At 35.4% G+C, this 128,426-nt stretch overlaps 8 protein-coding genes across 10 annotated transcripts; 3 read left to right on the plus strand and 5 right to left on the minus strand.

Moving 5' to 3' along the window:
* Positions 1-16,590: 16,590 nt before the first annotated feature.
* LOC128986566 (ethanolamine kinase 1) lies at positions 16,591-38,215 on the minus strand. The gene is made up of 7 exons (XM_054406998.1): positions 38,035-38,215; positions 31,679-31,904; positions 22,146-22,292; positions 21,391-21,650; positions 19,281-19,504; positions 18,347-18,566; positions 16,591-17,970 (listed from the first exon to the last, which is right to left on the minus strand). The coding sequence occupies exons 2-7, from the start codon at positions 31,802-31,804 to the stop codon at positions 17,898-17,900; spliced, it is 1,050 nt and encodes a 349-aa protein (XP_054262973.1). The 5' UTR covers positions 31,805-31,904; positions 38,035-38,215; the 3' UTR covers positions 16,591-17,897.
* A 466-nt stretch (positions 38,216-38,681) lies between these two features.
* Positions 38,682-43,477, minus strand: LOC128987582 (lysosomal acid phosphatase-like). Of its 2 annotated transcripts, XM_054408507.1 has the most exons (7): positions 43,337-43,477; positions 42,449-42,547; positions 41,455-41,694; positions 40,827-41,015; positions 40,452-40,578; positions 39,724-39,953; positions 38,682-39,013 (listed from the first exon to the last, which is right to left on the minus strand). In XM_054408507.1, exons 1-7 carry the CDS (start codon positions 43,439-43,441, stop codon positions 38,843-38,845), a joined length of 1,161 nt encoding a protein of 386 aa, XP_054264482.1. In that variant the 5' UTR covers positions 43,442-43,477; the 3' UTR covers positions 38,682-38,842. The 2 variants fall into 2 exon arrangements, with proteins under 2 accessions (XP_054264482.1, XP_054264483.1); XM_054408508.1 differs by lacking the exon at positions 43,337-43,477 and having other exon boundaries at positions 41,455-41,690; positions 42,449-42,519.
* A 1,387-nt stretch (positions 43,478-44,864) lies between these two features.
* Positions 44,865-47,017, plus strand: LOC128987519 (uncharacterized). Its single transcript, XM_054408406.1, has 2 exons — positions 44,865-45,057; positions 46,276-47,017. The coding sequence occupies exons 1-2, from the start codon at positions 44,929-44,931 to the stop codon at positions 46,957-46,959; spliced, it is 813 nt and encodes a 270-aa protein (XP_054264381.1). The 5' UTR covers positions 44,865-44,928; the 3' UTR covers positions 46,960-47,017.
* A 338-nt stretch (positions 47,018-47,355) lies between these two features.
* LOC128987592 (heart- and neural crest derivatives-expressed protein 2-like) lies at positions 47,356-57,790 on the minus strand. Its single transcript, XM_054408524.1, has 4 exons — positions 57,701-57,790; positions 52,159-52,432; positions 50,693-50,903; positions 47,356-47,512 (listed from the first exon to the last, which is right to left on the minus strand). Exons 1-4 carry the CDS (start codon positions 57,786-57,788, stop codon positions 47,432-47,434), a joined length of 654 nt encoding a protein of 217 aa, XP_054264499.1. The 5' UTR covers positions 57,789-57,790; the 3' UTR covers positions 47,356-47,431.
* A 21,144-nt stretch (positions 57,791-78,934) lies between these two features.
* On the minus strand, positions 78,935-81,927 carry LOC128986170 (venom serine carboxypeptidase-like). Its single transcript, XM_054406354.1, has 2 exons — positions 80,714-81,927; positions 78,935-79,203 (listed from the first exon to the last, which is right to left on the minus strand). Exons 1-2 carry the CDS (start codon positions 81,868-81,870, stop codon positions 79,032-79,034), a joined length of 1,329 nt encoding a protein of 442 aa, XP_054262329.1. The 5' UTR covers positions 81,871-81,927; the 3' UTR covers positions 78,935-79,031.
* LOC128988060 (PBAN-type neuropeptides-like) lies at positions 79,110-91,259 on the plus strand. The gene is made up of 4 exons (XM_054409244.1): positions 79,110-79,208; positions 87,861-88,042; positions 89,921-90,118; positions 91,033-91,259. The coding sequence occupies exons 2-4, from the start codon at positions 87,988-87,990 to the stop codon at positions 91,212-91,214; spliced, it is 435 nt and encodes a 144-aa protein (XP_054265219.1). The 5' UTR covers positions 79,110-79,208; positions 87,861-87,987; the 3' UTR covers positions 91,215-91,259.
* A 1,873-nt stretch (positions 91,260-93,132) lies between these two features.
* On the plus strand, positions 93,133-97,243 carry LOC128987494 (uncharacterized). 2 transcript variants are annotated; one of them, XM_054408368.1, is made up of 4 exons: positions 93,133-93,194; positions 95,071-95,256; positions 95,955-96,200; positions 97,047-97,243. In XM_054408368.1, exons 1-4 carry the CDS (start codon positions 93,137-93,139, stop codon positions 97,238-97,240), a joined length of 684 nt encoding a protein of 227 aa, XP_054264343.1. In that variant the 5' UTR covers positions 93,133-93,136; the 3' UTR covers positions 97,241-97,243. The 2 variants fall into 2 exon arrangements, with proteins under 2 accessions (XP_054264343.1, XP_054264344.1); XM_054408369.1 differs by having other exon boundaries at positions 97,065-97,243.
* Positions 97,244-97,562: 319 nt separating this feature from the next.
* Positions 97,563-113,753, minus strand: LOC128987396 (dymeclin). The gene is made up of 15 exons (XM_054408225.1): positions 113,623-113,753; positions 112,500-112,639; positions 111,398-111,544; positions 110,691-110,803; positions 109,867-109,948; positions 109,124-109,228; positions 106,503-106,615; positions 105,716-105,859; positions 104,773-104,909; positions 103,261-103,386; positions 102,859-102,972; positions 102,140-102,280; positions 101,161-101,334; positions 100,715-100,831; positions 97,563-99,984 (listed from the first exon to the last, which is right to left on the minus strand). The coding sequence occupies exons 2-15, from the start codon at positions 112,637-112,639 to the stop codon at positions 99,853-99,855; spliced, it is 1,785 nt and encodes a 594-aa protein (XP_054264200.1). The 5' UTR covers positions 113,623-113,753; the 3' UTR covers positions 97,563-99,852.
* Between the last annotated feature and the right edge of the window lie 14,673 nt (positions 113,754-128,426).

The following is a 128,426-nucleotide window of genomic DNA, read 5'->3' on the forward strand; positions in this document are numbered from 1 at the left end:
CAATCCTTAGCCAGAGTAAAAGGGTTCAACTAGAATTTTTTTTTTGTTTTATGAAATTTTAACAATCAAAAACCTCCCCAAAACACAACAATCAAATACCCTTTGTAGACCAATCTTTGGTAGCTCGTTTGAGAATGTTTTACTTCAACCTTCTTCGAATAAGTAACAATATCTTCATATTCCTTAATTAACATCAAGTACATTGGTTTTATAAGGTATCAAATTCTTCTTAGATCTCAACGGAAAGATCTTCCGATGGATAATCGATCAAAACGTCAATTTTGTTGGTTGTTTAACTCGTCGTTGCCACCGTCAAATATTATGGTAGGCCTAATGTGAGAATCATCACTTAGGTTGTTTTCTTTGGAGATAGAGATGTCAGAAACCATGACAGTGGTGATGATACTGAGAGATGTCAGGGCAAATATTTGTAAGGCACAAAGGAAAAGAGACTGTAAGAGATTGATACTGTAGTAGTAAGAATGAGAGGGAGAATATTGTAAACTGTAAGGAGCTTGATACTTAGGGATAGAAATAGAGGATGTGGTGGAAGAGATTGCATTTTGGTGTTCGATATACAAGAATGTTTCTTCAGAAAGCTTTATCATCGACCTTATATCTATGGCTGTCCGTCTCCGCCAAGTTATTCTCTTGTTGATATGGGCATTCCGCTCCCCCAGAATCCATGCGCCGACCAGGCTGACTGGTTGGGATTTAGTACAAGTGCTCTCCCCACCTGGGGTAGTTTCTCCAGATGTTTTTTAGGCTACTGAAATTTTTCTTTTGGTATCTCTACCATGTTCGGTTTGGGACACCGCAGCTCGATGCCATTCACCCCATAAGCGCCTCACCTGACCATAGGGTTGGCCTAGAATAGCTAGTATTTAGAAATTGAAATGGATCCCTTCCCCTCGGATACCCTAATAGGTCGGGCCCAGAAAATATGCAAGAGTTTGACCAAGGTTAGGTCAGAAAAGATTGAAAGATTTGGGAACCCGTTGTCGAAAAGAAAGTTGACTCAGGGCCCCGAAGAGGGAAGAGAGTCATGTCCCCAGTTAGTAGTGTGGCCACTTAAGGAAGGACATGACCCAGCATAGGGACCGTGTGGATGCCACCCACGTACTCACAAGATGTGAGCCCCTGCGGGTAAACGAGAATAAGAATATTTTATTTCCATTGATCTGTTTGTACAGAAATAAGACAAGTCAATTTGTTATACAAATGTAAAATATAAAAAATAAAAATAAAACAAGAAATTAATGTATTAAAAAGAAATACAAACTTGTGTTTCAAAAAAATCCTTAAGTTTATAAAGGGGATTTTCTACCAGCCAGGTGCAGAATACAGATTTAAACCTGTTTAAACTAACTTATCTTGCATTCTCAGGCAGCTTATTGAAAAACGGTTTAGTTTTACTAAGCCTATGTGGTACTATATCCAAGTTCCCCCTCCCCCGTGGTATAAAATCAGTGTATGGCTGCAGCGTTCATGTTTTTGGACTATAAGTAAAACATGGTGACTCGACACCCGATTACAACTTTTAACATGAAACATGAATTATAATGTGAACCCTATTGAGACCAAATTGCTGTCAATAGAATGAGGGCTTACAAATTCGTCCCATAAGTCAAAAAAGTGTTTGCAGCATCAGCAAGAAAGATTATCAACCATTTTTTGGAAACGCAAGATACGTGATTCTACTGGAATGAGGCACAACAGTTCAGTCGGAAATGAAATGTCAATTATTGCATAATATTAGAAGAGTGATTAAAACAGGAAAAGTTGAGCTTGAAGATTTTGTCAATTCACGACAACACCTAAACTCATACAGCAAACACAAGTTGGGGAAACTGGGTTCTTTCAATATGGAATAGGAATAGTTACAACATCTACAATACCGTGTAAACATTGACATTTACTACCACTAACTTAATTGAATCAATAAATAAAAGTGGCTAGTAATCCAGTGTATCAACGCAAAAGAACAGTTGAAACAAGAACTGATAAGCTGGTTGTAAACGTTTTTAAGCAAAGATTACGGTACACCAATTATCAATCATTGAGATGGGGACGCCACCTAGGTGCGTATTTTAACCCAAATATGGGTGAAGGATGAGTGTAGAATAGAATGGTGTGTGATGACCTGTGTAGCTTTGTTACTGACAAAGATCAGCGGTTTCATTAGTCAGGATCATTCATTTAAAGCCCAATGATCAGGAATGGCTGGGTCCGTCGAACCATCAAAAAGCTACTGACTTTTCTCAGGATTGAACCGGCGACCTTTTGATTACTAGGTGAGCACTATAACCACTCAGCTACCCAGCCAGTACAAGGGACAGACACCAATTCAACAAAAAATATCATTTGTTATTGTTTGTAATATTATATCATTTGTTGTCAATTAAACAAGGCAACTCATTACTAAATCTTAACAACAAAGTCAACACAATAAGGCGACTTGTATAACTTAATCGAAAAAAAAAAATTGAAATGGTTTCCAACCAAATTTTACTGTAACCATTGGGTAAATAATGTCAAACCTAGCAAATTTAAGACAACATTTTTGTAAAAATGGGGATTTTCAAGGGGAGGAAAAATATTTTTTTTTATTTATTTTTTTCTACAATGTCTTCCTTGCAGTGTGTATGGAACTCCAGCAAAGTTGAACGGCGGAATCTGAAACAGAAAAGTATCCCAATGTAAAAATGTTCTGGTTCGACACAAAAAATGAATGTTTTAAATACATGTAAAGAGCCTCAATAAGCCCAATTAATCAATCGCTACAGGTAACACACTGTGTTGTGTACTGTATTAAAGTAGTTGAGAATAATTGCAATTTATTCAGTTGAGTTTTAACAAAAAGATTTTCTAATTCACCAAATAAAATAATGTTTAGGTCATGGTTAGGCCTACATATGACTCCAGCCATTATTACATATTCACAGGGGCGTCATTTGGGGGGGGGGGTCAAATGCTGGGCTAGAGAAAAATATGCTGTACTAGCTATATACAAATATTTTCTCCTGATAAATCCTAAAAAGCACGGCAGACAAAATTCTGTCTATTCTTGTACAGTAATTTGAAACAAAAATATAATTTTTTTAGTGCCTCAGTAGCACATTTTGAGTTTACATAAATTAGTAGTTTTGTTATTCATTTACTTTTCCTGTTTGGTTCTGTACAATCAACCACTTACTTCAAGTTTATATATACATAAACATGCAGATTTCTTGAGAAGTATTGCTTTTTTCCTAACCGACTTCCCCACTATCAACAAAAGGAGGAGCTCTCAATTTGTTAATGGCATTTTTTTCTATGTATGTTCATCAATTTCTCTAGCCAGGATTTCAAAATAGGGGGGGTTGACCGACCGGGGAGTCCGGGTAAAGGGGGGGTCCGGAATTTTTTTAAAAAATATATACCCTTAACCCTCCCAGTGTTACTTGACGAAAATTCGGCAAGCACCACACTTTGTATAGTGTTACTTGCCGATTTTTCGACAAGCAGACATCGTTTACGGCGAAGGCTCTATAACTGACTGAATCGGATTGAACTGGATCGAGTTAGGTATCGTTCTTTCCGTTACATTCTAAGCTGTCTCCAGATGTCTGTCTCTAAGCGCTATTCATTTTAGTTCTGAAAATATTGTAGCAGACAGCTGACGTGCGTGTATTTGTAAACAGCTAGGTTCCCCCGGACCGATGACTGATGTGTTTTATTACGTTTATCATTGTTTTAGTGTTAAAAATCAAAAGTAGTGATATACGTGGTGCATTATAAGAAGATTTAAGTGGTTTTGAAGTGCTGGTTGATGATCCTGAAGAAGTAGGTAGTGATATTGATGTAAATTATCAGCCAGATTCCTAGCTATGGTTAGGCTATGCATTCTTAGCTAAACGCTATGTACTGAAATCAGTTTTTTGCCCATAACTTATTTATTTGCAAATATACTTCCTTATATTATTATATATTTGTAATCCTCATAAAATTTAGAACAAAGTGGCTATTTTCAAATATTTATAGGCCTATAATTTATACAATTTCATTAGGCGCGAACTTATTTTTTTTTTGAAAATTTTCGAAATTATATTTTTTTTACCTAAATTTTTTTTTTTTTTTTTAAATGTTCCTTATGTTTTATATATAATATTGAAGCCCATGATTTTCCAAACAAAATGGTATATAGAACATTAGAATTAACATTGTTTTAAGCTTCTCAGATCCGTTTTAATAAAACCTTGCAAATGCGCCAAAAATAGGTGGACATTAAGGCCTAAACTATGGACACTTGGAGGGTTAAACGGTCTTTTTTTAGCTCTCTTGGCATTGAAAATAATCAACCCCAACGTCAATACAGTACGATTATATAGTTCTACATTTAATTTAACAAAAAATATTATATTTAAGACCAGAAGGGGGGGTCCGGACCCCCAGGTGTCTGGGATGCTGGCGTCCGAGAGGCTAGCGTCCCACTTCAAGCCGAAAATTACATGATTTGTGTAGGGATGCTAGCCTCTCGGACTGCCATTTTATTTTAATGTTTTGTCACTTTTTGTTTATATCTATTTAAATAACATTAGGTTTAACCAGTTCCCAGGTTTGCTGCTTCAGGCAGGGCCGCGTTAAGGGTCAGTGGCGCCCTGGGCAAACCCAAAAGCAGCGCCCCCCTTATATATATATATATATATATATATATAAAACTAAGGTTTTGTTTGACCACAGCAGTGTAGGAAGTGGAAGAGGGAAGAGGGGTTGACTCATCAGTTCGCCGAAATTCACAGCAGGTGGGTTGGGGGTTGGGGTGAGTGCAATGAACTTGACAGTAGTTGCTGTGAATGCCTCTTGCCCTGCGCCAATAGCTTAATGCACTACGCAGTGATTTGATTACTGTTCAGTACAGTACAGTGTGCAGTTCATTGCATTACACACGTATTGAACGAGATTCTACTAAGGGAGTATGTTTTTTCCATGGTTCTACTATAGGCCTATGCATATATATATTTATACATTAGCCTTTTTTTTACCAGTTTTGTTTCGGGAGGGAGTTTTCAATTCCGTATCGGTGGAAATACTGGTTCACTTTCTTTAAAACTGCTTCTTGAGTTTGTTTTCTTTGAGCCAACCGCTTGCGGCTCCCGGTTCCACTAGGGTTTTTATGCATGTTTCACTGTTTATAGGCCTACTTGTATCAACACTTCTCTATTTATTTATTATTGGTTCACTAACTGCAGTGTGAGTGTCAACACTGACTAGTGACTGTCACAGTTTAGGTTGTGTTGTGACTGATTTGACGACTGTGCAGCAGGCACAACACGAACACAACCTACTGACTATTGAGGGAGGAGTAGCCTACTGTACTGACTGCTTGGACTGGACTGACGCCGCGCGGTAGTTGGTAGTTTGTGACTTGTGGGGATGGGGGTGGGACTGGGAGGGAGAGGGGGGCACGTCAACCTTAGGCCTGTAGACTACAGCTGGCCTACGTGCTATTCCCATAATTTGCTGACGTCACCCAAATTGCAAACAAAAAATCAGCTCATGTATTGCCATATAAGTCTATATTTGTTTTGATTTGATTGTTATTGTTTTTATAATTTTTCTCAATGGTAAAATGGTGTTTGCAATCTGAGTGACGTCAGCATATGACGGGAATAGCACACCTAAGTAGTATTTTCCTTCCACCATGCAGGCCTCCCTGCCTCTGATAGTATAGTGAGTGCGCCCGGTTCACACTGCTGCCTGCCTTTCCCTGACTACACAAGGAATAACCTGTAGGTTGCGTATTTTCAATTTTGTTCTATTTATTTACTTTTGCAATAAGGGAAAATCACTTATAACTACAAGTTGAAATCTCCCTTTTTTTATCCCGGCTGATAATGATAAAACCCTATTTTTCTAGTGCGGGTTGTGGTTCAGAGCGCCCTTCGGGCGCCCCCCAACCACTGGCGCCCCTGGGCATATGCCCAGTCTGCCCGTTTATAAAAGTGGGCCTGGCTTCAGGGGGGCTAATAAAGTATGTTTTTAGTTAAATATTATTGGCTTAGTGCTTAGTATATAACAAATTGGCCAAGTTTAATCAAAATATATCCATAGACAAGCAAATTTCTACAGTTAACAATATTTTCTATAAGAATAACATGGGAATTTTTAATTTACACTTTTTTGAATTTTCTCTGTAATTACCTACCGTACAAAACACTTAAATATACTAAATCATTTGTTTTTAAACTCATTAAAATTGTCTAGAGAAAAATTGGGAAACTTTGTGTTTTGTGGGTCAAAAATGACAAAGCCCCGTTTCCAAGGTCCGTTCATGCTGGTTAGAGAACTCATTCAAGTTTATCCCGCCCTACACCTTTAAGCCAAATTTCATCAAAATCGGACAAAAATTACTCAAATTATCGTTTTTAAGGACAGGTATAAAATAATGATCGGATGGTGTTTTTGACATCAAATCAAAAAAGTAAATCGGTCCCGGGTCCATGACTTACCATGCGACCTATGGTAATAGCGTATTCCCTATATTCGTGCACATGCCAATAGAGAGCGTCTCGTATGCTAGCCGCCTAGTATAATGCGCCACATTTGAACCAATGCCCCACAACCAAATTTGTACATCCCGGTAGGCAAAAAACGCTCGAATTTCAGCAACAAAATCGAGCGTCTGGTGGCTTTTTAGCATCCGACGCTGGCATACCTAGTATAATCGCCCCCATTTGATTTAATGCCCCGCTAGCGTCCCTAGTTTAATCCTAGCCATATTGATTAATAAACTATTTCTTGTCATGGAGCCTAAATAAATTACATTGAAAATATGCATTTTGTTTAGGGTACTATAAAAAGGGCATTTCAACGTTTGACCTGATTTGTGTATAATTCTGTTTTGAGGTGTATTGTGAAAACTAAAGCATTTGTAAACATAAAAGAGGTCCAAATAGGCCTATATAGATTAAATGCAATTATTCCTTACACGACCTAAGAAGTGTGAGAGTGCATAGTCGTCAATTGTCTTAAAAGTGTTACATATTTTATTACTAAACATGCATTTGAAAATGTGGAATGTTTATTAATATCCTCCAACCATTTGGACAAAGGGGAATTAAAAATTAAATTCCTGACTTTGCTACCAAAATGACTAATTGCTGGTTCAAAAGATATTTGTTAATATAGTAGAAAGTAAGTTTATTGATCTGTCTAAACAGTGAGTTACTACTGGAAAAATAATAAATTCATTTGAGTTCAGAAAATATTATAATAATACAAAATAAAACTAAACCCTTTAAAATAAAAATATTAAAATCAAAACTATTCTCTTGATGAGATATTTCAGTCCAAATTGAAGTATAGACAGAGAGGAATGATGTGTAGAGATGTACTCACAACCTCGAAGAGAAGAATTTGTGAATGTTTATTAGAACCAAAAGTAATGGCGATTAACACTTCTTGAGAAAATAAACAATAACAACACTATGTGTGCACTTATGATGAATGTTCCTTACAGTTAAATAAAAATTTAGTATAAACAGTAGGCCTAGTCAATAATTGATGATTTAATACAGGATCCTGAGACCCATGGTAAAAAATTTAGAAGGATTTAGAGACCCTCATAATGTTTGCTTCAAATGAAGACAGCATAGTAACTGAGTGAGTTGGAGTAGGTACAGAAAGCCCACTGGTCAGTCTATAGCATGTCGGCTGGAACTGATAAGCAGGATACGCAGCACATTCCTCTGCATTGTCTGTCTATCCTCTCTCTCTCTCTCTCTCTGTCTGGCTTAACGTAATACAATTTTATGAACTTTTATGAATTTTCATGAACTCACTTAAAAATATTATTCTCAATAAACCAAAAGCACATTATTTATTTACACACAAAACATTTAAATATATATTATTTTAATGACGAAACAAGTATTATTTTATTTTAAAATAAATTTTAGTTTAGACCAACAGTAATTTGAGAATGCTCAAACACCAACCAGAGGGGTCAGTTTCATTAATTTTCTGCCTAAATGTAAATAAATTTGACTCGTAATTTTGTTTTTATTCAAAGTGCTTTTGACAATTAAAATAAGCTTAAACCCCTCAAATTTTTTGTGTATACCCCCCAGTGTTCGCCCCCCCCCCCCAGGATTTGGTGAAATGACGCCACTCCATATTCGCCCAAGTCAGATCTAAGTTAGAGAGGTGGGAGCTCAGGTCACAAGTCTCACATGTCAAAGAGGTTTTGTTAGGTTATGGAGGCAATTGTTTAATAACATATTCATTATGAGGCTGGTGTAACTGTATGTGCCTGTCTTTCTGCCAGGAATATATATGCTAGGCCTATTCCGTAATTTTTAGCATGAAAGACGTCACCAACTCTCGCCAGTGTATCGCTCAAGTCGGCGTGCTGGGAAGTTTCCAGGGTTCAAATAAAATATTTAATTCAATACCCTAGCCCAGATACAGATTTGTAAAGCACAAAAATGTAGTGTAGTGTGAATCAGGTGTGAACTCAGAAGGTGAACTACCGGTAACCAACAGCACTACTGTACCATCATATCACACCTGGGGATATCTAATTAAATTAAATAAATGCTGCAGTTTTGTCAACCTCAAAACTTATCATTCCTACTTAATGCTCACGCGACCTCGTGTTAGCACGACATGCCGAGACAGGTTCAACTGTTCAACTCTGCCCGCAGCAGTTTAACACCAACTGAATCTCGTCAATTTATTTTTATTTAGGAAACCTTGTCACCCTCGTATCTACATTCCAACACAAAGCTATAGCCGTAATCTATAGCCGTATAAAACTTGGATCTACCGGTAACCAATATTAAAAGCATAACCAAAGCAAAACCAATACAAAAGCAGGTAACTTAGTTAAGCATTTTTTAAGATAGGTTAGGGGAAAATTTTAAACAAAATTAGGCTAGGCCTAGGCTAGTTGAAACCAAAGAAACACAAACCTCCCTTCCAACACCTCAGGACCATTACCCACCAAAGACCCCTCATTTCCCCTCACCCCCCCTTTTTACCTTCCATATAAGCTTGCACATAGAAAAAGGAAAAAAAAAAAAAAAAATGGTACGGACAGAAAGTGAAAAATCTTTGGAACAAAACCCAGAAACCCTTGACGACTCTGAATCAGAGCTAGCCTCCTGCGCTGTATGTAATGTGTCGATAGGAAAAAATGACAAGGCAGTGGAATGCGACTGCCCAAAGTGGTATCATATCAGATGTGTAAATATAACTGACAAACAGTACAAAGCTATGCTATCAAATACCTTTATTTTGACTTGGGCATGCAAAGAGTGCCTGAAGCTAAACACCAAACAAACAACAAACTCTGTAAAGACCAATGTAAATAAGGACTTGCAACTAAACGGAGTTATAGAAATTCTTATGACTGATATAAACGATCTTAAGGAACAGCTGGACGGAAAAAATGCAGAAAACTTAAAGCTCTCAGAAATAATTGCAAAAAAAATGCAAGTCATATATAAACTCGAAGAAACTATACAAGACCTAGTTAAAAACACAAACATCAAACATGTCCCACTTAAACCACTAGGCCTATCACCTCAAAAATCTACAATAGACAAGAACAAACACTGTGTGAAAACACAGGACAAAGTGAACGGCAAACCTGAAGAGAAACCCATAAACCCAAGGAAACACATCGGTACTAGTAACCACCCGCACGAAGAAAATGCACATACGCCTACAGAAAATGAAATACCATCCATAGACCAAACTGCAACAAACCCACACAAATCAGATAACCCAGCTTTATTGCATCAAACTCAGCCACTTGATCCAAGCCGACTCTACTACAAGCATAGGCCTGAAGCCTTATTTGTAAGTGATTCACTGCTCCGTGGAGCTACAAATATTATGAAAACCCACCACAAAGCTAACATAACTCCGAAAATAATGCCTGGAGCCACAACTAGTGAATGTAGCCGCTACCTACACTACCTCAAATACCCTCCCCCCAAAATAATACTGAACATAGGATCAAACAACACCACCTTTTCTAAAACCCCAAATCAAATCATGAGACCAATATGGAAAATGATAGAGGCAAAAATGAGCCAATTCACCACCACAGAGTGGTATATCAATAATATCCCATACAGAAAAGATGTCAGGGATAAGTTTATTGACGATGTGAATGAAGCTATTAAATTCATGTGCTCAGAATTAAAAGTAAATTATGTAGACATCAACAGCCTACTCACAGATGACTGTATGGGACTTGATCAGATACACCCAAATAGAAAAGGAGCGCACAAACTAGCTAGCAGTATCCTGAACCTAACCAACATAAAACACCACCAAATCGGACAATCCAAAACGACGGAGGATCGGCTACCTACGGAGGACCAAACTTCGAAGGCACCGACTGAACAACTGAACGACTTGACGACAATGGAGCAACCCGAAAATGAAAACCAGCCTAAAACTAAGCCCGGACATGACAACTAACCCGATTGAAGCCAACACAGAAGAAAACCAAAAACCCCTCCAAGCTGACCCAAACTTCAAAAACCCAAATCAAATCCCAAAATCCTAGACAAAAAAACCGGACTGACACTCTACTACGTAAACATACAAAGAGGCCTCCAAAAAAAGATCGAAAAACTAATAATCGAAATTAATAACCTGAAACCTGATCTTATAATTATAACTGAACATGGCCATACTTCTGACCAAATAAAGCAAATAAACATCGAAGGCTATACACTGACGTCAGAGTTCTCCCGCACTAAGCATAAGTGGGGAGGAGTAGCAATCTTCTCAAAAAATGACATAAAACAAAATATTCTATCTGTAAATACCATCAAAAATAGCCAAGAATGTATTGCTGAATTTGCAGCAGCAGAACTAAAAGACAAACATAAAAAACTTCTGATAATAGGCCTATACCGCTCCCCAAGCGAAAACATAGATAAGTTTATACAACTATTGGATACCTTACTTCAACTGCATACAAGTAAAAACAAAGATATAGTTATTCTCGGCGATTTTAACCTCAAGTTGCAGAATAAAGACGATACTCAGGTTAAGAACCTAATCAACATACTAGGATCTCACAATATAAATTTTATCGACACACCTCATACTAGAATTACAGCGACATCAAAAAACTCAATAGACGGATGCGCCTCAAATCTCAATACTTCCCAAATAAATGCAAAAACCAGCCAAAACAACCTTTCAGACCACGAATCTATTGTATGTAACATAAAAAACTTTAAAACTCTCTTAACAAAACCATTAAAAAAAATCATTAGGCCTATCTCACCTCAAAATTTAGAAGAAATAAAAAGGAGACTTAGTAAAGAAACCTGGAGAGAAGTGTATGAGAGTCAGTCTGTGGAACAAAAATACAATAATTTTATCAACATTATAAGAAGAGAGATGGATGAAATTATGCCAAGAACGCAAAAAATATTTAAGCCTAAAAATAAATCATACTTCTGGGACGAAAACCTACAAAAACTGAAAGCTGTTTTAACAACATCACAAAACAAATACAATACCACCGGACGAGAAGAAGACAAGCAGACCCTCACCATCCTAAAACGTACATACGACCTGGAAATCAAAAAGAAAAAATCACAACACACCCTAAGCAAAATTTCTAACTCAACAAATCAAAGCAAGGAGATATGGACAACCATAAATAAGGAAAGAAAGCCTAAAGAGCACACACGTAAAAATCTAACCATCAAAATCGATAATCAGCTCATCGACAATCCCAAAATTATAAGTAATGCCTTAAATTCATACTTTGTAGATCAAGGAACACCCGATGATAAAAACCCAAGCACCACTCCTACATCACTCCAACAAGAACCCAAAAGCTATACCCATAACCTAACAACTTTCAAACCGATAAACGAACAAGACCTGGCAAAAATCTTCAAAAAACTACCTCCGAAAAATTCTTCTGGATACGACGAAATACCTAATAAAATTATTAAATACTGTCAACAAGAGCTACTATCACCCCTCGTCAACATCATAAATGCATCAATTCATCAAGCAATAGTACCGACAAAAATGAAAATAGCAACAGTATACCCAAAACATAAAAAAAATGAAACTACAAAAATATCAAATTACAGACCGATATCCATCCTTCCCACCCTATCAAAATACCTCGAAAAAGTAATCTACGAACAAATCATGGAACACCTAATTAATATTGATTTTCTTTCGCCTAATCAACACGGCTTCCGCAAAAATAAGTCCATAAATACAGCCTTAAATCAACTCTGTGAAACCATCACCTCTTACTGGGAGAAAAAACAAAATGTATCTGGAATTTTTCTTGATATCCAAAAAGCTTTTGATAGCCTAAATCAAACCATCCTCATCAACAAGCTTAATGAAATGAATATAAAGGGGAATGCCCTAAATTGGGTAATAAGCTACTTTACAAACCGTTTCCAGCAGGTAGAAATAAACTACTACAACAATAACACAGAATTAAAAGCCAAATCAACACTACAACGTACAACTCGAGGTATTCCCCAAGGGTCGGTACTGGGACCTCTGTTCTTCATAATTTACATAAATAACCTACCAGACCTTCTACCAATGGACAAGACCAGCATTATCTTCGCCGACGACACAACCATCCTCTTTCCCACAAAAATTGGCCAGGAATCATCAGACATAAAAGAAACAATTGAGCAAGCAATAGAAATTTGTAAAACCCTGGACCTCAAAATTAACAAATCCAAAACTTTAAATGTTAACTTCGCCACCACAAGTAAACAACCTGAACTATCAACCGAAGAAGCATTGATAACAACAGCAACTCATACAACTTTCCTGGGCATAACCATTGATCAACACCTGACCTGGAATAACCACCTGGAAAAACTTGGGAAAAAATTATCATCCTCACTTTTTGCCATACGAAGAATACGCTCTATAACTGATAAAAATACTTCTAAAATAGCCTACTACGCACTCTTCGAATCTCACTTACGCTTCGGAATAGTAGCCTGGGGGACAGCGGCGGATTGTTACATCTACATAATCCAAATTCTTCAAAAAATGGCATTAAGAATCATTGAGAACCTACAACCGCAAGAGCATTGTAAACCATACTTCGTTAAAAACAAAATCCTTACCGTTCCAAACCTATACATCCTTGAAGTTGTAAACCTCCTAAAACTAAACCCCCCAAAGCTTAGGGAAAACTGCCACAAATATAGCTTGAGAAACACAAAAACAAACTTCGATATCCAACAACACAGATTGTCAAAAACCAGCAAAATACCCCAAATCATGGGGTCAAAAATCTTTAATGCTCTCCCAGAACATATAAAACAAATCAAATCTCCAAAACCTTTTTTTAAATCACTCAAAGAATATTTAGTCCAGAAACCATTCTACAAATTAGATGAGTTCTTTGAAGAGCACACTGCTCACCACAAAGATAGGCTTTAAAATAAACCCACTTTACACCATACACACACACATTAACACTACAATAACACAACAAAAAAAGAAGATGACGATTCCCTAGTCTCTACTACTACGGAGAAGAGGACCAAGGTAAAAGGTAAAAGGGATCACCAAGCCACACGAGCCCTAGCAAGCTAACGCAGACTTGTACAGGTTCGAACACCCGTCAAAGGCCCTATCGTGAGTTTTATGATAAAAGTAATAAAGTGAGACCCCACTTGAGTGAGGGTTACATTAATCACTAAATAAATACCTTGAATAATAATAAACACTAGATTAAGAAAATCTGCGAATTACCTGTATACCGGTACTCCAGAGACAGGGAATGACAGGATGGGAGAGAGAATCTCGCGAGGACTCCTCTCCAGCTGACTCATTCCCAGCTGATCGATGACGTCACGAGTTAAAAACTTGGCGCTCACGTCACGATTCCATTAACAACGCCAAGGGGTCTGGCGTACGGGAGGTATAAGTGAGGCAACGATGACATCATAGTTTAGTTCAAAATTCCTCCGTGAACAGCGTTGTAGTAGAGAGCACAGCGCGTAATTTTTCCTTCACTATTAGTTAATTATAAAATTAAGAAAAATTATAAAATTAATCTTATAATTTTTAAATTGAAATGTCATAACCTAACCAAACGTGCTGATAATGAAAAAATCGAATGAAGGTTTACTAATCTAAAATATAGTTTTGTTCATAGAGTAAAATTATAAATGCATAAAATTCAATGTTATAATTAATTTTTTTATTATAAAATTAAACTGTCATAACCTAACCAAACCAACCAAACTTGCTAATATGAAAAAAATTGTTGACAAAAAGTAAGTGCTACCAGCGGGATTCAAACCTGGTACATTCGGATTATCAGCCCTACACTATCCTCTACCTACACCACCGAGGCCGATGGCTCAAAACCGTATCGTTGTGGTAATGGTGTTCCCTCAAAGTGACGTCAGCAGTTAGTGACGGCAGTCAAACGGCACCTGAGAAATCTTCCGTGTGCCGTTTTGGTATTCACAGTGATTACATTACTAATCTATCGAACATAGGTTATCACTTAAAATCGATAATCCGATTAATGTCAATACCCACATAGATGATATCCGATGTTATTCCCAGCAGGCTTAGCTACTTGCTATGTAGTTTTTAGGGAAGACAGGGCATAGCAGCTCTGTAGTGCTGCACATTGCCGTAGATTAAATAGTATACTCCAATTGAGATTTATGAATTACATCTCTATCATCCTGAACTGAAGGAAATTTCGTTGTTAATTCCGTCCAGCTTATGTAGGAAGCATTTCGTTGTTTACTTCTGGTTTCTTATTATTTAACCAATTTGTGTATAGTGCCTTGCCGATGAAGGTAATTCTTATAAAGGGGTTCTTATACTTACACACTTGACATTACCACTATTGTATATTTTTACACACACCATCGGTCACACGTTAATCGCGGTAGGGTTTATCGATTACACGCTACGGACACGCGGCGGAGTCGTATTCTTGTTGGAGGGAGGTCCTTCTACCTCCGTTTCATTCATCGGAACTGTGTGTTGGAATTAGGTGCGTTTGATAGCCGACCGAGGGTAGGCTTTCATGTTACTTACTTAGGGGGTTAATTAACTTACTATAATTGACATAACCAATGCATGTAAACTATGTAAATCTGGTTGAATAAATGACTAACTTATGTTTATGGTCGGGTCGGGCGGAGGAGGAAGTACCTTCAGCCAACATGACTTTTGCCGTGTGTCCCCGTTGGTGCGCTACTCGATAGACTTGAATACAATCAATGGTGTTATTGTGATAGTAGGCCTACAGGATGGGGCAGATTAACTTCCTTTATTTCAGTTTCAGTAGGCAATCCTGAAGCTACGGCTGCTGTTACAAGGTTTGAGATTTAGATTATCTAAAAAGGAAGTGATTCAAAGTTTATATCCCACTCGGTTCAGTTTATACCAAAACAGTGGACAAATATTCAAAGGACAATCACAGTTGAGGTGTATTTTTCCAGTGGCAGATCCAGAGGGGCCCGAAGGGGGCGACCTCCCCCCCCCTCGGGCATATATATATATATTTTTACTGAATGTAATACAGTAGTGCATACACATTGCGTAAAATAATGTCACACTAACTTTGGAAAAAGAAATGGCATAAAACTGCCATTTTGGAGACTTATTTTACACAAATCTTTCAGGGGGGTACTACCTAGACCCCCCCCCCGTTCACCCTCCCATTGCGACTGTTCTATATCTGCCACTGTATTTTTCAAATGGCCACCTTGGTTCTTGACTGATAAGACTAATTTCAATATTTTGGAACAAAGTCAATAAGCAGAACATGAGTTATAGGATCTCACACAACCCAGTAGGTTTGCGGTTTGCATGTGATGCGCTATGCTATGGAGTGTGTGCCCGAGAGATTATTGCGCTCCTCTCCACCTACCTCTTGTGGTGGACTTAATATCTTCCTTGTGCACGGGCCCATTTATCTAAACAGCCCTGCAACCCAAACAACTTCTGGTGTGGAAAAAGTGTGGTAAGATTTATTGTAAGGCACTGCTCCATTACTATCCAACCAGTCTTTTGTTGATAGCCCAATTAATTACAAAAATGGCACCTGAGTCCAGAAACAATCTCGCTTGGAAATGAACCCGTGTCCTTCAGATTTGAAAGCGAGCACTAAACACTCAGCTACTCAGAACGATCAGAATATCTTTAGTACAGTCACGTGAGCCTGGGTATAGCTTGGCCGAATTAAAGTTAAATGTTTTTGTATTCCTGTTGATAGTTAGTCCATAGTTAGATAGTTTACATAATTTTTTTCTCAAGACTAGCAGTTCTGAGGATTCCACAGACTGGTATTTGACTGTAAAATGAATTTGTTTGCAAATTCCTATTGCACAGGGCATAGGGTCTTCCTCCACTGTGAGCGTTGTAGTACACAATGGCGGGGGTGTGGTGTTGGACTTGGCCCTAGACACCACTTAAGTGTACCATTAAATGTTTCCTCTGTGATTTACTTCTCTGTGGTCTAACAGAACTCTAAATAGATGTCTTAACCTACAGAAATGATAAAGTGGCTGACATTTACAAATAAAGTCTAAGCAGAGATATGGATAAAATTTTATTAACAACAAAATATTTATGGAACAAAATAAGTAGTCTTGTTTGTTAAATAAATGCATAAATAACCTTAAAACTATATTACACTGGAATCAATAAATTCAAATAGAAAAACAAAGAGAAAACTATAGTATAAGCATAGACTAACCAACACAAGTAGACTTCTCATCCCATTGTAAATTTTGAAGCACGTTTTTCGTGTCTAGTTCATGTACGTGACACATGGGCGCTAGTGTCGACAAAACTTTGTTTCTATTATTTTAGGGTTAATTTCTTGATTTGTGCTTTACTGTTTGGTTATATAACTAGGGGACAAGTTATTGTTTATGATTAGATCGTATTATTTGGTTAAACGAGGTTTTAAATGGCTGTAATAATGGGAAAAAAATTGTAAACAAAACACGACATCTACAAAAACCGTACAGAATTAACAATCAAATTGTCTTCAGCTGTTCCATAAGGATGAGAAATCTACTAAGGGAGTATGTGTATAAGTTACTGCATACAAATGGTCTGTAGAAAGATTAAGCAATGTTTCCAAATTTCTATTTAATTTATAGATGAATAAAAACAGCTGTTGCAATTTTCATCAAACAATTATCTTAGTAATTTTCATAACGGAATGTGTGTGATGAAACTGATTTGGTTGCCTTAACTAAGTAATACAAGATTTCATAAAGCATGTGTGATGGCAGGACGGTGGCGTGCCTAGTTATACTTTTTCCAAACATTACCGACCATGACTAGCATCAAATGCTACAAAAAACAATCTTTCTGTGAGCTTTCACCTTGAAAGATTTAAATCCAACTATAAATTCTTCTAAAGAATCACACAAGGTGAACAATATTTTTTATAAAAACACTGACATAAAATTTATATTCCACGATCTTTGTGACTTCTCCCTACCACAATGGTAACTTTTTTTAAGATAAACTAGTTAAACGTGATTTGATATAGAAACAAAAAATCACATCAAAATCACTTCAGACAATGCAAAATTCTATAATACGCCAAAATATACAAATTAAATATTGCAAAAAATCATCGCACAAGTACAAATATCACAAAATAAAATATTCAATAATAGTACAGTTACAAAAAGATCAGAAACCGTGAGATTTCATAGACAATCGATGCTTAATGATATACGACACTGGTAATGTTTATAATATATTTGGCACCACAAGTTTTGGGCATTTAACTTCAGTTTCGTCTCGTTGACAGATTTGATCACTACTTCAACGCCGTTGATGGGTTTGAGCACTAAAATCCAGTGTAAATGTAACGATGACTATCAACTGGACTCGTGTTCTGAAAGTAACAAACTCTTGTTTTTGAAATATTCACCCAGCCGCAAAGCCGCATACCTGCAAAAAACAAATCCCAACTCATTAGAAATAGTAAACCGGTTTATTCTTAATAAACCCCTAAAAATTTACCCAATAATAACTAAGAAATAGAAAGCTTTGACTGTGGATAGCAATATTTACATTTAAATGTAGAAGAATTGAGCCAACAAGAGAACATGCTGAACCCAACTAAACAAAAATCAGAACTCATTGATAACTATAAAACCGGTTATATCACATAACAACAAACAAAACCTAAGAGAGGAAACAGAAATATTACAAGGATATTTCAGACAGGAGCCTACTCTGTCTCATTCAACTGTGTGCCTTTTTTCATAAAATAAATAAGCTACAGCTGGTCCTCATTAGATGGAATGTCTACTGAAATACTCACTGTACAAAGTCAAAATCGATGTTTGAGTGCTGCGCTTGCACTAAAGCCCAGATGCCCCAGATGAAGTGAGCGGCCAGGGCAAACTTGTTGACTTGTTCGTAGAGTGTAGTGACTTCCGAATCGTTCGGAAAGCGACCGAGGAATTCCTCTAAGTAAACCTGCAGCCAGGCTTGCTGCAGCTGGGGTTCTGGATATCGGGAGAAATCCACATCACTCACCCCTACAGAGCAAAACACATTATACACTTCAAATGATATTAAGTTTAAGATTTTCAATGTTAAATACCCACTGTTTCATACGATCAGGATTATGTCATTTTCGTGAACAGCTGTTTCACTCATATTTACAATGGCATCTTTAATCAAGAGGTTAGTTTTACTTAAAGCTAGGGTTTCCTTGGTGCAGAACGGAACTGAAAAACACAAAGAGCGGAGAAGCGATTTCAGTTGCAGTCCACTCCACTTTAAGTTAAACAGTATCATAAAATTACATTAAATTAGCTAAGAAAGACAAGCTAGGAAGATGTTCTCCCACTGCAAGCTTTCTCTTTAGAAGCCTGTTATAAGTTATATAGGTATTCATTAACTTTGGCTATACGCTTTACACCTTCAAACCAAATTTCATCAAAATCGGACAAAAATTACTCAAGTTATCGCGTTCACGGACGTATATATATACATATATAAAAATTTGAACGAATGATGTTTTTGGCCTCTGGGGACATCAAAATGAAAAAGTAAATCGGTCCCGGGTCTAGGTCTTACCGTGCCACCTACGGTAATAGCTACTTCCCTATAGGGAAATTCGCTAAACAGCCAATCAACTATGGCTTCAGCTATAAGCTAACGCCACAACCTTCTAGGCCTGGCAAAAGTAATGTGTAAAAAGGTTGCGGATTAGAGCCTAGAGTTAGGTCACAAACACATTCACTTACCAGCGAACTCGTCAAAGTGGTTGCCGATGTCGAAAGCCTGGTAGTTGTACGCTGCGTACTCGTAGTCTATGAAGCTGACTGAGCTCGGCGTGCGGATGATGTTTCCTAGTAGCAGGTCGTTGTGACAAAACACAACGGGAGAGTGAAGGTGACTGAGCGCGCTACGGAGTGACTCGCACTCCTCGGCCAAACTCTGCACACCTCCTGCCACAAGAGACGCAAACCTGCAATTCACAGATGTTTCAATGACATTGTGTGTGAAATATGTATTTACAACACCAACTACAATCTAATCGAGAGCCACAGTATGTAGGCCTATCCATCAATAGTATTAGAACCTGGACGAACGGTTACAAACAAGACACAACTATATATTTTAGGTATTATATATTATTTAGTAACTTTTAAAACTCATCCTTGAAGGTATTTTTCATTGTTGTCTTGTAACATTTGTATCATAAATATCATAAAAAGGCCAGAAAACGCAAAAAATAAACTATTAAATATAAATTCTCATTTTCCAAACATATACAAAGTTTACAGCCTGTCTTTCATGGGACCAATTTTTCCATTTGAAGCAATTGTCAGAAATAAATCAATTCAGCAAATTGAAGGTTCTTTTTGAAACTCATAACGTAAAATAATACTGAAAAACATTTCAATACAAAGCATGAAAGGTAATGACGAAGATTGCAATGTAGGATAAACAATTTGTGTTGTGACAGAGACAAATAATAACTCGCATGAGTTTATGGCAAATCAATAACATTGCGACTACTGAAGCAGAATGAGAATTTCTCTGTCAACGCAAATTCCAGTTCTCAATGTCTTCAAAGTTAGAAAAGTTTTGTAACAAATTTTTACAAAACAATTTATGTAAATGGATCTTGTAAATACAGTATAATATCATAAAAATAGACCTTTGATTACTTGGAGGCATTTAACTATATTTAATTTTCTCGTCCATTATTAAAAGAACAGGATGGTATTTTTTATATTGTCTTGTTTCTGTTTTGTTATTGTTCTATTTATTTATTTGTTAGCTTAATTATTTTTATCGACGAAAGTTGTTCTGAAAAGCAGTTGTACTGAAAAACGCTTGATAAAAAAGGCATTTTTATTTATTTTTTTTATATAAATTTTAAATTTCTTGTGAGTTTATACCGGGTAAATACCAAAAACTAATGAAATGACTGGACTGAGATTAGACAAAAGGTTTGTTATGAACAGATATATTTATCTAAACAAACACAATATAGTTTTGTACTTTAAATCCCTTAAATTGACACGCAAAGGTGGAGCTTTTGGATATAAATATTGGTCTCCATGGGAACAAAAACCCAGAGTTTAAATATGCTACGCATTTACATTTTGATATGAATTAGTATATTTTAAAAATAACCCTGGAGTTAACCAGACGAGTAGCCTACTTTTGTTCCCCGGCATGTAACAATGTCAAGTGCAGAATTGCAATACGAGTATGGTTAAGAAATTTTGGACGAGTGAAGTACGGAATTTGTTGCCATACTACTCTAATCTAACTGAACAATAAAATACCCCCGCCACAGTAAACCTACAAACTAAGTTGATTTCTATTTTACTATATTAAATTTTCAAAATTTCCTTTAAAATGGCAGACTTACTTTCAAATTGGATAACTAGTTTGCTGCAACAGGAAAAGTAATAATGTAAGTTTTTAAGTGAAAAGTTAGCTAGAATGATAGCTTTGACTAATAGTCAATGATGATAGTTAATAGGTAGATAGAGTTAATAGCTTAGAATGAGTTAAAAAAAAAATGCAACTTCAAGAGCGTACTAATTCTTGATAATAATAATATTATTAAATTTAATGAAAATTTTTCTACGTTGATTATTATTATTATGTTATGAAAATATGAAGTTTTCAAAGCTCCACCAAATTCTATTAAAACAGAGTAATGTAGGGATAGAGTTACAATATCACTCAACCATACAGCTGATTAGAACAAATAAGAAACTATAAATCTTGAGTATAATTGATTTTAGCACAATTAAAACGCACATTTAATGTTATTTCATTTCCAATCCGTAAGAAACTAAATCCTCCCTTTCATGCTTTAAGCTCTCATACCTTTTTTGCTTGTCCGGATCGCTATACTGTTGCGGTATGAGCTTAATGAACTTGTCCAGTGCCGGCCATAGCATGGGCTCGTGTTGGCAATCGTGGAGCCGCAGCCGATGCAGCTGCGCAAGCCGTCGCGCGACGTGAGGATATATCTCAGGCGATCTCACCGTCTCTACAGTCAACACCTCTCCTGGTATGTACTGGTAGGCCAGGCCGTTGTTGAACGTTGCAAACAGCGGCGGAGCAAACCCAACACCTTGTAGGAGCTGAAACAAAATTTATTATAAACATTACCATGAACATGAATGGTTTTTTAATCAGATACACTAAATATTCTTCAACTGTATACTGTAAGTTCTCAAAGCTTTGATTTATAGCATTCAAAAGTCGTCTTAGTTTCTTAGACAATGTACAATTTTATCCTTAAATGAAAATAGCAAGAAAATTTACCAAACCACCTTTATAGTCTCAAGAGATAAGCGAACCTACATCGATCGTCTTAAGAGATAACTAAAAATTAGGCTTAACAGCAGTTACAACTTTTGAGCTGATTTATGAAGATTAAGCCAACTTTTTAGTCACGTTACTGCTCAGCGGCTAAGAATGTGGATTTTAATTCAAGGTATAAGCTAGCCTACCTTGGTTGTATCGAAAGATAAGTTAACACACCTATCTTCCAAGATAACTTAATCCGGACTTTGATATCCTCAAGATTTAAATTAACCTATAGCTTGTTATTCTCAAGAGTTAAATGAACCCACCTTAATATTCTCCAGCTCGGTTTTCCGGTTGATCAGAAGGTCTGTGTTCGGTCCATACACTCTCACGAGGATGATGTCAACATCTGAAGATCCGTTTGCCGAGTTGAAGCAACCGATTAACTTGTTCGTGATTCCATCTGTGAACAACTGATCATCCGACATTATAAAACTCAAGTAACAGGTTTATAACTGTACTAGCTGTACCCGCGGGCTTTTCCCCGTTTTACTTCATGAGTGAGCTCGTTCTCATGGCTCAATCACGACCTGGTTGAAGTTAGCTTGTTCGCTACGCTAACTCGCCTCCAGGTTGAAGTTTGTTCGCTACGCTAACTCGCCTCCAGGTTGATGTTCGTTCGCTACGCTCACTCAACTTTGGGTTAAAAATTAGCTGTTGTCATAAATTAAAAAATAATAATAGTGCTGCACCCTGTTGGTAATCTTTGTAACTTTAATGCTATTGAATATCATAGAACAGAACCAACTTGTTTAATTGAAACAGCTGTTAAGATTCATTAATTCCATTTAAATATGAGTACTCATGAGGTTAAAATGGGAAACTCCAGAGCCACTGGGGGGGAGCCCGAGAGTCCGATCAGAATAAAAACAACTTAGTTTTCCTATTTAATGCCTAAAGAATCAGTGTACCAAATTTCGGACTCCTAGGTAAATGGGAAGTGGGAGAATTATTGATGAGTGATTGAGTCAGTGAGGGCTTTGCCTTTTATATACATAAAGAGTCGATTATCTCTATTCTCTACTAGTAAAGACAGGGGTGAAAATAATAAAAATGTTCTGACAATGGAACACAGAAACTGATCTGTACTCGTATTTTTAACGTTTAGGAATCATTCTGCGAAGGAAGTTTTAATATAGATGAAGAACAAAAATCAGTAGAAGGGTTGGAGTTCCACTCCATTAGATTTTTGCAGTTTGATAATCGGAGGCTAGGAGTTTGAATATCATATGATTGAATTGACATTTGGATAATTGAATCCTTACTGTATATTGATTTTAATATAAATGACTGAGGTAATTGTTTGAGGGGAGGGATACAATTATTTGTGTTCTTCCTTTATACAGCCGTTAAGAGATGATAATGGAAAGTCGTATCTTAACCTAGATTTTAATATGCTTTTGTCTCTTTTGTAACTTCGTTTACAGGCTAAGACAAGCCTTTGCCCAAGTCTAGACCATCTATTACATGTCTATTCAGGACAGTTAGGTCAGTATCAAACCGTTAAAAACTGACTTATCTCAGGAGTGCAAGGACCCAGTGACCTTTAGACAGCTACTAGCTGTACCCGCGGGCTTTGCCCCGTTTAGCTTCATATGTGAGCTCGTTCGCATGGCTCAATCACGTCCTGGTTGAAGTTCGTTCGCTACGCTCACTCACCTTTAGGTTGGAGCTCGTTCGCTGCACTCACACGTCCTGTTTGAAGTTCGTTCGCTACGCTCACTCACCGTATTAATAGTCTCAATCTTACTTGAATTCTTAATAGTTGTCATAAACAATGTACTGTACTGTAAATACAAGAATATTCTACCAATTTTAAACCTTCCAATTGTTAGAATTTTTCTCAAATGTAGGACAAGTCGGAAGAACCATCAGAAACACAGTGTCTGATAAGATAATATGTTGGAAAGGTTGTGTAATTGAGAGCAATTCAAACTTTATAGTCAAATAAACCCCTGTAAAAGGGATTAGTGCAATCTTATATTGATACTGATATTCATAGACTGATGTACTTTAATAATACAGTAGTTAGTAAAACTTTTTTTAAATAAATATATGTCATACAATTTAGAGACCACCTTCATTTCAGCTATTAAATCTACATTTAAGAAAATAATTATACATAGAACATGCTTTCCAAGAATAGTTTCTAGTATGCTATCATCATGGGTAAAATGTTTTTGCTTTCAGCATTTCGAATTGCTAACATGATGTCTAAACTGTTGCCTACACCTCAAAATAAAAGTTTTGGTAGCGTTTAGAAATATTATCAATGTAAATTTTATATTTTTGATCAAATAACACCAAACACATAAAGTAAAATTGGCCGAGAAGATTGTCAAGTTAGCAAAGTAGATTGAGTGACAACTAAACAAAGATAAACAGTATGACAAATGATTGTGTAAGCAATCATAATGCCTAAACAAGCTTTGTTATCTCTAAAATATCTGAGTTCAAAGGACAAATATTACACAGCAAACTGATGTTGAGATTTCCATATGTTTTCAATTCCATTTGTAGGTAATGATTCTTAAACCTCGTCAGCTATAAACAAAATTAATTTTGACATTAGGATTTTATACTAGTAAAATTATTTGTAAAAAGTGTATTTATATAAATAAATGGATAAAATCGATAACTATAGAAGCAGTAACAGATCCATAGCCTACATCTACAGAAATAAATACTTAAACCAGGGGTGCCCATCCCCCCCTAGACTCATGACGCACCCCCCCCCCAATTGAGCAACAGCCCCCCCCATAAATGATGTACACAACAAATGAGAAACATTATTCCCCCGCCCAGCACTATTTGTAAAACCATAAAAGAAGTTTTATATTTTTTTTAGATATTTAAAATTCAAACCCAGTTAATCTATATCAATAAAGTTATAGTTTTGTCTGTACATTGCTCAGAATTATACATATTTTGGGTTATTTATGTTTTATACATTGAAGAAGTTGAAACATGTCTTATCTCCATTTATGTCCGTCTGTCACGGCCCAGAAAGCATTTTATGCAACCTACTCATGGCCTACTCTAAAGAAAACTAGAGTACCGATTTTGATTCTAATGGTTTAATTGTTTCCACAGGATTGGCGAGAGAGTCCTTATAGCCATTAAATATGGCCTCACTATTTTGGAAATAAAATAACGGACAATTAAAAATAATATTTTGTTTGATTTTTATAGTTTATTTTCTCCATGTTTACTACATACGTCATTAATTTATGAAATACTAATAATCTGTTAAGAGAACACGTCATATATGAAATTACGAACAGCTGTTTTGATAAAGATTCCTTTTCCTAGCTGTCACTGATATGTTTACATAAATGTTCTTTAAGAATACTGTGTAGGCCCTAACCATTTCCGATCACGTTTGTAAGCAAATCCAAAACCAAGTGAGATTAATAACCGTGTGGTTTTGGCTTATATAACGGGTTTGATTTATCACGAGTACTAATATGTAACTGTAAATTAAATTAAATAACTAGCCATCATCCAGGCCGGGAACCGGAGATTCTGTGTGTATCAAGTTGTCCTTGAATTTTGATTACAGGGAAAAGACCGTGAATCAGTGTTGTACAGGACTGGAAAACTTATCTTTCTATATAAATAAAATTAAAGTTTTATAAGTCACCTCAATTTAAGGAATTTTTTATTGCCAGAATAGCCATAACGAATTGTCAGCGTCTTTCTCGATATAACGATCCCCTCTCCCTCCCTTTAGAAACATCACAGCTCCTTTGATGAAAATGAAATGGAAACAACACTTGCGCCAACAATCGTCTGCTCCGTTATAGTCTAGTTGCCAAAAGGCATTTTTCACCCAAACCTGAAAGTAAGGTCCACCCGAAGTTTTATGGTGTTTTCTGTTTCTTCAAGACCTACATAACTAAAATCTGCAAGGTGCCACTTTGTCACCCTTGAGCAAATTGAAATATTCAAGATGGCGGCCAAGATGGCTTAAAAACTGTATATTTGCTGTATCTTTTCCTATAGAAGAGACAGGATAATAATTTTTGTGTCTAATTTTATGTTTTAAGGGTCAGAGAATACCAATAATTGATTATCTTAGTAATAAAAAGACCCCCGCCACAGCAAACCTGCCGACTAAGCGAATTTCCAGTTGCCTGAATTGATTTTCAATTAAATGTATTTAATTAACATTAATTTTTATGAGTACTTAGGCTTGCTGCTACAGGGAGGGTAAAAAGTGTTTTTTTTTGTGTGAAATATTAATAACTTTGTATAAAATAAATAAATTTACCAAGTTTGATCAAAATATATCCATAAACAAGCAGACTACAACATTTTACAATATTCCCCATAAGAATAACATAGGAATTTTAAAATAACAATTATTTAAATTTTCTCCGTATCTAATAATGGTACAAAAACACTTTGATATACTAAATTATTTGCTTTTTTAAGCTCTTTAAGAAGGTTTGAAGAGAAATTGGAAAATTTTGCGTTTAGAGGGTCAAAAATTAGAAAAAACAATTTTTACTCCATAAAACCCCGCGTAAAACCCCGCGTAAAACCCCGTTCCCATGGTCCGATCATGCTGGTTCTCGAACTCATTCAAGTTTATCCTGCCTTACACCTTCAAACCAAATTTCATCAAAATTGTATAAAAATTACTCAAGTTATCGTGTTTACGGACACATATATGTAATTGTCTATTATGAAAAATTGAATTTTGGTATGTTTCAAAACCCCAACTTTTTCAATCAATCAATTTATTTATTGAACTATAATGAATACATGCATATTATACAACAGGTGCAAAAACCATACAAGGCTTGTCTGCACCAACATATTATGAAAAACAGTGTTCAGTGTTCTCATGCTAGGATTTTGTCAGATCTTTTTATACATTGCCCTATATGTATGAATGTATGATTCCAAAATATGTTTTAAATGTTCTCAAAGCAATTTTTCCCACCTCAAAGTGTATTTTAATTGAACTAGATGTAGTGGTGCAGCCCGCGTCACGACTAGCGTTCCAAGTTGAAGACTAATAACAATATATCCCATAATATATCTTCAAAGCAATATACAAACTGATATGAGGTTGATAATTGTTGAAAATTGTATTCAGATTCTTTTAAGAGCCACAAAATATGAATGTTCTTATCACCTGAGTTTATATTTGCAAACATTTAAAGGTTTTACAAAAAAAATCTTCGAAATTTGCTATTGTTTCAATTTAAAGCTGTCTATTTTAAATAAATCAATAATGAAATGGTATAAGGTTATTATTATCTTAAAGTAAACTTGAAGAGGAATCTATTAAGACAAACCGCAAATCGTTAAGACGATTAGTTGTCGAATAATTGATGTTTTACTAAAAGCTTACATAAATCCAATATGGCGGAAGTTTTTTCAAAAATGGCGGCTTTCCACCACTTGGATTTTCTTGATTTTTAGTATAATATTCTTGACACCTTTTTTGACAAAATCCCATATATTTTGGAATATATGGGGAAGAAATATATTTTATTTCTTTTACCTTAAGTTTGATGTTGGACCGTATTTTGACTAGCCTAAAGAACAGTGTTTTTTTCTTAATTCAAGAAAACTATAATTTAAAAAGCAGTTGATAAAGTCATTCACTGTTCCTGAAGAAGGATAATGCACTGTCCCCAGTACAGCACAAGCATCAATTAGGAGAACTGCTTGTAAGTTAACTGATTTGATGACTGTGTTCTGTTTGAATGTAGCACTTATCCTCAGAAACCATAGATATAATGTTTTAAGTCAAGTAAATACTTGAAAACATTGTTGATAAGGTAACTTGGCAACAAATTAATGTGGAAATTTATTAAATATTGATTTATTATTTTGGGTAATTTTCTAATTAAAACATCAAACTAGGCACAAAATGATTATCCTGTCTCTTCTATAGGGAAAGATACAGCAGATATACAGGATTAGTAAACCGAACCAGCATGATCGGACCATGGGAACGGGGTTTTACGTGGGGTTTTATGGGGTAAAAATTTGTTTTTCTAATTTTTGACCCTCTAAACGCAAAATTTTCCAATTTCTCTTCAAACCTTCTTAAAGAGCTTAAAAGAACAAATAATTTAGTATATCAAAGTGTTTTTGTACCATTATTAGTTACGGAGAAAATACAAATAATTGTTATTTTAAAATTCACATGTTATTCTTGATTATATTTTATATATTTTTTATATTAGGATATATTTTGATCAAAATTGGTAAATTTATTTATTTTATACTAAGTTATTAATATTTCACAAGAAAAAAACACTTTTTTACCCTCCCTGTAGCAGCAAGCCTAAGTACTCATAAAAATTAATGTTAATTAAATACATTTAATTGAAAATCAATTCAGGCAACTGAAAATTCGCTTAGTCGGCAGGTTTGCTGTGGCGGGGGTATTTTAATTACTAAGATAATCAATTATTGGTATTCTCTGACCCTTAAAACATAAAATTAGACACAAAAATTATTATCCTGTCTCTTCTATAGGGAAAGATACAGCAAATATACAGTTTTTAAGCCATCTTGGCCGCCATCTTGAATATTTCAATTTGCTCAAGGGTGACAAAGTGGCACCTTGCAGATTTTAGTTATGTAGGTCTTGAAGAAACAGAAAACACCATAAAACTTCGGGTGGACCTTACTTCCAGGTTTTTTGACCGGCAACCAGACTATTATACACTTCTGTCTGCTGTGCGTTATGTTACAACAGTTTCAGATACAACAGCTGGGGAATGATGACGATATAATGCTTGTACACTGTGATTGAGTGATAACCATGGTAACTTTAGTAAGGCTGTGATTGGCCAATGAGTAGGCCAAAATATGGCGACTTGTTGAATTTGTGTATGAATTGAAGAGAAACCTATTAATGAACAAAAGAACAAAGAAAGATTATAACAAGATTGTTCTTGTTACATTCTTTTTTAAGAGTGTTTTAATTATCTCTAAATATAATTTTACACTTTTTTATTACTTATCTATCAATTCCTATGCTGTGATTCAGCACCTATCGGTAGCCTATCTGTCTATCATGAGCAGTACCTTATAACACTTTCTAAAGGTTCCTTTAATATTAACGTTATTTATAGCAATATAGTATTACGTTTTCTGTGATAGCAATGCAATGTTTGGCTAGTGATTAGTTGAGTTTGAGCACAGAAAACGTACTACTATACCCAGAATGCCAACCGCATGGTAAAAAGCATTAAGCGGTTTGAGAGAGCTTTGCCTGTCAATCCGTAGGCAGCGCCACCAGCGTTGCCATGCAATAGCATAGCAACGCTGGTGGCGCTGCCTACGGATTGAAAGGCAAAGCTCTCTCAAACCGCTTAATGCTTTTTACCATGCGGTTAGCATTCTGGGTTATAGTAGTACGTTTTCTGTGGTTTGAGTTAGCTACAATTTTAAACGTTGCCGTTTGTACAACTGAACCAAGATAGATGATTTGAAATTTACAATAATAATGATAGTGCAATATTGAATTTCGTTTATAAAAATGTAAATCGTGACTTAATGGCTGGTTACAGCGTTTTAATGAGTTTGTCATCTGTTTTTATACTATATTGGATTAACCGTATTTTTCATTTCCCCGCCCCCTCTCCCTATTAACTCAGGTAATCGAGTATACACAATAGTGTAAATTATTGTAGCCTATGCTACTTGCTACTTGATTGTATTTTAACGAGCTTTATGTCAACAAAGAGTTCTGCTATGGTTAAGTCGCGGTGTAGCTGGACGTGTCTGTACCGTCGATGGTCTGTACCAGCACGCGTTATCTTTTATCTATCACAGCAGTTGAGCCATCCCGTGCGCTCCCTCTCTTGCTCTTAGTAGATCTCACGTCTTGCTAATCTTAAATAATAACTTTCTACACGAATCCTAAACTATCCTAAAATCCTATTTTAACTAATTTAATTCAATAATATAACTATTGTCATTAATTATCCACTTTCTATCTGGCAATTTCGTAATGTATTTTGGATTGTCGTCACGTTGAACACTGTTGCAATTAACTTTATTCCCCCCCCCATTTGATTTTTTTGAGCCCCCCCCCAAGAATTTCAATGACGCAGTCTGCGTCACGGCCCCCCCTTGTGGGCACCCCTGCTTAAACAGACCAAATGTTGATAAAAAAAACAGTGGATTAAAATTTTTACTGTCTTAACAAAATACAAAAAAAAAAATTAAATCCACTGTTTTTTTAAACAAAATTTGTTAAAAATGCTCTTCCATTTCCACAGTCGGTCTAAAGGTACCATAGTGGACTGAACTATATTACGATCTCAGTAAAAATATGTTTTTTTAAAGTGTTGTTATGACAGAAATTGTGAATTCATATGAATTCATTTCTTAACGTTTTAAAAAAAAGTAGAAAAAATTGTGGATAGCACAAACTAAAAATGTTTAACACAACTTTTTGTGAGGTGTATTACTGAAATTTTTTCTAGTTGTCTTCTCCAAGGTCAAAAGAAGTAGTTTGTCCTTGAAATGATCTAAGAGTTGCAGCCAGGCAAGGTAGGTGACCTACATTTACTAGTTAGTAAACAAAACACGTAAACAACTCAGAACAGCTGACTGACAAATAGTTGTCATACAGGTACAAATGTTTCATTTACCATTGATTAGGGGAGTTGTTTTGTAATCAACTAATGTAGGCCCATAATTTGAATGGAAGCCGTTGAAAATAAAAACACCTGGAAGAAGTAATAGCATTCTTAAAGTTTGCTTTTATTTGGCAATGGCTCAATTGATCTACTGCCGAGAAAAAAATAGACACTAGTATATTAAAAAAGTCTTTGTTTTACTCTAAGTATCCCCATAAAATAAATATTCTTGACTTTAAAAAAATATTAAGTTGTTATTGCAATCAGAATGTGAAAAACCAGTGATTTTAGAGTTTCCAAAACAATTTCATTTGAAAATTTTGACAATTCAAACAAAACATCAGAATTTCATTAGGCTTTATTACAACAATGAGATACATATTTCCTAGATTAATTTGTATACTTTCTTATTTTATACTTTACCCAAAATATTTTAAGTTAATTATATATATCCACTTTACCTTAAAGACACGCTAAAACTTGAAAAGTTTGTTTCAAAATTGTTTCTTAGTTATTCAAATTATTATTTTTATTTAAAATTTCATGTTATATTGTTATTGCCATTGCTTATTGTTCAACATTTGAACAGATTGTAAATTAAATAAAGTTTAAATAATAGCAATAATCACCAATAACCAAGACTATTACCTCAAAAACCAATTTCGATTGCATTTTTTCTATAAAAGTGAATGTACCTATTTATTAACATCAACATATGAACATAAAAATGGAGTTTTCCGTCTATAAATAAATAAATACATTTTTGGTACGAGTAAACCTCTAGAAAACATACAAATTTAATGAATCTGTGTATATGTTGAATTCAATTGTAATCAGTTTGGCTTATTTGAGTGGGATTTCATAATCCCACCATATTTTGCCATGTTTTGCTTATGAAACTCTAAAACACCACTCTATTACACTCCGATTAGAGTGCTTAATAAGCTAAAAATATTTCTTTGTTGTAAATTAAAAATAATTCCATGGAGATACTTGGAATAAAACAAAGACATTTTAATTTAGTAGCATACTCCACGATTTTATATAAGACGTGTAGGTAATTATCTATAGAACTTAAAACAATAGTGTAACTGTTTCTGGGACAGTATGTCCATTTTCGTTCAAAAACATTGCTACAACTATAACACGGGAATGTAATGACTAGGCCTGTTAGTTACCTTGTAAGTGACTTTGTCCACACTCCAGGCGGGTCTGATCGCCTCCAGCACAGTCGCCGCTCCCGCCTCCAACTCCTCAGCTAGGACGGTGATGTCCAGGTGCGGCGGGGACGTCGTCTGCTCCATGGTACACCCGCGACTGTCGACAGCCGAGTGCCAGAGTGCCACTATCACGTCGATCTACTAGGAGCGCGCTGACCTCCCCCACCCATCGTTGATGCTACAACTACAAACATAACTGTAAAACATACCACCTAACATAGGCTACTTAAATTCGATGAATAGGATTAATCCCTTTAACCTCAAACTATAAAAGTCGTACATTAGAGTACAGGCTACGGTGAATTAGCCGCCGTTTTCACTGACGAGTTAGTCGCGGATTTCACTGACGAGTTAGCCGCGAATTTCACTGACGAGTTAGTCGCGGATTTCACTGACGAGTTAGTCGCGGATTTCACTGACGAGTTAGCCGCTGTTTAAACTGACGAGTAAGCCGCGAATTTCACTGATGAGTTAGCCGCGGATTTCACTGACGAGTTAGCCGCTGTTTAAACTGACGAGTTAGCCGCGAAATTCACAGACGAGTTGGCCGCGGATTTCACTGACGAGTTAGCCGCGGATTTCACTGACGAGTTAGCCGCGGATTTCACTGACGAGTTAGCCGCGGATTTCACTGACGAGTTAGCCGCGGATTTCACTGACGAGTTATAGCCGCGTATTTCACTGACGAGTTAGCCGCGGATTTCACTGACGAGTTAGTCGCGGATTTCACTGACGAGTTAGCCGCGGATTTCACTGACGAGTTAGCCGCGGATTTCACTGACGAGTAAGCCGCGGATTTCACAGACGAGTTAGCCGCGGATTTCACTGACGAGTTAGCCGCGGATTTCACTGACGAGTAAGCCGCGGATTTCACAGACGAGTTAGCCGCGGATTTCACTGACGAGTAAGCCACGGTTTTGCTGACGAGTTAGTCGCGGATTTCCCTGAAGAGTTAGCCGCGGATTTCACTGACGAGTTAGCCACGGATTTCACTGACGAGTTAGCCGCGGATTTCACTGACGAGTTAGCCGCGGATGTCACAGACGAGTTAGCCGCGGATTTCACTGACGAGTTAGACGCGGATTTCACAGACGAGTTAGCCGCGGATTTCACTGACGAGTTAGCCGCGGATTTCTCTGACGAATTATTCGCGATTTTCTTTGATGAGTCAGGCTGCGGCCACACGGACGTTTTTTCACGCACAATCATAGCGTGAAAACGCGCGAAAAATATGAGCAGCATGAATTGAGGTATGCCACACGCAGTTCGTTTTCCCGCAGTAGTGGGCGCATATTCGTTTCAATGTTACTTTAATTTTTCGCGTGTTTTCATGCTGCGTTTGTGCGTGAAAAAAAAAAAACGCCCGTGTGGCCACGCCGCAGCCTCAAACAGGGTTTTCATGGACGAGATTGGTGCAATTTAAACTGATTTGTTTTCAGTTATGTAAAGTAGTTTGTGGACGAGAGATTTTGTGGACGAGCAAAAGAGAATTTTTGTGGCCTTATTGAAAACCTTAGTTATTATTTCTTTTTAGTTACCCGCTTAAGTCCAGTTGCCAGTTTTTGTTTTAATTTGTTGGCCAAAAGTGGTGGGGTGTAATTTATAGATAGTATAGAGTAGTAATTTTAATGTCAAGCTGATTGGAGAAAGTATATGTGTCAGTTTGCTGATACTGTTTATTATTTCATTAGTCTTTTCAAGATTTTAAACATTTAGTTTTTCCTTTTATAATTAAATTGTTACAAGTAAAGCTACCACAGGATGTGCTAGTACTGTATTGATATTGATATGACTTATTTCACATACTGGATCAATAGTGTACAAAATTATAGGTCTACTTTCAATCAATTGTTTATTACGTTGAGAAAATCTTTTATTTGAAGCACAGGCTGGTTGATGGTTATAAATTATTGTACTTATTTAAAGATTAAATAAATAAATAACCAAGCAACTTACAAAAATGAGAATTGTTTAATTCAATTGCAAATTTAAAACAGTTTTATACAGTAAATGCAAAAAACTAATTGTAAAAAAGTAGCTATAAAAAGACTGAAAAATCACCTAAACTGTTATTGTAAGTTATATTTCTTATGAGATAAGGACCCTTTAGACTATATGTTGGACACTTCCCAGTTGTTTGAACTTTATAGAATTGTTACACGGATAATTCTTTGCAGTCAGGCCAAAAGGGGTTAAGTCATTTTTTTGACATTTCAAGGTTTTTATCTCTTCTGTATCAAAAAAATGCGCCCTTTTCAATGGTACCAACGGTTTAAGTCAGAAAAATTTGCTTTTAGAGATATTCCACTAGATATTAAGGAGCTAAGTACGAGTGTCATGATAAAAAAGGAATAAGTCAGCTTAACCCCTATTTACCAAACAGTAATTGTGATCCAAAAGTGTTAAGATGACATAGCTCTTTAGAGTCAAACAAAAATAAGGTACCTACAACAGATTTAAGTCTGACTTAAATCCTTTTGATCAAACTAAACAACATAAGGTCTGGATAAGTCAGACTTTGAAGTAGTTAAATAACAAAGGTATTGGGTTAAGCCTGGTTGAATTCCTTTTGAGGATTATCTTAATCAACATGATGGTACATAGTGATTACTAAGATTAAACATACAATTTCAATACCGGAACCAGGTTAGCTAGGCTTCTTCATTTTTACTCCTTGTAAAGTAACAGCTGGTAAATTAAAAAAACAGAAACAATAATATCCCACCCACATGACTGGGCAACATTAATAAGGTGCACAAATAAGAAGTTCAAAGTAGTTGAAATGGATCAAGAAAATTTTTTGGACTTTTCTGGACTTCTCAGTAAAACCGGACCACTAGTTCTGAAAAAGATTGACGCATCTGGTAACAGGTTCTACTGGAGACCATGCTGTTGGTTCAAATATTCAAGCTCTTTTGGAGAAGTACTGTTCAAAACATCATTGGATGAAAATGAAGTATTCCAAACTTTTTCTATAAAGCGGCGAACCAGACGAGACACAGCCTCGTTTTCTTTGCCAGAACTGAAGAAGTCATATGCTGGCCCTCTTCCTATAGCACCAGCAAAGAAGAGAGATCTGATATCGTTATTGAATGTGGTTCCAACAGTGTTCCATGAATTTTACAAAACCTGAAGACATCAAGCATTCCGGATGAAGATCCTGACCTAAGAGAAATCGACCCAGATGAGGACTAGAAGCTGGACTAGAAAATGATGTATTTCAAGTTTTGTTAATTTTTATCTCAATGGCTAATTAATAAATATTTAGTTTAACAAATAAGGCCAACTTAATTTAAAATTTGATTTTTTATCAATCACTGAATTTAAATAGGCCTAAATGCAATTTTACTTCATAATGTATGATGTAGTTTCCATTAAATAAAGTTTTAAAATTATCAATTGAAATTTTTTTTATATCCAACATAAAAAACGAACTTGTAACAAAAGTTCTTTACATTTTTTTTAAATAGCGTTAAACAGATGGTATGAATTGTAAAAATGTACTTACTCTAAAATAAGAGTTAAGTCATCTAGAATTAGATCAAAAAGACTTATGTCATGATACAAAAGAGTTAAGTCAAAGATCAAAAGGGGATAACTACAATTAATTATTATAAAAACCAAAAATGTGAAACGACAAGTTTAGAAGAATATTTTTCAGATGAATATTGACATAATATAAGTTTATGATTACATTCATATTTTAATAATTAATTATAATAACGCTTTGAAAGTGCGTTATTTTTTCTAGGCCTAACCCTGAAAACTAGCCACCATCTGACTTACTCCCGTTTGGCCTAACTGCAAAGAATTAACACCATACTCTAAACAAAGCCTTCTACAAAAAGTTATTACAGATTTACTTTCATGAAACCAAATACTTTAATTTTTATTGCACACTAGTAATTTTGTTACTTGAGTCAGTTTACGCATTGATTAAAGGAGTGCCTCTACTCCTTTAATCTATGGTTTAAGGTTTGGTTCACCAAAATTCCATACGCAGCTGGTGTAGAAAGGTTCATTGTTGGCCAGCTGATTATGCCACAACACAAGCCATTGAGAAAAAAAGCATATAACTTACAATCACAGTTTAGATTACTATACTTTTTATTTCTGAAATTTTTTAAGCTTCTTTTCCCATTTACTGCATGAAACCGTTTAAAATTTGCCATTTAACTAAACAATTCCCGTGCTTCTAAGTTGCTTGGTTTTTTTTTGTTAATATAATCTTAAAGTGTCCAATAATTTATGACCACCCTAAAAGTTTAGTACCCATCATAAACTAGTATTGTTTTGCTATAGATTAATTTGATGTATTAAAATCCACTTTGGCTTCAATGATAACAAACTAATCCACAGCCACTTCATGCCTTAATCAAGTGTAGCGTGAGGAAGGTTATCGAGGTAGAGGAAGAACCAATTGATGGTTTAGTGCAGTAGGTCGAGTTGTAATAGGATGGGAATATCCAACCTCAAAAATTCCACAACAAAAAACAATTAACATTTTAGAGGAATTAACAGTCTGAATTCTATGGTAAAGTATTTTTTGTAAAACACTTCTATGCCTATTTAAATTTTTAGTATAATAATTTATGAGAACCACCTTACCCAAAACAAAATTATTTATCCTCATGTTAATAGCACCAAAAATCAATTTTTTCAACGAGTAGTGGTCACACTCGCAGTAAAGATCAGCGAAACGTAGCAAAATTCCTGATTTGAGATGCAACTCGTAAGGAATTTGCTCATCCCGTAAACTTCCACCAACGCCAATAACCATTTACTTGTAGTTGGCTTTTCTCATCAAACTCTGTTGTACCTAACTTACCACAGATGAAAAGTAATGTACAGGAGGAAACGTTCAATGGTAGGCCTACATTAAAGCAGGGTCTATCACTACCGGTAGTCAATGGGGCCTAAAGCAAAGTCCTGCGCTGCGCCACTTGCCCTAATGTACTACAATGCTAACTGTTGAGAAAGACCCTGTGCGATAGGAATTCCCGCAAAGTGCTCTCCGCTCCTCACAATAATTACAAGGCTAAACTCTCTTCAGTCACACCAGACTTCACCAAGGCAATACAGAAACCCCAAAATCTTAAATCCTCCCAAATACGATTTCTTTATTCTTAATATTGATGACCAACTATTATTGATCATTCCTTTATAATTACTGTGTTGTAGACTATGTGTATTACAAATAAACTACAAAACTACTGCCCCATAAATCTCAACAAAACTTGAACAAAATGTTAAGTCATGCCATGTCACCTGTTAATCTTAGGCATAAGGATACATTTTGTATGACCATGAGACAATTTTATATTAGGCCCAACTTTTAATTTTCTGGTGCCAGAAAAACCCAGATAACACACAGGTGAAACAGAAATGTGTTGTTCCGTCACTTAAAATTACTTAGGTAGTACAGTAATTGTTAGAAACATGAAGCAGCGATTCTACGAAACCAGGAGTTTTGCATTCTACTAAACCTAGTTTGGGTACATTTTCTTGACTGGGCTAAGCTAATAACGATGGAAACTATCAATTGAAAATATTGATTAATAATCAATATTTTTAACTATATCAATAATTAAAAGAAGTTAACGGGAATAGGGAATAGGGATAAATCTCGCTTAAAAAATCCTACTCCCCAGAGCCATACACCTACCAAGTTAACTTAGTTACAAATATCGAAACTGACATAGGCCTAACCTAACCAACCAAACTTGCTAATGAAAAAATCGAATGAAGGTTTACTAATCGAATGGATAGTTTCAATCAATATTAGCGTAGCCCAGTTAAGAAACTTACCCCCTAGGTTCCTTTAATTTTCACTATATGCTTATGTCTAAATTTAAAATGATGTTTCATTAAAATCTAGCCTAAATTGAAAATGGCCTAGGTCTAATGCATCAAAAATGATATCTCATCACTATAATAAGTTAACTATCCCTAACTTCCAAACAGATTTACTTGAAGTACAGATAATGAAACAGTAACTTATTATGTCATTGGCATAAATTAATTATCTAAAGGTAGGCTTAGGCCTAGGCCCACTCAGATTAATGGAACTGGAAATAGGGCTATTTTACAAATTGCTCTTATAATTAGGGAAGGTAGAAAACCTTTTAACTGAATAGCTGGTGCCTGGTGAAATAGTATATAGCAATTATATTATAGGCCTAACACGGAAACATTCGTATTACTAGCCACAGACTACTCCAGGAATCATAAGACAAAGTTTAACAGATAGACCTAACCTAAAACCGGTGTTAAAATTATCACTATCACTATAGTTTAAATGAAGATGTTCTTACCTTAGTTGCAGGTAAGTAGAGCCCCAAGGTCTTCGCTCGACAGGGCAGTAAAAATAAATATACAAACTATAATATAGATCAAAACTAACTACCGTGTCAATAACATACAAACATTGACAATTTTGATTAATTATTAGACTGGGACTTGACACTTGATTTCTTTCCAAACGCCAAACCTACAGACAGTGAGACAGTGACAGATAGCAGACCAGCAGACGTCAGTTAAAACAATGATCACCTGATCTGATCCGTCACTTCAGTGGTGCCACTACAAAAAATTGAATTTGTCATAGAACTAAAAGCCATTTATAAGTATACATATGTAAAAAGTATAAGCATTGATTAACTGAGTACACTACTCCTCGTATAATGGCTTTTAATATTTCAGTAGTTTTGTTCAAGCTAAGCTCTAAGGCTCTAAGCCAGCATTTTAAATTGTAGAACCAGGAGGATAGTAGCTTACCTTGAAGAAAATGAAAAAAAAAATGAAATGAAAAATCCTTTATTTTTTCAGGCAAAGTTAGGGCCACATGGCCCTTTCTTACACTTAACCTGACAAAAGAAATGTAAGTAGGTAGCAGCAGGCCATAGAACATACAGAAGAGAGTAATCTACAATAGTTGGAACGCTATTAAGGCTGTTAATAAGTGCACCATGTACATAAGAATAAACAAGAGGGGTTTGAATATTGAATACTGTTATATTACGTTATTTACAAGGTTTACAATACAGCACAATGTTTTTTTCGTAAATTTCTTAATACGTCTAGTAAAAACAAGTTTCCTGTTACTTTTCTCGTTTCATACGATCATCGATCGCTCCCTGATGTCATATCAAGACACTCTTGATTCCAATCCTTTGTCGTGAACTTCCTGGACATTTCTATGAAGCTGTGTAAGTCACAAGGGGACTTACAGTTGGGAAGTTCTAGGAGTTCAGGAACTTCTGTACTGTTTGCTCGACCGTTGATTTTGAAAACCTTAAATCGTTGAAATCGCATCAATACATACATTAGTGATCAATGCCACTATATAATCAACGTACACCACAATGGATTCATCATCCTTTTTATTAACTGAAAATTTTCAAGGTATGTCTAAGAAAATGTCCCGTATTGATGCGTTTTTATTTTATTTCTCGTCATTTTAATGTATATCAATTTATTCAAGCTGAACGATGTATTTGCAATGGCTTTACCTTTATTAGTTTAATGGGAAAACTCATTAAAGGCTCCAATTGGAATAACATGTGCTTTAGATATCTCCACACTAGAATGAGAAGTTCCCATGCATCCAAAGTCAATAACAGCACACTAGGTAAAGACCAATACAAATATATGTTTAAGGAGTTACCGGTATGCAAAAATTTTAAATTGATTCCAATAATGAAAATCTACTTAAAATTTTTACTAAGCCGGCCTTAGTAACAATTTCCTAGCTCTTTAAACACTATCTTTCAAAATGTTTTCTAAGACTTTATTAAAATAATTTTCTTTTACACCCTGCAACAACTTTGTTTATGGCAGTGTTAGTTCATAAAGATTTTACATATGCCATCTACTCTAGACGACGATTACTATATACTATATTATTCTCTCATAACAGCTACATCTCTTTCATCAAGTCATAACAGCTCTAAGCTCTTAACTCTAGGGGTTTATAGTACTTTTACTATTGCGATAAAACTAACCTGCAGTTGATACTCCGAGGGCAGAACAGAATTGTGATGGACCTCGAGCACTAATGATTCCGATGCCTCCGGGATATCTTCTTCTTTGTAGCCCAGCACTGCCATGAGACACATGATTGTGATGTCATGACCAACGTGTACCAACATGCGCAGTCTCTCCTTGACCTGCTCGGCTGTCACCATCTCAGGCCGCTGCTGAAGCAGGTTCAACATACTGTCCAGGAAAGGTCCTGCGGAAGTTACGAAGTAAGTGTGTGGGTAAAACTAGGAGGGCATGATAGGTTAGTACCTTTTTGATGGTCTTCCAATTTGATGTGGGTTTGAAAATGGGTTATTCGACCTGAAAATAGTCACCCTTGACTATATTAAAGAATGAAAACGGACTAAAAGGTACGTAACCATTCGTTCATCAGTCTTGGTGGACAAAACATGTTGTAGACACTAGCGACCAGTGTCACCGGACATGAACTAGACACGAAAAACAAGCTTCTAAATGTACAATGGTATGAGAAGTCTAGGGTACTTGTGTTGGTTAGTCTATAGTCTGTGGTAATATTTTGTGTAGCAGAAAGACTTGTTCAGTCATTTATACTCTCAGGAGAATTCTGGTACTAGATTATAATATGTTATCTTTTAATTATTTCTTCGAAGCATAAGTACCTAGACTCAGCTAAGCTAATTGAACTCTATACCTTTCCAAAGAAAAGAGAATACAACTCCCATTATACCTATAAGTATTTTGATCATTTTCATGTTCCGCATTGTAGTGTGTCGTATCATGTGGCTCACGATTGGTACGATTCTTGACTTGAAGATCGGCTCGGCCCACTCAGGTAATGCCATGTTGTTTTCTTCCTGAAATTTTAGAAGTGAAAAGTTACAACATACTTGTTTCTAATACTGAGATATTTTTATTAGGAGTATAATTTATTGAGCCAGTGACAGAACGTGCTAGTGTCGAAAATACTATTTTCTGCTTTATTTTGTTGTTGTTGACATCGGTGATGGGTCATAACTCATAACAGAGTCCCACAAATCATTCAGTTTTGTCTTGTATGGTTGACAATAACTGAAATCTCTCATCTGTTTACATGTTGACTCACCAGGGCCGCAAGATTCTGGTAGAGGATGAACATCTGGGATAGAGAAGTGATGTTGCGTCCAGTCCCGGCCGACATGGCAGCGTAAACATCGTGAAGATCGTGGAACCCCAGCTGTACCGTTGGGATTGCTTGGACGGAAACGTTCTGCTCGTGGAGATATCGTGGACACTGCTCCGGCTCCAAAACCAACTGAAATGGAAACATCGCGTAGAATCAAGCTTCTTGCCAAATAGACATACAAATCATTTGTTATCTTCTCAAAACTTCAATTCTTTGGGATTTTTTTTAAACTTGTCTCATCACCTCAGAAGATTTTGTAATGTGTTTTGGCATTTGTCTTCCTAATCCAATATCTAAGATCTAATACCAAAGGTCATTTTGGCGGCAATAATTGCAACCACTTATTGACTTTGTCGTTGTTAAGATGTCTAAAAGTATGTTCAGAGGCGGCCCTACCTACATAAAGGAGAGTAAGGTGGTGCCACAGAGCCGTATTTCTGGTATTAAGAGAGACCCGCTATTGAACTTCCCCTTGGGCGCCGCAATCTCTCTAGGGCTGCCACTGAGTATATTATCAATTAAGAAAGCTTGATTTAAAATCTTAGTTTTTACTGTCACTAGAACTCACCAATGCTTTATCCAGCAGGTTAGGGTAGATGGGGACAGGCTGCCAGGTGATATTGGGATGCCACTGTTGTCGTCCCATTGGAGGGTAAAGTCCGGCCAGCAAAGTGGCAGCACTGGCCATAGTCCTGTCTACGAGCGTTGACTGCGGCAGAATCTGAGACCCATGGTACACGGGACTGAGGAAGCTGTTGTACAAATGCCTCAACTTCTGCCCGAGCCGATACATCTGGTACTTGCCTACCTTGGACAGGAGAAATACACTCAACGACAGTGGAAAACTTTATTATTACTTTCAAGTGCTAAAAGAAGAAACTGTGTGTGTTTTGTTGATTAAATATTAAAAAGCTTTATACAGTTAGAGTTTGTAAATTAGATATTGTACAGCTTTGTCATGGTGTAACTCTGAAATCAACTGGCTTTGTCATTGTCTGACTTTAATGACTTTGCCATTGTCTGACTTTGTCATTGTCCGACTCTGATATCGTCTGACTTTGAAATCGTCTGACTTTGTCATTGTCCGACTCTGATATCGTCTGACTTTCACATCTTCTGACATTGTCATTGTCTGACTTTAATGACTTTGCCACTGTCTGACTTTGCCATCGTCTTACTTTGTCATAGTCTAGCTCTTGGCATTGACTGACTTTGCCATCGTCTTACTTTGCATTGTCTGACTTTGGCATTGTCTGACTCGAGAGTCGTCTAACTTTGCCATCGTATGACTTTGCTATTGTCTGACTCTGGCATTGCCTGACTTTGCCATTGTCTGACTTTGCCATCGTCTTACTTTGCATTTTTTTACTTTGGCATTGTCTGACCTAGCAGTTGTCTAACTTTGCTATTGTCTTACTTGGCATTGTCTGACTCGGGAGTCATCTAACTTTGACATCGTCTGACTTTGCCATTGTCTGAATCTGACATTGACAAACTTTGCCATGATCAACTACTGTCAGTTTAGTCAAATGTTCAAGCTTGTAAGGACTCTGAACCCTTACCCTCGTCAGCTGTCCCGCTCCGTCTGGCCAACAACCCTTGTTCCTATACGGATCCGTTGGGTAAGTATGAGTCGCTGCCCGGGCTCCATGTTTGCTCACCTGAAAAGAAGATTTTTACTTAGTCTCTCTTAACTTTTAAATTTCACCAAAAATAAGAAATAAGTAGATGACAACTTCTTGTGAAACAAAGAAAATAATTTTATTTTCAGCATTCAGCTGGTCAAGTGGTATAAATGTTCGACTTTTACTCCAATGACCTGAGTTTAAATCCAGCCAATAACTAATGCTCATTTTCTATGTAATAGTGTCAAGACCTGAAGATGGTTTGTAACCCACTTTAAGTAATTTTTAAGAGTCTTGGGTGAGTAAACATGTAGGCGATACCTGTATTAGAAATAATTCGCCACAAAAATCACATATGATGGTTTTAATTAAGTTATACCTTACATAGAATACGGTTTTGATCCTTTACAAATTTTAAATTTTGAAAACAATTGAAATTATTAAAAATATTTATATATTTTTATAATTGTTGTTGGTTATTGTAAATCAATTTTACAATCACTAAGTTCCCTCTATATTACCGTTATGAAATGTATAAAGAATATCTAAGTGATGTTAAAGTAAGTGAATTGTAACTAAAACTTGTACTGGAGGAGAATAATTTCTGGTCCATATTCTACACACTCTATACTATAATTTAAAATAAATAAGGACAATTCCAGACATACATGTTTTGTACATTAAACATTTTATAATGTAGAATAATACGTCAAAAGTTTGGATTTGTGTACTGTTTTTTTTTTCTGGCAGGGAACGTTCCCTTGGTGCGTAAAACATTCAAATGGTGTAAAAGATTACACTAAATAAAAATAATTAAAAACTTACCACAACAACAAAATCAAGAGTAGATACAGCTCTGGGTCCGTTAAGTTCTGAAAATGATCCATGGCAAATAAACAATAGGTACAGAATTGGGCGTATAAAATCCATTGTAACGTAAAACTAAAAGAATTAATGAACAAAACCAAAAACCGCTAGAATATTATTTGAACCACACCATCTACAAAGTTTAAATTACGTAACTGATCGATGTGTGTGATTATAGACACACTAATATGGCTTAATATAGAACTTATATTTCATTGACTGGCCACAATTTTGAATTGTAGTATTTTTGAATGATTTCTGAAATAATGGTTACAAAATAAAGGTTGTAAAATAAATTTCTAGTAAACCTAAGCAATGTTAGCCTTCTTTAATTTGAGGAATTCTTAACTTAAATTTCACAAAAAAAGTTCCAAATTATGATTCCAGTTAGCAACACCATAATGTAAAATTCATAAAAAAATGTTGAAATAATACCATAGAACAATTTTGTATATTATTCAAGAAAGTGGCTTCAGGCCACTTATCTATTTGTTTGAAGAAAAAAAGTCTTGTTGAAACATGAATACATATCGGGAAAACTTTGTCCAATCAAATGTGATTTGATATCACATATTATGATCAAATATTCATACTAATAATTCATTTGATCAAATGTGATCAAATGAATGATTTCAGACATTTAAACAAATAGAGAACTTTGGACCACCAACTTAATTTTTGGGACATATTTGTACCCCTATTCCATCAAAAACACAAATTCATTTATTTTTTGTAATGCAGTAGTTCATATTTTAACAGTGTTATTTTTAATATTGCCATTGGCTTGGCGCCTTCATATTTCAACAATACATAAGTGTATTGAGGGAAACCAGGATTTATTTGAAGGCTGCAGAGAATCCTGGAAATAGTATTTGGCCAATATAACTTCGAATTACGACTAAGTTGATACTGAGTAGAAGTATGACTTTAAATCGCCTTCAGTGGATACATAAGTGTGACAAATATATTATAAGAGATAAACAGTTATCTTTCCTATAGCTTTGTAAACGAAGAATGAAGTATAAGTGGTAACTCAAACGTTGCCAAATTACACTCATAATACAGGCTTAAGATTTTAGAATAGGATGAGAAGTAAAATTGCACTATTCATTTAATAAGTGTACCTACCCTGGTAGTTTCTTTGAAAACACATATGAAATTTACTTGAATAATCCTATAAATACTAAATCTAAGATTAGAACATCGCTTACTTTACAGAAATTCCAGACGATCTTCATGCTCACTTAAAATTCATTTCTCGAGGGGATTCGTGCAGCTGGTGGCAATTTTTAGTTTACTGGACTTGACTTGGTATATACATCCAATACACAATCACTTTACAAACTTTACAAACCAACAGCATATTTTAAATTGCCAAACTTCAAAACTGCTACCTCCAGATAGTTCAGCGTCTTTCCGCAACTTCCCATCTGCTTCGACAGTTTTGTAACCAAATCAGCTGTCATTATAAATCAAATGTAAATAAATCAGAGTGAACTTACATTAGTGTGATTTCCAGGTTAACCGGTCTAAATTTATAGTTACAAATTATGAGTAGAAACGAGCCTGCGCGTGCGAGAAGACGACTCGAGCTACGGGAGAAACTGAGTCTTCGGTCAATACCTCTGGCGGAATACCCAGAACAAAAGTACAACTTGGAAAACCACTTCGGATGGCAGGTAACACTGCAAGGAAGACCCTTTGATCAATACTATACACCTTCTGTGCATTACTAATATCGATTTATCTCCGATATTCTATTTTTATTTGTATCTTTACTCAAATAGCATCACTACTGTGTTTGCTATTTTTTTCATTAGGTTGTGTATTCACTTGAAAAGTTTTCAATAAGGGAAACCAATAGGAAATCTGTTTAGCTGTTCATTCTTTTCGTTAGTTTGCCGGGAATCGAATCCGTCCGAGACGCTAATCATTAGGCTAGCAACACCACTTTTCTCTAACCTAAAACTCATAGGGTCAGGATATTTCTATTTCTAATAATGTTTGTACTTTCCGTACCCCAAAACGCCTAGGGTACAATTTGATCTATTCAATATATTTTAGTTTCTTTATTATCCTGTATTGACTTATTGCAAATACTCGATTTTTATCTCAATCTATTCAGACTCAAACTTGCAGTCTTCCAGCTTTTGTAACATTGTTAAAAAAAACCTACGTGGACACTTATGATCTGATTGAAATTGAAACTCATTAGCTTTCGTTTAGATATTTGATTTTGTTTACCCAACTTCACTCTAGTACAAAGTCTATCTGTGCTAATACTGTATTTGTGTTTGCTTCTAGCCTATAACATTCTTAAAGAAGGTGCAGGTGATTATAAGATTGCCCTAACAGCAATACTTTGATCAAATTACGTGTTGTTGCAATGTTAGCACTCTATTTAAGTTATCTGAGATCATCATTAGCCACAATCTTGTTTCTAGATCTGTTGTAGTTTGGAATTATGTATCTTTTTGGGAAGATATTATCACTGGTACAATCCTGCGAAAAGTCAAAATCTGTTTATTTGCTCCCCATCTTAATGATTGATAATTGATAATTGATAATTGAAGCTGGACCTACCTAGCCTGATTAAGGCTCGAAATCACAAAATAATAAAAAAAAACACAATGATTAATTATGCTATTTTTTAATATCAATTTTGAATTTTGATAAAAATTTACATCTTTTCATTCAACACCGTCGTTCACTCATATTCGCTTTAAAATACGCACACCTGTGTCGGGTCATACAAATCTTATCTTAATTTTTATCTTACTCTATCTATCTTATCTTACCTTCTTGCTTGATGTCTAACTCCACGAAAACTTTATCATCTGATCGAAACCCTAATGAAGGTTTTATCGAGAACTCAAACCTTCAATTTTGACTTCCAGGTTCTCCAGAAGTGCAGAATCGGCGAAGGCTCCTTCCCCTCCTACCTGCTGCCCTGCGCTTACTGCGACAAACCCGATATGTCCGGAAAGGACGATGGAGACCATGAGGTCTACGTGTTATACGTCCGTGGAGAAGATGGCAAACTAGAGCCAGTGGACGTCAAGGAAACGCAGACGGTATTTTCAACCACGAATATCGTCGAAAGGGAAACGTCACCAGAACAGACGAAGGCGGCGCCAAAGAATGTGAAGAGAGTGCCGTTGCCACAACACCGAAAAAGAGTCATCAGCGACTTCTATTACATCCCGATCAGAGAGAGGACCGTGGCGAAGTATGACATAAGACCGCCCTCGGTGGTAAAATCCAACAGCGCAGAAGACGTGGGAGACGTGGGAGACAAGAAGAAGGACAAGAAGAAGAAGAAGAAAGCGGACAAGGGAAGAGCGATGCCGAAGAGCTGGCAGTTGCGCGCGGGAGCTGAAAGCCCGGAAGAGGAAAGCGAAGAAGAGGTTTGTGAAGATGAGAGGATCAGCAAGTTTATAGAAAACTTGAAGAAAGAATGCGCAAACTGCTTTCATAGACCAAATACTTCAGAGTTGATGGACTCTCCTGATAACAAATACCTTTACCTGCCGCGAGAGAGGTACGAGAAACGTCAAAATCTAAATTTGGATAATGATTAGTAAATTTCTAAATCTAATTGTAAATTTGTCCTCATGTGAAAAATATATTTATTGGTTGGAGTGCTGGTACGGATTATTATTGTGAGCAGTATAATGATAATCTGTCGACATTGTTAAATATTGTCTGAGTCTCAATTACTAAGAGTTTCAGCTGTCAAGAGAAGTACGTATGATTAGTCAACCCAAGTTAATAAATAAAAGTATACTTAATATTAAAAGTTGTAAAACACAGCATTATCTCTTGAACTATCAATTAAAAACTAAAATTCTCGACGGGCTTACATCAAATATAAGATTTCTTAAATTCAAAATTTTGTTTTCCCTTATTAATCATTTTTCTTTGCTGAATGTCCATAGGAAATGACTCAAGGTACTAAAACCCACACACATAGACATAAATTTTTACTAACACAAACAATAATATTTAAATAACAAAAGATATACACATTTTGTACAATATTGGTAAGGTTTTTCAGACAGTTTCTGGCTTCAGCTCCAACGCCCAGACGTGCTGCGGCCAACCTGTCCTTCCTTTGCCCTTGGACTGGTCAGGCTGGAACATGCACAGTACCGTTGATTATATACTATGCTGAGTGTATATTCAATGACTATACTTAAAAACATTACAATTAGAATTTTAGTGTAATGTACGATTGAACTTTGTTTGGATACTTCGATACTTCAACAAGGTAACTACTACGCACTTCATGCATGTATCTTTAAGTTGAATTTGAATAGAAAGAGCGAAGAATTGACTGAGACGACCTTTTTAACATATTTATTAGGATCAGTTTTTCTTTAATAACAATCATGTATAACAATTAAGAACAGCTGGACAAAATGTTGAACCATCAAAAAGCTACTAAGTTATATCATAGATAAAACATACTCCCTTCGTGTTGGTTAGTCTATGGTTATATTCTAAATTGAACAGTTGATATTTTCAGTAATATACAGTAAATATTTGTTTTACCCAGAATTTATATGACAGAGAAATGTTACATAATTACCACACAATTACTACGTTACCCAGAAATATTTACCTCTAAGATAAAGGCTCAATTATCTGAGATAAGAACGAAGCTGATTTTGTTTATTGAAACTAGACACCCCTATAAAATAATGTGTCGTCTTGCGGTCTGTCAAAAGTCAAGAGGTGGTTTAATTTAAGTTAGTACATATACAAGTTGTCATATGGCAATACCAAACACATTTCAAACCTTAACCACGCGTTATAAAAGCCTACGCGTTTTTCGAACCGTCAGCTATTTTTGCTACTTTAACCAACGGAGCCATGATGTTGGTGTTTGTAAATACAACTCACTCGCCAATTTTTGCAAACCCCAAAATCACACGTTGGTACAAAAGGTACATTATGAGATCTTCCAAAAAGATTATAAGCATCAAGATACCACAACAACCCCCATATATACTACTGAAACTACCCTAAATGTAATTTAGACCCTTGCGCGGGGTGTGATGATGCACTCACTTACGTAATTGGCGGGTAATTCAGTTTAGGGCGATAATAGTGGGCAAGTGTGAATAGGATGATTGAATTGTCACTTCTTGACTCCGACGTAACTTTTGGCGGGAGTGAAATTAAGGGGAGGTTTTGGCGGGGGAGTTCTGTAACAGACCAATCTTTTGTTTTTGCGCAACTTCGAAAGATAGATATGTTTTGTTGGATAATTATATGTTTTACCACTTTCTAAGCTCTTAAAATAAAGAATGAGATTCTCAAACATTATGAAATTTGAAATTTAAAGAACGTTTTGAGTAAACCGAATTCGTCTATGGATGCATTAGTCACAGTAAATCTCACATCCACTGGAACCTACATAAATTCCCGCGGACAGTTCGATGTTCCTGAGGGATGGAGGGGAGGTTCACGTTGACAAGGGGTGTCAGGAGGCGGACAGACGTGTGTCCTGACCATGTGTGTGAGGTGGACTCTAGGCTCCTCAATCGTCTGCCCATTTATACAGCTGTCACGTGAAGCGTGAAATGAAGATCAGCTTGCGGAAATAATTCGATACTTTTATTTACAAAGGAATCTGTCCAAAACGCCTCAAGTTGGGCAAGGTTTGGTTGGGATGGTTGTTTCATTTGAAATATTTATTTTGAATGACACACAATTTTTTAGAAGTGGAATTTTCAAAATTATATTTCGTCATTGTTTATGGTAGTGATATTTTTGCGTTTTGTAAGGAAACTACCCCTGGCCTTGCTACCATCTAACGTCAATCTTTTATTCGTTGTATCAGTAATTGATACCACAATGATAAATGGCATCCAGTTCCAAAACCACTTGGATTCGAACCAGCAGCCTTAAGATTTAAGGGAAACTAATAGCACTTGTGTACCCAGAGAATGGAAGTTTGAAAATTGTCATGAAAAAAGGCACGATGAGCTGGTATATTTTATTTAAACTTCAATCAATAAAATCATTTCATAATTTTTTAAATAATTCAAAACCCCTTAGCCATTTGCTGATTTCAAAACTACCTATTTAATACTGCTGATGGAAACTCGCAACGGGTTAACCTTTTTTGTATTCCATCTATTCCATGTGGATTTTAATTTCAAGTTACAAGATGATTTGTTCCACTTAGACCCTCTTACTCAATTCTACAACTGCAATCTTTATAGCTTAAAATACACATTTCAAATCACATTCAAATTAATGATGAGGACGATAATCAAATAAAGTAAACAATTCAGCAATCCGATTGTCAGTTAATATATTGCGACACTTCCACGGTGGCATGTGTTGTGTTGAACCCTCTTTACGGTAAATTAACTGCCCAATTTTGGGGAGAGCGCCGCCCCCCCTCCCCACAACACGAGCCTAATAGAGTTGCGGGGACGTTAAAGGATCTACTATAAGTAAGAGTCACAAACTATTTAATCATTTTATCAAATAAAAAACAAACCATGTAAAAATTACAACCAACCGTATTCAACGGTTAACATTTTAAGTTGTATACAATTTGAAATCCTCTGAATAAAATTCCTAGACGGGCTTCTAATTTGAATTTCGGAATCATACATTGTTGGTAAAGAGTTTAATCGCGAATTAGTTGACAATTTCAAACCTACTATGAGCTGACTATAAATTTATTTTATTCTGAAAATGAACCGTAACGCAAGGAAAGATGTCCAGTAGGATTTACACCTTTTGATACCGTAGAGAGTGTCACAATACTACCTTTTATTGTTTCAAATTATAAGTTCATCAAAATATAAAGGAAATTTGTATAACTTTAGGTTCGGGAGGCTTTAGGTTAGGGGGGGGTGGCTTTTCAGTATCGTGACGTACTGAAGACTGCGATGTCGTAAGTTCGAGATATTATGATGTTACTTAACATTTATCGGTACTGTTATTCGTTTTGGCTCTACCCCTTGATTTTCTTGACATATTGCACGTACAGGCAAGAGGCCATTTTAGATGGACGACCCGATGTCAAAAGAGGTCCCAGCTTCTTTCATCAAAATAAATTGTATTTTTACGATCACCCAAAAAGGTGCCAATACTACAAGAAATCGAAGTAGGGAGCGACATGGACTAACGGTAGAGAGTGGGACCTTTGTCCCACAAAGTCTCTGGTTCAAATCCCACCAATAACCAACGGATTGTGATATGAAGTGATAAACTGTTCTGGACTAAAGCAACTTCTTAGAATGTGAAGGGACGAGAAAAAGATACTCGAACACAAAAGTTCCGTTTTACCTGCGACTGTTGCCTCTGGTGTCTCCTGTGACTGCCCAGGTCCGCCTTGAAGCCGTCCCCACAGTCGTCGCTCTCCAGGACGCCCATGAGGTAGCCGATGTAGGACGTGGCGAGTCTCAGTGTTTTGATCTTGCTGAGCTTGGTGTCCGCGGGAACGTTAGGGATGCAGTCTCGGAGGTCTGCGAACGCGTTGTTGATGCTCTGCGTCCTCCTGCGCTCAGGCCAGCCATATAAACAACAACAGACTAGGGTAGACCCTACGGGCTATTAGGCTAAAGTAGACACACATTTCACTTCATGCTTGCCCTTTGAGTTTCGTGTTTTTGGAGGTCACATTGTACATGCTACGTTTTTCCATCTTAGGTAAGACGTTACAAAATTTTGATTTGCGGAGCATCTCATAAAAAACCCAACCCATACCATCAGATCACCCATAAGCCATCCCCCGCTCGTTTTAGATGGGCCTCTTCCACAAAACTCTGACACAGCACACCAGACATGTATGAGACGGAATTTAAACTCTCAAACTCAGACGTATTAGCTAGACAATTAGGCCATTGGTAACACTTACCCTATTAACAACATTGATCAACGAAAAAGAAGAATCAGTTGACTACAACTGACTTGACTTCAATTTTCTGCCTATGTGTAACATTCAACAGCTTTTAATTAATTGTTATTATGATAGTCGACGGTGGCATGGTCCTGTAATCCAGCTACTAGGGGTCACGAATTGTGGATATTTATAGGCATACACTGTGGATGCGATACTCCCTGGTGTGGATGAACGTCCGCACAAGTGAGTACTAAGACTATCCGCAGTACTATCCTGATAATTAGACCAATTCGTTAATACCAAGGCAAAAATTTTGTTCGGATTCCACTATAAACTGTAGGTCCCTTAGTTCATTAGCTGTATAGGCTATTAATTAACAGCTGTGTCTAAGTAATGTCGGCCTTAGTCACTAACAAGACTACAAGATCGTGCCACTCATTCTACACTCATCTCGATTCATACTTGGCTTAAAATACCTACTTTGTATGGTCACCATTTGATTGAAAAGTATTAAAAAGTGTTAGCTTGTAGGGTTTAAAGGGTAATCAAATAAATACTGTATCTGCATATCCCGAGCGGATACTGGGATAAATGTATGGTTTGTAAGCTCATCAAAGAAATAAAAAAAAAAAATAGATTCCTTGACGAAGATACTTTTCCCCAAACAACAAAATATTTCAATACCTACTTTGTATGGTCGCCATTTCATTGAAAAGTGTTAAAGTATTAATGTACGAGATCCCTAACCACTTGGATTAACTGATCAAATTTGTTTGGATCATCTCAATTTTTATCATGGCTCGGCCAAATTGCCACAGGAAATCTAAAGTATTCTTTCTAATTCAATCTAACATCTCTAAACTATTGTATTTAATTTGTATCAAATCCGTCTGATTATCTTGTGCCCTACCTTCTCTCCTTCTTGTTGGCCGTGTTGCGTCTCTTGACTACCCTGATGATGGGCGTAGGGTCGTGCAGGTCGTAGCTAGGGCCGCAGCCTGGAGGCAGCATGTCCGCACTCCCATGGTCGTAGAACCCTCCGCACTGCTGGGGAGTGTCCAGGTTGAAGTAGCGGGAGGTCGGACTGCCGTAGCCAACGTCGTCCTCGCCGGTGGGAGTGCCGGGGCAGGATACACTGCGGGCGCCATCCGACCAGTAGTCACCGCCGCCGCGGTCCAGGTACTCTGGAAGTGGAGGAAAGTTAGAGAGGTTAGGAGAATGTAGAAGACAAAAGGATGATACAAAGTTTAGATAGGAGATATCTTGCAAAAAGTTTGGGAGAGGAAGGTTTACTAAAGTCTAGAGTGAATAATGTTTAGTTTACAGAACATTGTAGAGAAAATAAAGAAGTATTTCTAGAGTCCCGTATGACCAATAGTCACCACCACCGCGGTCTAGGTACTCTGGAAGTGGAAAACAGTTAGAGAGGTTAGGAGAATGTAAAAGACAAAAGGACGATACAAAATGTAGATAGGACCTTGATAAAGTTTGGGAAACAATGGAAGGTTTTTATTGTGTGAATCAAGTTAAGTTTACAGAACATTGTAGAGAAAATAAAGAAGTATTTCTAGAGTCCCGTATGACCAGTAGTCACCACCACCGCGGTCTAGGTACTCTGGAAGTGGAGACACAAGTTAGTAAGGATAGGAGCAGTTGAAAAATAATGTACAATAAAGACAAAAGGATGATACAAAATGTAGATAGGAGATACCTCGATAATGTTTGAGAAACAATGCAGAGGTCAATTACGAAAGTCAAGAGGTCAAGTTTACTAAAGTCCACAGTGAATACAGTTTAGTTTACAGAAAATTATAGAGAAAAAGAAGGAAGGAATTGTAGAGTCCCGTATTACCAGCAGGCACTGTAGGCGCTGTAACTGTAGGTAATACTTTCTCTTCACAATACTTGAGCCTCCTATTAAAGAACTCTGGAAGTGGGGAAAAGTGTATAAATGTTAAGACTGGAAGTATATGGAACAGTTTGGAAATAATGTAGAGTGAATACATGGAGATGATACAAAATGTAGATAGAATATACCTCAGACGTAAATACAGTTTGGAAAAATTGGAGTAAATGTGAAGAAGGTTTGAAAGACTCTAGAGAATGAAGCTTGAAGTAGAGACAATTTTATATGAAGAAACGGCTTCATGAATCTACATTTTACAGTCTATGGTATGAAGAAAATATTAAGAGCCTCAAAGACCAAAATTCGCCACCGCCACAAGATGAACCGCAGAAGGTGAGGAACAATGGAAATATTATGAAGAGAAGACAAAAAATATTACACAAAATGTGGATATGAGATGCTTATAATCCTCTGAAAGTTGTGGAACAGTTCATGAATGTTGAGACTGAAAGTTGATAAACGTTTGAAAAATCATGTCGAGTGAAGACATAAAATATTATACAAGATGATGATAGTAGATACCTCAGAATCTTTGGGAAATAATGCATCAATCAATGTAAGAAGGTTTTCTCTAGAATAAAGCTTTAAGTCCTGAACATTTTTTAATGAAGAGAAAAGGAAGGGGGATATTTCGTTTAGGTACTCTAGAAGTATAAAAAGTTTATGAATGAAGTCCGAAAGGTAAAAACAGTTAAAAAAGATATATAGAGAAGACACAAAGATTACACAAAGTGTAGATAGGAGATATCTAGAATTCTTTAAAAAGAAGAGGAGAATTGAAATAAGGTAATGAATGTTAGAACTTCTTAGAGGTTTGGAATCTGTTGAAAAATAAAATAGAAAGAAGACAAAAAGATAACACAAAAAGTTGAAAATAGATACCTCGAATGCTGAGGGAATTTAGTCTACACATTTTTAGAAGACAAACAGACAAAATTGTCACCAAAACAACTCGCAAGTAGAGGAATATTGTTGATCGAAAAAATGGAATCAGACAAGAAGTGAATCATATAATTATAATATACGGTGCCATAGAGAAAAATATAGGGAATAAGAATACTACACAATGGAAAAGAGGAAACGTTTACAAAGTAAATAACAAAACTACTGATAAAAATAAAGAACTATAAATTACCTTAATCACAATCATTTTCTTGCGTTTAACTGAACGTATTTAACGAGTTTTATAAAACTACGGGACGTTGTGTTAACATAAAAAATTGTCTTTAAAAACGGGTAAACAATTTTAATGTCTTCCTCTCTAGATACAATAGCATATTTATCCAAAATGTGGAATGGGGATTTAAGTCTTCCAAAATTTGAATTTTAATTTTAGAAGGTTTTTAAAACAGTTTTTGATAGATTTGTCCATGTACAACGTTTCAGAATTTAATGAATACTGGGATTCTGCAGGTAGACGCCATCTATTGAATGAGTATTGTCTCTATGTGATAATTAAAAAAGATTGTATTGACGATGCACCTATTTAAGGTTACAATGTGTAATCATGTAAATGTTTTGTGCAAATAAAGATTTGATTTTATTTGATTTGAATGCATCGATTGACTTAAATCCAAATTTTCTAACAAATAATAAGACAACTTTACTGCAACTACAGTAGTAGGACAGTTTCATACAAATTCTACCTACATTACCTTATAATTTTTAAGAAGTAGACTACCTATAAAACACTCCTTTAAGTATTATAACACTTCGTTAAAGAAATTAATTTGTAAATAGTGTGGTATTTATTACTTTAAAAAGGTAATGCAATCTACTTATGGAGGTGTAACCGTGCTGTGCATTTTTCAAACTCATCAAGGCTCAGTAGATATTTAACAACAGATGTCAACAGACATTTACTATCGGCTCGTTGTCCAATGTTTCACAGGGAAGCTGCTGATGACGAATCATGGTTGGACGAATCATAGGTTCGAAACATACAGAACATGATGAAACATTCGACAATTTTGTCACTATTTTTTTTCTTAACAGCAGATGCCATTTAACGATTGTATTTAAAATGAAGGCATCAATACAACTTCAAATATTACATTAAAAGAGCACTCAGAAAAAAATTTCTCTGAGTATCGATCTTGTAATGTTGTCTTGTGTTATTGTGAAACTATAAAGAAATTTAAAGATTAAGTTCGCCTCGAAAAAAGAGTTTGTAGCTTTAACAGTCAATTGACATATTTATAATATGAGCACACGAACGAAACTATAATAACGCTATTTTAACGAGTTGATGATCCCAGCGACCACATGGCCCCACGGAAATAGCAGTGAAGACTGCTGGAGCTGGATAGCGACGAAGGTGGGGAACTTGTAAAACCTGAGGTACTTGTACCGAAATTTAGGTAACAATTTTTAAAGGAACAGTGTATTTTTGAGCCGAACACCATGTGTAACTTGTAAGTATTCATGTGAACGAGTAACATTTAGTTGACACGTATGTTAACAGGGAAGGATTCAAAACTTTGTAGGTCATTTTATAGGTTGTAGATATTGGCTAAAACTATTTAAAGAAACTTGTGTTTTATGGGGAATTTCAATTTATTCAGGACAATGTTTTAGTGGGGAGACTTATAAGTTGTTGGGTTAACTTTAACATTGAGGAACTTTCAGTATGAAATTTGTGGCTTGTTAAAGGGACTACTATTTGAAAAGAATTTGAATCCTTTTAGAAGATTTCTAAATTTTGTTAATGATACTAGTGAATGGTGCGAGAACTCAAAAAGGTTCGGGTACTGCAGATTAAAAATTTTAATCTTCATCTCATTACGCGCGTATGTGCGTGATATGGAAAGTTAAAATGTAAAGTGAAAAGTATGAATGCAAAGTAAAAATAAAATGATATAGATATGAATGAATATAAACAAAATTAGAATAACGGTGCATTAAATCCATAATAAGTTGTTGTATATGTTCATTGATTCAATTGGTAACAAATATTAAGAATGATCCAAATGTATCTTAGACATCAGAAAAACTTCATAATACGTTCCAGATCTTCCTATCATTTGTTATACATTTTTCACAACCCAATTATTTAGTTTTGTTAGTTATTTGAACCCATTAATTAACATCAGCTGAAATCTACCAATACCTATTAATTAACTAAACACAATACCAAACCCACTTGTATGATAAAAAAAGTGGTTAAGACAGGAGTTTTTAATTGAATATGAAGACATTTGTGGAACAAATATTCCCACGCATTATTTTCATATAGGCCTATATTACTTTCATGTCCGTTTGGAGAACTTTAGAGAAATAATAGGCATCACGTCATCATTAAAATATTAGCAGACTTTTTTCTTAAACTTATGTCACTGTTTACGAAGAAGTGCCAGAAGTGTAGCAGAAGATGAGTCTCACCGAAGTATCGACATCTTTATAATTAATAAGGAAGGGAGTATAGGATTTACTATTGACCCACAAGGTTCGAATTAAGTCAAGAACAACCATTGGAAATCGATGCAGAAAAAAAGATATACGAGCCGACGATTCCATACTTAAACAAAAATTACTGTAAATATATTGAAGTATTTGGTTTATTTGTTGGATCAAGAAACCCCTTACAAGTTTTTTATGTACATTTTGGAAAAGATTTAAATTGGACGGAAAAACTCTTAAGAAAATTTCAATTTTGACATTGAAAACTTCAATACCAATCCTAAGAAATCATTTATACTCTAATTGATCAAGCTTAAAATTATCTTGACATTTTAATTGGTAAATTTTTTCTTCGGTTTAGCCTAAATTCTTATTTGTTATTCTTTGTGTCTAGCAGCTTGCTTGTAATAGAGCAAGAAGGATATAATTTATTTAATAAGTTATCTTTATATGAATAATAAATTATCAACAATGTCTATGAATAATTCCTTTTAGTGCACTAATGCAACGCATAATTCAAAGGGAAACCATTTACAAATTTAAATGATTCTCATTTATTATTACAAGAGATCTCTCAGTTTAAAACATCTAATGTAAAATAGATTGTTTAGTCTGTAAGAATATATAATTGGCACCTTTTCTCCGTCTTCAGTCAGTGGTCTGAGGTTACTAGTTGCGGGTAAGACATATTCTCTAATCAACACCAAATTATGCTCATAAAATCCGAAATACATCTTCATAAAAACTAGTTATCCACAGACTACTGTTTGTAAGAAAAGACGGACAAACTCACGTGCCATCATCGTACAATCAGTCTTGGTGGAAACAATGTTAAAATAATATACAAATTAAGATAGAAATGCATGCAGAGAACTAAAAATAAATTGTAATCAATTTACTATTTTCAGACATTGGATGCAGACGATGTAAAATTCAACATTTCAGGAGGACATTCATGGCATGAATAGTGGATAGTTATTGTGGAAACCTTTGTTTTAATTTTGTGCAAAGTTCTAACTAAGCATGGGGTATAGTGATTAAAGTTTTTACCGTGTAAGAATCCAACAGATCTTTAAATGAACAAATTGCGTATCAAAATGATCAAAGAAGTGGTTAAAAATGGTTTAGATATGATGCAATGGCCTACCTTGTTGATGATAAGGGTTGGCAGGATGATAGTATCCCTGGAAGAATTCCTCCTGGGGTAGCTCCGGGTACGCTCCTTGCAGACTCATGGTCATGGTACGGACTGCCTGAGGGTAAGAATATCCCCGGGATCCGCCCCTCGGTCTAGGCCCCGCCTACCGCTAGCTGCTCTCATCTCATTGGCTGACGTCAACAGTGAGAGGGGGGGTACAGCCCCCCGTGTATCACAACGTCATAACTCGTGATGTATGATTGTACTTCAGTAAATTGATGTTGAAAGTACTCGAATTTTCTTCTTTATGCATCTACGATGTTTTGCTTCTGATTACAGTTTTCAATGTTACAATGTTTCAAAGAAAATCATGATGTCAAATGTTAGCTTCATTTCAAAGCAAGAAAGGCCTAGATAGGTTACTAGTTTCCAAAACCATTAGAGTATTCGATAGCATTTGATATTAAAGTACAGCATTGTACCAATAGTCCTTTATCATTGTATGTTATTTCTTCTTCACGTCTAATTGTGGTATGTAACACTGGATTCGTTGTAAAAGTGCTCTATACGCTATCAGAAAACTAAAAATATTAATGTAAATTTTACGTATACTGAATATAAATGGATGGATAAAATATATAAGAATTTAAAACAATATCAAACAAACACAGGACATCAAAATCGTTAAGTAGCAATCTAACTTTCAAAGCACATGGAACCTTGTTTTTTTTTGCACATGGTTGGTTTTGATAGATTTTTGCTTGGTTTGATTTTTAACTCTTGATATTTATTTTATTTTATGCTTGTACACTGATATAGCATGTAACAATATTGTTGACTGGCCAAATAAAGTCATTGTATTCATTGTAACACTAATGAAAAATCAACAAAACCATAATAAGTCATGCATAACAAATATAATCTTTATTATTAGCAAACAAAATTATTAAATTTTATAGACAACGTATACAGTATGTGATCAAGTGTTATGTGAACAATAACTCCTTTTTGACGAAAATATAAGTGAAATAACCAACATCAAACGAGGATACCTTTTACCGTTTTATTTTTATTTTAATATGGAACCCCCGGGGAGAAATGGACAAAGTCAGAATAAAAATTAATGAAATGAAAATCTTTGTATCAAAATTACAAAAAATACCCCCGCCGCAGCAAACCTGCTGACTAAGCGAATTTCCATTAACCTGATTGGATTCACACTAAAATGCCTCCATAAAAATAGCACATTTATTTCCTATTTAAATAGAATTAGTTTAACGAGTACTTAGGTTTGCTGCGACAGGGAGGGTAAAAAAGATTTTTTTTATAAAATGATAATAGTTTAGTAAGAAATAAAAGTATTTTCCAAATTCGATCAAAATATGTTTATAAACAAGCAAACTACAACAGTTGACTTATTCTCCATAAGAATAACATGGGAATTTCAAAATTACGATTTTTTGGAATTTTCTCCGTAACAATTAGGCGCATAATTTTTTCCTCTCACAAAAATACATACAGCTAATTATAAAGCTGTATTAAAAGACATGTATAGCTGTTGATAGATTTGAATTATTTACTATCAAAATATTCCGAAGGCTACATTTTCCTGGTACGTATACTTACTTGCATACTTGAAGGTATCCCACTTGTAGCATTTCAGCCGTGGTCGTCATTTTGGTTTATATAGATTAGTAGGCCTACATAATGTCTTCACGTATTATAAATGTGTGAATTTTGTACATATACTACAAGAGCTTTCCCTGTGAATTGTGTATACTACAACAGCTTTCCCCCCTAACAAACCAAGAGTGAAATATATCTATTTTACTAAAATCTAATAATAGTCAATTATAAGACTAAGCATACGTTAAAAACACACATAACAACATGTTATATGAATAAGAATAAATAAATAACTATATAATTATGCGAATCAAGGACTGTGGTCGATCTGCCCGTGATTGACTGGCAATAGAATGAACCAGGTTATTGTTCAGTTATAATCAACGACACATTGATTAAATCATATGTGATTGTTAATGTAAATCATGTTTTATACAATGATTAAACTAACAATTTATTCTATCATTGCAAACTTATTGTTTTATATGGTTAAAATATTTTGGAAAATTAATAAAGATATAAGCATAGATAAAACATATAAGTAATAAACTGTATCAGCAAGAAGACACATACTTTCTCCCATTAGCTTGACAACAACAATTATACTCATAGTAGGGAATGAGTTTTTATGGAAAAAGTAAAAAAAGTTCCCAAAACGTTCGGAAAAAACGGGAGTTATGCCATTTTTCGAGTGTATATTTTAGTTCTGTACATATCCACACACAGATATTACTACAGTAACTTAAAAACCCACTTTTTAACTTCAAGAGGCACCCAAATCGATTATTTTATCCCAAACCTTAAATTTGAAAAAAAATGTTGACAAAAACATTATTTGTTTTTCAAATACAATGTATAATATATGTATGGAGAATAAATAAGAATGGATCAAATTCAGTGAAAACAATACAAGTTCATTCAAATGGGTTTGCGAACCAACATGATCGAGCTATGGATAAGGGATTTTACGGGGGGTTTTCTCATTTTCGGATCACAAAAATTAAATTTTATAAATTTTAATTTACTAAACAGTAAAAAGTTAATGTACTGTTGTAGTGTTCTTGTTTATGGATTTACTTCGATCAAATCTGGCATATTTATTAATTTCACACTAAACTATTAGCGTTTCACTAAAAACACACTTATATCCCTTCTTGTAGCAGAAAACCTCGTAAAAATTTAATAAATTAGTGTAAATAAATGTAAGTACTCGTTAAATCTAATGATATTTACAACAGAAATAAATCTGAAAGCTCTATGGAAATTAAATAGGTAATTGAATTGAGTGGATTTCTCTTAGCCTGTAGGTTTGCTGCGGTACGAGTATTTATTTCTGGTAGGCATTTAATAAGTACTTGAACATTTTGTACAATTGTTACACATGTTTATATGAATATAAACATTCACATGAATATAAAGATTGTATACTCAGTTTCATTTTAGTCTAAATAACTTCGTCAATGACCAATTTAAATCTTTTTACACTATTTCTTTTACGGAGCGATTTCACTATAGTTTCATCCAAGCGTGTTAAAATTAGTTTTATAGTCACATTTTATAATCAACGCTATATCAGGTCTAATGCTCGTACACCTCTCTAGAGCGGGGGGGGGGGGGTTAGCTCCACCCCTCCCCCACTTCTCATCATTTCTCTTTTCAGCTCTACAAAACCACAACTCCTAATAGCTTTGCTCGTAATCTTCCTTTATCTATTCTTGATTTTTCAATTTTTCAAACTCTCCATCCGTCTTCCGCTAAGCGATAAATAAACCTATTTAGCTCCGGTTGATCAACAATTTTTATTTATGGGGTGTTCGTCTTTCTCTTTGTGGACTTAGTTATGAACTGAAATTGGAAATTGTTGGATGAAACTGATAGTTTTAATGGTTTAAAGTTTGAAAAATTACTTAAAAGATAAGCATATGCCAAACATTGCAAACATTTTTTCAGAGTTTTGATTTAGATTGGCATTAAAATTAAACAAACTTTAGTGAGACTTTACCCTGTCTATGAATGGAGGTATCAATAAAATATGTATGGATTTGTAAAAATTATATGTTTCTTCTACATAAGTTGTTAACTTATAATGAAAAATTGTTTTGTTATCACAAAAATACCAGTTAATTATAAATTGGGAGTAATATTAACGGTAGAGTGCAACATATGCTGTTTATTTCGTGGGATTAACTCTATATTATATAGGTACAAATATGAATAAGTCCAATTTTAATACAATTTACTCAATAATGGGGCTATATTTCTAAACGCTGGACAAAAATTGTCAAACTTACAAAATGTCTTCATTCTCATATAAGTTATACGTCACTTATGTTATTTCTCACATAGCTACCGCCATGTTTTATTCTTGTAGTTTTTCGGTATAATAGTTCCATTGTCATTTGTTTTGGAACGTTTAATAGTATTTTACAATAATTTTATACAAAATTCGCACATATCGTTAGCGTTAGACGAATTGTTATGCAATTTATTATGATCGATTTCGATCAAATTGTGTAGAAATCTACCCAAACAACAGCGTCGCTCGGCATCGACGCAACAAAGTAAAGCAAATGTTTATAATTTACAAGGAGCCGCGGCTGGGAACGGATCCAAAATGGCGGCCACTTGAGTCGATAACGTAGTTCAAGTGGTGTTCTCACTGAAGAAAAACCGCGTCTGATGTCGGCGAAGTATCTACAGTCTACAGTCTAGAGTACAAAGTAACTGATAGTGCTAAAAGAATACTATAAACTACATCGTCTAGACTAAGAAGTAATCTGGATAACGATCTGATAAGGTGGTAATATGTCTAGACTACAAAGTATTCAGATATGGTGAAAGAAAATGAAAAAAGGATGGACGAGAATCAATGTGAATGAGAACAAAATATATTTTTTTTTACTGTGCAGAAATTGACGCTGTTTAAACCACTCTCATAAAACATACTCACTCATAAAACCAATAAAAACAGTACTTATCATATTTTACAACAATCTTTGCATTAAATCAGTAATTTAATCCACATATACAAACAAACAACTCTACACCAACTTTATCTTAAACAATTACAATTCTACCACTGAATTATGTTTTAGTACATTGCATTAGGCAGTGTGTAGAGCGTATAGCCACTTCAGTTATATGCAAAGTATTAAAGTACATCGGATTGCAAAGGTTTTTCTAAACACCACATTAGCCTAGAAGACACGGCGCAGGTAGACAATATGAGTACCGCTATCATATTGCAGATGAGAGATTTGAAGGCGCAGGTAGATTTAATGAACTTTCTTTCAGGTGCGATGTTTAGTTTTCTCGTGTTTTCTTTCACAGATAAGCCAATAGTTTTTCCTTATTTACATAGAGACTAATGGTTCATTAGTCTTTGACTATTCAATTTTTGGAATATTAAATATTGAATAGTTGGTTTAAGAAACAGTTTTATGATTGATTGCCATCTTGCAGTGAAAACGGCTGTTTCTAATGCATGCGTTGAGGGGCGGTATTTAAAACTTTGGATTAGCAAAAATATAAAATAAACTATAATCCAAGGAAGGTTATTGTACACTTTTATGTACTCTTTGACTAATGGTAGTTAAAATGTATCGGATTAGGCATTATTTAACTAAACACAATTTCGAGTGCATCGAAAAATGTATTGGTTATAGAGAATGTGTCGCTACCATGTATAGGTTAACCTAGGATGAAGTAATATCAAGTACTTACTTTCCGTGTTGAATATCAAGTATAGATTTAACAAGTGTGCAGGAATATCAAGTATATATTTAATCAGTGTGGAGGAATATCAAGTATCGATTTACCTAGTTTGTGAAAATACCAAGAATTGATTTGACTAGTTTGTAGAAATACCAAGTATCTATTTACCTAGTTTAAAGGAATATCAAGTATCGATTTGTCAAGATGGTTGGAGTATCACGTATCAATTTAAACAGAGTGACAGAAAACCAAGTATAGATTTGACTAGTTTTTGAAAATACCAAGTATCGATTTGACTAGTTTGTAGGAATACCAAGTATCTATTTACCTAGTTTAAAGGAATATCAAGTATTGATTTGTCAAGACTGTTGGAGTAACAAGTATCAATTTAAACAGAGAGACAGAAAACCAAGTATCGATTTGTGAAGATGATTGGAGTATCTAGTGTCGATTTAAATACCGTGTCAAAATATCAAGTATCAATTTGTCAAGACTGTTGGAGTATCAAGTATCGATTTACTACTGTAATATCAGATGTAAGACTACAAAGTATGTTGGAAAACAAGTATCAATCCACCGAGTGTAGAGACATATCGGATAATCAAAGTTAACTGAATATCAAATATCGGACCGTCATGACGTACTATCAAGTGTATAGTATCATAGATAAAACATACTCCCCCAAGTAGATTTCTCATCCTTATGGAACAGCTGAAGACAATTTTATTGTTAGTTCTGTACGGTTTATGTAGAGGTCGTGTTTTTTAGACTATGATAGTATCGAGTGCCGACAGTTTTACAGCCCGAACAGACATTATGTCATACAATTCCTCAGGATGTTCTAGTTGGTTGTTAATCGCCCAATCACCATAAGTTACCCTAGGCTCGAGAAACCCGAGATGCAGCGTTGCAGTGTAGAACCTAGAGACATCTGTGACACGCACTGGCGCCAGGCTCTCCTGGGAACACGCATACATCAGCTGGACAGTGGAAAAAAAGTGGCCCGAGAACTGATCCTTGAGGGACACCAGTTAATAAGTCACTATCAAAGAGGAGGGTGTAGAGGAACGCCGGTTAATTCACTATCAAAGGAGGTGGTGTGGTAATTCATCCTCGAGGAAGTTAATTTGTTCATATCAACGAAAGTTTTCTAAATTGATGGAAGTAGCGCAAATGTATCCTTAAGAATCGTTAATTCGCCATTGACATTTTATTACGTTTTTAAGAGACGTACAAAATAAATCATTTGAATATTTTTTAACATTAGATCTACGCATGTGTGTAGAAGTCCGGTGTTTTTTAGAAAATGTTTTTAGAGTGTTTCCAATTGGATGTTTTAGTGATTTAACAGCTTAGTTCTTACAACTAATTTGGTAGTTCCGAGAGAATTTCTACGTAAATATATTCAGACGTGTATTGAAAAGATGATGGCATTGTTTAACTCTTGAACAAACTGTAATGCGTTATTTTCAAATAATCCATTCAACAATTCATTACGACTGTTAATCACTTAAGCTTTAGATAATTGTCAGAGATCACCTAACTATCCTGATAAGAGATAATGAAGTTGTGTTTCTCCCGACAAAACAATCAACTTGTACTTCTCTTTGAGGGAGGCCGCTGATAAAACATGTCTACTTGATTTATTTTCAACTGAATATAATTGTTCAGGAAGTGATACTGTGAGAAGGTTTTGATTTCCCAATTTTGGTGCCCCGGGGTAGCTATACACATATCATAGATAAGGTTATTTCACGAAGGCGTACATCGTAGGTACTTTTAAAAATTTTCACAGGAAAAACTAAGTAAATGTGAAAAGAATGATGGACAACTGTTTAAGCTGAAAACTCTTTTGGCAAAAACTAGGCTATCACTTGTTACTGATGAATTTCACACTTTTTCCATTTTATTGTTATAAGTTTTTGAGAAACACACGTTTGGAGTTTGAAAAAATTTATGTTTGGCTTTCAGCGAAACTGCAAATAACCTTGCAATTGTATAACATATTGAAATAGCGTAATGCATTTTTTCTTAAAATCGTCTCAAAAAAAACAAAAAATATAATAAAATGTAACGGTTCGAACATAAATTATGTTTATTATTAGTAAGAAACATCAAGAAACAATTCAAAATAAAAGACTTAAAATTTTTGTTTGATTATTTCATTAAGAAAAGTAAACCTAAAACGTAACAAATCACCAAAATAAAACTCCAATAAAAACATGGAGCAAAAACAAAAAACATTTACATCCTAAAGTCATAAGGAGCGGATGTACAGGGGGTGCACCTGATTCACATCTGCGCTGGTTCCTTTGCGCACGCGCACAACATATGTCTGTGTAACGACTGGAAGCCGAAACTAACCCTCGGTGTTTGTAAATAGAAGGGTAACGCGGTAAAAACGGCTCGTTTAGTTTTTGATTGAGCTGGAATAGAGGGCCAATCGCGGAACGTTTCAAACGCACCACTTAAACACGTACTGTGTAGAAGATGAAAATTATAGTTAGGTAAAACCACAAATTCACGGAAACAGTTGATTCCTGAACACTTTCACTTTTCCGCACTCGTTTAACTTTGTCGTACTCCAAATATCCAAACACTCGGAACATTACACACGCAAAGTTTGGATGTATTTTTTGGTGGATACAAGTTGGCAAAACTGACTGTTAAATTATAGATTAGCTTTATACCATCCTTCATCGTCGAACATTATTACTGTGTTGTGAATATTGTGATCATGATAAGGTTATTACAATAAAACACCACAATTGTTCACGGTTTAGTTTCAAATGTATAAAATCAACGACTATTGGATGCTGAAGTTGTATATTCAAAGACAAAATGCTCAAGATTGTACAAGATACCTATATTATATTACAGCTATATGTAATGTATAGGAAAAACTTTATTTTGTATTTGACTTTTCGAATTATTTCCGTGGCATTGTTGAATAAGTAGCATACTAAGACCATGTGTTATAATCAGCTGTTTGAAAGTTTTTCTCTGACATTCAACATTTTGCAACAAATCATCGCAGTATGTATACGTACACAAATTATTAATTTATACACACACTAAAAGATTCCTTGCTGAATAAACCCTGTGGAATGTTTACTAACAAAATCAAGCTTCAAAAAGATTTCTCGATCTATAAATAATGTAACTATTTCCCGAGGCAGGTTGCAGTCGCAATGTTTCAAAACTGTTTATAGGTGGAGCCGCGGCGCACATGGCCCCATAAAACTTGGGTAAACACGGGCGTAAACCAGACAAATTGAATAATAATCCTAACAGCGCACACTTCCGTTCCGGTAAAGAAAACACAGTGGTGTGCAGGACTTCTAGCCAGCGGGTTTGGGTTCGAACACCGCCAATCACGAATATCGTTTGGTGGTGTGATAAGGATTTGGTTTTGGAATCATCCTCAACCTTTCACCTAACAAGTAAAAGAGACACCCATCGCAGTTAAAACTATATTCTTTTAGAGTGACTATTTTAAGTGACTCGAAATGTTCTTCGTCTGCAGGTTTGCTGCGATGGGGGTATGCATAGTATGTACAAATATTAAGCCCTTGAAGTGTCAACTTTATGTGAGTTTTCGATGAAGACTGGAAAACTGTAGATTGTAGACGGATCTTTGAGGGAATTTGTTTTACTAAAAGTTTTACTGAAATCCAGAGTAATATGTATGTGTCTTTATTAGTGCAATTATAAATCAAACTTAAATAATATCGAAGTTATGATTATGAATTTATTTGAAAGCCTAAATATAAAATTCAAGATGATGCCCACAGTTTACTATACAAAAACCTTGCTTTATCCTAGTGAAAGCACATTCCATCCCAATTATCTAGGGTTAACAAACCATACTTCATTTAACAGAATCCACACATAATTAATGCAATTTACAAATTGTGGGGCGAATATGAATTTATTCTGTTAACGTGGTAAACTAAGTACACTTTAGGGAATTTATTTTTCTTTTACAACAATTTTCGGACACTCAGTGCATAACTATTTCGTATTATGACATCAAAAAAATTTACCAAAACCGCATTAAATCCCATATTGTGTTGGAATAAAATTCGTTTGTAGAAATCGCTATCAGTAGTACCTGGACAGACGACACGGCGCAGGTAGGCAATGTGTGTACAGCAATCATATTGCAGGTGAGAAATTGTAGGCGCAGGTAAAATTAAATAACCAAACGTTATACCATTTTACTAGTGTGCATACGTTTAAAGAATGCTTTGAGACACAATGTATAGTTTGTTAGCCGCGTGTGCAGCAATTAATTAACGAAAAATAATTTAAAGTAACTAAGCTGTACAATGCTAATACTAGTTGAAGGTCATTTGTATAGGGTTCTCCAACGTTTGATGACATTATTCAATAACATGATAAGGGTTCTGTAAGTGTTTTTGGAACAGGTGTACTCTTTATCGAGGTTTCATTGGACATTTTACATCATTATGATATAGTGTTAAAATAAGGAACATTAGCCAAGAAAAACAAGAACGACAAAGAAATTTGTCGGATATGCTTATTATCGAGGTTTTACACGGTTTCTCACAAATTTGTTAGTTATACTTGCTATCAAGACTTTAAACTGTTTACACCAATACATCTGTCATCAGTAGTTGCATAGATGCAACCACAGAAGTATTATCTTTGGAGCATTAGTCAAGAATTAATTTGTCAGATATACTTGTTATCGAGGTTTTACTAGACATTTCACACCGCTGTGATGTAGTAACAGTAGCTAGTTACTGTTGACAATGTCTGTGTAGGAGCGTTAGTCAAGAAATAAACAAGAACACCACGTCAATTTGTCAGATATACTTGTTATCGAGGTTTTACTAGACATTTCACACCACTGTGATGTAGTCACAGTAGCTAGTTACTGTTGACAATGTCTGTGTAGGAGCGTTAGTCAAGAAATAAACAAGAACACCGACACGTCAATTTGTCGGATATACTTGTTATCGAGGTTTTACTAGACATTTTACACCGTGATGTAGACACAGTAGCTAGTTACTGTTGACAATGTCTGTGTAGGAGCGTTGGTCAAGAAAGAAACAAGAACACCAACACGTCAATTTGTCAGATATACTTGTTATCGAGGTTTTACTAGACATTTTCCACCGTGATGTAGTCACAGTAGCTAGTTACTGTTGACAATGTCTGTGTAGGAGCGTTAGTCAAGAAATAAACAAGAACACCACGTCAATTTGTCAGATATACTTGTTATCGAGGTTTTACTAGACATTTCACACCACCGTGATATAGTCACAGTAGCTAGTTACTGTTGACAATGTCTGTGTAGGAGCGTTAGTCAAGAAATAAACAAGAACACCAACACGTCAGTTTGTCAGATATACTTGTTATCGAGGTTTTACTAGACATTTTACACCGTGATGTAGTCACAGTAGCTAGTTACTGTTGACAATGTCTGTGTAGGAGCGTTAGTCAAGAAATAAACAAGAACACCAACACGTCAGTTTGTCAGATATACTTGTTATCGAGGTTTTACTAGACATTTTACACCACTGTGGTGTAGTCACAGTAGCTAGTTACTGTTGACAATGTCTGTGTAGGAGCGTTAGTCAAGAAATAAACAAGAACACCAACACGTCAATTTGTCAGATATACTTGTTATCGAGGTTTTACTAGACATTTTACACCACTGTGGTGTAGTCACAGTAGCTAGTTACTGTTGACAATGTTTGTGTAGGAGCGTTAGTCAAGAAATAATAAAGAACACCAACTCGGCAATTTGTCAGATATACTTGTTATCGAGGTTTTACTAGACATTTTACACTGTGATGTAGTCACAGTAGCTAGTTACTGTTGACAATGTCTGTGTAGGAGCGTTAGTCAAGAAATAAACAAGAACACCAACTCGGCAATTTGTCAGATATACTTGTTATCGATGTTTTACTAGACATTTTACACTGTGACGTAGTCACAGTAGCTAGTTACTGTTGACAATGTCTGTGTAGGAGCGTTAGTCAAGAAATAAACAAGAACACCAACTCGGCAATTTGTCAGATATACTTGTTATCGAGGTTTTACTAGACATTTTACACCGTGATGTAGTTACAGTAGCTAGTTACTGTTGACAATGTCTGTGTAGGAGCGTTAGTCAAGAAATAAACAAGAACACCAACACGTCAATTTGTCAGATATACTTGTTATCGAGGTTTAACTAGACATTTTACACCACTGTGATGCAGTCACAGTAGCTAGTTACTGTTGACAATGTCTGTGTAGGAGCGTTAGTCAAGAAATAAACAAGAACACCAACTCGGCAATTTGTCAGATATACTTGTTATCGAGGTTTTACTAAACATTTTACACTGTGACGTAGTCACAGTAGCTAGTTACTGTTGACAATGTCTGTGTAGGAGCGTTAGTCAAGAAATAAACAAGAACACCAACTCGGCAATTTGTCAGATATACTTGTTATCGAGGTTTTACTAGACATTTTACACCGTGATGTAGTTACAGTAGCTAGTTACTGTTGACAATGTCTGTGTAGGAGCGTTAGTCAAGAAATAAACAAGAACACCAACACGTCAATTTGTCAGATATACTTGTTATCGAGGTTTAACTAGACATTTTACACCACTGTGATGCAGTCACAGTAGCTAGTTACTGTTGACAATGTCTGTGTAGGAGCGTTAGTCAAGAAATAAACAAGAACACCACGTCAATTTGTCGGATATACTTGTTATCGAGGTTTTACTAGACATTTTACACCATGATGTAGTCACAGTAGCTAGTTACTGTTGACAATGTCTGTGTAGGAGCGTTAGTCAAGAAACAAGACGTCAACTTGTCAGATATACTTGTTATCGAGGTTTTACTAGACATTTTACACTGTGATGTAGTCACAGTAGCTAGTTACTGTTGACAATGTCTGTGTAGGAGCGTTAGTCAAGAAATAAACAAGAACACCACGTCAATTTGTCAGATATACTTGTCATCGAGGTTTTACTAGACATTTTACACTGTGATGCAGTCACAGTAGCTAGTTACTGTTGACAATGTCTGTGTAGGAGTGTTAGTCAAGAAATAAACAAGAACACCACGTCAATTTGTCAGATATACTTGTTATCGAGGTTTAACTAGACATTTTACACCGTGATGTAGTCACAGTAGCTAGTTACTGTTGACAATGTCTGTGTAGGAGCGTTAGTCAAGAATAAACAAGAACACCAACACGTCAATTTGTCGGATATACTTGTTATCGAGGTTTTACTAGACATTTTACACCATGATGTAGTCACAGTAGCTAGTTACTGTTGACAATGTCTGTGTAGGAGCGTTAGTCAAGAAATAAACAAGAACACCACGTCAATTTGTCGGATATACTTGTTATCGAGGTTTTACTAGACATTTTACACCATGATGTAGTCACAGTAGCTAGTTACTGTTGACAATGTCTGTGTAGGAGCGTTAGTCAAGAAACAAGACGTCAACTTGTCAGATATACTTGTTATCGAGGTTTTACTAGACATTTTACACTGTGATGTAGTCACAGTAGCTAGTTACTGTTGACAATGTCTGTGTAGGAGCGTTAGTCAAGAAATAAACAAGAACACCAACACGTCAATTTGTCAGATATACTTGTTATCGAGGTTTAACTAGACATTTTACACCACTGTGATGCAGTCACAGTAGCTAGTTACTGTTGACAATGTCTGTGTAGGAGCGTTAGTCAAGAAATAAACAAGAACACCAACACGTCAATTTGTTAGATATACTTGTTATCGAGGTTTAACTAGACATTTTACACCACTGTGATGCAGTCACAGTAGCTAGTTACTGTTGACAATGTCTGTGTAGGAGCGTTAGTCAAGAAATAAACAAGAACACCAACTCGGCAATTTGTCAGATATACTTGTTATCGAGGTTTTACTAGACATTTTACACTGTGACGTAGTCACAGTAGCTAGTTACTGTTGACAATGTCTGTGTAGGAGCGTTAGTCAAGAAATAAACAAGAACACCAACTCGGCAATTTGTCAGATATACTTGTTATCGAGGTTTTACTAGACATTTTACACCGTGATGTAGTTACAGTAGCTAGTTACTGTTGACAATGTCTGTGTAGGAGCGTTAGTCAAGAAATAAACAAGAACACCAACACGTCAATTTGTCAGATATACTTGTTATCGAGGTTTAACTAGACATTTTACACCACTGTGATGCAGTCACAGTAGCTAGTTACTGTTGACAATGTCTGTGTAGGAGCGTTAGTCAAGAAATAAACAAGAACACCACGTCAATTTGTCGGATATACTTGTTATCGAGGTTTTACTAGACATTTTACACCATGATGTAGTCACAGTAGCTAGTTACTGTTGACAATGTCTGTGTAGGAGCGTTAGTCAAGAAACAAGACGTCAACTTGTCAGATATACTTGTTATCGAGGTTTTACTAGACATTTTACACTGTGATGTAGTCACAGTAGCTAGTTACTGTTGACAATGTCTGTGTAGGAGCGTTAGTCAAGAAATAAACAAGAACACCACGTCAATTTGTCAGATATACTTGTTATCGAGGTTTTACTAGACATTTTACACTGTGATGCAGTCACAGTAGCTAGTTACTGTTGACAATGTCTGTGTAGGAGCGTTAGTCAAGAAATAAACAAGAACACCACGTCAATTTGTCAGATATACTTGTTATCGAGGTTTAACTAGACATTTTACACCGTGATGTAGTCACAGTAGCTAGTTACTGTTGACAATGTCTGTGTAGGAGCGTTAGTCAAGAATAAACAAGAACACCAACACGTCAATTTGTCGGATATACTTGTTATCGAGGTTTTACTAGACATTTTACACCATGATGTAGTCACAGTAGCTAGTTACTGTTGACAATGTCTGTGTAGGAGCGTTAGTCAAGAAATAAACAAGAACACCACGTCAATTTGTCGGATATACTTGTTATCGAGGTTTTACTAGACATTTTACACCATGATGTAGTCACAGTAGCTAGTTACTGTTGACAATGTCTGTGTAGGAGCGTTAGTCAAGAAACAAGACGTCAACTTGTCAGATATACTTGTTATCGAGGTTTTACTAGACATTTTACACTGTGATGTAGTCACAGTAGCTAGTTACTGTTGACAATGTCTGTGTAGGAGCGTTAGTCAAGAAATAAACAAGAACACCACGTCAATTTGTCGGATATACTTGTTATCGAGGTTTTACTAGACATTTTACACTGTGATGCAGTCACAGTAGCTAGTTACTGTTGACAATGTCTGTGTAGGAGCGTTAGTCAAGAAATAAACAAGAACACCACGTCAATTTGTCAGATATACTTGTTATCGAGGTTTAACTAGACATTTTACACCACTGTGGTGTAGTCACAGTAGCTAGTTACTGTTGACAATGTCTGTGTAGGAGCGTTAGTCAAGAATAAACAAGAACACTGCCGGCAATTTGTCGGATAAGCTTGTGATGATGCTGGCCATGTGGTCTGTGTTAGACTATAGTGAGAAGGGGGAGTCGAGGGGGTTACGCCTACGATGCTACTCTCTTTTAGTGGAATTGGAAATTTACTTTCATTACTATATTAAGAAGATTAGTGCTAAAACCACTTCTTAATAAACGTAACGTAAGTATCCTTATATATAATACGTGAAGGCGATTTCTACGAAACACTACTCCTCCCTTAATAATGGACAGATTTTTACAAACTATGTGTCAAAATTAAGTATTTTTTGTGTAGACGCCCCCTTTCACCAATTACTGTAATAAAAGTCTTCGGGCTTTGTCCCACAGGCCATCAAAATCCCAATGTATTTCTTATGAAGAAAATATTTTGTTTACTCAAACAGACGAATTATTTGTGTTAATTACAGCTGTTCACACATGATACACACAAGAACTTTCGTATTCAGAGTGAGTTTGTTTGCAGTTTCGATAACTGGAGTTAATTGATTGATTACATTATCTTTGAGTTGACTCTTTCGTAAATTGTAACTGTTATTGGTTTTGAACGCCTGTAATACCTTTCAATTGCTCGAATTCGAGCAACAGGTGGACTATAAGAGCATTACCATTACCATTACCTATAAGAGCAGCTTACCAACATTTTATAACCATTCTTCTTACTCCGTGTATTTTCCTATCTTACTATCCGGTGTATGTACTTTATTTACAGAAAATTGTCCAACTACATATTTATTTTCATAACGTATAAAGATGAGTTTATATAACAGTCGATTTTCTAATACATTTTCTTTGATGAGTATAAATTCACGAAACATAAAAAATCAATTGAGGGTGGTACTGGTCACAAAATTTTCAATCAAACTTTTGAAGTTTTTAGACTTGAATCGTTAAAAGATAAATATTATTTATTCCAAGCAAAACAGGAACAGAGTTTCCTTCAAAATGCCATGCATTTCACATGTCGTGGACAATGTAAATGTTGGGGAAATTTACAATAATACCATTACGTGCAAGGTTAAACAACCCAAAACATTTTTTACACCATTCAAACAGAAAATTTTTATTTTCATTTTCTTTTGACAAACTTTTTGAAATTTCCAACTATCTTAAAAAGATAATGAGTTTTCATTAACATCATGGCAAGTGTTAAACAAAGGAAAATTTGACGAGGAATCTAAATAGTTCTAGAAAACTAGGACAAGAATAAATGTAACATATCAATTTCATCAACATTTTGTCAGATCAAGCCTCACGTCCATGAATGCCTAAGCATCAAGAGCTCTGGGCGCCAGAGATGACTCTGTCCAAGACTTAATCTTATTTATGACTCCGGACATGACAAAAACCGCTGCACCATTAGCCAAAGCTGAATTGCCCAGGATTTACGACCTCGGCTTCGTCCGGACCTCTTAGGAACATGGACCGATATCTGTCACCTTCGGATCATCCTGGGTTTTGACATGCAGCTACACGGAGCTTCGTGTAGATGTTAAAATAGGTATTGATAATCGTGTCATGATTCTATTTGGTGGTTAAAATACACCGTTAGGCTCATTTCAGATCCATTTTGGAACATGGTGGTCTAAGACTGGGTAACCGTGCATAAGGGCAAATTTATCTCAACTTTTTATATGAATTTTTTCGAAAATTTCATTACTTGTCAGTTGAATTGTTTTTTGATGGAAAAACGCCATTAAATTACAGTAAAAAATGTATATAGATTGAACATTAGGAAGAGAAGTAAATACAACGGTGGTTGTATTTACAACAAATCGCCAAAGTACTCCCAAGAATATTTGAATCACAGTAAATGCTCATTAATCCTTACCCTATCAATACGGAATTGCTTAATCTGGACATTCATATCATGGCGGTTTTTACGAACTTCTTAGCATCTGTTAACATGCAGGTTTGGTGTGTAGCTTTTTAGGAGGTCATCATCACTGTGTATCTTGATTGCATTCAAGGACAAACTAAATTGATCCATTGATTAACACCTAATTTCAGCTAATAACCTATGAACAGTCAACAAACCATAACGACAGCACAGCGCTGTGTAAGATTAACTAAAGCATCAAGTAAGTAAGCATTCAAAAAATATTGACCCGAACTTGACTCATCAGACTATGGAAACCGGGTTGGGCTGTGTTGCTCGCATTAACGACTCGAACTTCGAGGCATGAGGGTTGGATTCAATTATTCTCGATCCATACAGAAAAATCGACAACTGGTTTTGACCACTTTCCCTTAATAGAGTTCGAATGTCTTAATTTAAAATGCCATTGGTAAAGATAGTCCAGTCAAAATATAAAAATTAATTACCCAACCTCCGAAAAAATCCGAAAGTTTTGAAACTTTGCACACATAGTTCTAGGTACCTAGGGATGATTATATCAAAAGACCCCATAAATATGAGGCGAGCTCTAGCGGCAATTAGTGAAAACGGGGATTTTTTTTGTTTTTGGCTAAAATATCGAGAAACGTTGGTCGCGGTTAAAAGTGGCTTTATACCATACTAGCAGAGTACCCGTCCTTCGTACGGGGTTGGAATATAAGTATAAAATGCTTATTGCAGTTATACTCAAGCTTTGCGATTGCAATGGGTGGAGGACACAGTTTGATAAAATTTGCTTTTTTAAATTTACAGTATTCTATAGTATTACACATCTACCATAGCCATAATGTTCTACCATTTTACCTAAACAATAGAGAAAAATAAATTATCAATTCGCAAAATATCACAAATTATTCATGAAATGAAAAACATATACATAACTGTAAACAATCCTACTTTGACAGTTCTCATTGCGAATCACAGTTTTTTGTTGCTGCTTAGTTCAAATTAGCTGTTTTCATAAATGCAAAAAAATATAGTGCTGCACCCTGTTGGTAAATCTTATAACTTTTTAATGCTTTTCCATATCATAGAACCAACTTTTTTAGTTGAAACAGCTGACTAAATTTGTTAATTCCCTTTAAATATGAATACTCATAAGGTTAACATGGGGAATTACAGAGCCACTGGGGCGGAGCCCGAAAGGATTTTTGAGATAAGAATATGCCTATATGTTAATCGGGAATGTAAGCTATCATCATGCCAAATTTCAGCCCAATCCGTCCAGTGGTTTATGCGTGATTGAACTTCAAACAAACAAACAAACACACAAACTTTCACATTTATAATATTAGTAAGATTAAATACCATTAAAATTCAACAAAAATGACAGTTACACTTTTATTTTATTCCTAATGGTTACCGAGTTATATTGCTTGAAGTTGTGGTGTTCTTTTTTAAACTGTCTGTACTTAAGTTTGCACCATTGTTCGCACCCCGACAGTTTGAGAAAACCCCATATTTTACAGCCCTCTAAGTAAGTCTGTAACCATTAGGAATAAAATAAAAGTGTAAATGGCATTTTTGTTTAAAATTTAATTATCTCTCATTTGATATGTGGCCACTTTTAACTCCGACCAACGGTTATCGAGATTTTAGCCCAAAAAAGGTTTTCGCTAATTGCCGCTTGAGCTCGCCTCATATTTATGGGGAGTTTTGTTATAATCTTCCCTAGGTACCTAGTAATGAGGGTACAACATTTCAAAACTATCGGATTTTTCCGGAGGTTAAACCTTTATTTGACTGGACTAAGACATTAAAAACAGCATTATCACTCTAAACCAGTAGCACTAACGGTGTTAGTTCTAAAACTACATCCATGTGAGTTCACGTTGCAAATCGTTATCACATGGGCGGCTCTGTTTGCATCTGAAGCAGTTATCAGCTTGTAGACCTAAACCATACATTCCCTCCCAGGGGACTGATTAACCCGGGAATCCGATAATTAGGTTGGGATTAGACTTGGGTTGGTTTCAAATTACTCAACAAACACGCCTTCAACACACATATAAATGCACACTGCTTAGTTCTGAAAACAGATATGTTTTTGATCAAACGTAGTTTTACGTTAAAATTTTTGAAAATGCGTTTCAAAATTTCATAGCTAAATGGTGGGTGAAGCTCAATGAGTTTTGCGACACAATGTTCTAAAGCCACATAGGACTATCTTTCGGGAAAATTCATGGCTCACAAAATGAATTACTTAGAAAATGTGTATTCGTTGCAACCAAAGCTTGAGATTTTATATTCTAGCATAAGAGTTCAAAGTTTTTTTTCGATAAAGCTTTTGCTCGGTAAAACTACGTCACTCTAAAAGTCGCAGTTCCAACATGAAATCCGAAGGTCGTTGTTCGTATTGGCATAACTCTTATAATCATATTTTCTATTTAGAGGGTCAAGACAAAATGAGCAAATGGGTATTTAAGATCAATATTTTAGACATTTCTTGAGGTATTAGAGACGTGTTTATGTAGGATCTAACCAAAGTTGTGAAGGAAAATTTCTTAGGTTGTACTTTTTTCATAAAAATCACTCCAACAACAGTTTTTACTCCTTGAAACATAATGTAATAAGTTTCACATTTAGGTTTTGTACTGGGTTGAACTGGGACAACGTCAATCGAATAATTTTGTAGAGACTGGTTTATTGATTAGGAATGTTGAAAGAGATTATGAAAATCATTTCTTATTATCTTGATTTTTAATTTAGGTTACTATGCTCATTATTGTAGTGGGTCTATAACCATAATAATAAAATTTGTTACCAAATGTTACTCCGAAGTTTGACTGAGATCTCAACCGAGATCAATTCACAAAAACATACAAGACACCACTACATGATTGACAAGTAGTTTATTTGTAAAGTAACTTTTCAATGTGACGTTTACGCAAAATACACGTTTCTGGGTTCTGTCTGCGCAGGACAGGACATTAGAGGTGCGGTTTATAAACAAATCCGTCCTCCGTCACTAAGTATCCTGGGGCTTCTGACTGTTTACTTTCGGATCAACCTTGGGTAAAATATTAACTCATTATTTGGTTCACAGTTTACAAGATTGTAGGGAGCGTGTGAACTTTGCTCCATAGAGGTTCCTGGATAAAATATATTGACTCTTTTCTGAAAGTTTTCAAAAGTCATTATTTTTCAATTCGTAGAAGAGCCAGAGCAGACTAAACACGAATGTTGTTTACTTCAAAAGATGACAGAGGATTAAAACCACATTTTTGAAGTTTGAAACTGATAATTTATTAATTTTATAGAGACAAATATTTACTTTTGGTGACCAGTTGCTTAGCGTGTTTGATATTATGACCTATTGACATACCTGACTGCGAAACAAGTTGTAACTATGAAACATAATTTTAAGTGGCCTTCGAAACTATTTTTATCCTTATACATTAATGAGTTCGGTACTTGTAGAGGCGAAATAGTGTATCCATTATAACTCAAACGAGTATAGTCAGGAACATTTTTTAGAGACCCAATGATTACGGATAGCTGGAGCCAGTTTCAAAAAGCTACTGAATTTTCTCAGGAAGAAACCGGGAAACCGTTCACTGTCGGACAAGCTTTATAAACCATTCAGTTAATTCCTATTCCTTCCTTAATACCTTTCAGGATTGAGTCAGTGAACACTCTAATCATCCCCTAACCCATCTATACTTAATGAAATATTTCACCACGACCAACCAAGCAATCCCGGAGATAAGTAGGTCTAAATTGATGCGTTAACCAGACAAATCTACTTGCGCGTGACGTCACGGCCCCAAAATGCTCCCTCGGGGCACATCAGCCGCAAGCGCCGCCAAATGGAAATACCGTGTCGCCCCTTGACCCCTGACCCACATAAAACCCCGGGAGGATATCATCCCCTGAGTTATTGGAGGGAGACACAGGTTTTGGCGGCAAGCCTTTTTGATTGCGTGAGAATTTGTTTAGGGCTTAAAAACAATCTGGGTTACAAGTAGTATACAAATAGAGTATGCTTTGACGATAGGTTGATTGATGATCTCTTGAAATCGAAAAAGTTGGGGTTTTGGTCAGTAAGGTTAGTGGTGTAATGATATCTTAAGGTTGTGGAAAATTTGTATAATCAATTATCAATTGAGTTGGGGACGCCACCTAGGTGCGTATTTCAACCGAAATTTGTGAACGATGAGTGTAGAATGGTGGGAGATTATCTGTGTACATTTTATACTGACTAAGATCAGCTGTTTCATTAGTCAGCACAACCATTTATTTAAAGCCAGGTCAGGGACAGACAGTTCATCGATAGCTGAGTCCAGTGTTTCAAACCATCAAACAGCTACTTTTTACAGGATCGAACCGGCGACCTTTTGATTGCTAGGCGAGCACCGCAACCACTCAGCTACCCAGCCAGTCTAAAATAAATATACTTAGAAAAACTTGACACGTTTATTGTCAAACTTCATTACATGATAAACTACGCATTGAATATATAACGCCCAATACTTTAAAAGCTTATACTTAGCTGGACACGAAATAAAACATATCGTACTATAAAAGGGGAAAAATTACAATGTTCATAATGTCAGTTTATTCCAAGAAAGGCCCTTCTTCTTAAAAAACCCCTTTCTCAATTTGTCAGCTCTGATGGACATTTTATCCAGGTTACTTCTGGAGGTCGAGTTTGTCACTTCCAAGACATCCTTTTGCCAACGCTAAAGCGGCCTCCCCTTGGTCCACTGGAACCACGTGACCAGCGTCTCTCACCACGACTGACATCAGGTTTGACCCTTGCCTCACCCATCCTGCCAGACGACCGTCCACGTACCACTTCTTCCTGGGGTAAGGACAGTTGTCAGTAAAGTTTGCTGATACCAACTTGTACTGAAAAGTTCTACAGAGTTCAAAGTATTTCGAACTCCAAATGCTTTCGAAAACCTTTCTTTCTATACCTAAATCTTACTTCTTATTTGTAGTGTATAGTTTGAATAAAATTTTCAAAATTCAAATATAATTGGACAGACATTATGAAAAAAACAGCATGATTTAGCCATGCTTGAGAAACTTTTCTAAACCGATACAATTGATTTTCAAAAAACTAAAATAACAGTTTTACGTTTTTTAGTACATACTTATACATTTAGTGATTTTAAGGTGGTTTTTTTGTGGGAGTGAGCTGGTCCAGCCAGGACCGTTCAACAAAAGGGTGGTCAAGGACAACTGGGCCCAAGCTTTGACTACTAAGGCCGGTAGTAAAATATAAATAGCAATAATCATGATAAAATATGACATAAAGAGAATAAGGTAAACGCACCAGTAGCTGACAGTATAAGAAACTATACGCACTTAATAATCCGTGGTTTTGAATAAATAGGAACTTAAGAGATATTACGGATTTTATGTGATTCTAAATTTAGTGTAGTTTTCAAATTTGTCATACAAAAAGGGGTTTTTAAATATATTTTATAACATTTTTAAACTTAATTCAACCTTTGTACGTGTTCCAGTGGCTGACAGTGAAAAAAGTGCTTGTACCAGTAGCTGACTGTCAGTTGTCCCAGTAGCTGACACTGGAACTATAAATGTACTAGCTGCTAAACCTAAGGGTTTTATAATTTATAAGACGAATAAAATCTAACTTAATAATTAAATTATAAAATCATGTAAAACGTTATTAAGAAAATTTATTTTACATATTTAAAAATAAAAAATATTTACATTAAAATATATATATATATATTTTATATATATTCTAAAAAATATACATTTTTTAAAGATAATTTGGCTTATTAATTAAAAAATCAAAACCATTTTATAAAAATGCGAGATCACATAAATTATAAATAGCATGCAAATTTCGATGGGTAAAACCAATTTAATATTGTGCAAGTAGCAAATATCCCCTGTCAGCTAGTGGAACTTGTATAGCTTTTGAGTACCAAAGCCTGACATTGATATAATTTTAAATCCAAAACCCCTAACACCCCAATTTTATCATGAAATTGTCAAAAAAGGTATAACTGATAAAAATAATGAGCCTAATCATTAATACTATTTAAGAAATTTAGCGAAATTACAAAAAACCAAACTTACCTTCTTAACAATTTCACGAAGGGGATCGACTAAATGTGATGTGTACAGACAGGGTTGCTTTCAAACCACCACCATTCAGCGAGTATGGGCTGAATTTCGCTGATTTGTTTGTAAACAAATCAAGAATAAACATATGTTCTTCTAACAATGCAATCATGTGTAAATATTTTTAAGAGACCGCATTATAATGTAAAGAAACTCAAACTGTCAGCTTCTGGAGCACTGTCAGCTACTGGTGCATTTACCTTACTGACCTTTTAGCTTTCTGATATTCCGCGTGGTTCAGCTGGTCCAACACACAGTTCAACGATGAGTAAATACACTGGACGTCCAGCTGGCCTGTGTAGAACGCCACCAAGTAGTTCTTGTCCAGCAAATATTTGACATTGGGAATCGCAGACACTATCAACTCCGGCTCAAGAACTTTGGCCACCGTTCCAAAGTAAGATGTCACGTTGTATTTCGTGTTGCCAACTTTCAGCAACTTTCTTGTTTTCTCGTCAGTCACGAAGTGTTTGAAACCCATGGTTATCTCTTCGTCGTAAAGGTAATTAAACATGCTCGGCAACCCTATTTGGCTGAACTCTTCATTCCAAATTTTGTTCTCGTACTCATTAGCTTTCTCGCTGTTTTTCTCTTGTATGTATTTATTTCTGATCCCTTGGTATTTCACGATTCTGTCTCTGCTATCCTCTTCTATGAATCCCGCTTCGTACCAATTCGAAGCGTAGCTGAGACAACTCAAGTCCAAGTAAGGGTTCCCAAGAAGAACGCCTTTCAAGTTTATTTTCACCTTGGAATCGCAATTTCGTTCGTCTATCTCACGTCCTATCGCCGTTTGATAGGTGCCTGCGTAAGAGTCCCCAACCAGGGAAAAGCTGTTCTTCCGTAAATTTGGGAAAAGATGAAAAAATTGTACGAGAGCCGAATACACTTGTTTTGCGATCTCTTTGTTGGTCTTCGCGTAGCAGTTTCTCTCCGTGTAACTAAAACCAGTTCCAACAGGTTGGTCGAGGAAAATAACGTTAAAGTCTTTTGTCCATCTGTTCTTGTTCTCTATCAGTTCCTTAGTGTTGTTTTTCCACCGGAAGGGCCCGACCTCCGCGAAGAGTCCGTAACAAGAACTGGTTCCTGGTCCTCCTGTCAACCAGAGTAAAACCGGAGCGTTTTCCCAGTTGACTTCCGCAGGAAAAAACCAAAAGAAAAGATTGTTCCCGCAATCTTTGTCAACAGTTAAAAATCCAGTGTAGCTTTTCACGCCGTTGATATCAGGACTAACTCTAGACTTTTGTTGAGCTTCTGCGATCTTGCCACTTTCGATCAAAGACGTTAGAATCAGAACCTCGTTCGAAACACATGTCACAACACTCAAGCCTATTGTAAAGGATAAAATTAATAATTTTCTAAACATTGTTCGCACCTTCACTCTTGAACATTGGACCTAACACGGTGGGAGCTACAAGATAGTTCCAAGACGAATGGAATAATTGTCTTCGCTGTTGGCAACTACCTATTTATAATGTTATCAGCTGTTTAAACAGTCTGTTGCAAAGTAATCATTCACACATTGTCATGCGAGCTAACAATTCACCAGAACCCACGAATAATCGTGCCATAACCAATCGATTATTTAGACAAGAACGAAAGTTGAAAATAGATATGAAAGGTGACAAAACATTCTCAATTGTAGATTGGCAAAAATAGTTTAGTACATTCTCCGTATCCTTGTTAGTACTATTATTATTACAAATTGGTTAAGTGCAATTATTTTATTCTAGGGTAGAATGAAATAGTCAAAATGATAATCAATTGTTGATAATCCAAGTATTATTGAAAGATTGAATTAATAATCCAAGTATTATTGAAAGATTGAATTAACCAGAATATAGTAGATTGTACAATACATTCTTCTACGCATTTTACCCAAAATTTAAAAAATTGCTTATTTTTATCTCAATTGAGTTTAGATAGCTAAAGAATGTATAAATTATCCCTTAACAAGTTCCCTATAATTTAGTTTTTTAAACTTTCAACTTTAGTGATTACCACTGTATTAAAAATTACACGATGTTTCTCGTGCCTCCTTTACTACTAAATCTCTTACAAGAAGTCCGGTTCTTTCTAAAAAAAACTAACCCTTCAACCACAAAGACCGAATTCGCCGACACCCACTTTGTAGTAATGTCCAAACCCCGTACGAATTGAGACCCTTAAAAGGGATAGTGCAACCCTTTGCAAACACTGAAATAGTAAAAAATAATTTACCCCAGATATTACGTGTCTACTTCCCTCTTCCTGGCCTAAGTGGTTATAAAGACTCTGAAGGGTCGGGTGTCACCTAGTGTAATTCAGGGACTTCCGACAGGGGAGGGGGAGGTGGCGCCAATGGTGCGCTAAATCGCGGGAGATTTGTCAAAGTCGGGTCAAACTGGCGGGAAAGTCGTGCTCTTGACGTTTAGGGACTTAATTATATTCTGATTGTTAACGTCTTTGTCAAATTTTTGTTTTTTTTTTAGGTGACAGTCCAATCCTTGTTATTGATACCATCCAACGTTGACAGTAATATTAATCGAATGGCAAATGATGTCAGCATAATTCGGTGTCCAGGATGGAATTAGTAATTTACAGATACAAATCCACTTTTAGACCCTTTAAACAGGGCCGGATTTAGCATTTTGGCGCCCCTAGGCCCAAATAATTTTCCGCCCCTAGTCTGGCCACAGTTATCACGCACATAGGCCTAAGTTAATTGCTTGAATACCACTCCTGGTCGGAATTATATCATTGCAAGTTTTTTTTGAAGAATTGACTCGTTTTCCTTAATAAAGTGCAGTCTTAAACACTTTTAGCAATTTTATGCTTTTAGTAAATGCTCACGTTTGTGGGACTGAAACAATACAACTCAACCCACCGAGCATTCCTGCAAAAAACATGGCCATTGATTCCAATTTCAGGCCCAAAAACATGAACTCCATACAGTACGTGATACCATAGATTAAACATACTCCTTTAGTAGATTTGTCATCATTATGGACTAGCTCATTATAACAATTCTTGTTATTTAAACTTAGTTTATCCTAAATAAAACGATGTAATCATAAACAATAGGTCGTCTCCTGGTTATATTACAAGAAATTAAAACACACATCATAGAACTAACCCTAAAATTATAGAAACAAAAGTATGTCAAAACTAACGTTCAGTGTCACCAACGTGAACTAGACATGAAAATAATGAATCAACAATGTGATAGCTAGTCGACTTGAGTTATATTTAATCTATGGTGGTACTGCATCTAGGTTATATTTCCAAAGCAAAACAGAGCAATATTCCGGCTATCAAACCTGCGCGGCTCGAAACGGCCCAGGGTTCTTTTGTTTCTGGTATTACTATAACCATATCGATCCTTAGGTCTGAGGAGAAAATTACAGCATTAATGGTGCTTTGGAAGGTATTTAATTTGTCGAAAACCTGTTGTAAACTGAGATTAATATTTTTTCGTTAATTTTAAAGATAAATTGATCATTTTTTTATATATTCAACACAACGTATTATATATTTTAACTGGATCCTGCAGATTGTTGTAAACTAATCAAAAGATTAGTCAATAACTTTTGTTTTGTGTGTTTGGTGGTAACAGTGTCTAGCACGCATGCTACCATAATCACTCCGATCAGTAGCACCGAGCCAACATAGTGGCAATACGATGCGTACCACTCGGGCGCTCGACAATATCCCTACAGCCTACTCCCGTACCAATGTTCGTTACCAATGTTGTAACGAAATTGATGCGTAATTCTGAAAAATAGTTTAAATCTTCTAACAATTATTTCTTCCTATAAACTTCAGAATCAGAATGCTTTATTAGCCAGAGTTTTTTCTATCAACTATGACTATTTATTTTTATTTTTTAATATTTTAAAAATATGTCTTCCTCTCGGCCTTGCGCCCTCTGGGAGCTTGCGCCCATAGGCCCGGGCCTACCGGGCCTATTGGGAAATCCGGCCCTGCCTTTAAATCACTATACCTCTTGTGTAGTAGTTTGATCATGTAGACTATTTAAAATCCTACTTGGATGATATAGTTGCTAATGGTAGTTATTTATTTAAAACTGGAATAGGAATTATTTATGTCAATACAATTGTTTTAGGTTTAAATTAAGATAAAATCAATTAAATAGTATTTGCACCGATATATGGTTTATGTTCGGTTTTCCGTTTGTATTTTCGTTTGATATTTAAATATTTAGCATTTTAATAATTGTATAACTGAACCAAATTTCGTATTTGTGATTTTTTTTGCTACAATTTGCTGAAGTTTATTTTTTTCACAGGCTTCGCTACAATATTGAATGCTTGCCGTTCTTCTGTTGCGATTATGATAACGAATCCTTTTGAAATTGACTAAAATGACTATGAATTTTTTAATCTCGGTCTAGGGATGATACGTCCAAGATATGATACAATATATTCGTCCAACGTTAATATCAAAGGACTAAAATTACTATCATAATAAAATAACAATTTTGGTCCATAGTTTTTCATAGTTAAAAATACATTCTTTGCAAAGAAAAAATCAAATTTTAATATATATCGTACTTCGGTTATCACAGGTGTTAAATCATTTAACGATTTCTATCCTTATTTCCAATAACTCTTGACAGTAGTTCAGATATTTATTAGCAAAATAAAAAAATCCACTCTGATAATTTAAAACGTAATGGAGGTTTTAGATCTTTGGTCGATTCCGCTTACCTACTGAGTATACGGCGAATGAAACAAATTATTCTACATTCGAAAACGTTGTTCGTCACAGGAATATTTTGTAAAACGAAAAATACATACTACATCAAGTTCACAACTCTAATAGGCTCAAATTGCAGAAATGTGAAGCGTGAAATACCAGCTGTCAAAATGTCTTTCGGTTAGAAATTGGCCTGAGAGAACTTGCAGTTTCCCCTAATGAGTTAATTGGTAGATCGAGTGTCTTGCCCCCGAGGTGTCACAGAGGCGACTGACCATGACTGACCAAGGGTTTGTTTACTCATCCTGGACGTTCCGCTAGACTTGGGAACGCGGAACGCGGAACGTGGACCACCCTGGAACTGTGGATTTGAGGGGATTTGGAGCGTCATGAGCTGAAACTTTGTGTATTTTACCGTAAAAGTTATTTGAATCCGGTGTGCGGCTTCGAAAAAAAACGCATTTGTGTTGCTTGATAATGACGGGTTCGATTCCCGACACATCCACAACACAATTTGGACCGCTTACCCTAAAAGCGTTTAGGTACTTCCTAATGCAATTCCTCCCGTAAAGATTCCACCGGCATAGACAAGAAGAAAAGACTACTATGGACCGAAAATATTGCAGGACTAAGACACTTCTTCCAAAGAATGTGCATATGGACAACTCCCAATTTTATATGAGTTGTGCATTATGGGAAATGTCTGGATCACTGGATCTCTTGTGAACGTGACGTGCCAAACCCGATGAACCCACTGAGGCTGCTCTTTTCTGAGATCCAGTTCTCTTTTTCCTTGGTGGGAGCTTTCATAAGAGATGTGAGTAGTAAGAAATGAACGTTGTGTAATGTGTATTACAGTTTAGCAAATTGGCTCTCTGGTGAGATTAGGGTTTCATGGTTTTAGTTTGTTTTCATGGGATGAGATTAGGGTTTTATGATGAAATGTCAGTGACGGTTTATGGTATTTAGTTGGTTGGGTTTTGTCGTTGTTAATTTTAATTCAATTGATAAAAAAATAGAACTAACATACTACAATTGCTACTGCTTCATGCAATATTTATTTAACTTTATCTAAAATAAACGTGTAATCTTGCATCAACTGCATTAGAAAAAACTACCCTTACTGAATCCCCCACCATACGACTATATTTAACGTAATTAGGAGCGTGTTAATGTAGCAGCTAGGGGACAGGTATGCAGAGCGGATGAATTATAAGGGTGTTTCCTGGTTTAGTCTTGCAGCGCCCGGGCGCCGGCGTTGTGCGACGGTGGCGCGTCAGCGGCGCCAACGCCAATTACGCGTGAAGAAGAAGAAGTACGAGGCTTGTAGATGCTACGTGACCCCTGAGTATATCACGTGACTACAGCGATACAATTACAAACGAGCTGGAGACGAGATAATTAAGAGCAGTGGTTTTGGATATTGTTAGTTTTAGCAATGAATATAAACCCTCTGCATACAAAAAGGGGGTTTTCTACTTTGCAAGGGGTGGGGTGATTAAATTGCCCGCACAAAAATATAAAGGTTGCCAATAGTTTGATCCTGAAAATGATCTGTTCCAGCTGCTCTATATAATCATTGGCTAAATAAACAGCTGATCTTAGTCAGTATCAAAGCTACACAGATCCTCTCACTCCATCATAAAATATTATACACCTATCGTATTCAGCTAAAATAGACACCTTAGAGTATTTTAATTGCCACAGAATAATTGGAAGCACGAATTATTTGAACCATTGATCTAATTGTTAACGATATGTTCCAAAACACAATTTAATTGAATATTTTTAGAACCACCCTCAATAAGAATGGATAAAATCAAATAAACAGTGAGTTTAGATTGGGTCGGTGACAGACAACGATTTGGCGACCTCCTGCAGGGTGATTGATGGCACGATTACGTGGGTTTCATTCAGAAAACACACAAAAACACACTAACTCGTACATGTACTTGATTACATATGTATGCAATATTATCAAAATGGCTACACTCAGTAAATCTTTTTTTTATTTCTTGTTAGCTCATTAATCTTGAATGAGGTTTTCCTGTACTCCATTTTTCTCCTTTCTTGATTTCAGAGGGTGCCTTATTGACTTTGGACACAGCCTCCACTTTGTATAATGAATTGGTTATCTGTTGTATATGACCTAGTCTCAGATATTTTTCTCAGAGAGAACATGCTGTTATTTAATGTACATTAAGTGCGTCAATATTGAAGTTATGTTTTTCGATATTATTAGCACAATCACATATGGATTTTGTAAATTAACACAGAATTAACCTTACTTTTGATTGAATCAGCAATCTGGAGGCAAGCACTATAACAACTCAGTTACCCAGACAACCATCCATAAAACCCCTTGGTTCATCAACAATACTCAAATTAACCACAGGGGGCGAGAAGCTGGTAGACTGCTGGCCTTCAGTCCCCAAGGTCCTGAGTTCAAATCCCGCCAATCACCAATAAATTCAATCAAAGTGATAAATCTACGACCCTCAATTCTTAGCCTGAAGTATGTAAAACTGTTTCCGGCTAGAATATAGCATAGAATGTGAAGATGGTACACAATTTTTTTAGTAAATACAACTTTAACCTTGTGAATAAATAAATTAAATTACAAATTTTACGCTAAACAATTTGACCTCTTCTTCACAGTGAGGTGGGTGGGTGGTGATTTGTTTACTGTCCCGGTGCCGGACCCCTGTAGAGAGGATACGTGAGAGGTGGCTGCAGGGTGGTGTGATAGGTATATAACTCTTCCCAACCTCTGTCACAGGGAGTCATGGACCTACTGGTGACCTGTAGTTGTCTGGCGTTGCTGGTGTCGTTAACACCAGGTGAGTATGGATATGGTCCTTCTCGGCAGTTAGTAATATAGCTTTTATTTGCTACTTTGCAATATTCTCTTAAAGATTTAACCCTTTTCATGTTTCACGGAAACTGTCACCTCCTCTGGTGTATCCTCTTAAATAAAACATTAAGGATGAATAGAGAAACACACAAGTCGATAAATTTAACAAACTTAGACGTAAATGTTTATTGTTTATTTGATTTATGTTTATTCATTTATTTTTATGTTAATTAGATTAGAGTGAGGTTGACATGCTCAATTTTAAGGGCACCGAGCATGTACTTGAGAAGATCTAGAAACAAATGGAGATCTGCTCAAGAATTGGAGCAGGCATTCGACATATATATTGAACGAATCCTAATTTTTAGAACATTTGTAAATTTAGATTTATTGATCTTGTAAGTTAATTATTACTGAAAATAAAGCATTGTTCATTTTTCTGCAAAAAAAATGTTTATTCATATCTATTTGTTGACAAATGTTATGCATTCGATCTGAAATTGATTGATAATTGATAATTGAAATGTAATTTATGAAGATTCGTACAAGCAATACATCTGAAAATGCGGCAGTGACGAATCAAGTACTGTATTTTGAAAGTATTTAGTTGAAGATCAATAGCTATGATTGCTTGCTATGTATACATTGAAATGTTAGTCGGTCTAAAATAAGTTTGGAAAATGTTTGAATTTAAATTTAATTGATCTTTTTGCAGTTTTAACAATTACTATTTATATAAATGATTGTGTACTTAAATCTGACAAAAGGAACAATGACTGAGCACTGTAATAGATTGAACCATTGACTTTGGATGTTGCAAGTACGTCTCTTCACATCCTGTTGTAAAATAATCAGTGACACCTCATTTGCTGTAGGTGTTTTAAGTGGTTAAATTGAGTACACTGATGTAGAGTTATATTTTCTTCTAATTTTAGGGGAAATTTTTCAGTGTGTGTTTACGTTTTAGGAGTCTTGCTAAATAATATATTAACTTGTGAAAATCCATACATTATAATATAAACAATTATTTGTTAATGTCTGTAACTTAAAAAAATCACTACAAAGGATATATTATAATGGAGACATTTAAAAGCAGGACAATACACATAAAGCAAATGTATGCTAATTACAAAGAATTTTAAAAACTCCCAAAATTGGCTACCTACACTGAAACTGTTGTAAATAATTAAGAAGTTAAACATAAAATTACAAGTTGGAATTTATTATCTCTCTGAAACTATTACAAACAACGTCTTATTATTTTTTGTGATATAACCCAGTTTCAAGAACAGTTTTAATCAATTACCTTTTTGGTTTTTGTTGCCTTGAAGTTCTTGTAGTTTTTGATACCTGATGCGCATTTCGCCACAGGTTGTGGCATCTTCAGAGTTCACTATCCTACACTTACATTCTACTATACTGTATATACAGTTTATATACACAATAGTCACTGTACCGGTTCACATCGTAGCGTTTGCACTCGCGGCGCGGCGGGCGTGTGTTGCGAGCGTGGGGAGTTTGCTTGTGCCAGGACCGTTGTTTTGTTAGAAGTCTTATTCTTGTTCTTTGGATAGACAGATCCTGAGAATAGTCATTAGCTTTTTGATAATTCAAAACTGGACCCAGCTGTCATTCTAGTAGACTGTAGCTGTAGACTTCTTATCAATGAATGCATTAAAATTTGATTAGGGGTAATATAAAATAAAATTCAAGGGCATTTGAAAATAAAACTTGTTAACAAGAGTGACTCCCTATTGAGGGTCTTGTTATTGAGGTTGTTAAGTTTCTACTATACACTGCATGTGGAAAAGGCTCCTCCATTCAATAGCTCTTAGTTTGTAATCCTTTTCTCTGGGTTTATCAGGAGTGGAGCCGTACACAGAGATGTACATTGACGGAACAGCGTCCGTGGATGGACAGCAGTCCCAGAACCCATACCTGTGGTTCGGTCCCCGTCTGGGGAGACGCAAGAGGAATATGGGCGACTCTCAGGGTGCTGTTCTGGAGGATTCTCTCATCAGTGTCCTAGAAGACACACCCTGGGCTCTTGTGCCTCTGAGAAGTATAATTATTTTATTTCATGTTTGAAGCTTTTTTTAAGTTAGTTAATATAAGAACTCTAATCATCAATTGCCAATTATCTAAATCACCTCAAGGAGAAAAAATAAACAAATTCGCCATGGAAATTAAGTTCAGTGCAGTTTTTTGAAGTTTGCGGTAATCCTTTACTTAAATAATTTCGGCAAGTCTAATGATCGGCAGATTATGAGTCATTTACCTAGTAACATTGTCTTGTATACTTTTTTTTTAACTTACTTCATTTGAACATTGGTAGCTGGACCCTGATTTTTGGTTAGCTGGACGAAATCCGGCTCAGATTGAGAAACACCCTAATCGGAGGAAACCTGCAAATAAGGTTAAATTAATTTACTGTCACTTGTCTGATTGAATTTTAATTGGACAACATTCACCTAAGATGGATACAATTCTATGTTTTCCAAATATAAATAACCATTGAAAACTGAAGGACACAATACAATACTACACAATAGGTTTGGTTACTAGGACAGAATTTTTACATTTTTGTTGTAAAGTAACATCTGACTGATTAGAAAGAAGCCATTGACTTTTTGATGGTTCGAAATTGGACCCAGCTGTCCTTGATGATCAGGCTTTCAAATAAACTCGCCTAACAATCAAAAGGTGTCTGGATTGATCATGAGATAAGTCAGTATCTTTTTGATGGCTCGAAACTGGACCCAGCTGTCCCTGATCATTGGGCTTTTAATTATTGATACTGGATAGGTACAACTGATCTTAATGAGTAACAAAGGTACACAGATCATCTCACTCCATTCTACACTCATACTTCACTCATTTTTGGGTCGCAATCCTTCACCTAGGTGGCATTCCCATCTTGTTTGAAGAAAAACGTCACACTTTCTTTTCATTTTTTCTCCACAATCTTTGTTGTAGGTCTTCACGGGTCACAGAGCGCTTCGTCACTCCGGGAAGTTGAAGAAGTTCCAGACAACTCCAAAGCTCCTCCGTTTGCTCCAAGGCTGGGTCGGCGTCGTAAACTCCTCCCGTTCTCCCCTCGCCTCGGCCGTGAGATGGAACCTGTCGAGAGGTTTGAACGGAGTACTGACAAACACTGAGCGACTGTGAAATAGTGCAACCAATAAACTTTGTTAAGTAACCTACTTTGATTTTCATTGTGAGTTTTTTATTTTCAACTTTCCCAGTGATCCTGATAAAAAACACGAGGGAGTATATTTCAAAGAATTACGGGGGTTTAAAAAGTATAAAAATGAATGTGGTATGTTTATGTATTCCTCTCAGGATACGAAATAGCTTGTATGTAACTAAAGGAACTTGTTTTGGTAGACAATGTAGATAATTGTAAATCACACGGGTGATCTTCATAATATCTATTTCAGATACTTCAGTTTTCTCACAGGGAATATACTATCCAAAGCAAGTTATTATAAATACCAGTGCCAGATTTACCACTGGCCAAGGAGGGTTGCAACCTTTTGAAAAAAAAAATTTTTCTAGATTAAAATTGAATTTTTATGTTCAACTATTAATGATGGCGCCCCCGTAGTTGCGGGAGTTGTTCACGATTTTGTGGGAATCACGAGTGGCGATGATGATATGCCTGTGAGCACGGGAGGTGTTCATGATTTTATATTATTCGCAGGTGTTAACGATTTCACCATACTCACTGGTACAGTTTCTGAATCGTATTACGGTACTTTCTGAATGTCCAAAACCCATAGCTGAGTTTTTAAGATAGTGCTACTATGGTTTTGAGAATTGTATCATCAACTAAGTATTGTACTACTCAATCCTTCCTTTTCCTCTCTTTAGCCTATTTTATAATCTTCTATACTACAGTATGTTCTGTTTTTATATAACATTCAAGCATCTTAAAAAAATTTTTAGTTATCAATTACCAAGATAAGTGTTAATACAACACAATGACATATTTAGAGCATAAGTTAAAGGTGGGATGATCGATGTTTTTGAGAAAAGACGTTTAAAACTTCTGAAGAATTTGACATTAGGAATCTTCAAGAGTTTATCACCTTTAAATAACTAAAAAATAAAAATTATAAACATTTTCAATATAACTTGATCCCTTGAACTACTTTTATCAAAGTCATAAAGGTTTCTATGTTCTTTAAAGTTTACAAAATATTTTTTTCTTGGTTTAGAACTGCTAAATAGACTGCCTTCCAAAAATATCTAAAAGATGGTTCACTTGGTTTTGCCGCATAATATGTGTAAATCTCTATTATGACTTTGTAAATTTATCATATGAAATTAGATTTGACATAAAAGTGGAAGAAATGTGAAGAGGTTTTATCTGATTTAGTTCTACCAAAGGCTCTGGTTAAATTTTTAGAAGTAATCTCAATAACTATAGAAAAGAAAGGTGAGGTTTAAGACCTTAAAGCACAGTAAATTTGTATTTCAAATATTGCAGCAGTGTTTGATTCAAGACACAAAAGAGCAAAAATTAAAAAAAAAAAATTTGGAGGATAAGCACAATATTTTGAATCCAATCATCCATTCATGATTCATTGGATGGTTCAATTATTGATTAGCTCTACCAATGATAGTAAAATTCATTAACAAAACTTTTATCAATCCTCAATTTTATGATAAACAACAGTTTAATGTAAATCAATTTTGAGAATGAAGTGCCAAATACATTTCTACCGCCTTTCAGTAAAACTTGTAGCTTTCAAATTAATTTAAACCCTATTAAAAACCCCTAAAATTCTTCAAACCCTTTTAAATTATAACCCCTAAAATTCTTCAAACCCTTTTAAATTATAACCCCTACAATTCTTCAAACCCTTTTAAATTATTCATTTGGTTATGTAATAAAATTATAACATTTATATTTTTGGAATTACTAAGACCAAACGGATATAAACAACATCTGTTTGACAGTTTGATTGGGTGTTATACCGATTAGATGGTAATTTGTTTACGTTAAGTCTAATTTAATTAAGGACGTCTGTAGGGTATTTAAGGACATTTGCCGCTGAACATCGTCTGTTCAAGAATGGTGTCCCTGGTCGTAAGGTGCTCTACTTTGTTCGCAATAACTGTTTATATTTCAGGTGACGTTACTTATAATTTTTTTTAAATTACGATAACTTTTTCTTTTTAACTCATGATTACCTATTCAATGGAATGATTGATCAAAAACTGGTTTATGCTTTGAGACATTAAATACTTGCTTTTAAGTAATCCAACGAACAAAATCAAGTGTGTCTTGTCATTACTTTTTCTTGTATTTGAACTATTAGCAGTGAATTTAGAAATCATATCTATATAATTAATACGCTACATGAAACTTTGTCGGTTGAACCCCTCCACCATTTCTTAACCGATTTTATCCATTGACGTCTCATTGGAAAGAGCGTGTCGCGTAGATTTGCAAACTGGCCTTACATTTTTGAAAAAGTCCCTTGGGCACTGCCCCAGTGGATTTGAAAGTTCACATGTTATGCTTATGAAGAACATAGTTGTTTACATTTTGATCAGCTGTATAATTTAATTGCTGTTATTTATTTTTCAATTCATTGAAACGCATTGTACATTCATTTACTATTTCAGTTTGTGTAAACATAACCTCCTAGACGGATCGCGTTAGTATGGTTGTATCTTAAATTTGTGTATTTATCGTTGTTTTGTGTCCCTATGACAGATCGTGTTAGCATGATTGTAACTTAAATTTGTGCATTTATCGTTGTTTTGTGTAGCTATAATTTGTTTATTTGTTTTTTTTTCTTTTAAATGCCTCCGACGTGACGACAACGAACCATAGACAGGAGGCATAATCGTGATAACGACCGCAGCTACAGAAAAGTGGCGCGTATAGGTAGTCAGCACCTGACCCTGGACAATCTCAACTATTAGGTTACAAATGCGCCCTAACACTACCCCAAAACAACTTTTCTTTCTCAATTGGTCCTCTTTCAATGGCCTGTGTTGTCTGTACAGCGAGGCATTTTGAGAAGAAGAAAACCGGCCGGAATGTTTTAGGTTTATCAATAACGAATATAAACTTGGTCTGAGTTACACACCGGTAATCTTTAAATCAACTCTTTTAAACTCATTGTAAATATGACTGTTATTCGTTTTGAAATAACTCCTGTAATACTTTGCAATTGCTCGAATTCGAGCAACATGTACACTAGTTCTCAATTAAATTTCGATTGATGTTCTATGGAGTGAGATATTGAATATGACTGTAAAATCTCAAACGGGACTGTTTTATTACAACTTCCATCTCTCAGCTAAATATTTGTTTGTTTTTAACGTTAAGATACCATGTTATACATAATACTGCTATTATGATATTATTTTGATTTTGTTTTTTTTTCAGTATTTATCAATGGAAAATTAATTTAACATCCCAAATTGTACCAGAATATAGTACAGTGCATCAGTATCCTTGCAGAAGTTGTGTGTAGGATAAAAATTTATTTTTCTGTGGAGAAATGTTTTCAAAAAATCAAAACATCTCAATTCATCTAATGTTTCTTAATTTCTTACACTTAATTAGACAATTTTTTTCCATAAAATATATTAGATATTTAGTTTAAAATTTTTTAACAAGGTCAAAATTTGAATTAGTTGGCTCACTCTTTAATTTTGGGGGAATTGATTTTAAAATCTTTATCGCTGCATATGATAGTTCTCCTTCATTATCCACTTAAACTGTATTCGTCTAAATATTTTCATGTTTGTTTCTGGTATATGAATGATTCTCTTGCTAACTCATCATGTTCTTAGTTAAGCTTGACCCTTACTGTTTCTTTCTTTATGTAAAAAAAAAGAATTTTCTTTAGGTTTATGCCTAATCTCCCTCTTTTCACACAAAGACCATGTGTAATGTGGGATTGTATGTGCATAATAAATCGACTTTAAAATGGTTAAATTACACACAGTAGACAAACTTTTAAAGGGATTGTTGAAATTTTTTTACAGGAGGAGAATCTTACGATGCTTCGGTTGGGAAATTAAAGAAACAAGATAATACACAACATGACTTGTCCGTGTACTTCAGGCCAATGTTGGGCAAACGGGCGAAATACTTCGTTCCCCGACTGGGGAAACGAGAAGAAGAAGATTCCCCTTATTTACTTTTGGATGCAGACAGAGGATTGGTTGCAGGTAAACGATGTTGGCAATTTTGATGTTCGATAGAATACAGTATTGACTTCAACCAAAGCACAAAAAAAATTGTCAATAGCAGGGAAATTGTAGATCTATTAATTCAAAATTTTGGGCAAAAGTTCTTATACTCAATGCAGACTCTTTGTCTTTGAAAACCTTTTCCCAAAAGACAACGTAGTATTTTTTTGCTCTTAAACTCATAACTTCTTTAGTTGAAAATGATGTCAGAGACATTGAAATATTCTAATATTTTGTCTATAGCGTAAAGTGTTCTGTTTCCCATTCAGATAAGCCTGCTTTCCTAAAAAAAAATCATAATCTTAAGCCCTTGTGCTCTACGTAGGCATTCCTTCGTTATTTTGGGACTAGAGAATCCTATTAGACAACGCTAGATTTCAAATAAGACTCTTTATACGTGATTCATATGTACAAAAATCACAATGTACGTTGGAAAGAGAATAGAGAACTGTTGAATAGAGTCAATGAAAGTCTTCAGTAAATCAAGTCTATCCAAAGTGTACTTAATTGTAAAACTCAATACAAGATTTCATGAAACTATTTTGTCTTGTATATACAACGTATTTTGAAGCAACAAAAATCTTCCCGCTGCTTCTATACTTCAACATCCATATCTTGAATGCACCTGTGTGCAGCAAAACTCATACAAATTATCACCTAAGACATTTATTTTCCAGGAGCAAAGCCGCAAGAAGCTGACGACTCAAGAGACATCTCAGAGGTTCAGAACCCTCTCATTTTCCGATGGTACGACACTCAAGGGCGAAGGTCCTTCTTCACTCCTCGGCTTGGCAAGAGAACAGGCTTCTACACGCCTCGCTTAGGCAAGCGGCTTCAAGAGACGCAGTCAGCAAGTCCATTCTCTCCTCGACTCGGGAAACGAGACTTTGAAGGCGATTATCCTTTGTTGTGGGATTCGGAAGGTAGTTCAATAGAGTGAAAAATATAAATATAATCACGACTAAAACATTTGAATGTAATTGTTGCCACTGCTGTTTTATGCTACAGAAATTTACCTAATCTTTTGGGTGCGTTTGGTTATTTTGTCGCCTCGGGGAGTTACACGTCCCTGATAGCCTAGCCGAGCTGGGTTACTCCGGGGGTTTAATTTGGTCGAGTTCCCCGCTTCTGTGTCCTAACATCGTTTTCCTGGCTCAGGCGACAATGTTTTGCCTCTTGGCCTTATTCGTGCCTCATCATCGCCAGGAAACGAGTGACTGAGTGAAGAAAAGATATTTTTGAGATAGCTTCTTACGAAACTCCGTATACAAACTCCTCGACGGAATGTTTGTTATTTATTTATTTGATTACCATACGCCCATGCTCCACAGATCGAGCAGTGTTAGTTTGAAAGCGTCTTTATTCCCTAAAATGATAAAAATTTTTTGGGGTGAGTGGATTAGTTCAAAGCCCTGTGAGAGAGTAGGAATATAGAAAGGTGCAGACAACACACACAGAGTAGGGTGGACAAGGATTGTTAACAGAAAGAGTAAGATACTTTGGATTATGGACAAAAGTTATTGACGGATTCAATTTGCCACAAATTAAGCTGGTTTTAATTGTGTCATCTGTGCTTTGAGTAACAGTTGAGTTTTGTTAATGAAAGAGGCCAAATATAAAGTTTAATGTGTGACCTAGTTGTCTGCTGTCAACCGCATAAAACTTTTGGGCAAGTTAGTTGTATTCTTTTATGATTTTCTGTAACCCTAACATTTTTTGTAAAAAAATATTCAGTAGGAATTTGAAGGCACAAATCATCTCAAAGCTAGATGCAAAATTGTTTGCAGATAGTCAGGAATACGGCTTCCCAAGAGAGAGAAGAAGAGAAAAAGAAGACAAACCATGGAAAGTGATTGGAATGTTCAACCCGAGGCTTGGAAGGTCTGTCCCAAGAGAAATTTCTGATTATGACACTCAAAATGATTTGAAAAACAATGTTTCTTATGATGGTGATATAGATTAAATGATAAAATTTTAATTTAACAATGATGCATCTACCTACCTTTCTCTTTAAGTTAGATTCATAAGCAACAATCTACTTTAGTTATAGAAGATTCCACAAATCTAACAATAAAATAATCATAGGGAAACCCGTTACTACACTAGTTTTTGTGGTTGGACCTCGTTCAACTTGTAATCAGTCTTGAACCCAAATTACTAATTTTTCATAATTTTTCAGCATTATAGTAAAACATGGTTTAAAGACTTAACAAAACATAAGGTTTTACAAAACACAGTTTATTAATCAACATAATGTACAATTTGTTAATATACAAGCCACTGTCAAAGTGTATAAAAGTATTGCTAGTACATACTTGATAAAGTAAATTTGAGGGAAAATAGTAAAAAATAAAGAATGTAAAAGTAATCAAACATCAATTGTACATTCGTTAAATAAACAGTAATTTTTAAATTTAAAATTTTGTTCACTTACGCTGAATTCCAAATTGCTAAGGAAACTATTCTCCATAATATAAAAAAAATATTTTTAGACCTGTATGTTCTTGGTAATAACATACTGCAGGGGACAATAGTTACTAGATTTAAATTATTTATCAATTTAAAACAATTAAATAAATTAATGGCTTTCAGTAAAAGAAGGTCACCAATACAATACAAGTTCACAAATACAGTAATAGTTCTCCTTGCCTTTTTCGTTTTCTAGATAGGTGGGAGGTGGACCTCAGAAAAAAGCATTATTTCATTATTGCATTGCTAAAAGTCATTGCTTTTCAGCTGTTAGAAGTATTGGAATTTAGGCCTTTGTAAAAGAAGACTCTACATTTTAAACTAATAACCTAGCCTTGCCCCGATTATGTACATAAAAAACACATAGGTAAAACGGGTACTTTTTGGTTTCTAGCATGTTGGTATCCATAACATATTGAAAGGCAACATTTTTCACATATAAATAAAGTTGGTGATGAAATTGATATTTTTATTCTAGGGATTGATGAACAGTTTTAAGTATTTGATAATGACTGAAAATGACTCGATATGTCAATAAGATTTATTTTGCTCTTTGCTTTGGTGTGTTACCATATCAAATTATAGAATTGAGTAATAATCAACGCTGAAATTTGGTTTTAGCATTGTTTATTTTGGTGCATATATTCAATTTAGCAAAACATAGTAATGTTAAAGTAATTGTAAAATCATGTTTATAACTGACTTTACATTAACAAGACCCTAAAAGGTCAATGAGGTGTAAATATAATTTTCTTTGAAAATAAATAGAACTAAAAAACTATAGTATTTCTATAATAAATATGTTAAAACGTTTTTATTGATGAATATTAACGCTTATCTTTCAAACTAAAATATTAAACTACAAAACAATCTACAATTGAAATAAATAACATTTTTTAAATATACAAAGTATTCAAATGATTAGTTTTGCTAGTGTTTCTTGTGTTTTCTTTTACCGTAAGTTATAAACATTTTAGTACCAACAAAACACCTTTGATAAATAAATTGTATAATCTCTATAATCTAAACCAAAATGAACACTAAAGGTAAGATGTTTTTCCAAAACAATAACTACACTTAAATAAATAATATTATGTACACATTGCATTTTTTATGTTAGTCGTCATGTTAACTGATATTCCTAAGGTGTAATACAAAGTTGTAGGTTACAGTAGATGCTTTGATCAATTGGTTATTCAATGAGTGTATTTTGATCAAATTTGACAAATTGATTTATTCCATTCTAAGCTATTATTTCACCAAAATACACTTTTTCGCTTTCCTTTAGCAGCAAACCGTTCTTGTTTAATCTTTTTAATGCTATTAAATAGGGAATACATTTGACATTTTTAAGGGAATAATTTAGTGAAAATTCAATCAGGCATATAGAAGTTTGCTTAGTCTGCAGGTTTGCTAGGGTGAGGTTATTTTTATTTTCACTTGAGTTCAAAGGTCAAAAAAGATGATGAAGTTTTAACCTATCACAATCATCCACCACAATAAGCATGTATATTTTTTTATAACTTATGAGAAATGTGACACTATTCATGTAGATATTTCTAATGTACTTGATGAATAAAGATAATTTGAATTGAATTGAATTGAATATGAGATTGATTGACTTATTATTATTATTTATTAAGGGCTGCCGGTTTGATCCTGAGAAAAGTCAGTAGCTTTTTGATGGTTCGCAAGTGGGCCCAGCTATCCTTGATCATTGTAGGGCCTACTATTTAATAATTTTTTTTTTAATGATAAATGAAACAGCTGATCTTAGTGAGTAATAAAGCATCACAGATCATCTCACTCCATTCTGCACTCACCTTGTGTTAACATAGCTTAAAATATGCACCAAATCGTGCATCACTGTTTGAAAGATTTAGATTTGATGATTGATATTTCGATTAAAGTAAAAAAACCGTTACTGATTACAAACAATATTTGTAATAACTTAAACGGATTGGTAACAATTTCCCAAACAAATTGTAAAAGTATAAAGTAGATATAAGCAATAGAAAAAAGTAACCGTATCTCACAAAATATTCTTCAAAGCATCAGCTGTAACCAATGACGGCAGTTTATGACACACAGCTGTTTACGCTACTATCAGCATTGTTTGAACAGCGAGGCGTCCCAATGTAGACTAGATTGTTGCGACACCAACGACCAAACGTACGGAATGAAAAACTCCTCCGGCTTGTCTTCTTCTACGTATTTAAACTTCAGTTCTGGGAATTTCTGAAAACAAAACCAAATCGGTGATGAAATTCACTTTTGTTTCTCTTGTTGCGGAAATAAAATATTGCTTTGATTAACTACAGTGTTTCCTAACCCTTTATTCCTGATGTACTCCACAAGACCCAAATATTTCACAAACCACTTAGTCACAATGAAGGTAATCATAGATGGAATATGTTTGTTCTTTATTTTGCCTACCTTATTATAATCCAATTCCCAAAAATTTTAAATATTCAGAGCTGATACTAACAAAGAACCCATTAAGTTTGTTGGAAATATTGAATATATGTACATAATACACCAAGTTAAATAATTAGCAGGCTCAGGTCGAATAGAAGCCATTTTGAGAAAGTCTCGTCTAAAGTTTATTCTGAGCTTTAGTCCCGTTTATTCTGGATTGGATACAACTTTTTTGGGGGCTGAATTGATATATTGATATGAGTAAGCACGCTTACTGAGCACCAAGCGCAAGTATTTAATTCTGCTCATAGTGCTATTAGGATTTAATGTTAATAACTTTATACTTTGTTAAACTGACAAAATAACCTCAAAGACTACTATATACGTCTTGCTGATTTTACATTCCAGAACAAAATGTACCAGCCAAAACAATCCTGAGATATATTACTTGTACTTGGATTGTCATTCGTACAACCACGGTGGTTCACTAAACACTGCATAAGATAAACTCATTCGCAAATCTAATCGCTGTTCCTAATCCTATCGTTACCTTGAGCCTGTCCGTAGGCCATTGCAGAGCTGCCTGCTGCACTCTAGCCATGACCACGTCCACGTCTGTATTCTGATCCTCTTCCTTCTCCAGCTTAGTGGTGAAAAACTCTATCACCTGAGTCATAGAGTCGTTCATTAGTGGTTTCACCGTTCATTGATCAACCGATTCTAAACTGTTAATGGTTTGACTAGAGTGTTGGTATCACTAAAATGGTAGGTTAAGTAAAGGAATACTTGCTTTGATTCTTACCTTCTATGCCGTAAGAGTGATTATATTAAATTAATATATTGTTATCGGTAAGAAAATAAAAAAGTATTGGGCAGCCATTAGAAAAAAAAAACTAACATTTTAACCCTGAATGTACAGCCTACAATATTAACTGATTCCCAACTTCTTTTTCATATGGAATTACTACACATAGTTTCTGTTTCAATTGTACTGACCATGTCCAAATTCTGAATGACGTCTTGGAACGCAGGGTCGTTCTTGAACGGTTCAAACACATGTTTCTTGTAGAGCAGAGTGTACACCAAGTTGGTATTGTGGATCAGCTGATGGGATAGGCAAGAGTTGATTACTTCTAGAAGTATCCTCAGTGCTTCCTGAACTGTACCTTGCTGGAAAAATTATTGATTAGTCGAAGATGTGTGCGAAACTGTGTGTATTTTGAATAAACAGTACAATATTTTTAATTACCGGTACTTGAATTATTCCAGTCTCAAATCAAACTGTAGAGAACCTTAGTCAGTGATTAGAAATGAACTTCTACATTTTCGGGTCGATTGAAGCATAGTCTCCTGTAATACAAGGAAGCGGCGTTGGTGAGTGGCACAGGAGACTGCGGGGATCTGAATGAGTTAAGGGAAAACATTCTTGAAACAATAACAAGGGACAGACACCTTCCTCGGGAGATTAGATTATAGAAAGGAAGCTGCATTTAATCACTTAAAGTTGAACAGGCTGTGAAGCAAGAACAAGCTAAAAAAAACGACTACATAAAGCTGCTCAGGAATAAGTGCCACATAATTGATCAATACCTCAAAAAATCATCATCATCATCAACATCAACAGACGCAAAAGGAGAATGCAAAGTTTGTGTTGCATATGAGACAGTAAAAGCTTGAATGTATTGGGAAAGCATACCCTTCTGCGACACACAATCACACCACACCAGATTTTTTTCTGTTATATCCACCACCCCAAGTTATTTGTACATTTTAAAAATACACTTTTACTTAAAATCTTTGGTCACTCGATAAGAAGTCAACCTTAATAACAAGTCATATTTTACAATCCCCACGAGAGTCTTGTTATCAAGGTTCTACGTTCTACTGTAACACCAACTGTGATATAGCCACTTTTCAAAAACCTAGTTAAACTAATCAGAATGGAACAAAATAGTCAGTAGCGTCATTGACTCACCTCGGAGTTTGCCCTTGCGTGTGTCTTCGCCAGAACCTGAAACAGTCCTACCAACCTCTGACAGACGTACGGATGTAGTTCGTAAAACTGTGAGGACATGTTGGCCAAAGCTGCCAAGCAGTTTGTGTGAAGGTATTTGTCCTGTAAGCATCAGCATTGGTTACATGATGTAAAACGTTTGACGTAATAAAGCATCCTATCGCAGGATAATACAGAATCATGTAAGTGTACAATATTTGGGTACTTAACAAGATCAAACCATTTATGGCAGTAAGTTAAAGAATGCTAGGGTAGATATAAAAATCTTGTGAAAGTTGAAAGTTAAAAATGGTTTATTTATTTTGTTAGAGGTTAAGTGGAACATATTTTATTTTATTTCATCACCATGCAGTAATTTCTCTACTCCTCTCATATTCCAAATGCCTGGTAACCTACTTCCCTTTGTGAAAACATAATGTCACATCCCCTAGAATTTATTTTACCCCTAAGCACATGTTATTGCAAACCTCGACAAGAAGTCAACCTTGATAACGTCTTATTTAATAAACCCCATGAGAGTCTTCTTATTGAGGTTCTACTGTATACGCTAAACCATCTCAAATCGATCACACTATAATATATACACTATAGTGTAAGAGTAAAACACAATAATTGTGTGAGAATTTCTATCCCACTTCATGCAAAGACATGAAACACTTTGCCGAACACAGCTGCCTTACCCTCATTTTGAGCAGGTTATACTGGACCGTCCGAGTCGTGACTAGAATCATAAGGCCTCCGAGTGAAATATCCAAAACCATCCTCTCCGTGTACCACGGCACGGTCTTGAGCATCTGAAATGATAAAATTATTACGCTTGTAAATTATATAAATAATGAAAACATTTCAACTCGCGTAGATATATGAGAAAGACTTTTGTAGTAATATTGCTGGGAACATTAACAAACAAAGAATTGAGGCATGAAACTTGTGGCCTATTTCTAACCAACCCCTATAGAGATTTGGATAAAATAGCATACTATACTCTTTTCACAAAATTTAGGTGGTTTTGAAATTTTGAGATTCTTCCCCTGCACCTCACCACATCTATGAAACAACAGCCGACAGCTGATCAGCCTTACCGTAGAGTGAACTGTCTTGTTAAAGAGTGGATCTTCCGTGAGAATCAGAAGAATGATTAGACTCATGTAAACATGATGGCAGTTCTCATCTGGCCCTGTGTACACAGCACTTAATATGGGAAGGACCTGAAAACAGAAATATTAATATTCAATTTGATTCAAACATAACATAATGACATGGGCTTTAAATTGAAAACACATATGTACTCTGCATAAAAAAAAAATGTTATTTTGGCATATATAATCGTATACATCATCTTTATGTTATAACAACCTGGTTGGATAATGATGAGGGCTATTCAGAAAGTAGCGGACGTTTTGAAATAAAACACTAACAAAATGTAAAAAACCAATTTTTATTTCATACATTTTGAAGCCAAACCTTTAGGCTATTACATAATTGTTATTTAAATCAAGGCATTTATCCTAGTCTAGCCCAACCTTTTCAATGCCCTCTTTAAATAAATATACTGCCTGTGAGTTTAACCACTGGTTTACACCGGCATGGAGTTCAGCGTCACTGTTAAAGGGTTGCGTAGCGAGCCACGTCTTCATCACTGGGAACAGATGGCAGTCACTCGGCGCCAAATCTGGACTGTACGGCGGATGATTAAAAAATTTCCATCCAAAACCATCCGATAACTCTCGGGTACGATTGGCCGTGTGTAGACGGGCGATGTCATGAAAAAAAAAACTTTTTGCTAATACGACACTTGTTTTGGATTGCAGGTCTTAATTTTCAGAGTGTTTTGCAATACCTCTCTGAGTTAATTGTTTGGCCACGTTCAAGAAAGTGGACCAAAATCACTCCTTGAGCTTCCCAATTCATCAGTCACAAGACTAGACCTACCGCTGCAATCCTCATCATGAACATTCGTTCGGCCACTTTTAAAAACAATACACCACTGCCTCACTCGGCTTTCACTCATTATTTCTTGGCTGTAAACATCACAAATCTGGCGATAAATTTCAATAGGTTTGTATTTTTAGACAACAAAAAACTTAACACACCACGCACTTTACAAATGGCGGGATTTAGAATTGTAGCCCTCATTTCAAAACTCCACTGGATACAATGTACAGAAGTCACGATACTCTGGCTACCACACCAAAATGGCGGTCCTAGCCCCTACCACTGCCGCACCAGGCCAAAAGGTCTGTCACTTTCTGGATAGCCCTCGTAGATTGGCTAAAATTGGAGTGGGTGAAGCAAAGTCATATAAGAGATAAACTAATTTACTCCAATACAAAATATGCATATCTACTGTAAAAAAACTAAAAATTCACCGGAATAAGGATCATGGAGGCGGAAGTAGAAAGACTAAAGTGGAAGAGAAGGAGGGAAGTAGGTATATTGAATATATTCTCTCTTTAATTCTGGTTTCTTGAAGAAATGCACCGGTATCAAGGGACGGACGAAAGAAGAGGTGGAATGAAAATAACCAAGGGAAAATGGAAGATGGAAGGGAAATGATGGGGTTCTACTGTGCAAACTTTTCACACTTCACTTACCAAGGACTCTATGTCTGATCGAGAGACTAGGTAGGTTTTGAAGTTTTGATTTCGATGAACCAAAGCGTAGAGAAAAAGGGTTGTTTCTTCTCTGTCCAACGTAGAACACAATGTTGTCAGCAGTCCACCGAGATTCTCTATGAAGATTTTGAAAAATAAAATTAAAAATTGAAAATTTCTATGATAAGTTGTTTATCTAGTCACTCAAAACACTTGCGAGACTGGGTTCTGAGTGGGATTTGAAAAACCTATTGCGTAGATTGTACATTCTTACTTTTCCAATCGATTATCTTCCAGTGACTTAATAGTTTTGAAACATAACTAAACAAACGCCAGATTGCAAAACTGTCCTTGTAGTTAAGTTTTCTCTCTTTTTCTACCTCCTAAGCATGTAGTGTCTAGTTAAATAAGCATTCAGGAAAAATGAGAGAGTGCTTTATTGATGTTGTATTTGAAGATGGCTTAAAAACAAAGTTTTTAAAGTTTATGTTGATAGATTAATATTTATGTTATTGATGAATAATATGTTTTTTCAATGTTTCCAACTTTATACATAGTTTATAATTATTTTCAGCCTATCTGATCTTGCTGCACCTGGTTTTGGTCCAATTTTTACAACTATTCTTTATCTAATGCAAGTTGTATCACTGAATTTTGGACATATCATCTATTTAAACCACCTGTAGCATATTTCTTATTAAAACAGAACAGGTAATTGAATAAGCCACTCCCAGAAATTACTACAGTATAAAATTTGATTTTATACCTTAGTTTATGTTACTGACACAGTTGATGTGACTTATAGCTTACAAGTCGTATCCGTTTGACCTGGTTAAAAATCTGCGTAATCGAGAAATCGGTAATTAACGCGCAATCTGTCGGCTCAACTCAACTACACCCATTTTGATTCAACACGGAGATGGAATGACTGTACACTACCTACCAGAATAGTTATTGAGAGTTTCTCTGTACGGATTGCGAGGGTTGTTACAATGGTTGATGAGCAGCAGCAACAACAACACGGCTTGGTTACCCAGCGTAGAAGTCTCCGGACCTTGTCCTCCGGTCAGATAACTCCACACATCGGCTAGAAACATTCTTAATTCAGTTTACAACAAAGTGGCCAAATCATATTGCAAAACAAAATTCTGTGTAAGACAACTAGTTGACTAAAATGGGTAGGAAGGTTGAGACGTACATCGGCTCCACTAAGAGTTTTATTAAAGTTAAACTTTAAAAAAGGTTGGATCTAGTAGTTTGAGAGCATAGGATTTGGACCTGGGTCATATCGATCCGATCATAAATGGATTTTATCTAGTTATATTCATGATATTAGGTTAATTAGGTCCGGCTAACTAGTTTAGGTTAGTTAGGCTAAAAGATCTGATAAATCGTTTGAATAGACAATTGAACTAAGGTTACGCAATGCCTTCAGTGGCGGTTCACCCTGGAAATATAAATTTGAAAATACATATCGTCATAAAACATAGGTAACGGACGTTTTTGGACACAGTTCTAGACGTTAAAAATGGCTTTAAAAGTCACCAAAAGGATTTAAAAATAGCAAATTCTCCAGGGGAGAGCCCCCGTACCCCCCTCCTGATGTAGGTTAACCCCATTAGCACCCCCCCCCATTGACAAGGTACTAGAACCGTCACTGAATGCATTTTTAGGTTAGAATTGGGTCTAGGTAGGCTAGGTTGAACAATTTAGTCTAGTGGATCACTCACAGGCTAGTCCGAGCAGTAGACTTCCCCCGGACTGCGGAGGTCGAGGCTGATCTACGTATCTCTGCACAAGCACCATCGTCAGTTTCTCTGCTCTGTCACTCTCCATAACTAACCTGCAAATGTCACAGTTTAATGTGGGCAAGTCAATTACAGTAGACTCCCGATCATACGCGATAAAAAGAGGCCAAGTCAACGTAGATAATGTATCATCTAATAGATATTAGATAATCCTGACTTAAAATGACCAGAAAATATCTAACATAGACTTTGAATCTGTAATTACATGTTTATCTAAATAAAACAATTGAAATGCAGTATAGACAATTTTTAACTTTATTTTACACACTTCTATTTACAAAATAAAATTGGAGAGCCTATAATATACCAAGTAATAACAAAAATGTAAACTTAAAGTTAACTAAGTAATTTTTATAAAGAATAACTATTTTAAATCAACCATTCAGATTTCCTTTTAAATGCAATTTTAAGATACTTTATCTCCAAATTATATGACTCACACTGTACAAGAGTCAATTATATTTGCTGTTAAGAGCAACTAAATTTGGAAGAATCACATCTAAGATTTTAATAGACCATCAAGTTAACACATAATTTATTCAAGAATCACCTTACGAGATTTTGCAATAAAAAAAACCTTTGATTAAAAAACATGAATTTATTACAAACTGTTTAGCTAGAATATATTACAAAATTTTGAAATTAAAGCATTCTTATCTTATCTTATCTTACTAATATTATAAATCTGAAAGTTTGTGAGTTTGTGTGTATGTTTGTGTGTGTGTTGCTCAATCACGCATAAACTACTGGACGGATTGGGCTGAAATTTGGCATGCTGATAGCTTACATTCCCGATTAACATTAAAGCATATTCTTATCTCAAAAACCCTTTCGGGCTCCGCCCCAGTGGCTCTGTAGTTCCCCATGTTAATCTTATGATTTTTCATATTTAAAAGGAATTAATGAATCTTAACAGCTGTCTCAATTAAACAAGTTGGCAGGGCCGGTTCTAGGAATTTTTAAGAGTTAAGCGAACACCCGAATCAGCGCCACCTACCCCCCCCCCCCACACCACCACCATGAACATAACTTAACCCTATCTGTGAAAGTAATTGTTTGGGAAGAACTTTTTTATATGTTTAGGTTAGAAGAAAACTTGCAATAAAAGACTTTTTCAACTACTGTTTATTATTCAGAGAAGTATAACATTTTTACACTTTTACTCATCATTTTATACACTTTAGCAAAACCCAAAGTTAACAATTTATTTCTAAATGTGAAATCAATTTTTACAGGATAACTTGGATACGATGTATGTTTTTATAAAGCTTATTACAATGAAAAACAGGGTGTAGGTAGCCGACAAGAGAGGGATTTTTAATTGAATACATTAATCCGATTGCGAAACGAATCCAATGTCTCATTAACTCCAATGTCTCAATATTTATACTAACAACTGTTTATAATACTTTCTTCTTATTTACTGCACTAATTTTAAATTAGAGCTGCGCGCTTATCTCGAGCATGTGTCATGAAATGAAACCCACAGGCGCCGCTCTGTACCACGGCCGCCTTTAACTCCAGGCCGCGGCCTTGTAGAATTGGCAATGTCGCAAGTAGGGTTGTCAACCCTACTTGCGACGTTGCCGATGGGTTGTTTAGTGTCAGACGTCCCAACATGGCAGACAGGTGACATCAGCTAGAATTAATTCGCACTTTATTTATTTAAATTTTTGAACATAAATTTATTAAAATATTGAAAATAAAACATACAGAATTTAAAACCAAAACATTATGAATTGAAAATTTATATCTGTACATTTTAAGCAGAGACAATATTTTCATAGTCCACTAACCAAGTTTTCGTAAATAGACAGATATACCATTAGCTGCTTCCAAACAAAACAGCTGTTACAAGCCTACTTGCGACGTTGCCACTTCGCAGCCGTAGCCTGGAGTTAAAGGCGGCCGTGGCTGTACGCTGCCGAGCGTCAGCTCCCTACAAATCGAAACTGCAAATCAATGCATTGACTTAAGTTGAAGTGCTGTACAAGTGTACCCTTTTTTCAAGTGCTGTTGGTACAAACATAATAAATGCCTTTGGTGTGGTGCTTTGGATACTTGATCTCTGAGCGAAAAAAACGAAATTAAGTTGTTCACTTGTCAGTAAAGTTGTTTCCGATTTTGTCTTCTGAAAAAACAATTAATTGTGTCCCGTTGGCGCCACTTTTTTGTGGCGCCATATGCGGCCGCGTAGTTCGCGTATGGGTTAAACCGGCCCTGCAAGTTGGTTCTGTTCTATGATGTTCAACAGCATAAAAGTTACAAGGATTACCAACAGGGTGCAGCACTATTAATTTTTTTTTTTATTTATGACAACAGCTAATTTTCAACCAAAAGGTGAGTGAGCGTAGCGAACGAACTTCAACCTTGAGGCGAGTTAGCGTAGCGAACGAGCTAACCTGAAGGCAAGTGAGCGCAGCGAACGAGCTCCAACCTAAAGGTGAGTGAGCGTAGCGAACGAACTTCAACCAGGACGTGAATGAGCCATGCGAATACTTATGAAGTTAAACGGGGCGAAGCCCGCGGGTACAGCTAGTTACCTATAAACTTGAAGTTGATCAGCTGTTTGAGTTGTGAAAAGTTGAACAGAGAGCAGAACAATAAGGCAGTTAATAGCTTCCACATAAAGGCCGTACGTCAAGTCCCTGAAAACAGTACAGAGATTTAAATATAGGTTTTATTAGCAGTATTCACTGTTAATAACCTTTTTCACAATTCAATCAAAGGGGTTTGGAAACTGAAACAGTATTTTGGTGGAAAGTAAATTGGTCATATCCCCTTAAATCTTATTTAAGGAATTATTAGCTTTAAACATTTACAATTCACAACAAAAAGCAAATTGGAAGGAAAAGGAGAATGGAAAGGGTAGAATAAGGACCATCTAGCGAGAAGGGGATGTGGAAGAGAGAAAAATAATATGTAGTATGAAAAATGGACAAGAATGGAAGAAGACTTAGAACGATCATAAGGCGGGGAAAAGAAAAATGAGAATGAAATAGGACGTATGTGAATAAGGAGTAAAAAGTGGATAGGAATATATCATGATAATAACAAAGGAAGATGATGCAATAGGAGAGTGTTAAAAAAAAGTGAGAAGGGGAAAAGGAAGAAGAGGATGGTAATTAAGTGTTAAAATAAGGAGAATAAAACGTAATGCAAGGAGTAAAATACTCTACCCACATTCAGGTAGAGCACACATGTTTGACTTAAAGAAATAATCATTTAAGAATTTTATTATCTTTTTTGATTACTTTTACATAAAAAGAATAAGTTTTATACTTACACAACAGGTAGAAACACTATCAAATCTATCAATGTGTTCACGTATAGGTTCAGCAGTGATTCTTCGTCATCCTTTCCATTGGCTGAAATAAATACGTTTCCAATTAAGTATGTTTCTAGGGTAAGAACGGAATCATGAAATCCATCTATTTTACAATTGTATAAACGAAACGATAACTTCAGCTGTGTCAGTAAAGAAGTGCATTACAAAATAAGTATTGGACATGACAGTATTTATTTAAGAAGCCTTTTAAAATATTTGTTAATTAGAAAAACAAGTTAGATAGTTTAATTTAGCCTGATCATCAATATGTGTTGCATGGATTATTGTTTGGCTAATACTAAATTAGGACTAATGTTAATTTATTTTAGACTATACACAACTATTGAGAAATTAACTTAACAAAGATCCAAAATTATTATTTTCTTAATCTAGAACACAGAGAAGTAAGGTACAGAGGACACATTCAATGGTACACTTGCTTTTGTCCAGGCAAAATTCAACACCATCCCCTTGACCTCATGTACACTCATGGTGGGGGAAGACTCTATGTCATAGGAACTTCCGCACAGTTCTTGCGGCTTCCGCTCTTCCTCGCTCGTCACAATTTATGTTACCAACACAACTTACTAGAGCTAAAAGCGCACAAAACTTCTCTGTGCTTAGAAACTGATAATCTAGGTGTTTAGATTAGATTCCTACAACTCCCAACAAACCGGGATGCTTATTTAAAGGAGAAATTGATTGATGAGTGCTTAGAATGAATGAGTTGACAGCAATTTTTTATTCATTTTTACAACACACCTAATTAAATCCCAACGTACCTTTGGTTTCTATGTGTCTCAGAAGGTCCACTTCTTTTCCGCTCTGCACGAGATACTTAGTGTAACATCGAAGAATAAACAAGGAATTAAATGTTTGCCAGGTGAACATATTGCTGAAATCAGAAAAAAATGTTACGTCAAATGAATTCGGCATTCACTAGGTTGTGAATTTTATGCTTCTCATTGTTATTGCTCTGTATTACATGTTTGAGAACATTTAACATAGTATGTGGCGAAACCTTTTCTCAGAATTCAACCTTTTGATTTCTATGATGCTAACCCTATTTCATTAACCTTTGGTAGGTAAGGTGTTTGAATTTGAGGTTATGACACAGCTTGACTGAATATGATGCGTCAAGAATTTATTTTCACCAACAGTTAATGACTCAACTGAGTATAGCACTAGCATTACATCTGTGATTTAAAATATTTAAAAAATGCTAAGAGATTCAATGCATTAGTACCTATCCATGGATTAGTACCCACATAGACTAATATAACAATAAGAAAGTATCTCTGTACACTTTCACAAACTTTTAATGACAAGCTAAAGGAAGAAACTACATGTCAGTTTACTAATATCTTTTATTCGTTGCTACATCGTGTTTTTCGTGTATTATCCATAAAGGCTGTCTAAGTGTACGATCAATACTATAACTACTGATGGACTATAAAAAAAAAAAACAATGCTATAATCTGTAACGTACTTCTCCACCTGTGTAGAGACGAGCAATTCTGGCGAGACAGTGAACAATACGTGAAGCAGTGCTGCCAAATTCCCTGTCTGCAGGTTGTTCTCCTTAAGCGCTTCACACAACGGTAAAATCTTCTGCATGAGAGCTTCATCCTCTGCTCTAAAAACAAACAGCTGTTAATAGTATTCTTGATGATTATCTAGTATCAATCCGTGATTAAGTATTGTAACAAAACTAGATAGTATTGTGATTGAATAGGGTGGGCTCGGTTGAATAATGTCATTAATGAGAGGAATTAAACACATTGTGATCTTTGTGAGTCCGTTTCCACACTCACGCTGTAGATCTTCAGGAGGAGACCAAGCATAAATCAATGAAACACTTATATTCGTTAACATTTCAGCCTCGATGTAGAGTGCTGTAATCCTGCGCAGTTAACATATCAACTGCGCGGTATGTTTAGACACATAATCTATAGGCCTACAGTAGATACGTTTTGGTTTAGTCTCGTGAATTCAATTATTAAACTAAAATGAGCCAACTAGGCCTACTTCAAGAGATACAGGTAGTAAACAACAATGCCGTAACGATTCAACACTTTTAATTTTATGCACATGCGTAAATTAGATAAGATCTTCAGCCCAATCTAAAGTTGTATGACTGTCAACATGTGTGTTTTATTAGTACCTATACTATTTAATTTCAAAGCACACAGGTTCAAAGGTACATAGAAAGTGAATGGCCTTTATTTAGGTGAATGCTTGAGTGACAGAACATTTTCCTCTTCATTTAACTCTACAAGACAATCTTTGTACTGTTTTGAAGCGGCCAGATACTCTATTTTTACTATTCCACTTCAACTTCAACCATAATCACAATACAATCAACTTGAGTATTTTATATTGTTACGAGATTTGTGGCCTTATGATCTTGAATTTGCCTATTCAGAGGCCAACATGGAGTGTATAAGGAATTAGGTGAGCCGATACAGTACATGAACTGGACCAGGCACTGAGACATTAACTCACCAATTAGGCCTAGTTCAACTCGTATAAACTAAACTAACAAAATATAAGCACAAGTTAAATGTTTTAATTGAATCAACACAGCTTACTTGTTCAATGGTGGCTTCAGTGTAAATGTAAGAAACCTGTTCCAAAACGGATTATTTGGAGAAATACTTTCTTTACCAACAAACCGAAGTAAGTATTCGTTGGTTGCATAATCCACATGCTGGCTGGACGAAGTCCCCATCTGCAATGTTGGTAGGCTAGCCATTAGTTTAAAATATAGGTATAACTTTTTTCAAAAGTTTTTTTACCAGAAAATTAGGAAGCATTCTATGTTGAACAGTTGGTGTTTTCTTTAGTCTTACACCCAAAAGTACATTCGTTTAAAATTTTGAAAATCCCAAAAGTCCTGTAAGGGAAAGATGGCGAAACTTAATAGATATTAGACTTCATCAGAGTACCAAAAAGATAAAATTATCAATAACCATAACTTACTTGATCCAACCAAAGCCTCAACTGTCTATGTTGATTGTAACAAACGATAACTTAATAGGCTACAATGGAGTGGTCAATTATCACAGTTCTGCCGAAAATATTAATAAATTATTAAAACGGGCCGAGCTTATGATGGAAGACCTGCACTGCCCAATTCCACCAACAAAAATTAAATTACCTAGCCTACACAATTATTTAGGCTTAATATTAATAAACCCTGTCAAACAAATTACTTAAGTGCATCAGGGCCATGTTAAGGGTCAGTGGAGCCCTAAACTCAAAATCAGCGGCCCCCTTTTTTTCTTAGAGCGGGCGGGCAGTAGTTGTACGGCACCTGCCAGGCGCCCCTGGGCATATGCCCAGTCTGCCCAGTTATAAAAATGATTTAACCATTAAGAATTTATTGGATGAAGGCCTTTTAAGTTAATTATTAATTCTGAAGTGTCTGCAGACCTCTCACTATACAAAAATGCTCATCCAGTCATTCATCATAACAAGGTCAAAGATAATAAGATAATATGGGACTATAAAGAATATAATATGCATTTAAGGTGTTTGGTAATTCACTTAAAAAGGAAAATGTATTTTAGCATGATTTTTACATGATATGAGCTCATAGGGGATAGAAACTTTCACTAGGGCAGGTGTATAATAACAGAACACAGAAACAATGTTCCTTGAGATCTATTTACTTGACACACATTTACAGACTAAAATTGAAGCAAATTTTACCTCAGAAAGAATTGAATCGTTTTCTATTCATTAGTATGCAACTCGATTAAGTAATTTTCGTTAATAATCTTGAGAATATTATGAACTCAAACTGTGTCTAACCAAACAATTTTAGTAAACGTCAACTTCACCTGCGCTTCACCTGTCTCGTCTGCTTTACTAGTTTACTTAGACGATTTGAAAAAAAAAAAGCATCAGCTGGTCAGAATAAGACTACAATCACACTTCAGCATCTATAAGAAAGTCAGGCCCGTTGAATATATAGTTTGGTAATCATTTATTTTTATTTTTATTTTGTTTTTTACGTTTCAACGCCTGCTGCATGTTTTACGTTTTGAAATGGAACGGTCCAAACCCTGGTCTTGTCAACTATACAACGCAAACATTTTTGTTATAGCATCATTACAAAATTAATATTGTCGCGCATCTGGGTGTGGAAATGATCATGCTTTGAATCGAACCAGTGAACTTCAGATTTGAAGGCGAGCACTATAACAACCCATAACAACTCGGCTACTCAGATTGCAATTTAACTAATATCAAGACATAAACCAGAACACGGCCACCTTAAACTACAGGCCGCGGCGTTTTTTCTAGTGGGGCCTTGGTCAGACCCTCACTCTTCCATTACGTTCAGTCTCGTCCTTGTCAGTCAGTCAAGTTCAATCAAACACCACCAGCCGGGCAGTGGAGTGAGTGAGTGAGCACTGAAGTGAAGTGACTGAGTGACTAACTAACCAGAACAGGACTGGCGTCAGTTCTCAGTTGGAGTTGGATTTTGGACATCCGTTTCAATCGCGGATTACTCCTCTCATACTGCGCATGCGTGAGTAAACCGTTCCGTGGAACTGTGACAGATATCAGATATCAGATTTATCTGCTACAACGTGTACAGTCTCACTCACACAGTACAATGAATTGAATATAGCACGGCTGTTCCTTTACTTTTACCAACTAGTCTGCGCTTTGTTTTTACTTTAGTATACTTTCTGGTTCTTGCTTATATGTTGGTTTATTATTTTAGGATCTCATGTGCAAGTCCACCCCCTCACTTCACGGTAATTTTAATATTGACTTACTATCCTAAATTGCTGCCTTTTGGTTTGAAAGAATCTTACTGCATTTTAGATCACCACACCATGTTCTGAGTCAGCTATATCACCATTAAAGTACTATATCTGTGATATCACAATAAAAAATTATGGATCTAGGTATCAATAAAAACTTGAAAGTAACATACTTTAAAGCTAGAAACATAATTTGTAAATTAAACTTGAATATTAATAGATTATTAGGCGTATACCAAGCTAGCCTAGACCTATCTCAAAATATCTACACTAATATTATGTTAGTTATGCCAGTTAAATATTTACAAATTATTGATACTTATTTTATAGTTTGTGCTGAAACTAAGTACTTGATCGCTCGACACTGTATGTTCGGGTCAGGCCTGCATAAAGTTAAATTAAACTCTTGTTTAACAAATGTAGTGACATTGACTGTAATGGAATAAAGCGTTTGGAATAATAAAAGGAATGTGAGAAGTTAAGTTAGGTTCCTTTATTTTGTAAATTTGTAACACAGAGGCCGCGAGTGGAATTGGATTGGATTGGATTTTCAATATTACCTTACCTGTGTCATCATCAATGTACTAATATGGGTTGGTTAGGTTAAAAGTAGAAATAAAAATGTATAGAAATTTTACAACTAAGGAAAATAATAACCTAAATTCCACATTACGGTATCTAGTATATAGGATCTACTACAGAACCCTGTTTTTTCCTTCCACCATGGGTGAACCCTAGTTGAGTGAGTTGGCGTTGGCTTTGTTTGACTGGGAGAACAAAGTGAGGTTAACCGGTTGCAGTATCCGTTCCTTCCATCGTCATCGAACGCGTGTCACTTGTTACAGCTCCCATAGTCCCATGGAACAGTTTGTTTGCGCATGCGCATTGGAGAGGAGTAATCCGCGATTGAAACGGATGTGATTTTGGATTTGCTCTAGCCTAGTCTGGTCTGGTCTAGTCACCGTCGTGAAGTTAGCGGCTCTTTTCATCGGCGCTTTTTCGGTTTGTAATAGATGTGGGTTGGTACGCCTGCGGACGCCACAAACGTGTTTTGCAGGGATGTCGGAAACACAAATCAATGACAATACGATGCGAAATGATGTTTTTATATTTATATAATGTCAATAATACATTGATAATACGTGTATACAAGTTAAAACTAATTATTTGACGTATTTTAAAAGGCATATTTGAGACCGTACTGTACATTATACGTAGCTAAGGCTTAACATAACGCGAACAATTAAAACTCCTAACATAAAAAGTGCATAATCTTTTTCCCAAGCCCATCACATCAACTTTGAGCTATTCGAATGGTAATACACAATGTGTAGAATACTCAGTATAAATATGATTGAGGCAGTCCAGTGAATTACGAAGCTATAAGGCAAAATCTATATGGTTGATAGTAACTCGTATCAGGAAAAAGTGCACAATCTTTTTCCTAAGCCCATCACATCAACTTTGAGGTATTCTAATGGTAATGTACAATGTGTAGAATACTCAGTATAAATATGATTGAGGCAGTCCAGTGAATTACGAAGCTATAAGGCAAAATCTATATGGTTGATAAGAATTTGCGTCAGGAAAAGTGCACAATCTTTTTCCTAAGCCCATCACATCAACTTTGAGGTATTCTAATGGTAATATACAATGTTTAGAATAATCAGTATGAGTATGATTGCGGCAGTCCAGTGAATTACGAAGCTATAAGGCAAAATCTATATGGTTGATAGGAACTCGCATCAGGAAAAAGTGCACAATCATTTTCCTTAGTCCATCACATCAACTTTGATGTATTCTAATGGTAATATACAATGTTTAGAATACTCAGTATAAATATGATTGAGGCAGTCCAGTGAATTACGAAGTTATATGGCAAAATGTATATGGTTGATAGGAACTCGCATCAGGAAAAGTGCACAATCTTTTTCCTAAGCCCATCACATCAACTTTGAGGTATTCTAATGCTAATATACAATGTATAGAATAATCAGTATGAGTATGATTGCGGCAGTCCAGTGAATAACGAAGCCATAAGGCAAAATCTATATGGTTGATGGTAACTCGCATTAGGAAAAGTGCACAATCTTTTTCCTTAGTCCATCACATCAACTTTGATGTATTCTAATGGTAATATACAATGTGTAGAATACTCAGTATAAATATGATTGAGGCAGTCCAGTGAATTACGAAGCTATAAGGCAAAATCTACATGGTTGATAGGAACTCGCATCAGGAAAAGTGCACAATCATTTTCCTAAGCCCATCACATCAACTTTGATGTATTCTAATGGTAATATACAATATGTAGAATACTCAGTATAAATATGATTGAGGCAGTCCAGTGAATTACGAAGCTATAAGGCAAAATATATATGGTTGATAAGAATTTGCGTCAGGAAAAGTGCACAATCTTTTTCCTAAGCCCATCACATCACCTTTGAGGTATTCTAATGGTAATATACAATGTTTAGAATAATCAGTATGAGTATGATTGCGGCAGTCCAGTGAATTACGAAGTTATATGGCAAAATGTATATGGTTGATAGGAACTCGCATCAGGAAAAGTGCACAATCTTGTTCCTAAGCCCATCACATCAACTTTGAGGTATTCTAATGCTAATATACAATGTATAGAATAATCAGTATGAGTATGATTGCGGCAGTCCAGTGAATTACGAAGCTATAAGGCAAAATCTATATGGTTGATAGGAATTTGCGTCAGGAAAAGTGCACAATCTTTTTCCTAAGCCCATCACATCAATTTTGAGGTATTCTAATGGTAATATACAATGTTTAGAATAATCGGTATGAGTATGATTGCGGCAGTCCAGTGAATTACGAAGTTATATGGCAAAATCTATATGGTTGAAAGGAATTTGCGTCAGGAAAAGTGCACAATCTTTTTCCTAAGCCCATCACATCAACTCTGAGGTATATTAATGCTAATATACAATGTGTAGAATACTCAGTATAAATATGATTGAGGCAGTCCAGTGAATTACGAAGCTATAAGGCAAAATCTATATGGTTGATAGGAACTCGCATCAGGAAAAAGTGCACAATCTTTTTTTTAGTCCATCACATCAACTTTGATGTATTCTAATGGTAATATACAATGTGTAGAATACTCAGTATACATATGATTGAGGCAGTCCAGTGAATTACGAAGCTATATGGCAAAATGTATATGGTTGATAGTAACTCGCATCAGGAAAAGTGCACAATCATTTTCCTAAGCCCATCATATCAACTTTGATGTATTCTAATGCTAATATACAATGTATAGAATAATCAGTATGAGTATGATTGCGGCAGTCCAGTGAATTACGAAGCTATAAGGCAAAATCTATATGGTTGATAGGAATTTGCGTCAGGAAAAGTGCACAATCTTTTTCCTAAGCCCATCACATCAATTTTGAGGTATTCTAATGGTAATATACAATGTTTAGAATAATCGGTATGAGTATGATTGCGGCAGTCCAGTGAATTACGAAGTTATATGGCAAAATCTATATGGTTGAAAGGAATTTGCGTCAGGAAAAGTGCACAATCTTTTTCCTAAGCCCATCACATCAACTCTGAGGTATATTAATGCTAATATACAATGTGTAGAATACTCAGTATAAATATGATTGAGGCAGTCCAGTGAATTACGAAGCTATAAGGCAAAATCTATATGGTTGATAGGAACTCGCATCAGGAAAAAGTGCACAATCTTTTTTTTAGTCCATCACATCAACTTTGATGTATTCTAATGGTAATATACAATGTTTAGAATACTCAGTATACATATGATTGAGGCAGTCCAGTGAATTACGAAGCTATATGGCAAAATGTATATGGTTGATAGTAACTCGCATCAGGAAAAGTGCACAATCATTTTCCTAAGCCCATCATATCAACTTTGATGTATTCTAATGCTAATATACAATGTATAGAATAATCAGTATGAGTATGATTGCGGCAGTCCAGTGAATTACGAAGCTATAAGGCAAAATCTATATGGTTGATAGGAATTTGCGTCAGGAAAAGTGCACAATCCTTTTCCTAAGCCCATCACATCAACCTTGATGTATTCTAATGGTAATATACAATGTTTAGAATCATCAGTATGAGTATGATTGCGGCAGTCCAGTGAATTACGAAGTTATATGGCAAAATGTATATGGTTGATAGGAACTCGCATCAGGAAAAGTGCACAATCTTTTTCCTAAGCCCATCACATCAACTTTGAGGTATTCTAATGCTAATATACAATGTATAGAATAATCAGTATGAGTATGATTGCGGCAGTCCAGTGAATTACGAAGTTATATGGCAAAATGTATATGGTTGATAGGAACTCGCATCAGGAAAAGTGCACAATCTTTTTCCTAAGCCCATCACATCAACTTTGAGGTATTCTCATGCTAATATACAATGTATAGAATAATCAGTATGAGTATGATTGCGGCAGTCCAGTGAATTACGAAGTTGTATGGCAAAATCTATATGGTTGATAGGAATTTGCGTCAGGAAAAGTGCACAATCTTTTTCCTAAGCCCATCACATCAACTTTGAGGTATTCTAATGCTAATATACAATGTATAGAATAATCAGTATGAGTATGATTGCGGCAGTCCAATAAATTACGAAGTTATATGGCAAAATGTATATGGTTGATAGGAACTCGCATCAGGAAAAGTGCACAATCTTTTTCCTGAGCCCATCACATCAACTTTGAGGTATTCTAATGGTAATATACAATGTGTAGAATACTCAGGGTAAATATGATTGCTGCAGTCCAGTAAATTACAAAGCTATAAGGCAAAATGTATATGGTTTATAGGAATTTGCGTCAGGAAAAGTTTCGGTTTGTAATAGATGTGGGTTGGCACGCCTGCGGACGCCACAAACGTGTTTTGCAGGGATGTCGGAAACACAATCAATGACAATACGGTGCGAAATGATGTTTTTATATTTATATAATGTCATGATAACTTAGCTTAGCCCTGGGACCGTTTTAAGGGTACCCATGTTAGGGATTTTGAAAGAATTTTTTTGAAATACGCATTAAAAATAACTGTACTATTTTTTATCTTTAAAACTCAATTCAAAATCAATATTGACTATTTTGTTTAAGAATTGATAGTAAAATATCCAGTTAGTATAATTTCTTTGTTTGAAAAATATTTGTATGGTAAAATATTCTATAGAACTATGAGGTTATTTGATTTAGTCTATGATTTTGTCATTGGTTATAGGAAACAAGTAAGATTAGTTGATATGAGTAGACCACAGAGATAAGTAAGACCATTGATGTATATACAAATCGAATGCTCTGCTCCCGAGAACTGTTTCAGGGGTTTCAAATTATCGAATTTAAAATGCATAACGAACTGTTCTGAATTAAACACAATTTTAACTGACTACTCGATTCCCGTACGTATGACGGGCCAATAGCTTGTATATATTAAAACGTAACAGGGTTTTTTTTATTTCACGATACTGAATCAACCACACGATTTTTGTGTCGAAAGAAAGATAATTTTGAGAACTAGGATATGTCGAAGGCATAATTTTAGTTTAGGGTTTCAGTTTTCTAGAAATTACGTTTTAATTTTAAAAAAGTCTAGCAGCCGACGCTAACCTTCTAGACTAAAGCTTTTGCTATAACTCCATTTGCTTAACGTAACAGCTGTAAACATTCAGCGTTTGTGACACAAATTCAGCATTTAAAAATAAAATGAAACTAGGCTATACACAATTTCCAGTAGGTCTGAATAGAAACGACCTAAAATAAAACGATAATATCCAATAAAATTCACAGTACACATAATTTAACTTTGGTGTCCTAAAATCAAAACTAATCGTCACACCTATCCTTTAAATCAATTTCACTGCATTAATTGCTAAATAAATAAGTGTAAACAAAGAAAAGTAAAAACAATAACAGTTTGTTTTGAAACAGCTGTTTGGTTCAAATAACATTCATTTGAAATAAACGGTATAGCATTCTGACACATACTTTCTCCCATAAGTTTGTCAACAACCTTTATCATGTGTAAACGGTGAGAGTAAATATACGGAAATGGGATTTGTACAATTTTGTTCAGAATTTAAAGGACTATAACATACTAAATTTTTATCAAAATTGTTCGAGCCAATTTTGGGAAATCCGATTTTTCCGTTATTTTATGGGGTTTTTATGGGGAAATAACATAATTAACAATAACTTTTGAACCGTAATTTTTACAGAAAAGGGATTTGTACCATTTTGTTTAGAATATAAAGGACTATAACATACTAAATTTTTATCAAAATCGTTCGGGCCATTTTTGGGAAAATCCTATTTTTCCGTTATTTTATGGGGTTTTATGGGAAAATCCCCATCTAAAATCAAAATTTCAAAAAAATGAAAAAAAACTATCAAAATTGTAAGGACCATAACCTACTATGTTAAATCAAAACTGGATTTTTGTCTAAAATCCTATTTTTCGTTATTTTATGTGGTTTTATGGGAAAATAACATAATTTACCATAACTTTTGAACCGTAATTTTTACAGAAATGGAATTTGTACCATTTTGTTCAGAATTTAAAGGGCTACAACATACTAAATTTTTATCAAAATCGTTCGGGCCATTTTTGAGAAAATCCGATTTTTCCGGTTTTTTATGGGTTTTTATGGGAAAATCCCCATTAAAAATCAGAATTAAAAAAAAATGAAAAAAACGCCTGGAGATACCATAGATTAGAACCTACATACCAAATTTCATCGAAATCGGACCACAGGTGTAGTCTCTAGCTCTGTACACATCCAGACACACAGACACACACACACACACACACACACACACACACACACACACACACACACACACACACACACACACACACACACACACACACACACACACACAGACATCACTTCGAAAACCACTTTTTTGGGATCCAGGTCGAATATATCCACTCAAAACTCAATCTCGAAAATTTTGACGAAAACAATACTTTCTCCATATACTATGGTATAGGGGGAGAAAGTAAAAAAGAACTGGTCACATGTAGCAGGAATATAAAAAGTAAACACGCTAGTAAAGCTAATGACGTAATTCTCAATGTTTATTATCCATACCGTTATCAGTTCTATCCTTGATAATTACCCACCCTCATTGAATAAATGTACATCGTAATTTCCCATATTAGTTGATTTAAACTACAATATATTCATAGTTGAAATAAAAGTGATATTTTCACGTTTGGGGGCGCTGATATAGGCACCCCCAAACGTAACCACAACTGAACACGATTTCATAAAAGGATGGTTTGTCTAATTGCAGTATCCTAGGTCAATGTTGACGTTGTGTTCATCTATGGCATCCATCTGTAAGTCACCTATCTGTCTTTGTATAAAACCCGGCTGAGGTTGTGGTGGTAATTTAAAATCGTGATTCCTGATTATTCTTGATCTTCTTTTTATCACATCAATATTTCCGGGCCATATCCAAACAAAGTTAAAGCAGACAAACATTAATTGTAAACAAAAAGCTACCATGAAGAATTAAAACATGTAAACATTGTTATTTTTCTATTCTTTCCTTGAAAAGTGGAGTAGTAAAATAATTTGCATTTATCTTTTTTATTAAGACTCGTGTACAGAACCTCGATTTGTACTGTGGTTTAATTAATTTTGGTATAAACTATTTTAAACTGTGGTCTAATTATCTCTACTAATCTTACTTATTTCCTATAATCAATGACAAAATAAGAGTAAATAAAATAACCTCATAATTCCATAGTTGATATTTAACCAGCTGTTAGTGAAAACAAATTATATTGCTCTTAAACAAATCGAAGATTACAAAGATTGCTTTTAAATATAATTTGAACATCCTAGTATTTTACTATGTATATTTAATTAATCTGTCATCCTCTTACAGAAGAATTGAACGTATCAATGATTAGCATTACACATAGTATAAATAAATAATTCAACCCTAAGTATGTCTTTACATTTTTATCCAAATGCTGAATTTGTGATACAAAAGCAAAATGTTTACAGCTGTTATGTTAAGCAAATTATTTTATGCCAAAAGCTAGTTTAGAATCTTAGCGTCGGCTGCTAGACTTTTAAAAAATTAAAACTTAATTTTTAAAAAACTGGGACCCTAAACTAAAATTATGGCTTCGACATTCCCTAGTTCTCAAAATTATCTTTCTTTCAACACAAAAATCGTGAAAATCCGTCGAGTGGTTGATTCAGAATCGTGAAATAAAAAAACACTGTTTCGTTTTAATATTATAGATACAGTAGGGTGACAGGGGATTACAAGGGTCACTCAAGAATTCAGAGGATAAGGAACAGATTTGGGTTCGGAGGTGGCGGGACGCGGAGATAGCAGGAGCACACGCCTCAACAAAACATGAAAAAGATTAACCAAGTGCAATTAGACATAACCCTCAACATCCAAAGTGAAAGCTAACTTTTGACTCCAAAGTGTAAATTATTCAATTTACAAGTTCCCTTAATACCTACTAAAATACCTGTCAAATTGGAGTATCTATATAATTAATACGCTACATGAAATTTTGTCGGTTGAACTCCTCCACCATTTCTTAGCCGATTTTATCTATTGTCGTCTCACAACAAGTCTCTACAACAGTTTCCTTATTCTCAATAAGATTAACATGGGAAATCTACACTTCAAAATACGAAATTATTTGTTTAATAATCCAAAAAGGGTTAGGGAGAAATTGGGAAATAGTTATATATCGAGTGTCAAAAATGAGAAAAACCAATTTTTACCCCATAGAATGTGATCAATTATCATGCCAAATTTCAGCCCAATCTGACCAGTCCTTGCGTGATTGAACTTAAAAAAAAAAAACAAACACACAAACTTCCACATTTAAATCTTATATAGTACGGTATGATGTTTGCTAGACTAGGTAATCTATTAACTTACTTTGACGATTGAGATCTGCGTTGTTGTATAGGCCTATGTGCTTTATTCATGAGTGCAATATTTCATTACCAAGTATTTGTAACCGAACCAATTATAAATCCATACCAACGAGTACATTTGGATTTTTTATAGATTTATTATACGTATTCCTATAAGAATAAAATATTTTCATTACAATACTGTTAAATTACCTGTTTTCGTTACATAGTTATTACCTGCAAAAATTCATAATTACATTGTTTACTACTGCTAAAGTAAATAATAACTTTAAATTGAAGTGATGGCCTGAAACATTTTATGAGTTTGACATGTTAAAAACACAATGAAAGTGGGTCCATACCAGCGACCACAGAATTAAAGTTTTAATTATGTGATCGCTAATCTATTCATGTTGCCATTTAAAGTGCTCGATTAATCTTCCACTTCAGACGTGATCTTAAATATTTAATTAATAACTTTCTACTCTTGTTATGAAATAACATCTTACGGCTTTAAAAATAAAAAGTAAACTAAACGTCAGAACATGGACACATAAAATAAAATTAAGGGCTAACTTATTACAGTATGTATTTTGTCAGAACTTGTGCTTCAATAACTACATTTTTTGTTATTGTATTGGTTACTGGAATGTTAAAAAATGCCTAGGGATATTGTTGAGCTTATTAATGATATCAATTAACTTTTTAGTAGCACTTGCCATGAGGGTAACGGCCGGCAGCCGCAATCTAGCTGAAGAATAGTGAAATGCACTTGATATTAATACATTTTCATTTGCAGGAAAAACATTTATAACATTTTACCAATAACATAATTTGTTTTTAATACTTGTCATTATTGTTACATATGCGATTACTGCTGATCTGTGGGGACATTGGAGATGTGTCGTCCTGCCTGTCCCGTCAAGACTGTGTGTTGTGTGCTTCACTGTTGCGGCGGAGGTTCACCGTTGAACGGACAACAGCACCAATTCTGACACCGGCATACTTGGACGTGCTTCAAACAATGATAGGGACGAGTCAACTTACAGTTTGACATCGCGGCTACACTCGGTTAGACAGTCGAAACGCTCCACTTTTACATTTCATTGGCCTAGTAGTCCTTGGAGCCTAGACGTTCTGATTCATAAAACAATTTAGGAAATTTTCCATTTAACAGGGTGCTGTATATTTAAATTACAATCACTTTGGTATTTGAAAACATATTTTGAGGTGGTAAATAACTCTTCAGTGGCTATTTAAAAATAACGCATTTAACATTGCTCTTATTGCGGGAAAATCTAATATGGCCGTTTGCTTCCATGATCTCCCTTGAAAATCAATTCAAAACAAACAAGACAATTTTTAATGTCATAGTATCTATATAATTAATACGCTACATGAAACTTTGTCGGTTGAACTCCTCCGCCATTTCTTAACCGATTTTATCCATTGATGCCTCATTGGAAAAAGCGTGTCGCGTAGATTTGCAAACTGGCCTTACATTTTTGAAAAAGTCCCTTGGGCTCTGCCCCAGTGGCTTTTAAAGTTCCCATGTTATCCTTATGAAGAACATAATTGTTTACATTTTGATCAGCTGTATAATTTAATTGCTGTTATTTATTTTTCAAATCCAAGAAACGCATTGAGTACATTTATTTACTATTTGAGTTTGTGTAAATATAACCTCCAAGACGGATCATGTTAGTATGGTTGTATCTTAAATTTGTAAATTTATCGTTCTTTTGTGTCGCTATGACGGATCGTGTTAGCATGATTGTAACTTAAATTTGTGTACTTATCGTTGTTTTGTGTAGCTATAATTTGTTTATTTGTTGTTTTTTTCTTGCCTCCGACGTGACGACAACGAAACATGGACAGGAGGCGTAATCGTGATAACGACCGCAGCTACAAAACAGTGGCGCGTAATATGCTTAACCACAGAAAACATGTTACTATAACATAGTTATAGTAGTATGTTTTCTGTGGCTTAACTCATCACAGTCACCACCTGACCCTGGACAATCTCAACAATTAGGTTACAAATGTGCCCTAACACTATCCCAAAACGACTTTTCGTTCTCAATTGGCCCTCTATCAATGACCTGTGTTGTCTGCAAAGCGAGGCATTTTGAGAAGGAGAAAACCGGCCGAAATGCTTTAGGTTGATCAATAACGAAGATAAACATGGACAACCTTATATGGCTACTAGCTGTAACCCGCGGGCTTTGCCCCGTTTAACTTCTTAATTTTCAAGATGATCTCGTTCGCATGGCTCAATCACGTCCTGGTTGAAGTTCGTTCGCTACGCTCACTCACCTTTAGGCTGGAGCTCGTTCGCTGCGCTCACTTGCCTTCAGGTTAGCTCGTTCGCTACGCTCACTTGCCTTCAGGTTAGCTCGTTCGCTACGCTCACTTGCCTTCAGGTTAGCTCGTTCACTACGCTAACTCGCCTCCAGGTTGAAGTTCGTTCGCTATGCTCACTCACCTTTTGGTTGCAAATTAGCTGTTGTCATAAATGTAAAAGAAATAATAGTGCTGCACCCTGTTGGTAATCCTTGTAACTTAAATGCTATTGAACATCATAGAACAGAACCAACTTGTTTAGTTGAAACAGCTGTTAAGATTCATTAATTCCATTTACATATGAGTAAATATGAAGGTTAACATGGGAAACTCCAGAGCCACTGGGGCGGAGCCCGAGAGTCCGATCAGAATAAAAACAGCTTGGTTTTCCTATTTAATGCCTAAAGAATCAGTGTACCAAATTTCAGCCTCCTAGGTAAATGGGAAGTAAGAGAATTAGTGATGAGTGAGTGAGTGAGTCAGTCAGTCAGTCAGTCAGTCAGTCAGTCAGTGATGGCTTTGCCTTTTATATATATAGATAAGTCAGGAAATGTTTGTAGAAAACATTAAAAAGCAATACCAGGTTATGAAATATGATACAATATTTACAGGAAATGTTGATTACTGTTGAGTTACACACCGGTAATCTTTGAGTTGACTCTTTTAAACTCATTGTAAATATGACTGTTATTCGTTTTGTGATAACTCCTGTAATACTTTGCAATTGCTCGAATTCGAGCAACATGTATACTAGTTGAGGATATTTAAATGATAACTTTGGTGTTTGAAAAACTATTTTTGGATCATTAACTCTACAGCAGCTGTTTAAAACTATCCAAGATGGCCGCTAGCCTCCAAGGACTCTTAAAATATTGTTGTTGATTATATTTGTTTTACTGTAATAAATTGACACTTTGTAGCATAAGAAGTAATAAAAATAATACTAAATATGGGTTTTAAGACAATACACTAGTACCAACAAGCATGTACAGTAAGTTTTTTCTGTACATCTAGCGACAATCTTACCAATTAATAAATCTTACAAGATAGTTTCTAGGTGTATAGAAACCTTATTGTAAAAGGTACTATAATACCAACTAGTAGGAGAGTCATCATCACCTTTGGCTTGTGTGATCAGTTATCGGTGGAGGGGAGGGGGTGGTTTCAGGACGAGGGGGTGCTGAAGGTGAAGAGTACAGTATTTTACGGTACAGCAATACGGCATTACGGCATTTTAGCAATACGTAATAAAATAACTGTACTACGTTTTTAATTACAATCTCTTCTAGTATGTGATAGAAACAAATATAAATAAAATACACAAAATGTACAAATCTACTAAACAAAACCGGCAGTTGCTATTATATAAATTGTATCCAATTATCAGCGCTCTACATCGCCCTTTATTTTTATATATACAGTATATAGCAATTTAGTTCAAATTGCACATTTTTAAATGACGTGGGAAGCATGGGAATATTACCAAAACATGTTTGTAGCGTTTCTCTGGGGGTGATGAAGATTCTTATCTGAAGTGATCAAAATGTCGAGGTTTCTTAAGAGTCTAGCCTAGGAGGATTAAACATTAAGGAGAGGGCATGCGAATAGGGATATACATGTTGCGGTGAAGCCTAGTACCTAATAGCGGTGAAGCTTATGGTAGAACCGTTAAGGATTTAAAGTCAACGGTAGAACACTCGAGTGGCAAAAACCGTAGCTACCTATAATAAACATGGATGAGATTGGGAAACTTTTGCGTAGAATGTTTTCTGTGCTTTTACTAAAAAGCGAAATCTTTCTGCTATCGCATCCTCTGACGCCACAGTGCGTACGTAGAAGACCCTATCATTATTTTATAGTTATTTGATTTGTTTTCATGCAAATATTTTCAAATAGGTACTTCTACTTTTTTATGATTTGAGTATATGATTATGAACCACACAATCTATATTAACACAACTAGCTGTTACACACGGGCTTAACCCCGTTTGACTTCATAAGTATTAATAAAAATATTGGTTGGTTAAGTTAAACAGAAATTAGCAAAACATAATACAGTAATACAAACAAATAATAACACCTAAATTTAATTAGGTAATAAATTAAAATATTAACAAACAAATAAGTACAGATGAGGTATTTTTAACATTAGGTATATAAGTGTTCCCTTTAGAAAGGAATTGCGACCTTAAAGGGCAATTTATGGCATAATGGATAGTTTTGCGCAAGGTTTCTCGTAATGACAAACATTTTAAGTATATGGTTTATGGGGGTGTGACTTTTATTTTTCTCATGTGGGATTTATGGATAGTAGTAGGACAAAAAACATGAATCCTTTTTAAAACCATATTAACTGGCCATCTTAGTACATATTATTCGTTCATTAATACATTCTTCCTCTTATGTAGGTTTCTAATATTCCGATTCCATAATATGAGTTATTAATTTTGTTTGCGTGATTTATGT

The sequence above is a fragment of the Macrosteles quadrilineatus genome, unplaced genomic scaffold (genome assembly GCF_028750875.1).
Source record: "Macrosteles quadrilineatus isolate MER2022 unplaced genomic scaffold, UCM_ALF_1.0 Scaffold_2__2_contigs__length_208266976, whole genome shotgun sequence".
NCBI classification, from domain to species: domain Eukaryota; kingdom Metazoa; phylum Arthropoda; class Insecta; order Hemiptera; family Cicadellidae; genus Macrosteles; species Macrosteles quadrilineatus.

What these genes read in the sequence shown, in the direction of transcription:
- LOC128988060 (XM_054409244.1), top strand. Translation starts at nt 87,988, where the DNA reads ATGGACCTACTGGTGACCTGTAGTTGTCTGGCGTTGCTGGTGTCGTTA. An exon ending in GCTGGTGTCGTTAACACCAG is followed by an intron (nt 88,043 to 89,920) that starts GTGAGTATGGAT and finishes TGGGTTTATCAG; the next exon opens with GAGTGGAGCCGTACACAGAG. An exon ending in GGCTCTTGTGCCTCTGAGAA is followed by an intron (nt 90,119 to 91,032) that starts GTATAATTATTT and finishes TCTTTGTTGTAG; the next exon opens with GTCTTCACGGGTCACAGAGC.
- LOC128987592 (XM_054408524.1), bottom strand. Translation starts at nt 57,788, where the DNA reads ATGAGTCTGCAAGGAGCGTACCCGGAGCTACCCCAGGAGGAATTCTTC. An exon ending in CAACCCTTATCATCAACAAG is followed by an intron (nt 52,433 to 57,700) that starts GTAGGCCATTGC and finishes CTCCACTTCCAG; the next exon opens with AGTACCTGGACCGCGGCGGC. An exon ending in GCCAACAAGAAGGAGAGAAG is followed by an intron (nt 50,904 to 52,158) that starts GTAGGGCACAAG and finishes GCCTGAGCGCAG; the next exon opens with GAGGACGCAGAGCATCAACA.
- LOC128987519 (XM_054408406.1), top strand. Translation starts at nt 44,929, where the DNA reads ATGAGTAGAAACGAGCCTGCGCGTGCGAGAAGACGACTCGAGCTACGG. An exon ending in AAAACCACTTCGGATGGCAG is followed by an intron (nt 45,058 to 46,275) that starts GTAACACTGCAA and finishes TTTGACTTCCAG; the next exon opens with GTTCTCCAGAAGTGCAGAAT.
- LOC128987582 (XM_054408507.1), bottom strand. Translation starts at nt 43,441, where the DNA reads ATGGATTTTATACGCCCAATTCTGTACCTATTGTTTATTTGCCATGGA. An exon ending in CTCTTGATTTTGTTGTTGTG is followed by an intron (nt 42,548 to 43,336) that starts GTAAGTTTTTAA and finishes TCTTCTTTTCAG; the next exon opens with GTGAGCAAACATGGAGCCCG. An exon ending in AATGATCAAAATACTTATAG is followed by an intron (nt 39,954 to 40,451) that starts GTATAATGGGAG and finishes TAACTTCCGCAG; the next exon opens with GACCTTTCCTGGACAGTATG.
- LOC128986566 (XM_054406998.1), bottom strand. Translation starts at nt 31,804, where the DNA reads ATGGAGCAGACGACGTCCCCGCCGCACCTGGACATCACCGTCCTAGCT. An exon ending in GATCCGGACAAGCAAAAAAG is followed by an intron (nt 19,505 to 21,390) that starts GTATGAGAGCTT and finishes TGTGAATTGCAG; the next exon opens with GTTTGCGTCTCTTGTGGCAG. An exon ending in CCACTTTGACGAGTTCGCTG is followed by an intron (nt 18,567 to 19,280) that starts GTAAGTGAATGT and finishes TTTGCTCTGTAG; the next exon opens with GGGTGAGTGATGTGGATTTC.
- LOC128987396 (XM_054408225.1), bottom strand. Translation starts at nt 112,639, where the DNA reads ATGGGGACTTCGTCCAGCCAGCATGTGGATTATGCAACCAACGAATAC. An exon ending in GAGACACATAGAAACCAAAG is followed by an intron (nt 109,949 to 110,690) that starts GTACGTTGGGAT and finishes TATTTATTTCAG; the next exon opens with CCAATGGAAAGGATGACGAA. An exon ending in TCATTCAGAATTTGGACATG is followed by an intron (nt 100,832 to 101,160) that starts GTCAGTACAATT and finishes TCTATGACTCAG; the next exon opens with GTGATAGAGTTTTTCACCAC.
- LOC128987494 (XM_054408368.1), top strand. Translation starts at nt 93,137, where the DNA reads ATGGTGTCCCTGGTCGTAAGGTGCTCTACTTTGTTCGCAATAACTGTT. An exon ending in AGACAGAGGATTGGTTGCAG is followed by an intron (nt 95,257 to 95,954) that starts GTAAACGATGTT and finishes TTTATTTTCCAG; the next exon opens with GAGCAAAGCCGCAAGAAGCT. An exon ending in TTTGTTGTGGGATTCGGAAG is followed by an intron (nt 96,201 to 97,046) that starts GTAGTTCAATAG and finishes TCTCAAAGCTAG; the next exon opens with ATGCAAAATTGTTTGCAGAT.
- LOC128986170 (XM_054406354.1), bottom strand. Translation starts at nt 81,870, where the DNA reads ATGTTTAGAAAATTATTAATTTTATCCTTTACAATAGGCTTGAGTGTT. An exon ending in GAATATCAGAAAGCTAAAAG is followed by an intron (nt 79,204 to 80,713) that starts GTCAGTAAGGTA and finishes TCCTTACCCCAG; the next exon opens with GAAGAAGTGGTACGTGGACG.